The sequence below is a fragment of the Balaenoptera borealis genome, assembly GCF_965194805.1.
Source record: "Balaenoptera borealis genome assembly, chromosome: 2".
Taxonomy (NCBI): Eukaryota; Metazoa; Chordata; class Mammalia; order Artiodactyla; family Balaenopteridae; genus Balaenoptera; species Balaenoptera borealis.
Window position 1 is genome coordinate 159,417,272 of NC_138867.1, and position 144,179 is coordinate 159,561,450.

At 41.8% G+C, this 144,179-nt stretch overlaps 1 long non-coding RNA gene across 1 annotated transcript; it reads left to right on the forward strand.

Moving 5' to 3' along the window:
• Positions 1–19,946: 19,946 nt before the first annotated feature.
• LOC309623331 lies at positions 19,947–64,101 on the forward strand. The gene is made up of 3 exons (XR_014241329.1): positions 19,947–55,386; positions 56,572–56,793; positions 56,825–64,101. It is a non-coding gene; the product is annotated as an uncharacterized lncRNA (long non-coding RNA).
• Positions 64,102–144,179: the final 80,078 nt, after the last annotated feature.

Genomic DNA, 144,179 nt, shown 5'->3' on the forward strand with positions numbered 1-144,179 from the left:
CATTGGTTATAAATCATCGTGGGCACTGCTTTTTTGTTCTTTGGAAATTATATCTTGGTAAACTATTTCTGCCTCAGTAGAAACTGAGTAGAAGAACCCTCCCTCCCTCCCTTCCTCCCTCCCTTCTCCTAGTTCCCTTCTCCTTCTCATTGATAAAATGACTGTATCTAAACGTTGACGAGTAACTGCTAACTCCATAGAGTAGAGGTGGGTTGAGGGCACTCGGGAAGGGGTCCATGTCCAGGCCTGGCTCACCACACCACAAACGCCCCTCTGCTGGGGGTGTCATGCTGGCCTTGCACCAATGAGCAGTGGCAACTGGGGCTCCCTGAACCCAGGAACTGGTGATTAAATTATGAGTATCTCTATGCATGTGAAAAGGCTCCTTGTGTTCATCTGGCAGCCTGTGATTAGCAGCACATGAGTACAACACAAGCCCCGTAAGTAATAATTAGAGACAGAATAACTGGCCAAGCTATTTGTGCTCCTCCTGGTCCTAACGTCTCCAAGGGTTGGGTTTCCAGTCCAGTTATTTTGTTTGACAGTGAGAACCTGAAAGGCCATGGGGCCCAGCTGGTTCTTAGGCTGTCTCACCGTTTAGTGCCCCTCGAATGACTTTTTGCAGGTTAAAATGGAAAAGGAGGTCTGACTTCCACAGAGCAATGAGCAGAAGCCATGGCTGAGACCATTATAAAGCCAATGACCCTGTTTTCACCAAAAAAAAGAACAATTTCCCCATCTCTGCTGTCCCCTATCCTTGCAGAACTGAAGGCCCATCTGTTTGGTGGGAAGTGGTCATCAGCTGGTAGCTGGGAAGAAAATTATTGTCTATTAATATAGCTGCCAAAATATTGCTAAAAATAGTGTCATTTCTTCAACTCAGTGTTGCTTCAAAGCTTTGGGTTGCTAGAAGCGTGTAATTAACACCTGAGATGGGATGAAATGGATTTCCTGCACTATATGCATCTCTGGGCTTAAACGGGGGAAAGTCTCCTGAATGTGGCTCGCTTCCACTTGCTGATGAGGCATTTGGTATTTGTTGGTGGGGAAAACCTAAGCCCACTCTAGCTGTGAGACTTGACCAGCATGCTTTTATGTGCCTGTCTACTAGGTACAGAGCCCTGACAAGACAGCGGTCTCATCCTGGCATGGTCGATGGGGATAATGTATGTTCTGGAGTCTTATAGGTACTCTTCTAAGGGCTTTTCATGTATTAGGTTGTGGAACTCCCACAACTGGGACCCAAGAGGCTGGGAACCATGGTCACTCAGATAGTACATAGCAGGGCTGGAATACAAATCCAAGTCTGTCAGGCTCAAGAGCCTGATTTCTTCATCATGATACTGTACAGATCATTGTAAGACATAATAAATGCTATAATGGAGAAATGTACATAGGTCTGTGGAGGTTCTAGGAAGAGTGACCAGATTCCTGAAGTCTCCTGTATTCCCCCAGTTCTATCTGGATATTTTTGATCACGTAGCACTATTAGTTAAGAAAACCAAAACAAAAAATGAGCAGTTCCTTTAGTGTGTTTTTTACCTCACACATTGTACACTTGTACCACTACACTAACATATTTTATATTTTAAAACACACACATACAAGGTAGAAATGAAAAAGGATGAGGTATTGTTGGGATTAATAAACAAATCAATGAAAATGTTCATAAAATGAAGAATGATAAATTACCATGTCAGTGGCCCCCTGGAGAAATTGCATGAAGACCATATCCTGGCCTAGATAGGCCACAGGGCTGACTTATTTCTGATTCTCTGAATTTCTTAGGTCAGTTTGTTTGTCACTCAGAGAGTGGGAAGGAATGTTCAATGGTCCCCTGGCTAGTGAGCAAGGGAGTTATGACCACTTGTTCAGAAAGTCCCAGAAGCTCCACCTATGTTTCTGAAGGGCCTTATGTAGTTTCATGACATGAGATGTAGGACATTTTGGGGGGCATGAGATGCAGGATACATGTGGACCACACACAGAAAGATAGTGTTCCCCAGGACAGACACGTAGTCACCCATTTCTGTGCTTGCCATCTACTTCTTGTGAGAATATGGCTTTGCCTCTCGGAGACTGCATCCTCTCATCTGCGGATAAAGCCCCATTTCACTGAGTTTCCTGTGAAGAATAAACCCAATGGTTTAGTCTAAACCAAAAGCACTTTGATGCATTTCTGTAGGCACTGAAAATTTTCAGGGCACCTCCCTGTATGGGGTAGAACAAGCCAAGCCATATTCTTTGGACAGTCACTCTGTGTCAAGCCCTGTGCTAAGCGTCTGAAACACCAAGATGACTTTATTATGGTCCCTGGCCTCAAGCAGCTGATATTAGGGGGCGTCAGAAAGCTAGACTTGAAAATTAATTACAATCCATGTGGAGAAATGCCACGCAGCCATGAAAAGGAATGAGAGAACCACAGGAAAGTAGATGAAAATGTTTCATACAGTGTTGAGCAAAAGGGATTTCTGTTTATTTCGTTCGCTGGTACTTCACCATCTCCTAGAACAGGGCCAACAAAATAAGACCCACAGGATAAACCTGGTCCCACCCCCGACCTAAAAGTGGTTTTTACATATTTGAAGCGTTGTATGAAAAACAAGGATATGTCCTGGACATCACATGTGGTCAGTGAAGTCTGAAATATTTACTATCAGGCCCTTCACAGAAAGTTTGCTAATGACTTGTATATTTTAAATATTCAGTAATTATTGCTTGAATAGGTAAATACATATATACTATATGAAAGTACACACAAAAATCTTTTACATGGGTACATGTAGCAACTGCATAGAAAAGGGTCTGGAAGGATGTACACCAAACTTCTAAGGTCCATTTTCTCTGAAGATCAGGGAAGGAGAATAAAACCAAATGAAAGTAGTCTTCTATCTAATATGAAATTATGTTTTATAAGAATATTGTATTCATGGATTACCTGTATAATTAAAAAGTAATTAAATTTTTTAAAATTCCTCCATTAAAAAAGTTATTATTACCTGTAAAATGATAATAAATCACAGTACATTCTCATGATAATTGAATGAGATAATGTATGAAAAATGCCCAGCATGTAATCAACACTCAACAGTTGTTAGTTGTTGGCTTCAAAAGAATTGCTCTCAATCCTGAGTTCCCTGTCTCAGTTAATGACCTCAACACCATCTACCCAAGCCAGAGCCCTGGTAGATACCTGCCTCTCACTGCCTCACATCACGCAATGGTCAGCAAGTTCTATATCTCTTCCCTTAGAGAAAATTGTCATCTGAATATTGCAATGACTTTCTCACTGGTTTCTCCTGCTCTGTCCTCTTCCCCTTCTAATTCATCTTTCCCAGTGGATAGAGTGCCCATCCTGCCCTGCTTACAGGCTTCTGATAGCCTCTGCTACAGCATAAGAGCCAAACTCTGAGTGTGATATTCAAAGTTCTTCCATAACCTAGTCCCCCACCCCCACTGCATCCTATGCAAAGGTCTCCCTGCTGTTTTCAGAAACACTTCTAGGCCCTTACATAGCTGTTTCTTCTCTTCTCTGGCATGCCCTTCCCCACTCTCACTCCTTTCCAAATATCAATCTATACTTCAAATACTGTCTCCTCTAGAATGTCTTGCTCAAATCCATCCATCCATCCATCCATCCATCCACAAATGTTCACTGAAGACCTATGTCCTATACACTTCAACTGACCCTGAAAAGGCAGTAATTATCAATATAAACACATGCCCTACCCTCTAGTGCAGTAGACTCTAAAAGAAAGGGAATGTAGTACTGAAAGGGATGTCCAGGATGTCCACCTGTCCTGCTGCTAAATCAAACTAAATCACTCTTTCTTCAGTGTTGCATACTCATGCTCAGGGAAGGGAGTTCCAATCACCTTCCTTGAGTTTAAGGGTCTTTTTGTCTCCCATTAAACCCTGAAAGAACTTAAAAAATAAAAAACCTGGAAAGTAGTTTGGACCTCTACACATAATTTAAAGTCAAAACTCAATTTGAATCCTGGCTGCACCAATTACCAACTGGGTGACCAATTTTCTCATCTTTACAATGGCGATAAAAATATTCACTTCAAAGGTCTGATTGTTGGGGCCAAATCTGATAAACTATATTCTGTTATGAAGACTCAGTTGCAATCAACAGGAACTTATTTAACCCACTTAAGCTGGTGAGCTGATGACTCACATGATGGCAAAATCCAAGTATGGACTCGCTTCACACACAGTTGGATCCAGAAGTCAAAAACAGAGCTTTTGCCTCCTTATTCCTCTACTTGCTGCAACCCAGCTTCATCTTGAGACAAGACAATGTCACAAGAAGCCAGAGGCTTTATGTCTCCGTAGCTGTCAATGTCAGATAGAGGCATCACCTCTTTGCTAATAGGTCCAGGGTATATCCCACAAGAGAATCTGGTACCCTTGTAAAAGGACTAATTCAGACATGAGAGAGGGCTCCCCATTGCCTCCTTTCCACTCCCCCATTTGTTTTAAGCTACTTCCCCTGCCCCTGTGCTTTGACCGATGACAAACTCCAGGGCTGGCACAAACAGCTTTTGGAAATACAGTTCAGACAATTATCAATATTCATGACACTTTCATGGTCACTTATGGACATGTGTAGAGCAGTAAAAATTTTGAATCACTTGATGTGCATGTTCCCAGATGAAGTTGAACACGGCAGTGCTCTCTGCCTTCTTGTTTCAGCCTCACACAGTGTTGCCCAGAGGATGGAGATGGTAAGGAGGCAGTACAGTGTAGAGCAAGAACCTCTGGCTCTGGTGCCAGTTGGACAGGGTTTGAATCTCATCTCTGGCACCTATTTGTGCGGTGGCCTCAGGGAAATAATTTCTGAACATTATTTTCTCTTCTGCAAAAGAAAATAGAATCTTCCAGGATGAGTTTTTAGGATTTAATTCTATAACTTATGCGAGACTATATTTCCTTCAGGAACAATGGTTCAGCATTCACTAGTTCATTGTTCATACCATGAATAATGAGAAGTGACTATATGTATCACTTGTGAATATTATGTTCATAGATTTTGTGGGTTTTTCAATAGATGTGTTTAAATTAACGACCTTAGTCTTTTGGCTCAAGTATTTAGTTAGTTTACATTTGCTATAATTAATGATATATATTTCATTGGTTTTTTTAGATGCACATTTTTCCAACTTGACATCTCTGAAGTTGGTATGCATTCACTGTTGGCCAAGTAGCAGTTGTGATGTAGTTGTCATTGCCTGAGCAAGCGTGTTCACATCTTTAGAGTGGGTGTCAGAAGCTTGGAAGAAAATCCCGGAGACAAGAGTAGAGCCCTCTTTTGTGAAATGCTACATCACCTAAGCTTTTAATGGCACAGAGTTTGATGTTGTGTGGAAAAACACAGACATCTTCAACTCTGAGTCAAAAAGAAAAAAAAAAAAAGATTTAGAAAAAATAGATTCTGAATGTGAGGGAGCTTTAGAAACAGCTTTACCTATTTATTTAACTTATGATCTCCTTCTCCTGCATGCACAAGAGTGATCAAAGTTAAAAAGAAATCTGAAAAAGCTCTTTCAATAGTACAAAATAAAATTCTAAGTATTAAGGAAAACATTGTAGCAGTTTTGATGGATGATGTTTTTTCTTTATTAAAAGTACATAAAATAATGAAGCATCTTACAATTAATTCCTCTTAGAGTCCAAAATACAGCTCCTTGGATGTTTTATAACATCTTACTTTAGGATTTCTACTTCCCTCCTGTTCTCTTTATGTTTTCCTTTTTGTATTTATTTTTGGATCACTTTACAAGTCTGGAAGTAATACAGTCTGTTTTTAATCTTTAGTGTTTACCTGTAAAATTACATCATATATAATTAACTTATCAAAGTAGAAATTAATCAAAACCTTTACTCTTTCCCCAGAATATATAAAAACCTTAGTGTTAACTGCATTTACCCGTCTCCTAAGGGAAATGTTATTGTAGTTTGATTTTTTTTTTAATTTTATTTATTTATTTATTTTTATTTTTGGCTGCATTGGGTCTTCATTGCTGCTCACGGGCTTTCTCTAGTTGTGGTGAGCAGGGGCTACTCTTCGTTGCGGTGCATGGCCTTCTCATTGTGGTGGCTTTTCTTCTTGCGGAGCATGGACTCTAGGTGCCCAGTTGTTGTGGCTCGAGGGCTCTAGAGCGCAGGCTCAGTAGTTGTGGCTCACGGGCTTAGTTGCTCCACGGCATGTGGGATCTTCCTGGACTAGGGCTCGAACCCGTGTCTCCTGCATTGGCAGGTGGATTCTTAACCACTGTGCCAGCAGGGAAGTCCTGTAGTTTGATATTTTAATTCCAGCTTTTAAATGTTAAAAACCTTAGACATTATTACAACTATTTCATATAATTGTTAATTTCCATTTGCCCATACATATAATACTTTCCTTGTTCTTTAGTCCTTCTTGTATCTCAGACCTTCCATCTGGGGTCAGTTTGTGCCTGAAGTAGTGAGTTGAGTCCTTTAGAATTTCCTTCAATGAGGTTCTGCTGGAGACCAATTTTCTCTCTCTCTCTTTTTGTTTAAAAAAGATTTTATTTTTACTGAGCCTAGAATTCTAGATGGGCAGTGTTTGGCTTTTTTTCAGCACATTTAAAGTAAGATTCCACAGGGTTTGTGTTTTCCATTTTGCTACTGAGAAGTCAGCTATATCCATTGTTCCTTTAAAAATCATTTGTCTTTTTTCTCTGCTGCCTTTAAGATCTTTCTCTTTGACTCTGCTTTTTGGAAGGTTCACGACAATGTCTAGATATAGATTTTTTAAAAATATATTTTGCTTGGAATTTTCTAGGCCTCTCATATCTGTGTATAGGTGATTTTTTAAATCAGTTTTTGGAAATTTTTTACCCATTCTTTCTTCATGCATTGCCTCTGCACTTTTGTCTCTCTCCTCTTCTTCTGTACCTCTGAACACAGGCATGACCTTCTCAATGTATTTTTCCTTATTTATTACCCTCTATTATGTATTATTCATTTTTCTTTTCCATGATGCATCCCACATAATTTATTCTCTAATTCTCTCTTCTGCTGTGTCCAGTTAGTTGCCAAAATGCCCCATGAGTATTAATTTCTCATTACTGTATTTTTTTAACTTGTAGAAGTTATATTTATGTCTGCTTTCACATCTGCTACATCATTTTTTATTGCTCCCTGCAGTTATTTTTAAGTTTATCATTTATTTCTTTAAACTTGGTAAACATAATTGTTTGAAAATTTAAAGTCTGTGCAGGTTCATTTCCACTGTCTCTTGCTTCTCATTCATAGATCTTGTTTCTTTCTATGCCTGGTTATCTTTGATGGCATGTTGTTCATTGCTTTTGAACAATTATTTTTGGGCGGTTCCTAGGGACCCAGGAGACATCCCTTCGCTTTTTCCAAAAGTGCCTGAGGCCCTACCAGTCAGGATCGTCTCATGTCAAGTTCACAGCTTAAGGTTCCTGAGTCCACCCAGCCCATGCCTTCCCAGAACGTACATCTGTAAGAAAGCTGGTCTACAGACACAATTTCTCAGGATTATTTCCTCCTTTCATTTCCTTCCCTCGTGCTTTGTTAAGTGCCAAAATCAGAGTCTCTGAATTTCACCTTGGTGGAGGAGTACGAGTTTATATTTGGTTTCCCTTATCTGAACCTTTTCGGGACTCGTTTCAATGTGACGAGAATGTCCTCTAAGTATTCCCAGTTTGGTCCTTGGTTTCTGACTCCCTTGTCCTTCAACACCCCTTTATAGGATCCCAAATGGAATTTACAAGTTCTCTCAAAGAATAAGTGACTTTGGTACTTTTAAATTCCCCTACTATCTCATTACAATTAGCCTGCAAGAAAGGACAACCTCATTGCCTTGAGTCTTCAATGCTTCAAAGATGGTGTGTTTTTTAGACATCACGTGGTAATTTCCATTGTTTTCAGTGAGACGGTTGATCCAAAGAATCTAGTGTCATTATTGGAAACCAGAAGGGACATTTGGAATTTGCTAAGATAAACATTTCAAAATGAAAAACAAAGGCAGACTGTCATATAAAAAGTTCTGGCCCAGCACACTATATCTTGCAGATACTCTGTTTTCCCTCCAGAAAGGAAGACATCCCCGTATCACAGGGTTATTTTGAGGATTAAATTTGATAACATGTGAAATTCCTTACTGAGGTGCCATTGCTGTTCAAGGAAAGTTTATTAAGTCTGTAATGCAAGGAAAACCTGAAAACTTAATTTTTCCACCTACTGTTAATGCTAGGGGCAATCACTATGGGGTTAAAAAAATGACTTGTCACATGGCTGAGCAAATCCTTAGAAACAACCCCACCTCTCGGCCTTTGGGGGATTTCAATCAAAAAGGATCAGGGTGGGTTCTCTGAGCTCTCCTGGAATGGCAGGCCCAGAGGAAAAGTCGAGCTGAAGTGCTTAGGGGGCAGGACAGGAATAAAGATGCAGACGTAGAGAATGGACTTGAGGACACGGGGAGGGGGAAGGGTAAGCTGGGACGAAGTGAGAGAGTGGCATGGACATATATACACTACCAAATGTAAAATAGATAGCTAGTGGGAAGCAGCCACATAACACAGGGAGATCAGCTCGGTGCTTTGTGACCACCTAGAGGGGTGGGATAGGGCGGGTGGGAGGGAGATGCAAGAGGGAGGAGATAATGGGGATATATGTATATGTATAGATGATTCACTTTGTTATAAAGCAGAAACTAACACACCATTGTAAAGCAATTATACTCCAATAAAGATGTTCAAAATTAAAAATAAAATAAAATAAAATAACTAAAATGCTTCACTAGAGATTAGGATTCAAGTATCAGTTTGATTTAATGATTCCAGAAGGTTAATGCACATCCCAGACAGTCAGCCAGTTGCACTCAGCTGGTTTGGAGCCAGCAGGATTATGGTGAGGGTGCTGGTGTCTCTTTGGCAATTCTGACTTATTTGAGGAGGTGGATGAAGAGATTGTGGATGGAAAGCAGTGAGTAAAGAGGACAGAGTAAGAAGAGTGGGGGAAATGAGGTCAGACAGGCGGGCATAATTAATCTAGATCACAGAGGGGACTTTGGAGGGCATAGAAGGGCATTGAAATTTAATTCTAGGTGTAATGGAAAACTATTGAAATATTTTAAGCAATACATAAATATTCATAACAGTTTTACTTATAACAACAACAAAAAATACAAATAAGCCAAATGTCCATCAACAGGTGATTGGATAAACAAACCATGGTACATCCGTGCAGAGAAATACCACTCAGAAATAAAAAGGGGGGCTTCCCTGGTGGCGCAGTGGTTGAGAATCTGCCTGCCAATGCAGGGGACACGGGTTCGAGCCCTGGTTTGGGAAGATCCCACATGCCGCGGAAAAACTGGGCCCGTGAGCCACAACTGCTGAGCCTGCGCGTCTGGAGCCTGTGCTCCGCAACAAGAGAGGCCGCGATAGTGAGAGGCCCGCGCACCGCGATGAAGAGTGGCCCCCGCTCGCCGCAACTAGAGAAAGCCCTCGCACAGAAACAGACCCAACACAGCCAAAAATAAATGAATAAATAAATAAATTTTTAAAAAAGGATAGAGCCAAAAACAAACAAACAAACAAAAAGAAATAAAAAGGAACAAACTACTGATACACACAACGGCATGGATGAATGTCAGGAATATTGAGCTGAAAGAAGTCAGACACAAAAGAGCACACACTGGATGACTCTATAAGGCAGAATCATCTCTAGTGACACAAAGCAGATCAGGGTTGCCTGGGGCTGGGGAGGGAGGGAGATTTACTGCAAAGGGAACAAGGGGACTTTCTGGGGTGACGGAGATGTTCTATATCTTGATTATGGTGATGGCTATACGGGTATATAAATTTGTCAAAACTCATCTATCTGTACACTTCAAATGGGTGCATTTTATTTTGGGTAAACCACGCCTTGGTAAAGTTCATTTCAAAACATCACCAGCAGGTAAGATATAAATTATGTTGACCACATTCTGAACCAGAGTGAGAGTTCCAGGGTAAGGAGAAAATGAATATACAGATGTTCAAGTCACAGGGCCCTTCAGTTATTAAACTCAAATTCCCAGTTGGATGTTGAGACCCTTGGTTTCTAAAGCAAAAGGGGAAATAAATGTGGCCAGGTGTTTCTGTCTTCAGAATCATACTGTCCAGGAGTGCTCTGTGGGAAAGATGTTCTCACTTTTGCCTAAACACGGGATTCTGTGCTCTCGAGGTGGTAAGTATCCTGCACAGGGTGACCATTGTGGCCAAGCAGAGCTAAGCTTTAAACAAGGTCTAGGAGACACTCCCTCTTGGCACTGTTCCATGGACCGGGCAGTGATGGAGATGAATGCCAATTCTGACAGGTGTGGCAAGACCGCCCTCCTCCGTGGGACCTGATGTATTTTTGGTTGGATTTGGTGTTGCCACTGAGAGCAATTGATCTGATTGGGTGACTCACTGCCCTAAATCAGCTTTCTCAACCTCAGCACTATTAACATTTTAGAATTGAAAATTCTTCATTATGGGGTGTTGTCCTTTATCTTGTGAGAAGTTTAGCAACATTCCTGGCCTCTGCCCACTAGATGCCAGCAGGACTGCACCCTCCCACCTCCCAGTTTTGACAGCCCCGAATGTCTCCAGATATTGTCAAATGTCCCTGGGAAGGGGGTGGGGCACAAAATCATCCCCAATTGAGAAACACTGCCTTAAACCTTCCCATGGTTCTCCATCGTCCAGGAGATGTAGTCTGCACTCTTTAGACAGCTTGGGAGAACTGTGCCATTTTCTCCCTGTCCCCTCCAGCCTCACCACCATTCTCTTCTTCACATGATCTGGTCCAACAACAACAGTCCATCAACCTGGCTCTCTAAACACCGTCCTCTTTCTTGTCTCCATGCCTTTGTCCACACGTTACCCTCTTCCTAGAAGACCCTCTCCTCCCTTCACTATCTTTTCCCAGCTAACTTTTATTTAATATTCAAAATTCAACTCAAGCATTACTTCCTTTTGATGGTGGCTTTTTATTATAAATCCTTTTCCACTATTTGATCTTCTCACCATGAGCAAATATTATTTTGGTTTGAACAACAATAAAAAGTTGCTTTTCTGGGCTTCCCTGGTGGCACAGTGGTTGAGAATCTGCCTGCTAATGCAGGGGACACGGGTTCGAGACCTGGTCTGGGAAGATCCCACATGCCGCGGAGCAACTAGGCCCGTGAGCCACAACTACTGAGCCTGCGTGTCTGGAGCCTGTGCTCCACAAGAGAGGCCGCGACAGTGAGAAGCCCGTGCACCACGATGAAGAGTGGCCCCCGCTCGCCACAACAAGAGAAAGCCCTTGCACAGAAACGAAGACCCAACACAGCCAAAAATAAATTAATTAATTAATTTAATTTTAAAAATTCTTTAAAAAAAAATAAAAGTTGCTTTTCTAGAAAGCTTTTAGACTCTCCCCAGGCTGGGCCAATTCTCCTGCCTCTGGCCACCACAGAATTTTCTTTTTCTCTCTTGCATGCCATTTGTCACACTAGGAGTAACTGTTTATCTGTTGGCCTCTCGCATCAGCCAGGGAGCAATTCAGGATGAGGGCTATTATCCCCAACGTGTACCTGGGCTCAGCACAGACCCTGACCCAGAGATGGTCTTGGGGAAGGCCCCGTCCCATTGCCTTAGCTGTGGGACCATCACACACAAGAAAGGCTCAGGCCAGGTTGATGTCTGTGTGTGATGATGGTGATGGTGGGGTTTCTGTCTTATCAGGCAAACACCGCACCCAAATGCAGGGGATGGGCCGGGTGAGCTCTCTGGGTTTCATCCTGCCTCCCTGGTCCCATTGGACAACTTCATTGGGTGAGGAGCACAGTAGAATTGTATTAAGAAATCATGCTATAGTTGGAATGAATCCCCAGAAAAATTTCAGTTGGAACTAGAGGAGATTTTTTTTCTCACTGCTGCTTACACAGCTAATGGATTTTGACATGAACTTCCTGCACCATCATGGGAAAAAGTGCCCTCGGCTGAGAGGGGTGACAGAGGATCACAGAGCAAAGGGCAGCTGGGCCCGGGCTGTGCTTGGCAGAGTCGGTTGGAGGGTCAGGGGGGATAATCTCCATCATCCTGAGAAAATGCTTTGGAAGCCCTGGGGACTTGAAGCACTCAAGGGTGACTGGGACTCAAGAAGAGGAAAATCTCAGGTCACTGCAGAGCTGCCCAAGGGCCTTGCGGTGGGCGGGCACAGCTAAGCCACCTAAGGCTTATTCTACCCTGGGATCGTGCTTGGCTGTGTGACCACTGTGTTTCCACTCTTGTTGCCTGTTATCTTCTGAGCCTTCCCCCGTGAAGACAGCAGCTAGGACGGTATTTCCCACTGGGGCCCTATTGGCATGAGAGGAGGGTCAAGTTTTTGTTATGAGGGACTGTCTTATACACATTGTCAGAAGTTCAGTCGCCCTGGCCTCTGGTCACTAAAAGCTAACAATGCCCCTCCCCCCAGTCATAGTGACAACCCCAAATGTTCCCTCCCACTTTGTGTCCAAACGCCTTCTAGGGTAGTGGAGCCCTTCTACACTGGGGCCTTTCATGCTGCCTGCTGAAGGGAAGCACTATTACAGCTCAGCGTGGGAGAACTAAAATGTCCATAATTAGGTTTTTTGGCTCATGAGAACTTTTTTTTTTAACATCTTCATTGGAGTATAATTGCTTTACAATCGTGTGTTAGTTTCTGCTTTATAACAAAGTGAATCAGCTATACATATACATATATCCCTATATCTCCTCCCTCTTGCGTCTCCCTCCCACCCTCCCCATCCCACCCCTCTAGGTGGTCACAAAGCACCGAGCTGATCTGCCTGTGCTATGTGGCTGCTTCCCACTAGTTATCTATTTTATGTTTGGTAGCGTATATATTTCCACGCCACTCTCTCACTTCGTCCCAGCAAAAGACGCAGACGTAGAGAATGGACTTATGGACACGGGGAGGGGGAAGAGTAAGCTGAGAACTTGTCTTTTAAGCTCTCAAAGCCCAAATGCTCAATGACTGGGGCTGCATTTATATAGACCGGAGTCAGCCGTTCTGATCCACATCTGTGTGTCACATCCTGCCACCACCTGACTTTGTAAGTCAAGTTTTGTTGGTACACAGACACATTCATTCAATCTGTGTTTTCTGTGGCTGTTTTCATGTTGCGATGGCAGAGTTGAGCAGCCATGACAGAGACCACGTGGCCCGCGGAGCTACAAACATTTATTATCTGGCCCTTTAGAGAAAAAGTTTGCTGACCCCTGTCATAGACAATAGTTTGGGAAAATTATGTGAATAGCCAGACTTTTTCACGTTCCCAGAGGAGAAGGATTCTGCAGCTTGGGGAGGAGGGATCCGAGGGGAAGCAAGAGAACCACGATGTCAGTGTGTCCCTGAGAAGGGGCTCCGCACTTTGTCCATCACACCTCACAGACCACGTGTGATCCACAGGAGGAATAGAGGTGATATACCCCACAAGTGGCAAGGAGTCAATGACAGAGGGAAATTGAGTCTCATTTTCTGGGGGAGGCCTGGGAACTGTGTTCTCAGTTTCCCAACGCTATATAGGGTGGTAATGAGAGACTAGAAATGGCTTCAAAATGTTATCTAAGGAAATGGATCTGAAACAGCTTTATAGAGCTCCCTCTCACCCCAGTGTGGTGTAGGGAGTAGCATGGAGGCAGGGTAGACCTTAGGCAGCTTCTTCAAGATTTCCATAGCCCTAGAGTGGCGTAAGGTAATTGGGAGAGTTGGCCAGGCCTTGTGAGGTTCGTGGTCAGGATGAAGAGAGCATTGAAGGTTTCTGCTGCTAAGAATCAGTTGGGAATGTGGACCTATCAGCGGATGCCAGCTGGGGTAGTGGGAGATGTCTAAGGACCAGACTTCCCTTCCCATGATGTTTTGCACCAAGCATGATTCCTTTCCTCAGCATAGATACAGCTCCAGAGATGAGGGTGTGGACCTTACTGATCAAGTTTTCATTTCTACTTCCTGGTGGATTGAATACACAAATCAACATTAAGTTTGGTTACTTGAAAAATAAATTGGTTTCACTGTGCAGACAGGTTTGTGGGCTAAGCGTCATACCTGCAAAACTCATGACCCACATTTTCTTAGCACTCCCCTGTGTCAGTCACTGTACAGTGTGGGGAGGACCCGGAAATAAAATATGTAAGGCCCCTGGCTTCCAGGAGCTCTCAGGATAGGTGTGGAGGGACCCAAATCCAATTCTATCACCATGCAGGGCAATAACCTGCTCCTAGGCATTTCCATGTGAAGAGTGGGTGGGAGATGAAATTGAGGGGGCAAATGAGGCAGAGAATCAGATGCCAGGGGAGCTACTGGAAGATTTTAGGCAGAGAGTGATAGGTGCATGCTCGTGCATTAGACAGGGCCATCCGGAGCACATGGAGGCTGGGCTGGGGCCAGGAAGACAGTGAATAGATGGGTGTAGTGGTCCTGGGGTAAGCAGGATGTTCAGATCAAACACAGGAGCAGCTGGGATGCACAGGAGGAAGTGACATAAGAGAGACGTGTTGGAAGTTGGGCAGATGGGTCTAGTAGCTTGTCAGCTGGGAGAAGAGGATTTGCAGGGCATGTATTGAAGGTGCTTCTACCACTTCTCTGGATCTTGTAACTACACCGAATGCTGCCTTCAAAATATTCATGAGGCAAATTTCATACTGTGATCTCATCACCCGGCTAAAGAAAAGCAGCATCTGAGAGTGTAGTTTTGCACAACCATGATAAGCTACAGTTGAATCCACAGAAGTAGAAGCTCATCTTTGCTCAGCAAATCACGGTTTAAAACTTTTACATGAATTATCTGTGAGTTAGGGATCACTAATCTCCCCACTGGAAGATGAAGGAAACGAGCCATGGGGAGGCCAAGTGACTTGCTCCAGATCACACGGGTCATAGATTTGGTGAGAACTGTCATTCTCTTTTTGAGTCATTTGCTTTTCTCTTTCTTTGTCTTCTAATCCAGGTCTCCCCCTTGCCAAGTGGTAGATTTTATTACAAATAATAATAATAAGAGGAAGAGGGGGAGAAAAGGAAGAGAAGGAAGAAGGGAGGGGAGAAGAGAAGGAATTATTACCCTTCTGGCTGTTGAACTTGGTGATGGTCTCCATTCTGTTCTGTGCCCATCTCCTGAGACAGGCAGAAGATCCAAAAGGTGGAGAGATAGACTCTGGAGTCTGAAAATCTTGGCTTTGAACTTCATGCCCATCACTCATCTAGATCTTTGACCTTGGACAAATAGTTTAACCTCTTTGTTCCTCAGTTTACTCATCTGTCAACTGGGGATGATGTTAGGATAGGGAAGATTATATGTTATGATGTATGTAAGATTCTATGCATGTAGTAATCCCACCACAAATGTTGGTTATAATTATTTATGATTTCATATTTCTATCGCTGGCACTCACTTTTGGCTTTCTGTCCACAGCTCACTCCAGACCTTTTGGAAACGACCTGCCCCTGCTCCAACCCTGAGACCCTGGCATTGAGGACAGGTCCCATCACCAGTGGATGCTCTGTGAATGGGTGAGTGAGTGATGGAGTGGTCCCATCTCTTCAGTAACACCCCTAACACCCACCCATCTCCCCATTTCTGGACATGGTTTTCAATCTGAAACAGACCTTGATTCTTGACGTTCAGTCATGCAGCCTGACCTTTCCTGACCCCTGAATTCAGGCCAAAATGTCTGGTTGTCAGGCCCTGGGTACCAGCCTCTGTTTTTAGTTCCTGCCCTACCCACACCATGGCCCTGGTCCTCATCTACATGTTAGTTACCTGTATGATCTTGAGCAATTTACTTACTCTGTCTGTGCCACAGTTTCTCCAACTGTAACATGGGGACTTTATAATAGTACTTTAGAGGTACAATACCTTAGAACAGTTTCAACCAGTATGATTTTGTCCCCAGGGGACGTTTGACAGTGTTTGGAGATATTTTTGGTTATCACAGCTGGTGGGTGGTTGCAGTTACTGGCATCAAGTGTGTAGAGGCCAGGAACGCTGATAAGTATTGACAGTGCACAGGGAAACTCCTCACAACAAGGAATTACCTAGTCAAATTATCAGGAATGCCAAGGTTAGAAGCCCATAGTTAGAGAGCTGCCGTGAAGGTTAAATGGTAAGATATATAGAAAGAACTCACAAATGTTAGCTACTACTACTAATACTATTATTATCTCTCACACTCTTGCCTGTAAAATGGGTTTCATTCATTCATTTATTCACAGATATCTAATAACCCTCTGCCATGTGCCAGGACAGTTCCGAACACAGCAGCAAACAAGACTGAGGGCTCCAAAAGGGCTTTAGCTTGTCTACTGCTCCCGGTAGACAAGGAAACAAGGAAACCCCAGATGCTGATAAAAGGCTCTGCAGATGTGAGGGGCCTGGGAGGCTACTTGAAAGGAGAGGTCAGGCAAGACCTGGGACAGAGTGAGGCTGGTGTCAAGCAGGAGCCAGCCCTGCAAAGACCGGGGACCAGGCCACCCCAGGCATAGGGCAGTTGAGCTTGGGCTGTGATGGTGCCCCAGTAATGACCTGAGTGTGTGAGATGCAGAAAGAGGCCAGTGTGGTTGGAGCAGGGTGGGACCTGGGGAGCATGGTCTCAGAGGAGGTTGGAGAGAAGCAGGGGCCATGTGATATAGGGATGTACCAATAAGGAGTCTGGGTTTTATTTTAAGGATAATGGAAAACACTGGAGAAATGTAAGTAAGAGAGTGAAATAACACCATTTATGTTTGTATGGAGAATGGTTTCGAGAAGGCAAGAATGGAAGCAGGGAGGCCAGCAAGGAGACTCTCGTAGTTATCCAAGCAGGAGATGAAGCTTACACTAGGAGAGTGGTGGTAGATAGGAGGGAATTGGATGAATTGGAGATTCCTTTTGGAGATAGAGTTGATGGGATATACTGATGGGCTGAATGTGGAGGATAAAGAGAGTGGAATCAAGGGTAACACTTTGATTTTTAGCTGGAGCTTTTAAGCATACGGTGAGACCTTTTACTAAGATGGTGGAAGGATAAAGGAAGTGCAGTTTGAGGTTATGTTAAATTTTAGTTCCCACTGGACATTTTTGTGGAGATGCTCAGCAGGTGGTCCGGAGTTCTCTGGAAAGGGCAGAGCTGGAGCTGGAGCCCGCATAGTCACTGGTACCAGGTGGTATTTAGGGGTAGGGAGAGCATGTCCCCAGTGGCTGGGTCCAGAAGAGAGCCCGGTGGCACTCCAAGCAAACTTTGGACCCTGGTAGGGGAGGAGAAGCCAGGGAGGTAGGAAGACAGCAGGAGAGTGAAGTGTTCATGGTACGTCTGCTCACAGAGTGTTAGGAAGATGCAAAGAGAAAACAGATCTGGAACATACAAGAGTGAGAGGCGGGGCCAGACCCTCAAACCCAAGTCCTTAAACCAATGTGCCCAACTAGGGGAAGGAAAAGGGGACAAGCATTCCTTGTGATCCTCCTGGAAGGTAGATTTGATTACCATCCCATTTTACAGATGGGAACTATGAGAGTCAGAGAGGTGAAGCAACCTGCTTCCCCACTAAATGTTGGATTTCCTTGGGGTTTGTCCTGAGTTCTTTTCTCTTTCTACATAATTGCCCTGGATGATCTCACGTAGTTCCGAGGTTTAAGGCATGTTAAGCTGATAATTCCCGAAATATTTTCAATCCCGACCTCTCTCCTGAATTGTAGACTCATATTTCCTACTGCTTACTCACCTCTAGACCAGGGTGTTTCCCAAATGTATGTCTACAAACTGAACTCCCAGTCCCTCCCCCACCTCACACCTTTCTCTTCAATTTGTTTTTCCTCCTGGCTTTCCCTTTCTTGGAAAATAACACCCAATTCATTCAGTTGTCCTTTTAGACATCTTCCTTGTTTAGCTCTCAGAACTCATTTATAACCAAGACCTATTTTTTCTGCATCCTAAATTTCTCTTGAATACACTCACATCTGTGCATCTTTACTGCGATCCCCTATCCCCCAGGCAAACTGCCATATCCTCTGTCTTGGGTGACCACAGCAGGCCTTCTAAGTGGCTTCCCTGATTTCACTCTCCTCCTCCTCCAATCTACCTGCAGCCAGAGTGATCTTCCAAAAAAATGTAAAATAGAATACATCACTCCTTTGCCTAAAAACTCTTAGATATAGTCTTTTTTCATTTTATTTTATTTGTTTCTTGAAGTATAGTTGATAACCAATGTTGTGTTAGTTTCAGGTGTACAGCAAAGTGATTCAGTTATACGTATACATGTATCTATTCTTTTTCAGATTCTTTTTCCATTTAGGTTATTACAGAATATTGAGTAGAGTTCCTCGTGCTATACAGTAGGTCCTTGTTGGTTATCTATTTTATATATAGTAGTGTGTACATGTTAATCCCAAATTCCATTCTTAAGACAAAAATACGAAGTCTTTCATGGCCCGCCTGGCCCACATGTTCTGGTCCTGCTTGCCTTGCCACCTGCATCTCGTGGCAAATGCCTACTCCCCATCCTGGCATCTCCTGCAACCCCTTTGCCTCAATTCTTGGTCATGCCCAGCCCTTTCCTGACTCCAGATCTCTGCCTGTGCCGTGCCCTCTGCCTGCAGGGCTCTCCTTCCTGCTTTCCTGGCTGCCTCCACATACTTCAGGTCTTTCCCCAGACGTCTTTAGAGAGGCATAACCTGACCACCCTCCCCGAGGACCGTACCCTTCCTATTAGCTTATCTCATACCCTCATTCTTTTCTGTGCTGGTACCATTCCATTACCACAACCTATAATTCTACACTTGTTTATTTGCTGATTGGGTTCTTATCAACCTCTCCTATTACTAGACTCCAAGCACCACAAGAATAAGGATATTTTTTCAGTGTCATTCACCATTGTATCTCTGGTGCCTTGCCTTGTGCCCAACACATAGTAGGTGCTCAACAATAGTTACTGAATGATGAATGAAGGCCACAGAGCCAGTAAGTGTCAAAGCTGATTGGATGTCTTCATGACTTCTCCTCTTGTTCTATTCTGATTCATACTCAGTAGCTTCCTAGAAAATACACACTCTTTTGTTTACAAATAACCTTCTGAGCCTGTGTAGCCTGACATGGGGTAAGAATTTCCTCCCAGCATTGCGTGTCTGTTCAGTCCCCTCACAGAAGGCCTGGGTTTGGGATCCTGGGCTCTGGAACGCCTTCTGGCATTTTCTGCTCAGTGAGCCCATCCATTCCCATTTTCTTCAGCAGAGCTGAAGATATAAATTGCAAAAGGCCTTCTTGCAAATTGCTGGGAGAACGCATGTTCCTGGCCAGGAATTCCTCTGCCGCTGCTTCAGGGACGGGGGGGGGGGGGGGGGGGATCTCCATGGGGGGTTGCGTTGGCTGCACTGTTTGGCACTGCTCTGTGTGGCTGGGGATGGCAGAAGAGGGGAGCCGGGGCAGCTGCCAGGCCCAGCTCTGGGGATAGCATGCATGTATGGATGAGTGGGGGACAGCCTGGGATCCAGGCACAGCACACAGAGCTGAAATGCAGGAGCCAGTGTCCATTCAGCTTACCGTCTAGCAGAAGTGACCCAGCCTAGGTTGACTGTGAGCTGCCATCAGGGCTGGCCAGATGGGAGGTGCAGCACCAGGAGATGTGTTTATACATAATGGGAGTCTGGCCAGGGACTGGTGGTCCTGGAGGACTGGGCAACCCCAGGAGACTGGCAAGAGTTAGCTGGATACCAAAGTCCCAGATTAAAACCTGAGGGTAGGAAGGAGGGACTCTGGAATATCAGAAAGATCTTGAGTTTTGGAATCAGAAAGACCTAAGCTGGAGTCTTTTTTTTTTTTTTTTAATTTTTTTATCCAAGTATAGTTGATTTACAATGTTGTGTTAGTTTCAGGTATACGCAAAGTGATTCAGATATCTATCTATCTATCTATCTACATACATATATATATATATATATATATATATATATATATTCTTTCTCAGATTCTTTTCCCTTATAGGTCATTATAAAATACTGAGTATAGTTCCCTGTGCTATTCAGTAAGTCCTTGCTTGTTACCTATTTTATATACAATAGTATGCATATGTTAATCCCAAACTCCTAATTTATCTCTCCCCCCCTTCCCTTTTGGTAACCATAAGTTTGTTTTCTACGTCTGTGGGTCTATTTCGGTTTTGTATATAAGTTCATTTGTTTTTTTTTTTTTTAGATTCTACATATAAGTGATATCATATGATATTTGTCTTTGGCTTACTTCACTTAGCATGATAATCTCTAGGTCCATCCATGTTGCTGCAAGTGGCATTATTTCATTCTTTTTTATGGCTGAGTAATATTCCATTGTATAAAGATACCATATCTTCTTTATCCATTCATCTGTCAATGGACACTTAGATTGCTTCCATGTCTTTGCTATTGTAAATAGTGCTGCTATGAACATTGGAGTGCATTTATCATTTCTAATTATGGTTTTCTCTGAATATATGCTCAGGAGTGGGATTGTAGGATCATATGGTAATAAGCTGGAGTCTTGATCCCTCTCCTTACCATATGTGTGTGGTTAGGCAAGTCATGTCACCTCTCTGAGCCTAGGTTTTCCCAATTATAAAATGGGGAGAAGTACCCTGGCTGCAAAGAGTGCAATGGTGATTAGAGACAATGCATGGAAAGCACCCAGCCTGGAGTCCAGTACTTAGAAGGCTCTTAGTCATTGGCAGCGCCTTATAGAGCTCAGGCCGTGGACTGAGACTCAGAAGGAACTGGCAATGGTGACCAGAGCCAGGCCCCTGGAAATGACAGGGTGACAGGGACCCAGGGAGTTTTCCTGGGATACCTTGGATACACCAGGCCCCAGACTTATTGGGAGCACCTTGGCTGGGGGAGGGGGGCAACTTGGATGCCCTAGAGATGTACCTGGGCACTGAACTAGTTCCTCCTCTGTAGTCCAATAGATGGTGTTGAGGGTGAGATGACCTGGAAAGATGCAGTGGGGGCCGGGATGAGCTGTACGGAGTAAGCAATAGGGACCCACATTTGGGGATCCTGGTTATTTTATACTGTTGTTTATCCTTTCAATAAGTACTCAGGGAGCCACTTCTATATGCTGAGACATTTACTTAGAGCTGTGTTGGTGAAGAAGCTCACATTCAATCATTCATTCACTCATTAATTCATTCAGCCAGATAAACTTGCTAGATATCTACTCTGTGAGGGCCCGTGGTGGGAACAGAGAGGTGAATAAGGCACAGTCCCAGCTCTTGAGGAGCAGATGGGGTTGGAAGGGAGCGATAGAATGATGACCAAGAGCCCAGTCTTCGGAGACACTGCCCAGGCCTTGCTCAGCCACCTCTGCATATAGAGCCACATGATCTGGGCTGTCACCTCATTTCATTGGCCTCGGTTTCCTCATGAGATGGTTGTGAGCACTGAATATAAAATTTTTAAGCAATGCTTGAGCAGCAGTAAGCTCTCAATAAATGTTAGTGATGGTGACAGTGATGATGATGATATGAGCAGGGGGGAACCAAGTAGAAAGTTCTGGGGACGGGGCAGTTAGAGGAGGCATTCTAGAAAAGAATGCCTTTTAAAGGGCCTAACTAGCCTTTTAGTCTTGTTTTTCTTAGAGAATGAAGAAGGAATCCCCAGGTAGATAGGGTGGAAAGGGCAGTTCTGGCAGAGAACAGCACATGCAAAAGTGTGGAGGCAAGACATGGCCATGACTAGTTGGGCAAAGACCCCCTAACTCAATCATGGCCTCCTTTTGCTGCACTAAAGGGAGGATGGAGTTTTAAATTTAAATCTTTCAGGCTGCATGTCATTCACTTAGTCTCCCACAAAGGGACAGATTTCTAGGAGGTTTGTTCCCACATCCAGCTTGAAGCTCACCTTCTGTCCTCCTCTTGGGCCGGGAAGTTGGACCAGCCTCCAGCAAATATTTATGTTGAAATATTTGGAGACGACACAAGATCTGCAGATATTTTCATAATCTCTTTCACGGTTTACACAGCGTGCCACCTGCCTCTATCTCCTGACAAGGAAAGAAAGATTTTAAAGAAAATGGGCTGGAATGAACAAAGGGAAGTGACATGGGATTTTTATCTGAAAAGGCTTGCTCCGGAGACATAGAAATTGAGCCCAGGCTGAACTGGGAGAGTACATTCTAGGTGTCCTGATTGCGCTCTGTATATTCTGTCTGCTTTGCAACCTCCTAAGCATTCCCACAGTCATCTTCTTTCATAAGCCTCACAAAAATCCAGTTAGGAGGGGCTGTGATCCTTGTATGACAGATGGGGAAACAGAGGCTTAGAGAAGCTATAGTACCTAACTCAAGGGCACAGAGGAGTATATGCCAAAGTGGCAGATTTATTTCCAAGTGTGAGGTAAAGGAAGCTTTGTGAATTTTGGCTTTAAAGTGAGTTAAAGGATATTTGAGGTTTTCATAACTTATTTTATGGAAAGCTTATTATATGCTCCTATCACTGTACATGGAAGGAGTAATGCAACCCACCCATTCTCTTATGCCACCCAAGGTAGTTGCAGGGCAGAGGGCCCCACATTTCAGCCTCTGTGGGTGTCTCCTGTGTAGGCTTCCTTGTTCCTTAACTCCATCTTCCTAATCCCATCTGTGGGCTGGATGATATCAGTGAGGCCTTGGAGCCACCATGGGATGGCAGGGACATGAGATGGATGCAGTCTGGGTTCCTGTGTCACCACTTGGAAGAGAATGGCTTAACTTACATCAGACATGGACAGGAATAAGAAGTACCCTGTTATGGTACTAAGCCACGAAGATTCTGTTTTGTTTGTTACTGCAGCATAACATAGCCTATCCTCACTAACACGCTGCCTTGCCATCCAAAATTTCTACCCACTTCCCCAGGGAAACTCTACTCTTTGCAACAGGAGGAAAGAATTCAGTTCCTCATTGTGTCCTTGACTCAAGCACATTTTCTACCCCTGGCTTCATCTGGGTGTTTGTGGGTGTTTGCTCCATCCAGGCTCTGAGTGGGGTGATAGTGAGGTCCCTGCAACCCAGTTTCTACACCATCCATGACTAAACTTAGGTTTTCTCAGAATGTTCTAGAAATAATACACCTGGACAAGTTTTTTCAGAACAAAACACAGTCTACTCTCCCATGAGGAACATGCTTCTCTAGTTCATATAACTCCAAGCTTCCTTCTTGAAAAAGAGCAACTCTGGCATCATGACGCCAAAGCACACCTGTTCATGAGAAGCACCTGGGGAAGGCAAGTGGCAATTTAAATCAGCTCTCTCAGGAATAAATCACAGTGTTCTCATTTTATAGGTGAGGATGAAAGTCCCAGAGAAGGAAAGGTACTTGCCTAAGGCCACACAGCTATTACCCAGAAGAGGCAGTAGTAGAATCAAGACTCTAGTACTTATAACCCACTTTTCTTTTTTCTGTACCCCAATAGAGCACCCCAGGGTGCATGGACTTGGTCCATTCTTGCTTTGGTAGGACAAGACAGCAAACCCATATTTATTTTCCCAATTAGAATACCACAAACAGCACAGCCTTTGGAGTTGTAGAGGAGTGGAATCCTCCTCTAGAGGAGGTTTGGAATCAAAGCGTGGTTTGGAATCAAAGCCTGGTAGAGCTTTGGGATCAAAGGGTGGTTCTGAAAATTATAAGCTGTGTGACCTTGAAGAGGCCACTTGCCCTGTATGAATCTCATTTTCCTCATCTGAAAATAAGGGTAATCCCCACCTAGCTAGATTAGATAACACCTGAAAAGCACCTGACACATAATAGGAGCTCAAAATATGTGACTTCTTCTACTCTTTCACTGTATAAAAGCCCTGCACAAAAGGGTTATTGGCAACTACAAAGAAAGCTACCTCTTCTCAAGGCATGGGGACAATGATGTCATTGGCCAGACTGGCAGCAAGCATTAAGAGTCCATGTAGCATTGTGGTGAGCATGGGAGCTCTGGAGTCACGTTGCCTGGTTTCATAGCTTGGGTATGACTTTAAGCATGTAACTTAAACATTCTGTGCCTCAATTTCCTCATCGGTCCAATGGGGATAACAATAGTACCTACTTTATAAAGTTGTTGGGAATATTAAAAGAGTTAATGTGTTTTGAAAGAATGCTCAACATCACTAATCATTAGAGAAAGGCAAATCAAAACTACAATGAGGTATCCCCTCACACCAGTCAGAATAGCCATCATCAAAAAATCTACAAACGATAAATGCTGGAGAGGGTGTGGAGAAAAGGGAACCCTCTTGCACTGTTGGTGGGAATGTAAATTGATACAGCCACTATGGAGCACAGTATGGAGGTTCCTTAAAAAACTAAAAATAGAACTACCATACAACCCAGCAATCCCACTACTGGGCATATACCCTGAGGAAACCATAATTCAAAAAGAGTCATGTACCAGAATGTTCATTGCAGCTCTATTTACAGTAGCCAGGACATGGAAGCAACCTAAGTGTCCATCGACAGATGAATGGATAAAGAAGATGTGGCACATATATACAATGGAATATTACTCAGCCATAAAAAGAAATGAAACTGAGTTATTTGTAGTGAGGTGGATGGACCTAGAGTCTGTCATACAGAGTGAAGTAAGTCAGAAAGAGAAAAACAAATACCGTATGCTAACACATATATATGGAATCTAAAAAAAATGGTTATTAAGAACCTAGGGGCAGGATAGGAATAAAGACGCAGATGTAGAGAATGGACCTGAGGACATGGGCAGGGGGGAATGGTAAGCTGGGATGAAGCAAGACAGTGGCATGGACTTATATATACTACCAAATGTAAAATAGATAGCTAGTGGGAAGCAGCCGCATAGCACAGGGAGATCAGCTAGGTGCTTTGTGACCACCTAGAGGGGTGGAATAGGGAGGGTGGGAAGGAGACGCAAGAGGGAGGGGTTATGGGGATATATGTATATGTATAGCTGATTCACTTTGTTATAAAGCAGAAACTAACACACCATTGTAAAGCAATTATACTCCAAAAAAGATGTTTAAAAAAAAAAAAAAGAAAGCACAGAAGGAAGTGGGCTAGGTCAGAGTTTCAAAATGGGGATCATGGGCTGTGTGCACCAGAGGCCTACCTTTCAGGGGCATGGGCTAAGCAGCTATATCCACCAACTGCTGCTGTGTCAAATCCACCCCAACACTCAGTGACTTAAAACAATCATTGTTTATTTTGTCTCATGTGCCTGTGGCTGGGCTGGAGGTCAGCTCGTCTAGGTCAGCGTTGGCTGAGGTGACTCTATTCCAAGTGTCTTTTATCTTCTTGGGACCAGGAGGCTATCCTGGGCATGTCCTTCCCGTGGCAGTGGCAGAGATGTAAGAAAACATGCCCCAAGGTACAAATACACTTCAAAACACTGTATCACTTCCACTAACCATCCATCAGCTAAAGTAAGTATGACATGGCCAAGCCCAATGTCACAGTGGTGGGGAAAGACCTCCCTCTTGAGTGGGAGATGGCAGAGTCATGTAGTGAGGGTGTGGACTCAGAGGGGTGAAGAATCAGGGCCCATCTACCACAGTGGTCTCAGACAGGACCTGCAGGTCTAGATACCTAGCAGACTTCTGCTAAAAGAACAACTGATATATACTGATTGCTTTTTAAAATATTTGTTTGTTTGTCATTTTACCAATCTAGCTTGGTATTTCACCCATTCTTGAATCAAATGCCTATTTCCTTGGAATTTGACTAAGAGCCTCCACTCAAGTTGATTCAAGCTGTTTTCACATCACTGATAATGTCCATGCATGTCAACGCAATCTGCTAAGGATGAAGGAAACCGGTACCTGACCCTTTAGTGAAAGAGTGTAGAAATCAGAGCTTCACCTCAGAGTCGCAATCCTATCCTGTCCCCAGCGAGGGCTGCCGTCACCCAGTCCTCTGAAGGGAGAAGCTCATTCATCTATGTGTTCATTCATTCACTCACTTGTTCAGTAGCTCTTCTCCGATCAGCTTCTCTGGTACAGGCACTGTTCTAGAAGTGGGAAAATCTACAGTGAAAATTCTAATTAAGGAGACAAAAAATAAACAAAAATATAAATACATACTCAATACTCTTGGATTCTGATAAGTGCTATGAATTTGAAAAAGCAGAGAACTAGGGTAGAGAGCAGTGTCCACAGTGGGGCATGGAGTGGGGCTACTTGGATGAAGTCAGGGCCAGATTCCACAAAAAGACATTTGAGCTGATGCCTGAGGGCAAAAAGGAGACTGCTATGAGCAAAGTCTGGGGAAGAATGTTCCAGGCAAAAGGACCAGTGAGTGAGAGACCAGTCTGAGGCTTAAGTGGGGCCACATTGAACAGGCCCTTATGGACCCTGGTAGGAGTCTGAATATTCTAAGCACAATGGGGTCCCTTTAGGAGGTGTTAAGCAGGGGTGAAGTTTGGTCTTATTAACATTTTAAAAAGTAATGACTACTAGGTTGAAAAATGGATTGAAAGATGGCTTGAGTGGAACCCAAGGAGACCAGCTAGGAGGTGACATAGTTTATGTCATGGCCTGAAATCTCATTTCAGATGCAGCCTCTACCTTCATATAGAGAACTGGGAAGACTTAGGGCAAGGGAGAGACTTTAGGGCACCAGAGACAAGAGGGAGATTCTTTTTTAGCATCTCTCTGATTCCACAGTGTGAAGATGGAGTTCAGGCATAGGGGATGGGGAATCTGGGGCCCAGGATCTTACTGTATTTTCTTTTTCAATTACTTTTGATGGCATGTGTGGCAGAGATGGCTAACTGACCACTGGGATTTGTGCTTCTCTCCCATGGTAGATTTGTTGCTGGCAGGTGACCACCCTGACATTGACTATATGTCCTGCCCCTTTGAATCTGGGAAGGACTTTGAAATTAGTTCTGACCAGAGTGAGATGCTAGTAGAAGTGAAATGTGTCATCATGGGGTCAAGGTGGCTATGTGGCTGACATGCTTTCACCATGAACTCTCCTTCTCTTTGATGCTGACCTTCAATCCCAAGTGTTGGGATGGTGGTTTCACAAGAAGGAGGAGAAATGCTTAATCGGGAAAATCTGTGTTGGATTTTTCATGAACAAAACCTTTAAAAAATAAAATAAAAATAAACTTTTATGTGTGTAGCTCTGAGGCTCGGGGATTGTTACAACAGTTAATATTAGGATAAGATCCTGGTGAATACAACCAGAGATGCTGTTTTTTTTATTTTTGGTAATGGCATAAGTTCCATAAAAATAAGTTTATTTAAATAAGAAAATGAACATACTTAAGGAATAATGTCAAATGAACAATAGTCCAAGTGTACACACATAAAGCAAAGCATAGTTCTTAAAGGGCCAAGTTTGGGAAGTGTTGGCCTATAGCAAGCACAAATGATCTCATGTCAACTCTGAGGAAATGGAAGAGAATTAAAGACTCGAGAATTTCATGAAGGAAACAGTAGTAAACAGTGTGAAATACTGGAGGGGTTTCTGTAGGAGAAAATGCTGACTGTGGAAGATCAGGGGGATGTTTTGGCAGTACAGGCAGAGTTAATCTGAAGATGAAGCAGTGTGACCCCAAGGCCTACAGAATTAATGTATCAATAATTTATAAGATAGATGTGACCCTCAGAAGTGTTTGGATAGGCATGCACAGTGTTTTTTTTATAAATTAAATTAAATTAAAAATCAGAAGATTTTACATAAAAATCAGAAGATTTTACATAAAAATCAGAATTCCTGGTTTCTCTTGAAAAATCAGAAGATTTGGTAAAGTTTCAGGATACAAAATTAATGCACAGAAATCTCTTGCATTCCTATACACTAACAATGAAAGATCAGAAAGAGAAATTAAGGAAACAATCCCATTCACCACTGTAACAAGAAGAATAAAATACCTAGGAATAAACCTACCTAAGGAGGTAAAAGACCTCCTTACTCAGAAAACTATAAGACACTAATGAAAGAAATTAAAGATGACACAAACGGAGAAATATACCGTGTTCATGGATTGGAAGAATCAATATTGTGAAAATGACTATACTACCCAAAGCAATATACGGATTCAATGTAATCCCTATCAAATTACCAATGGCATTTTTTACAGAACTAGAACAAAAAATCTTAAAATCTGTATGGAGACACAAAAGACCCTGAATAGCCAAAGCAATCTTGAGGGAAAAAAATGGAGCTGCAGGAATCAGACTCCCTGACTTCAGACTATACTACAAAGCTACGGTAATCAGGACAATATGGTACTGGCACAAAAATAGAAACATACATCAATGGGACAGGATAGAAAGCCCAGCGATAAACCCACACACCTATGGTCAACTAATCTATGACAAAGGAGGTAAGGATATGCAATGGAGAAAAGACAGTCTCTTCAGTAAGTGGTGCTGGGAAAACTGGACAGCTACATGTAAAAGAATGAAATTAGAACACTCCCTAACACCATACACAAAAATAAATTCAAAATGGATTAGAGACCTAAATGTAAGACTGGACACTATAAAACTCTTAGAGGGAAACATAGGAAGAACACTCTTTGACATAAATCACAGCAAGATCTTTTTTGACCCACCTCCTAGAGTAATGGAAGTAAAAACAAAAATAAACAAAGGGGACCTAATGAAACTTAAAAGCATTTGCACAGCAAAGGAAACCATAAACAAGATGAAAAGACAACCCTCAGAATGGGAGAAAATATTTGCAAACGAATCAATGGACAAAGGATTAATCTCCAAAATATATAAACAGCTCATGTAGCTCAATATTAAAAAAACAAACAACCCAATCCAAAAATGGGCAGAAGACCTAAATAGACATTTCTCCAAAGAAGACATACAGATGGCCAAGAGGCCCATGAAATCTGCTCAACATCACTAATTATTAGAGAAATGCAAATCAAAACTACAATGAGGTATCACTTCACACTGGTTAGAATGGGCATCATCAGAAAATCTACAAACAACAAATACTGGAGAGTGTGTGGAGAAAAGGGAACCCTCTTGCACTGTTGGTGGGAATGTAAATTGATACAGCCACTATGGAGAACAGTATGGAGGTTCCTTAAAAAACTAAAAATAGAATTACCATATGACCCAGCAATCCCACTACTGGGCATATACCCTGAGAATACCATAATTCAAAAAGACACATGCACCACAATGTTCATTGCAGCACTATTTACAATAACCAGGTCATGGAAACAACCTAAATGCCCATCGACAGACAAATGGATAAAGAAGATGTAGTACATATATACAATGGAATATTACTCAGCCTTAAAAGGGAATGAAATTAGGTCCTTTGTAAAGATGTGGATGGACCTAGAGACTGTCATACAGAGTGAAGTAAGTCAGAAAGAGAAAAACAAAATCGTATATTAACGCATATATGTGGAATCTAGAAAAATGGTACAGATGAACTGGTTTGTAAGGCAGAAATAGAGACACAGATGTAGAGAACAAACGTATGGACACCAAGGAGGGGCGGGGGGAAGCAGCAGGGTGGGGGGCGGTGGTGGTGGGATGAATTGGGAGATTGGGATTGACATATATATACTACTACGTATAAAATAGATAACTAAGGAGAATCTGTTGTATAAAAAAATAAAATAAAATAAAATTTTTTCTAAAAATTAAAAAAAGGAAAATTCAGAAGATCTGGCCATACTGGACCAGCATTCCCACCTGGCAGCCTTCAGGTGGAGCTGAGAGGCAGATGTCACCTGTAGAAAAGCACGTCTGCATAGCAAGGACCAAATCCTTGTTTTCTCCCTGACCCCTAACCCAAGTCACAGTGGCTATCTCTCACTGGCATTGGTGCTTTGCTTTTGGAAGAGGAATATTTCCCTATACCCACACCTCTCTCAAAAGAGGAAAACCAAAGTGTTGAGAAAAAAGGGCCATGTGTTTCAAGAAAAACTGGAGAGAACACTTTTTTTGGTGGAAGTTAAAAACATTCTTATGAGTTTAATATGCAAATAAAGTGAATCTGTATTGAAAGACTATATTGAACGTTGTATTGAAAAGAATACAACTGATGACACCATCAAAAAACAAACGGTTAAAATTATATCCAGTATATGGGAAAGATGTATGATGAAAAGTTTATTGGACAGAAAAGGCAGTGAAATCACTGCAAGGTTCGTGTTTTGAGTGCCAGTAAAATCAGCCATAGTGCAGTGAAAGTAAATAGATGCATTTGATCGTTTGGTCCACATCACTGATGTGGGTTACTTTGCCGGGCTCTTTAGACGTTTGAGTGTGTGACCTTTGGCCATCAGCAAGCACAGTGGGCCTTTGGCAGCTCTAGGGAAATGGAACACAATCAGAGAACAGGGAAGAGTTGAGGAATTTGATGATCTGGCCCCCCAGCACTATGCCTGTCTTTTCCCCACACCCGATCCTCATTTGCCCCTTTCCCCTCTTCTCTTCACCCCTGTGTCTTCTGCCAACTCCCAAAGGAATCTGAAAGCTCCCAGTCATTTCTCACTCAAGGTTTTTGCTTCTCTTGACACTCAGAAGAGGAAGAGCCATCTCCTTCCAGTTGTATGCGGCCAGTTCAGCAGGCAGAGAAGCTAAGTCCGATCACAGGTGCAGCCCTCCAGGGACCATGTGTACGAATGCAAAATAGCAAATCCCTCCTGGGTACTCCCTCCAACTGAACATGGAGATCCAGGGAAAGTAGGTTTATAAGGATAGAAGAAATTTTTTTTAAAATTTTAAATGTTTATTCAATTTTTAAAGGTTACTTTCTATTTACAGTTATTACAAAATATTGGCTATGTTCCCATTTTGTACAATACATCCTTGAGCCGATCTTACACACAGTAGTTTGTGCCTCCCACTCCCCCTGACTGCTGTATTGCCCTCCCTCTCCCCCCCCCAACTGGTATCCAATTTTTTGTTCTCTATATCTGTGAGTCTGCTTCTTTTTGTTATATTCACTAGTTTGCTGTATTTTTCAGATTCCACACCTTAGTGATATCACTCAGTATTTGTCTTTCTCTGTCTGACATACTTAGCATAGTGCCCTCCAAGTCCATCCATGTAACTGTAAATGGCAAAATTTTGTTCTTTTTTATGGCTGAGTAGTATTTCGTTGTATATGTATACCACATCTTCTTCATCCATTCATCTTTTGATGGACACTTAGGTTGCTTCCATATCTTGACTATTGTAAATAGTGCTGCTAGGAACATTGGGGTGTATGTACCTTTTTGAATTAGTGTTTTTGTTTTCTTCAGATATATACCCAGGAGTGGAATTGCTGGGTCATATAGTAGTTCTGTTTTTTAGTTTTTTGAGAAACCTCCGTACTGTTTTCTACAGTGGCTGCACCAATTTACATTCCCACCAACAGCGTACAAGGGTTCCCATTTCTCTACATCCTTGCCAACATTTGTTATTTGTATTATTTTTGATGATAGTCATTCTGACAGGTGTGAGATAATATCTCCTTGTGGTTTTGATTTGCATTTCCCTGATGATTAACAATGTAGAGCATGTTTTCATGTGCCTGTTGGCCATCTGTATGTTGTTCTCTTTGAAAAAACGTCTATTCAGTTCTTCTGCCCATTTTTTAATCAGGTTTTTTTTTTGATGTTAAGTTGTATGAACTGTTTATATATAGTATAATATATAGTAATATATATATATTATAATATATATAGTAATCCTTTATCAGTCATGTCATTTGCAAATATTTTCTCCCATCCTGTACGTTGTCTTTTTGTTTTGTTGATGTTTTCCTTTGCTATGCAAAAGCTTTCAAGTTTAATTAGTAAGAGGAAAGAAATTTTAAATTAGAGAAAGGGATATTTAAAAAGAAAGATGGTGAAGAACAGAGGAAGATAGAAAGAGAAATGGATGGCATCTAAGCTCCATAGCCTACTCATGACACCAAATGCCAAAATAGTCCAAAATCCCTAAAAATGTCTAATATAAATCCTAAAGCATTATTTGCCTAATGTATAACATAGAATAATGGGAGGGTCAGGGGTTTTAGAGTCAAGGCCAACCAAAATTGAAATCCTGGTCCCACTATCTACGCTCTGTTGACCTTTTACAAGTTGCTCCCTGTCTGAGTCTCAGTTTTCTCATCTGTAAAATGGAAGTAAAATTCCTTACCTTATAGGAGGTTGGGAGTCATAATGAGATCACATGTATAGGGGCCTGGCACAGCACCTGGCACATAGCAATTGCTCTGGGAAGGTTAGGTTTTCCCCTTGGCTCAGTTTCATTGAAGCCATTGATTCAGATGATCTCCTTTGAGGCACATACACCTGGGCTCACAATTCCTTGGGCTGCACTGTGATAACAGCAAAATGTAGGAAAGCCACACTCCCATGGGAAACTTTGAGCCTGTACTGAATAGCCGTTTTCACTTACATTCCATGGATATTATAAATTTTCTGTGGGTTATAGTGGAAATAACAAAGTATTTGGAGTCTGACTGACCTGAACTTGTAGTTCTTAGAAACCCAGAGTTCTGGAAAACAATAAGAAAAGCTACCCTTCCCCTGGCATCTACTATTAGATGACATATCTCATTTAGTTCTCTAAACCACCCTATGCTGTGGGCATTATAATTCCTGTTTTACAGATAAATAAATGGAGGCTTACAAAGGTTAGGTGACTTGCTCAAGGTCAAACAGGTAGTAAACGGTGACACTGGAGTCCAGTGCAGACATAGAAGGACTTTGCTCTTACCCATTATTGCAACTGTCTGCAGAACCCACCCTGCAGGGAGTTTGCCCCTTTGCTGGACTCCTCTCCTCCACCCCATCTCTCTCCTTCTTGGCAGGCCCCCAGCCTCCAGGAGATGCTCATGTGTCGGTCACTGGGATCCCATCTGAATTGTTATCTGCACCTGCCTTGAGAATGCTCCCTCTCTGGGGTGTCCCTCTCTTTTCTCACTGCTAATGAACTTATCATGAAGCTGGGTATGGGACCTGGCACATAACAAGTGCAGTGCCCAATACCCCTTAATCTCCTTCTCCTCTGACCCTCCTACCCCAAAGTGGGGGACCGCATCACAAAAAGTATGCCTTTGACAAAAGACTTGAATAGACATTTTCCAAAGAAGACACACAAATGACCAATAAGCACATGAAAAGATGCTCAACATCACTAATCATTAGGGAAACACAAATCAAAATCACAATGAGATACCACCTCACACCCTTTAGGATGGCTGCTATCAAAAAAAAAAAAAAAAAAAAGACAGAGAGAAAATAATATTGGAGCCCTTGTGCATTATTGGTGGGAATATAAAATCGTACAGCTGTTGTGAAAAACAGTATGGCAGTTCCTCAAAAGGTTAAAAATAGACCTACCATATGATCCAGCAATTCCACTTCTGGGTATATACCCAGAAGAATTGAAAGCAGGGACTTGAAGAGATATTTGTATGTCTGTACATAACAGAATTATGCACAATTGCTAAAAGATGGAAGCAACCTAAGTGTCCATCGACAGATGAATGGATAAGCAAAATGTGGTATATACGTATTGAATTCAATACGTTGAATATGAATATTATTTAGCCTTAAAAAAGGACATTCTGACACATGTTACAACATGGATGAACCTTGAGGACATTATGCTAAGTGAAATAAGCTGGTCACAAAAAGGCAAATACTGCATGATTCCACTTAGATGAGATACCTAGAGCAGTCAAAATCACAGAGGCAGAAAGTAAAATGGTAGTTTGCCAGGGGCTGGGAGAGAAGGGAATAGGATGTTGTGTTTAATGGGTATAGAGTTTCAGTTTTGCAAGATGAAAGAGTTCTGGAGATGGATGGTGGTGGTGATGGTTGTACAACAATGTGAAGGAACTTAATATCATGCAACTGTATACTTTAAAATGGTTAAGGTGGTAAATTTTATGTTTATATGTTTTTTAACACAATTAAACAAAATGAAAAAAAATATGCCTCTGAGACCTGCAAGCCTTTATTATTTGTTCTCTTTTAGGAGCCTTCGCTTATTTGAAATATCATTTTGACCATTAAAGGTGCACTTAATCTGTCTCGTTTGTGAAGTCTTTTATCCCCTGAAGCCTGAGGAGGGGAAAATGCCATCTTATGATCATTTCATTATGTAACACTTCACACAACACCCGGGAGGAAATGGCTCCAGAAGAAAGATAAAAATACATTCTGAGATTAAAAAAAAAACAAAAAAAACCAACCAACCAAAAACAACAACAACAACAACAACAACTGCTGCTGTCTCCTTTTTCTCCATGACTTCAAATCCAGACATGCAAAAGTGAGTAATTAAAAAAATTCGGGTGTTACTTAAAGTGAACTTTAGTAACAACCAAGCAGTACCCACATTAATAGCATGGCAGGCAAGTCGGTGCATTGGATTCTGTCACCCAAGTGCCTGATATCCCAAAAGACCTCCCCACAGAGTATAGACTTTGTGTTTAGGCATGTGAATGTTGTTTTTAGGTTTTTTCTTTTTTTGTGCCAAAAAAAGGTGAAAAACTCACTTGACTCATAAACTGTCTTTCAGCTTCCTTCTCCACTGTGTGAATAACCTTAGATGATACACAAAGTCAGGCAAATGCTGATTTGAGGAACTTGAGAAGGTCAGTTATATATGTCCATGGACACACACGGGTTAGTCGGCAGCTATGTGGATATGAAAGATAAACAGAGAGAAGGAGAGAGAGACAGACTTGAAGAGTGATATGGGTACATTCTGCCATTAGGATGTACCTAAGAGCCTGGATCATTGCAACATTCGGTGCTGGATAAATAGTGCCAAAAAAAAAAAAAAAAAAAAGACAATACTCTTGGAGCATCCTCTAAATGTTTCCTAAATGTTTGGTTTTTACATTGCTTCCTCTACCTCTATTCTTCTATTCATGAAATGAATATTCTTTCATTATAGGATTAATAACAGTTACATTGACACATTCAAGATGACTGGAAGGGGCCCATTTTTGGAAAATGTAGTCTGTGAGGACAATGATTACCCTCGCTTCTGGTAAATTTTATGTGTGTATGTGTGTGTGTGCACGCGCATGTGGGTGTGTGCATGCGCCTACTAAGTACCGCTTACTATAATAGATCCAGAAGGGTTACAGGCATGAATAAAACACAATTCCACCTTCCAGGAGTTAACAATCTTGTGAAGTTGAAGACAGACACGTAAACAGGTCACCATATTTCAGAAGTTGCTAACCCAGCTCCCAGAGGGACGGGGCAGGCTCGTGCAAGCGTATGAAATGAACCAAGTGGGATGACCTGCGAATCAGACTGCATGTGCTCCACCTGAAAGGGGAGACCAGGAACTCGGCTCTGCCTGATTGTTGCCATGCAGTAAAGCAGCCCAGGATGTCCAGAGCCTCTGATTTTTAAAAAGCAACCCAAATGTAGTTTTGTGTGTGTGTGACAGTTCCTAATACTGACATTTTGCCAGGTAATTCCATTTTTTAACAATCAGCGTGCAGGCCAAATGTAATACGGAAGAGGACTAGGTTCAGCCAGTGCAACCAGTAAAAATCTCTGATATCATAAAATATGAAGACAATAAGGGAGCAGATTGACCGACTAATTTCATAAGCTGAGGGAGGGGTCAGGGAGAGGGAGAATGTCACAATGTAGATGATATCTGAACTGGATCTTGAGAGAGAAATTTGCCAAGAAGAAAACTAGAGGGAACAGCATTTTTGGCAATAGGAACAACAGGCACCAAAGCACAGTGAGGTGAAAGGGCATCCGTGTTTAAGGAAGAGACAATTATTCCACGTGATTGAGGCAGAGGATAGGTTGGTTTGCAGGACCTGAGGCTGAAATGGTACTGAGACCAGTTAGTGATGAGTCTTCAATGCCAGGGCAAAATGTTTTTAGGGCAGTGGGGAGACATCCTGGATTTGTAACTAGACAGGGATAATATAACAAGATTTTGTTTAAGAACAGTCACTGATGGCCCTTATAAAAATGGGAAGGAGGTGGAGACATTGGAGGAGGTCTAGGTGGGAGATGAAGAGGGTTAAATGGGGATGAAGAAGGAGAAATGTGTTGATAGAAATTTGAGAAGTAGAGATGATGGAATTGTTTTATTAGTTAGAATAGTCTAGGTTTTGTTGTAGTGACAAGCAATCCTCCAAATCCCAGTAGCTTTAAAAAAATTCTCACACTACAGTCCATCTCAGGTTTTTAGGGGATTCTGTTCTGCATCATATTCATTTGTTTTTTTATTGAGTTATAATTAACATACAATACTATATTAGTTTCAGATGTACAACATAGTGATTAAATACTTTTACACGTTGTAAAATGATCACCATAATAAGACCAGTTACCATCCATCATCATACAAAGTTGTTACAACCTCAATGACTATGTTCCCTATATGTAGGTTACATCCCCATGACTTATTTATTTTATAGTTGGAAGTTTGTACCTCTTAATCCCCTTCACCTATTTCATCTATCCCCCAACCTTCCTGCCCTCTGGCAACCACCAGTTTGTTCTCTTTATCTGTGAGTCTGTTTATCTTTTGTTTTGTTTGTTCATTTGTTTTTTAGATTCCACATATAAGTGAAATCACACAGCATTTATTTTTCTCTGTCTGACTTATTTCACTTAGCATAATACCCTCCAGATCCATCCATGTTATTGCAAATGGCAAGATTTCATTCTTTTTTATGGCTGAATATTATTCATTCACATACACATACATATATATGTGTCATATATATATATCTTTATCCATGTATCAACAGACACTTATAGACACTTAGGTTGCTTTTATATCTTGGATATTGTACAGAGTGCTGCAGTGAACATAGAGATAACATATATCTTTTCAAATGAATGTTTTCATTTTCTTTGGATAAATACCCAGAAGTGATATTGTTGTATCATATGGTAGCGAAATATTCATTTAGAGGCTAATAGACTTTCCACCTTCTGTCATATAACCAATCATGTAGCAGGGATAGCAATATGGTGAAATGCACACTGACTTTTAAAAGCTTCCATCCAGAAAGGACACATGTCATTCATACTCACTTTTGTTTAACCAAGACAAGTGACATGGCCAATGACCAACTCAAGGGGATCAGGAGGTATAATCCTGCCTTGTTCCCTAAAGGTGGAAAACCAGAAATATTGGTAAACAGCACTACAAACTTACAGATTTAGTGACTTATTGGATATGACATCAACAAGAGGAAGGAGGAAACTTCCATTTGTGGCCATGACAGAGTAACAGATACTTCCTGCTACTAACAAACATAAAGTTGTACAAAACACATGAAGTGACTGTTTCAGACCTTACAACAGGAAACCCAAGACTGGGATCCTTGAGAAAAGGAAACATGCACACATGGTAAGTCCCCATGTTTGCCTGGGCTTTTTGCCTGGGATCACTTTCTGGGTCACTGTGCATCGTGATGGGACCAGAAGAGCAAGACAACCTCACTGAACTGAGGTGGTAAAGATCAGAATTTCATGCTACTGAAGTGACTGGAATTTGCTGGCCAGGGTACCAGAGGTGAGGGAGATGGGCAGAGGGAAGACCCCAAAATCTGCATTAGAGTTCCCCTGGCCAAGGACTAGACTGCTCACAGATAGGCAAGATTCCACAAGGTCTCATGATCACCCCACACATTCAATGGGGATGCTCAGAAAGGACATGTCTTATAATGTCCTAATGTAAGGGCCACAGCATAGGACTATAGACAAAGCTGAAGAATAAAGTCAAGCTTGATAGAACCATTGGGATCTGCTAGTACTTTCACTGCATGCCAAAGCAAAGCCCACATTCCTTAGAAATGAAAAACATCATCCAGTCTCCCTATGATGTATCAACTACAATGTCCAGAAAACAGTAAGAAATTGTTGGATATGCAAAGGGGCAGGAAAATGTGACTCATAGTCAACAAGAAAAACCAGTCAATACAAAGAGACACTGATTTTCCATCTTTAGGGCACAAGATAGGATTATACCTCCCTATCCCCTGGAGTTGGTCATTGGCCATGTCACTTGTCTTGGCTCAACACAAATGAGTAGAAATGACACATGTCCTTTCTTTTGCAATTAGCAGACAAGGATGAGAGTAAAATGATTGAAAACCTTTTTGTTGTTGTTAACTGACTTAAACAAAGACTCAGTGACCTATAGGGCCATATCAATTGGTCTGAAATATGTGTAATTGGAGCCACAGAGGACAGGAGAAAGACGGTGGGCAGAAGAAATACTCCAAGAAGATTCCCAATGTACAAATTCCCACATTTGGTGAAAACATGAACATAAAGATCCAAAAATCTCAGTAAAACTGAAGACATATAAAAGCAGAAAAAAGCACACCTACACACATAGTATCAAACTGCTAAGAACAAAAGAGAGAGAAATTTTTAAAAAGCACCCAGAAGGAAAAAGACACATTAGAAATAGGAGAACAGCAAATGGATAATGACTGACTTCTATCAGAAACAACAGAGGACAACTGGATAGCATCTTTAAAACACTGAAAGAAAAAATAAGTTAACCCAGAATACGATATCCTATTAAAATATCCTTCAAAACGAAGGTAAAATAAGGACATTTTAAAATAAGCAAACTCTAAAAGAATTTGTCTCCAGCAGAACTTCACTATAGGAGATACTAAAGGAAGTTTTCCAGAATGAAGGGAACTGACACGAGATGGAAACTAAAATCTCAGAAAGGAACGAAGAACATCAGAAGTGGTAAATATATGGGTGAGTCTAAACACTAGCTCTTTTCCTTCTCTTAATTTCTTTAAAAGACAATTAACAGTTTAAGTAAAAAATAATAATATTAATGTTATTGTAGGGTTTACAATGTATGAGGAAAAAATATACAACAGCATACTGCCCCAGGGATGGGGACAGTAAATGCAATTATACATTTGAAGATTCTTACATTTTATTGAAATGGTATGTTAATTTTAATTATGCTGTGAGAAGTTAAAGATTCATATTATAATTCATGGAGCACCCACGAAAAAAATATTGCAAAGTGGTATGGACAACAGGAAATAACATAAACTTTTAAAAATATTAATTAATCCCCCCAAAAGCATGAATGTTGGAATAGAGGAACAATAGAAAACAAATAGCAAGATGGTGGACTTAAACCCAAGCATATCAATAATCACATTAAATGCACACGGACTAAATACTACAAAAATGTATGGGGAAGAACAGGAGAAAGACACTGATAGTTGATGAAACAATGACCCACCAAAGGTAGGATGGGGGAGGGATAGATTGGGAATTTGCGATTGACCTGTACACACTACTATATTAAAAATAGATAACCAACAAGGACCTACTGTATAGCACAGGGAACTCTGCTCAATATTCTGTAATAGCCTAAATGGGAAAAGAATTTGAAAAAGAATAGATACATATATATGTATAAATGAATCACTTTGCTGTACACCTGAAACTAGCACCACATTGTAAATCAGCTATGCTCCAATATAAAATAAAAATTAAAAAAAAAAAGAAGGTAGGTGTAATTAGACTCAGGCTCCCATGTACAAACGTATCCTTTAGGCCAGGGGGCCCCAACTTGCAGGTCACAGACCGGCACCTGTCCTAGCCTGTTAGGAACAAGGCCAAACACCAGGAGGTAAGCTGCAGGAGAGTGAGTGAAGATTCACCTGTATTTACAGCTGCTCCCCATCGCGCACATTACCACCTGAGCTCCGCCTCCTGTCAGATCAGTGGCGGCATTAGATTCTCATAGGAGCGCAAACCCTACTGTGAACTGTGCATGCAAGTGATCTAGGTTGCATACTCCTTATGAGAATCTAATGCCTGATGATCTGAGGTGGAGCTGCGGCTGTGATGCTAGCGCTGGGGAACAGCTGCAAATACAGATGATCATTAGCAGAGAGTTTTGACTGCACAGAGACCATAATCAATCAATTGCTTGCAGACTCATATCAAAACCCTATCAGTGAGTGGCAAGTGAAAACAAGCTCAGGGCTCCCACTGATTCTGCATTATGGTGAGTTGTATAGTTATTTCATTACATATTGCAATGTAATTATAATAGAAATAAAGTGCACAATAAATGTAATGCACTTGAATCATCCTGAAACCATGACCCACCCCTGGTCTGTGGAAAAATTGTCTTCCACGAAACCGGTCCCTGGTGCCAAAAGGGTTGGGGACTTTAGGCACTGACCAAGGAAGTGACAGGATTAAAGTCCAGGCCATTTTCTATTCTCCAAGCTGTGTGTCCTAGCACAGAGTTCTGTCTACAACAAAGCATCTTTCTCTTTCAAATATGTCCATGAGGCGAGGTGGGGGGAGGTTGTGTCTGACTAGAAGGGCTGCCTTTTTCTAAATTATACAAGTTCCTATATGGATTGGCACTGGTCTCAGACAGGAGGTATGACTCCTTGAAGGCAGACAAGAATGGGGAGTGTGGTTGCAGCTATGATGACCTGGACAGGGTGGGCTGGGGAGGACAGGACCTTGTGAAGGTGCTAGCCTGGGGGTCTCTCCCCTTCTTTTGTGAAGCAGAGTATACTGCTTTGCTCAGGCTGCCATAACAAAATATCACAGACTGGGTGCCTTAAACAACAGAAATTTATTTCTCACCGTTCTGGAGGCTGGAAGTCCAAGATCAAGGTGCTGGCCAATTTAGTTCCTGGTGAAGCCTCTGTTCCTGGATTGTAGATGCTGTCTTTTCGCTGTGTACTCACATGGCAGAGAGAGAGAGAGGGAGAAGAGAACACATGCGTCCTCTGGTGTCTTTTCTTATAAGGACAGTAATACTATCAGATCAGGGCTCTACTCTTATGACCTCATTTAACCTTAACACTTCCTTACTACAAATATGGCCACACTGGGGGGTTAGGGCTTCAACCTATAAATTTATTTGTCTCCATAACTAAGATGAAACAATTCAGTCAACGACAGACCTTCTCTTGCCTAACTGGGTTTTATGGGAAATATGCCAAAGAGAAATAACCACAGAATTCTGACATAACAGCTTTGAGGGAGAAAGGTAGGTAAGAAACTTGTTCTGCCTGATGGACAGAACTGGGGGATGGGGAGGGGCCACAAAAGGCCCAAGCCTTGAGCCCAGCCAAGGCTATCCTTTGGAGTGACCATGCTGAGGGAAATACTCCCCAGCACTTAACCCTGTTCCCTTTCTGTGGGAAAGGAGGGGTGTATGAAGTGGGTGGAGATGGAAACCCTGCAATGGAGCTGTGTCCCAGGAGAAATCATTAATTGCATCTGTCTTAGATGAAGCATGGTGGGACCCATGACAATCTTCTATTACAGGGGCTCAGGCAGATTTGGTGGGGGATAAGTTAACAGGGGGGTAGATATGCACATGCACAAATAGTGTGAGAGCTGGACCCTTCCAACCATTCCAGTGCTTTCCTTTCTGTCTTCAGCCCAATCAATAGACTTCTTGTCATAAGGCACCAAAGCTCATGAAAGCTACAAATGAGGGGTCAAGTAGGAAAATTCAGAATAATTGAGATCAGACCTTCTTTGAATTCTTGGAGCCTTTCTGCAAATCTAGGGAGAGATCTCCAGGGCAGGAGGGTAGTGGGAAAGATGCAGAGGAGTAGGCATCCCTGGCTTTTTCCCTGTTTGCCGTGCCAGGATTGGGACAGATGTGTCTGTTGAAGATGGGTCCCATCTGCCTTACCAAACGCCGCCCCCACCAGAAAATTTCAGATATCTGGAAAAAAGTCAAGGCAGAGAAGAAGAGGGAGAAGGTATATACTCTCAGGAAGCATCTACCACAACCATGGAGTGGAGCAGGGTCTCCACCTGGCTACATGTTAAAGGCAGGTTGGGGGCAGCTTCCAATGTTCCACAGGTCCTAGAGATGGATATATCTGTTTTGTTTGTTTTTTTTAATAGTAATCTTTTATTTATTTATTTATTTATTTTTATATTTAGTTTTGGCTGTGTTGGGTCTTCGTTTCTGTGCGAGGGCTTTCTCTAGTTGCGGCAAGCGGGGGCCACTCTTCATCGCGGTGCGCGGGCCTCTTCACTATCGCGGCCTCTCTTGTTGCGGAGCACAGGCTCCAGACGCGCAGGCTCAGTAGTTGTGGCTCACGGGCCCAGCTGCTCCGCGGCATGTGGGATCTTCCCAGACCAGGTCTCGAACCCGTGTCTCTTGCATTAGCAGGCAGATTCTCAACCACTGCGCCACCAGGGAAGCCCGGATATATCTGTGTTTGCAGTGAGATTCACAGAAGCCCTTCATTGAAAAGAGGTTACCATGTGGATGCGTTCATTCTACCAACATCTGTGGACAGCTGCAATTTGCTTGGCCCTCTGCTAGTTAAGAGGATGAACCCCCACAGAACTTAGTGGTGGGAGCCCTCCTTGAATGCTGACTATTCTGTAGAATAATATCCCTTCCAAAGTAAGCTGAGAAAATGGACAACACTTTCCTCCACTACCTAATGCACAAACATTTTTTCTTATTCAATTTAATCATTCAACATTTATTGAGAGCCACGAGCTAGGCTCTGTCCAGGGAATACAAAGATAAATAAAATATGATCCTTCCTTCAAAGAGCTCCCATTCCAGTTCATCTGTTCACTTCTTAGGAGGAAAAGTTTAGACACTTGACTTAGTTGAGACGTTACTCATTGATGTTCCCTTGCAGTCTCTTCTCCCTGTCCTGTGGGCATTTGGGGGCACTCAAAAACTCCCACACTAGAATGTGAAGAAATTGGAATACTTGTGCACCATTAATGGGAATGTAAAATGGTGCTGGTGTTATGAAAACAGTATGGTGGCTCCTCAAATAATTAAAAATAGAATTACCCTGTGAACCTGCAATCCTACTTCTGGATATATATCCAAAAGAATTGAAAGAAGAGGCTCAAAGAGATATTTATATACCCATGTCCACAGCAGCATTATTCACAACAGCCAAAATGTGGAAACAACCTAAGGGTCTATTGATGGATGAATGGATAAACAAAATGTGGGATGTCCATTCAATGGAATAATATTCAGCCTTCCATATTTCAGCATATGAAATCCTGTCATATGCTTCAACATGGATGAACCTTGAGAACATTATACTGAGTGAAATAAGCCAATAATAAAAGGCAAACACTATGATTCTACTTATGTGGATCCCACTTTAAAATAGTCAAAACCATAGAGACAGAAAGTAGAATAGTGGTTGCCAGGGGCTGGATGAGGGGGGAATGGAGAGTTATTATTTAATGAGTATAGAGCTTTAGTTACATGTTCATCAGCAGTGTACAAATGTTCTAATTTCTCTGGAGACTGAGTGGACAATAATGTTAGTGAACCATACACTTAAAAATAAAGACAGTAATTTTTATGTGGACATATATTTTACCACAATTAAAACAAAACAAAACGAAACCTCCACACCAGATAGTGCTCTGTTATTGCATACTGAACAGTGCCCAGAGCCAGGTATTGACTGCCCTGCCTGCCTAAGTTTCATCAAGGTAAAGCCCATGCTATTGGGAATAGTGGGCAAGGCTCTTGGCAATCTGACCCCACCCACCTTGATGGCCTCTGCTTTCCCCCAGACCCTGTCCAGCGGCACTGCACTCACTAGACAAACCAAATGCACTGTTCTGTGGACTAAATGAACTTTTGTGCGCATTTTCAAAAGACACACGTTGGAGGGATGAGTTAAGAATCTTACTGAGGAACAAGAGTGCTAAGTTGTCTTTCTATCAATTGCTCTGATTGTTGCTTAAAAAAAAAAGCACTTGTGGTACATTCTTATAACCAGAGTGAGACTGACTGAGCCACACAGGATCAAAGCAAAATGCTGGTGATATTTACATTACTATAGCTCCTGAACAGGACTTTTCCCCGACTTTTCCATTCTCACCTTCATCAGAAGCCTGGGAGTTAGGGATTATCTCCATCTTACAGATGAAAATATGGAGGCTTCTCTGAAGGAAGGTCACACAGCTAATAATGGCAGAGGCGGGGCTGGGGACTGTTTTCTGGCCCTCAATGCCATGCTCTTTCCTGTATACCAGTTGTTCTCAAACTTGAGCATGCATAAGCATCACTTGGAGGGTTTGCTTAGTGCAGACTGCTGAGCTCCACCCCAGAATTTCTGATTCAGCAGGTCTAGGGTGGAGTCAGAAAATTTGCTTTTCTAAAGAGTCCCCAGGAGACACTGACGCTCTGGTCCAGAGGTCACACACACTTTGAGCAACAGTGGGCTGCACCAAAGTTACCTGGTCCTCTAGCCAATGGAAGTTTCCAAGATGGTCCTTGCCTTTCGGGCAACATGCTACCATCAGGGATCTGTAGTGGTCACAGTTGAGTTTTTGGAGGGAATCAATATATAACACTTTTCTCTTTCTTCTGGAGTTTGGAACCAATTGAGAAATGAGGCATGGGTGGAAGAGATAGACATTTATCTGCTTTGTTACTGATAAAGCTGATTGAAAAACAAGGTTTTAGATATGTGGTCACCAGAGGTTTCCTAAAACATTGCTTCTGAATTGAAACTTAATCACCCAAAATGTTGGCCTTAGTCTTGCTTTTGTTAAAGCTCACCACATAGTGGAGAGTAAATTAGAATGGATTCTCTCTGGGGATGGGAGGTAGCTTCAAATATAGAGCCCAGAACTTGGTTGTTTTTTTCTCCCTGGGCAAGAAAAGCCTCTGGCATCTGGTATCTGGCCACGTACTCATAGCTGGGCCTTGGTGTTCTCCTGTCCAATGTGAAAACAATTTCTCAGAACATCACCATCAGACAAGGCCACTCTGTGACCATGATAACTATCAAAACAAAAACAAGACCCCTCTGTAATCATGTCTGAACAAGGACAATTACATGAACATTGTCCAAACCACAAAATCCCAAACATCCCTCTCTCCTTGCTAACATGAGCGGCTGCTACTTCTTTACCAATGACAGCATCAGCCTCGCTCTGGTCTGCCTTCCCTAGGGATAAGATTTATGGAGATGCCCAATCATAGAATTACCCTCACTTCCATGAAGTATCCAATTCAGAGTAAAACCCCACTTCCTAAACTCTCCCCCAAATCACCTAACACAAGCCCAAATTCTTTAATAAGTCCTTTATAATATCCGCTTACTGAGATGTCCCATGTATCCCCATGGTATACACTCTCCCTTGCTTCATGAGTAACCAACCCCAGTTGTTTAACTACAGGTGTATTCCTGGTGGCCTTTGACTTCAAGACATTGGTTGACATCCCAAAGTCACTAATCAGGGGAGGAGTGAGGAAGAGGTCAGGAAGATGTGGAGTGTGCCTCCCGTGCTTTTAGAGGGGAATAATTATGATGTCCACCAACAGTTAGCTGGCTGACCCAGTGGATACTGAAGGCCTTCCATACCCACCTGCCAGCTGGTGCCCCTCGGTTTGGACCTCAGGTGATGGGGAATTCTCAGCTTCCTCTTTCAGCTCTTTAGCTCTGCAGGAAATTCTTCTGCTTGATGTCCCTACCTGGTTCTGTGGTTGGCACCCCATCTCCTGAGAAAGTCCAATGAAATGTGACAACAGAAAGGCTCCTAACGAATGGGGCAGTTCACCAAACATAACAATGATGAAAACAGCCACCAACAGATGACTTATTTACCCAGAGGAAGAAGTGTGCAAAGAATAGGAGATGGCAAAGGACAATTCACAATGCCAGCATGGTTTCAGCCATCCATCCGTACTGCTGGTCTCCACTGTAGTGCGGAAGTTAGACAGGGAAGCGTGAAGTGTGAGGGCAGAACTTTAGTAGAAGGAACCTTTGTCATAGCCACCGTTTACAGACTCCCTCCGATGCACCAGGCACCAAGTAGGCACTTTGCCCTTCAGGCCTCATTTAACTCCCAGGAAAAAAATCCTTTGCCGAAGAGAGTGATTTCACTTCAGTTTTTGCTCCTGAGAAGAGCAGGACTCAGGGATGCAAGGACTTGCCCCAGATCACCCAACTAGTGAGGTCTGCCTGCTGCCAGACCCCACATGCCAAATCACTACAGCATGGCCTTTCAGCATCCCCTAAAATCTAAACTATTTTAACTGCTCTGGCTAACTACCTAATCACTATTTAAAAAAAAAAAAAAACATTTTATTATGTTAACCAAACCTCTACTCTGCAATTAACTCTAATTGCATAAGCAATTATATTGGGAGTAAGATGATTTTGCAGTTTAAAGCTATTTATGCTGACACTAGATTTTTCTCTAGCTAATTAATTCTTATTTCTTGGTTATAATTGTTATTTAATTAAGAGAGTTTCTGACTCTGCCCGCACGTTTGTCTAAGTACCAGTCTGTCCCCTTGCTCATGTACCTGAGCACATCACGTCTGCTTTGACAGGGCATCCCAAAGCGGGGACAGAGAATTGGTCAATTCTGTTGAACCACAAGAAAGCAAGCTTGGCTTTATTCATTTGTCACTCAAAGGTAGGAAGGAAATAATTCCAACACATGGTGTTGGGTAATCTAATTTATAGTATATTAAGTGCTCTAAGTCATTAATGACCCCAATCACTAGTATGAAAGTGGAATCCTCAGTGGGGTCTCTCAAAGTCCTAGAGCTAGCTTCAGTGTTTGAGAATGTCCCAGTGGGGACTGTCTATATACCCATAGTGAGTCTACACAAACTGCCTCAATCTGTTTCTGGCTGGGCTCACACCAATTTAAGGGGACCCTGTCAATAATGGCTTTATCATCAGCAGTTGACTCATGCCAATCAGAAACTCTGATAAGATGTTGATGAAGTCATAGAGCTGGGTGCCGATTAAAGGACTGACATTCAGATAGCCATGGGCTATCAACAGAGAAAAATTGAACAAGGTCCCCTGGGTGTGATAAGTTTAGAAATCATTGACTTAACTATAGGTTGATGTTATTCAAAAGTTGGCTTTACAAATATTAGCTCATCTAACTCTTATCTTCTTTCATTAAACTTGTTCTGTGTAGGTACCCTGAGACTCAACCCTTCCACATCCATGACCAGATCCTTTTGACCTTCACTCACAAATCCCCTTTGGACCCAAAGAAGGTTGCCAGATATTGCAAATATTGCACGAGGCATACTCTAAAAAATTGTTCATCGTTTATCGAAAACTCAAATTTAACTGGGTGTCCTGTATTTTTACTTGCTAAATCTGGCAACTCTACCCACCCCTAATGGTTTAGGAAGCTTAATCTGTTGAAGGAGAAGGTGGCCCCTTCCCAAAGCACCTTCCCATGGCCTTATTATGTTTCAAAAGGTCATAATTAAATAATAACATGCAACACTTTGAAATAGATTTTTCAACCTTTCCAAATATGAGGATTCTTTCATTATATGTAAATATTATAGATTTTTACATGATAGCTGTTTTGGTTGGTAAAAAAAAAAAAAAAATCATGAAAAATAGTTAAGTTGTTATTTTGAGAAACCTTTCATGATGGTGGGAAGGGGAGCCCTAAAGAACACCCCCTGCAAGGAGTTGAGATTTGCTCCTTAGAGACACTGGCCAGTGCTAACTGACCCATTCCCCATCTCCCCAGCCTCCCCAGGACACACATTCGACAGATTGGACTTGTCTGAAGTCCTCCATGGGCCAGTAACTTCCAACCAATCCAGGGCTTGGTGGAGGAGGTAAGACTAGCCTGGGCCCCCTTGACCATCACACAGGTGCTCCCTCCACATTTCCACCCTACCCAACACAGCAAATGCCCTCTTCGCAAACTCAAAAAACAGCTTCTCACCTCGGAGAGGGGCGAGTTTCTAAGCCAGAGGGTGATTTTCAGTCTCTGCCCCAGTTTCTTAACTAGCCTCACCTCTGTTGAAGGCCAACTTATCCAATAGACACAGTAGAATGCACAAAAAAAGTTTGAATTTCTTAATCAGATGGGAAAAAAATGAACTTGTAGGTCAAAGAAAATGTTTTAATATAGGATACTAATATATTTGTCTTTATACCAATACAGTCATTAAATGCCATTTTTTAACATTATTTTTAATAAAGAAGGGGACCCACAAAGGCAAAGATGCCCAGGGCCCGTGAACGTCACAGTGCAGCCAATCTCTATGAACTCTGAAGACAAAGGCTTTTTAGAATTATTGTCGCAGGAGGAAGATGTCAGTCATGTGTGGAGGAGAATCAGACTTGTGCTTAACCAACTGTGACCCTCATTCCAAGATGGATTTCAAAAAGCCTTAGAGTGCAATGGAACAGAAAAAGCTAAAGAGCTAAGATGAGCTTCCTGGAAGCCAAAAAGAAGAGAGAATTCTATTCTCTTACAAGAGGCACAATGTATAGACATTAAAACACAGTGCATAGGGAAAATCTCTTATGCGGATACTTGGACAGACTATTGGCTGTGGTGACGGAAGACAATTGCTTACCTTCCTTCTGAGGAATATCATCCAACTTCTTAGCACAGCCTGTGAGGCCCTAGATGACCTGATCCCCACCTGTCTCTCTGACCTCATCTCTCACTCTGTGCTCCTTCCCTCAGCATTAAGTTACTGAGCATGGTTGAGATTCTGAGCCTTTGTACTTGTAGTTCCCTCTACCTGAAAAGCTCTTCCCCTTGATCTGCTTGCTCCCTCAGATCTCACTTCCAAGGTCAAATCTTCCAAAGGGCCTCCTCTGACCTCCCGGCTGATGTCTCCCCCACATCGTCCTCTCATTCTGGTCTTGCCTTGTTTTATTTCGTCCGTGATATTTATTGCCATCTGAAATTGCCTGTTGGTGGGCTGATTGTTTGTCATCTGTCTCCCCACTGGCATGGAAGCTCCTTGCAACCTTTGTTGTCATTTTCCTCTGCATCTGTCTGCCTTCTGCTTGGAACTCAGTAGTGGCACAGTGAATTATTGAATGAATAGATTTAGGAAGGTGCATCCTTGTAGGTAGCAGGGACCTGGCTGTGCTGTGAATTGACAGTGTTGTGATGGAATGCAAATTTGCAGGCGCAACTTTGGAGCTGGGACAGTGCAGAATATTCTGTGTAGTAATGTAGACAAGAATTTTCAGCCCCAGGAATCCTGGAGGAGGAAGTAGGGGGCATGCCTATATATTTTTTTCTAATCACAGGCAATAGTCTGTCTCTCAATCGGGAGAGAACATTTTCCCGTTGGGTCCTCTTAAAGAATATCTATGTAGTGAGGGGTCTTTCTGACCAAGAAAGCATCTCTTAGTTGAGTCCTGCCATCCCCAGGCAGTACTCTGATGGTGACTCATCCAGGAGGACAAAAGCAAGTGTCCCTCACATTTCTACATTTTCATGAGATACTTCCTCTGACGGTAATGTAAACACTGTAAAATATTGAAAACATCATCGGGTCACACTCAGTGCATTTGTTCCAAAGCCACATTCCAGCCAAGTCCTGGGCTTGATGAATCGCCCTGAATGCAGCTATATTTAGGCCTCTGCCTGCAAATGTTTCTGTTTGTCGCTGAGCCCCAAGGAGTAATTCCAGAGAACGTCTCTAGTGTCCCGGTCCCCATGGAAACGGTTCTCGCGCTTTGAGTGCCAGCCCCAGGAACGAGGAGGAGAGTCTGTGCCATTTCCTCTCTGCCACTGACACAGAATCCGAGTTTTGGTATATGAAACAAGCCCAGCCTGGTCCTTGGTCCCTAGTCCTGCTCTGGGAAGAATGGGTCAGTGTGGTTTGGGATAGTTCATGGCAGAGCTAGCTTTATAAACACCTCTTCATCTCACTCTTCTCATTTTCACACCTTTGTAATATTTCCACATCTTAGTGTAATAGGATAATCAGGAGTACAGTATCTGTGCATTCTAAACAATGGCATCTGATTGGAAAAAAGGAAGGAAGGAAGGGAGGAAGGGAGGGAGGGAGGGCGGAAGGAAGGAAAAAAAGAAGGAAGAAAGAAGGAGAAAAATGATAAGATAACAAATTGTTAACTATGAGATACCTGGGGAGGACAGTGTGTATCCAGGGCAGGAGGACATTCACTTTTGTTTTGTAGTATTTGAATTTTTTCCAACAGTGGTCCTGGGTTTCTTCTATAATTAACTAAAGCAGAAGGGTTCACTATTATTGAATGCACCCTGAGTTGGCCACCTACGTGTGCTACTTTTTATCCATTTCAACCGTTCAACCCTGTTTCACCTTTGTTATCTGGAATCTCAAAGAAATTATGGTAGTCCAGGGACTTCCCTGCGGGCGCAGTGGATGAGAATCCACCTGCCAATGCAGGGGACACGGGTTCGACCCCTGGTCCGGGAAGATCCCATGTGCCTCAGCGCAGCTAAGCCCATGAACCACAAGAACTGAGCCCACGCTCTAGAGCCCGCGAGCCACAACTCCTGAGCCCGCAAGCCACAACTCCTGAAGCCCACGTGCCACAACTACTGAAGCCTGCATGCCTAAAGCCCGTGCTCCACAACAAGAGAAGCCATCGCAAGGAGAAGCCCGCATACCACAACAAAGAGTAGCCCCCATTCACCACAACTAGAGAAAGCCCATGCGCAGCAACAAAGACCCAATGCAGCCAAAAATAAATATAATTAAATCTTTAAAAAAAAAGAAAAGAAATTATGGTAGCCCAGAAATAGAATCGAAGCAGATTTCCAAAGTCAACAATAAACCATTCATTTGTTTCTAGAACCTCACTGCTCCACTAACCTCAACCTTAAGTTTAGCCATACCAAACTTACTGCATATGTCCAATTCATCAAGACGTGTACATGACATGTGTGCAGCATTTGATATATCAATTAGACCTCAATAAAGTTAAAATAAATAAATTTAATTTTTGTTTTCATCAAAGTTACAATTTGTGCCTAGTTCAACAGTCAAATAGCACCACGAGGCTTAATGTACAAAAACATAAAATAAATAGAATGGCTTTCCCCTCTTTACTCCAGATTTCTGCTTCCCAGGGGAAAGATCTTTCAATGGTGTGAGCTCTTCCTTCTGGCTCTTATCTCTGTGTTCTAAGCAATGCATCTCTCGTACTGTTTCTTGATGTTCCAGTTTTAGACACTGTCCATGGAATTCTTCCTATGGAAGATAATGAGGATTTAGATCTCTTCTACACCCTCCACTTCAACATATGCTTTCTCTCCACGCACTTCCCAATGAGGTGGTGCCATAATGTTTAGTTAGAGCAAATATTCTGTGTACACATTATGCCCATGTATATACTACTCAGAGCTAAGTCTTGTATGACTGCATTTTCTTTCTTTTACAACTATTTGAAATCTCTGGAATGGTCTCTTTATCTCATGTGTTCAGTTTTTAATAATGCCTGCCATTAATTCATTCTAGAACTCTCTAACAGAAGTGCCAATCTCCTCTCAATACATTCATCAGGGATTTTATTGGCTTCATCTTTTCATGGTGACATTTCTCTAGGAGGTGCTTTCACCACCCTCCTGGGGACTCCCTTCCTCTTCTTCTTGTTCTGGATCCCATGTTTTCTGTATCCCACATCTTCCTCTGGCTTGGTTTCTCTCTCTTGTTTTAACAGAGCACACCTCCCAATTAATTCCTGAAAAGGGATGGGTAGTTCTGTTTTTCCCCCACCTTCATATTTAATTGTTGGATGGGTATGGGATTCTAGAGTGGACACCATATTCCTGTAGAGTTTTGAGAGCATGATTCCATTTTTCGTGTTGTTCTTGAGAGTCCAATACCATTCTAATTTCTGATTCTCTGAATATAACCTACACATTTCACTCACCCCATCCCCTGATTTCAAGGCTTTAATTTTTCCCAGTACTATTAAATTTTCTAACGAAGTGATTTGTCCTTTTTTCATTTTTATCCTGCATACTTAGTGGGCCCCATCAACTTGGAATCCAGTTTTAGGAAACTTTCTTGTGTCATTTCTATGGTAAATTCTTCTCCTCTGTATTTAGTTTTCTTTACTCTGAAACTCATATTTTTTCTTAATATTGCGCTCCCAGACTGGTTCTATACTTTTTTAGAATTTATTTTATTTAAGTATAGTTTATTTATAATGTTTTAATTTCTGCTGTACAGCAAAGTGACTCAGTTATACATGTATATGCATTCTTTTTTATATTCTTTTCCATTAGGTTTATCACAGGATATTGAATATAGTTCCCTGTGCTATACAGTAGGATCTGTAAATTTTTACTAATTCTTCTCTGTTTTTCCATTTCTTTTTCTTCCTGTTCTCTATTCTGAGACATGATCTTTACTTTATCTTCCTAAACCTTCTTGTGACTTTTTAATTTCTTCTGTAATATTTTTAATTTACAAGAAGTCTTTATTTTTCTCTGAACACTTATATTTTGTAGCCTTCTCTTTTTGTTTCAGAAATGTTCTCTCTCTCTTATTTTACCTTTTGTATATATTTTTTGCTTTTTAAAAAATATTTCCTTCTATTTCTCACTCCTAGTTGGGTTTTTGGTTGGTTGGTTGTTTGGTTAGCTGGTTAGTTGGTTGGTTTGGTTTCTCTGTTGAATTGTTCAAATATCTAGTGATACTTAGAAGTCCATTTGCATTACACTAGAAAGAAGATTAGAAGCTCCGTGTACATGGACAGGACTGGTTGACTAGTTGACTGATGGCCTTCACTGTGGGGTCATTTGGTCAAGTTAATTCATTGGGGACCAGCTCCCCACAACCATAGTTTCCTGTAGGCCTTTTCTCTTAGAGTAGCCTGTTTCCTGCACATTAATCCTATTTCTTACTTGGAGTTTGTAGAAGGCTGGATGACAGTATTCTTAGCCCTGAGATAGGAAAGGTGGCTGGTGGAGGAGACATCACACTCACCATTTGGCATATGGATTTTCATCTAATCTGCACGATCAATATGACAGCTCTAGCCTCAGATGAATCTGGAATCCCAGAATCCAGTCATCATCTGGTTCAACACCACCAGGGAATAAAACCTCAGTCTTTTGCAAAGGTGAAAGAGTGTCATCTCTGGCAGCATGGGGTGGATCAGGGGTCCAAGTTGAACTGCTTTTTATGCCAAATGTTAGCTACATCTTTAGCTTTCAACCTCATCTGTCCCAACCATGCATCCCTTTACAGGAATTAACTAGAAGATGTGCTCTGCTAATACAAGAGAGAAAAACCAAGACAGAACCAAATCTTCTGAGGTGCTGTGGCACGACTCAGGTTACGTTTAAATATTCTCCACTTTTAGTGGAAGGTTCAGCTTTCTCTTCTGCCAAGTCAGTGATCTCTTGATTTTCTGTCATCAAACTTCCACAATTTTGTTGTTCTTGTCTCTTCACCCAATCTCTGTCCTTGTGTGTTTATGTCTGTTTTTAAATCTTTTTACTGACATTTGTGTGGGCTTTCTGGAGAAAGCAGCAGTAAAACTGTGTTCAAGTTCCAGTCTAAGCAGAAGTCCTCATACTGGTGTTTTCTGTGTATTCTGAACCCAGGATGTGCTTGAAAGTCTATTTTCCTCCCACCTGCCTGGAATAGGCTCTCCTCTCTTGGCTACCCAGCAAGTCACCGGCGTGCATGCATCTATCCAGACCCAAATCAAATGGCATCTCAGCTCCCTAAGCAGAGTTGTCACGTGTTCTTCTGGGCTCTCATGGCACTCTTTCCTTGCTTTAGTTTTCATTGCATATAGAAAATATCCACTATGAGAAGATACTCCATGTTTTGTTGGTGTCACGGCTCATCGCCATTTCTTTCGTATTTTTAGAACTGAGTTTTATATCTCGATTTATTTTTAGGTTAGCCAGATTATAACAAGTGCTTTTCTTTGTATGGAAATGTCTGTTGGTCACATTCTTTCTGAATGTTTGCTTTGCTGAGAACTTCCTCTCCTTCCCTCCCATGAATGCTACTCAAGCTGAGTGATATCCCGGGGTCAGAGCAGAGGCAGCCTTTGGTGGGGAGAAAGGAAGGCACTTGCTCATGTGTAAGGGTGTCTTTTCTGACTTTGTTGCTGTGGCTCCGTGTTAGTGGGAGGCAGCCACATCCCTGCCGACCCCCTCCTCTGACTGTAGTGCCCTGGCATGTTATGGACGCCCAGAGGGAGCAGGGACGGGGAGCAAGCAGCAACCCTGCTCCTGAGCTTTGTCAGTCTTCAGTGCCAGCCTGTGGCAGCAGCAGGATGGAGGTTGCCCACTGCCATCCTCCCCCGTAGCCCGGTCAGCTTGAATTACTCCCTCCCAACAGCCTTTGCCTAAAAATCCTATAGCATCTCAAGCAAGTTGGCACTTGCTCCAAATTCTATACCCTGGAGTGGTAGTTCAGAAGTCAGCCCTCCCTGCTTCAACACCCGACGTAGGCAGGCCTCATTCCCTGCACCTCAGCTGAGCTGCTCATCAAGGTATCCATCCTCCCAAACCATACAACTTACATGAGTCAAGGGATGCTCATCAGCTAAGAACAAGGATTCTTCTTTTTCTTATTACACAGATTTCCCATATTATTGAACCCTTTTGGTAATTTTGCTGGGAATTTGGAAGGAGTGGAGAATTCAATGCATGGGTCTCTGAGATTGCCGTATTGGTCCAGTGGTTGAGAAAGTGACGCTCATCTTTCTGTTCCCGATGTTTACCAGGTGGACTTCATAAATGCATAAACCAGACACCTTAGAACTCATATTCCTGATCATTTATCCCTCCGTTAAAAGGTACACAACCCATTTCATTTAGGCTCTGGATGTTCTCCCATGGAGGGCAGCTTTAACATCAGCATCATTGTCCACAGCTACTTATTTTCCCTGAGACAGTCATAGGCTTTGCCTCTGTTTTGAGTGCGTCTGGGTTCAGAATCCAAATGCTTGAGTGATGTCCGTATAAAATGATGGCTTGTTGGCTAGTGGAGGCCTCTGCCTCTCCAGGTCTGTCCCGTCCCATTTCGGTGCGTGGATGAAGAGATGTGATCCAAACAGAAGTCTGGACTGGATCTTTCACAGTCAGTTAGGGCAGGCTGAGAGAAGGGCAGGTTCCTTCTTCCCTCTCAGGGTGACAACGTGAGCCATGCAATTGTAATAGCCAGAGATTTTAAGGTCAGACTCCCCCCCACCCCCCCTTCTCTCATTGCAGACTCTGGAAGCCGAATTTCTGCCTCATAGGAGCTCTTAGAGGAGATGTTGGTAATGTTGAAAGGAGATGCGAAGAGGGCTGCTTTCCAATTAAAGGCTTGGTGGGGTGGCTGGATGCTTTTTCAAGATCGGGGGTTGTAGGTACCAGATATCATCACCGTCATCACCTTAATAGCTACTATGGGCCCCAAACAAATGTGGCTTCACTTAATTCCTATACTCACCCTGTAAGGTAGTTGGTAATATTCCATTCTACAAATGAAGAAATTGAGGCAGCAGTGCTTTACCACGTAGGCATCCAATAAATAGTTATGAGTAAATAAATGAATGAATGGATGAAATGACTTGCTCAAGACCAGAGAGCAATTAAATGGAGAGGGAGGAAAATTCCAGATGAGCCTCTTCCTCATGTACCAAGGAAGGCAGTATAAGAAGGTCAGTGGAGAGGAAGGCAGATCTCTAACCCCGTAGGTAACAGTGATGTTGGAAGTTGCAGCAGTGTGTGAAAACGCAGTGATTCGGGAAATATCCACATTCTCTTAGATGCCCAGCTCAATTTTCAATGACAGCAGAAAGTGAAAACTTGCAGATTTTATACATAGCATTGAATAACGAGGTATTTCCCAGTGATTGAAACAAGTAAAAACACATTTCTGCCCTTTTCAAGAGCAAGTTTTTATTATATTTCCTAATGAAAAATCCAATTCTATAACATAATTGTGGTGTTGATTATTCACCTCAGAGAAGGACTCCGTGAACACCTATGGACCACACCCTAGGACAGGGTCATCAAACGTTTTCTGCAAAGCACCAGATGGCAAATATTTTAAGATCTTCAAGCCAAAATCTGGGTCGGCCAAACTACTCAGTTCTGCCCAGTACACCTCCTGGCACGTGGTAGGTCTTCATTGAGTATTAAAAAGAAATGAATTCACAGTCACTTTACAAAACCGTTCAGCAGTTTCTCGCGAACTTAAACAAATGCTTACTTTAGAACAGCAATCCCTCTCCTATTCATCCAACTGAAATGAAAACTTGTGTTCACACAAAAACCTGCATGAAAATGTTCATAGGGCTTTATTTGTAATCAACGAAAACTGGAAACAACCCAAATGTCCAACTGGTGAATAGACTAACAGTGGTACATTCATATAATAGAATATATTCAGCAGTAAAAAGGAATAAACTTCTGATAGACGCAATAATGCGACTCAAAGGCTACATACCGAATATATGACATTCTGGAAAACTAGCTACAGAACACAGATCAGTGGTTGCCAGGAGCTGGGAGGTAGGGAGGGGTTGACTAAGTAGAGATACAGAGAAGTTTTTGGAAAGATAGAAGTACATCTTGGGACTTCCCTGGCAGACCAGTGCTTAGGACTCCACGCTTTCATTGCCATGGCCCCGGGTTCAATCCCTGGTTGGGGAACTGAGATCCTCCCCACCTCACTCACAGCTGATATTGTCAAATTTATTAATTTCTCCAAAAAAAAAAGGCACAGTAAATAAAATTGTCTCATTCTATCAGCACCAAATCAACCAACCTAATTCCATACGTAGCCACATGCGCTGCCTTCCCTCCTGTTACAATGAAAAAAAAAAAGAAAAAAAAAGAAGGTCAGTGCACGGCAGGGTAACTAGCCGTCCCAGTTTTCCTGGGACTTGTCCAGGTTTAGCACTGCAAGTCCTGCATCCTGGAAAACCCCTTGGACCTGGGCACGCCAGATCGGTTGGTCTGCCTGGTATACAAGATTTTCTTGCCTGCTGGAAAGTAAAATAAGGATTGGTTCAGGAAAGACTGACTCAGATTTAAGAGAATGATGAACACATAACCAACAGGTGTGGAGAATGATGAACACATAACCAACAGGTGTGGTACTTTGCAGCCCACCAAGCATTTCCCTATCCATCATTTCAGTGTTCACAGGGTCCTGTGTTTTAGGCTTCCATGGTATCCCATGGTAACCGAGATCAAAGGTGTTCGTTGATATGTTCAAGGTTAACTTATGGGTAAACACCAGACATGGCATTTTTCAGGGAAATAAAGAAGATCATTAACGAAAAAGATGGTGCAGGCACGTGGACTTTGGGCAGTGGAGTGGGGATTCAGAGCTCCAGAAAGGACACCGGGGAGCAGAAGTGTGGTCTCCCACCTGCCAAACCGGTTCACATGGTATGATAAGGAGGCACGGGCTCTGAATTAACGGCCAGCACATCCCGGCCAGGCTCTTCCTGGCTATGCTTGACCTTGAACAAGTCATTGATGTCTGAATTTTGGATTTTTCAGTTATGCAAGGGGGTTAATGAGTCATACCTGACATGCTTTTTGCCAAGATTAAATGACATAGATCATATAAAGTACTCAGTACAAATTTCCTTCGATAGGAACATGAGAGATGTCTGTTCCCTTTCAGATTGCTCAGATTTTTGTTCTCTGTTGCAAACAGCAGAAATCCAATTTAGACCAACTAAAAATAAAAGCAAATTTATTGACTCATGTAACTAGGTGCTTTAGGGCAGTGGTCCCCAACCCCCTGGGCCGCACAGCAGGAGGTGAGTGGCGGGCAAGCCAGCAAAGGTTCATCTGCTGCTCCCCATCGCTCGCATTACTGCCTGAGCCATCCCTCCCACACCCCGTCCATGGAAAAATTGTCTTCCATGAAACTGGTCCCTGGTGCCAAAAAGGTTGGGGACTGCTGCTTTAGGGTTCAACATGGCTGTGAGGATGGAGGGTGTCCTCATGTCCCCAAGGTTAGTTGGTTTCTTCTCTCTCTCTCTTATTCTCTCTCTGTCTCTCTCTCTGTCTCTGGACCTCTCAGCTCTGTTATCTTCTGTATGCTGGCCCACTCTCACTCACTTTCTGGGCAGGCCTACTCTATGCAACCACCTCTGGCTCCAAGCATACATTTTACAAAATAGCAACACAAACATGAAGTACTTCTCTCTCTCAGCATTCACAAATCCATCCTGGGGAGGTTACGGATTGACCCTGCTTGGGAATGGCCTCAGTCCTGGGACCCATGCTTGTGTCCAAGTGAACTTGGGTCTTACCTAGGACGTGGGTCTACCCTTCCCACTGTGACCTCGGATGAGCATGTAATTTATCCTCCAAACTGGGATTCTCTGAGGAGTGAAAGGTGATGTCTTCATAATTAAGCCAGGACAAGAGGCAGAAACCAGACTCAGCCAAGCAAACTGGGATGCATGGTGACCCCCTAAGTGCCAAAAGAAGGGAATCAGGAAAGAGAGCAATTGCTGCCACACCCAACACACATATTTTTGTATCTATAATGTCCTCTGTGGATTTATTTAGAAAATAGCATTCTGTTCCCAAATGTAGAGCATCTGAAAACATTTGCGCTGAATCCTTAACTGAGACAGTGATGTTTCAAGCAAGTATCTTTCAAATCTTTGGGTAATTTAAGCAATAGTAGACCTGCCTTGATGATTCTTATTCCTGATGCTTGCATTCAACTGCTATTGTTCCCTCTTCTATAGCTCCCACAAACTCCAGTACTTCTCAGTTTTGGGGACAGCCCGAGGCCTCCTTTCATTAGCACGTCCCCACTGATGGGGCTCCGAATGCCTCCCTGCCAAGCAGTCACAGTGACCAATTTAGAGGTAAAATGTTCAGCATCCTTCTCAAGATGTTGGGAGATGGGGTGAATCCTCCAGAACGCCTCTTTCTCCTCTGCCCTCCCCAGGGCCACAGGAATTAAGAACGCAAGTTTTGAACCCACACAATCTGGAAACTCACAAGATGCCCTGAGATTCATCACTAACCTCATCATCACCAGCCTCAGGTGCCTCATTTGTAAAATGGGAAACATCACTAAAACCATTTTTTAAAGTGTCTGGCACATAAGAAGCCCTCAGTTAATGGCAATGAATGTTATTTCCACTACAATTGTTATGGCATAACTCACCATTGGATTTGAACTTTCCAGGGCAGCTCTTGCTACCTTGGCAACAGACACTTCTTTCATCTGTAACATTTATTCATACTCTGAATCTTCTCACCACTTTACCAAAAAGCTCCGTCCAGACTTGTTTCTCCCATTTGTTCTGGTTAACCGGAATCATAATGGGTACCTCCCAGCCCATACCATTTTCTATTTAGCATCCTGGCCAGTGAATTCCCCACAATGCCTGCTGGAGATGCTGGCTGTGAACAAGAGAAGGGGTAACAAAGTGCTCTCCAGAGGGGATGCTGAGGTCTGTTCTGTGCGTCTCTGAAAATCCTCTCTGCGGTTTCTAAGCTGTCTTGTGGGTCTTGCTTCAGTAACCTGCTTTAGTGCATCCCCTAAACTACCTCTCTAAATCTCCTCTTTACCTCTCCTTTTTGACTCCATCACCCATTTTTCTTCCTCTTCTCTGGTATAAAAGTAGCGATAGCTAACAGTACTCTATGCTAAGCATTGGGCTAAATGCTTTACATCTTTCTAACAACACTATACAGTAGGTTCTTTTATTACATCATTTTTGCTATGGGAAACTGAGCACAGAGAGGAAAGGTAGATGCCTTGTGGAATTTAAACACAGGCAGTGGCTCCAGGGCTGGCATTCTTAACTCTACTGAATTGCCTCTCACCATGCAGGTAGCACATAGTTGAATGACAGATGACCTGTAGGTAACTATCATTTTAGAATACCTAGTACAAAATGTTGTTGTTGTTTTTTTCTTTCAATTGCATTTATGAACTTGCCATTTTATTACTCTTCAACCACACTGAGATGGGGAAGGGAAAACCCTGTTCCACGTAGCTCCTGCACGAATAGAAAATACAGACATAGGAAGATGGGAAAATTCTAAACACATAGGAGATGATCTAAAAGAGATAGAAACTCCAGAAGAAAGCAGGAATGACGCTAAGTGTGAAAAACCTGGTCCAGTCAAGAACCATGTGTTCCAATTTATATAATATTTTAGTTAATAGTTACCAAAGGACTCAGGGTAAAGTAATTTTGCAAACGCTTAATAACATTCACAGTTCTGCTTCTCTGGAGAACCCTGCCTAGTACAATAATATTCTTGAAAAGGCAAAATTAAGAAACAGAGGACAGATGAGTGGTTGTCAGGAGCTAAGGAGATGGGAGGCAAGCAGGAAGTAGGCATGGCTATAAAAGGGCCACAGAAGGGATCCTTGTGATGAGGGAATTTCTCTGTATCTTGACTGTGGACGTGGTTACATGAACCTAGACCTGTGATAAAACTGCATAGATCTAAATACACACACACACACAGGTATGCACACGCACAAATGAGTACAAATAAAACGGGGGAAATCTGACAAAGACTGGTGGATTGTGTCAGTGTCGATCTGGTTGTGATATTGTAGTACAGTTTTGCAAGATGCATCACTGGGGAAAACTTAGTAAAGGACACATGGGATCTCTTTGAATTATTCCTTCCAACTGTATGCAAATCTCTAATTATCACCAAATAAAAATTTAGTACAGCCACTGTGGAGAACAGTATGGAGGTTCCTTAAAAAAACTAAAAATAAAGTTACCATATGAACCAGGGATCCCACTCTTGGGGATATATCTGGAGAAAACTCTAATCTGAAAAGATACATGCACCCCAATGTTCATAGCAGCACTATTCACAACAGTCAAGACATGGAAGCAACCTAAGTGTCCATCAACAGATGAATGGATAAAGAAGATGTGGTATACACACACACACACACACACACACACACACACACACACACAGTGGAATATTACTCAGCCATAAAAAAGAACAAAATAATGCCATTTGCCATAACATGGATGGACCTAGAGATTATCCTACTAAGTGAAGTAAGCCAGACAGAGAACGACAAATATCATATGACATTGCTTGTATGTGGAATATAAAAAAAAAGATACAAATGAACTTATATACAAAACAGAATAGACCCACAGACTTAGAAAACAAACATATGGTTACCAAAGGGGAAAGTGAAGGGGAAGATAAATTAAGGAGTTTGGGATTAACATGTACATACTACTACATATAAAATAGATAAATAATAAGGACCTACTGTATAGCACAGGGAACTATACTCAATAGTTTGTAATAACCTATAAAGGAAACAAATCTGAAAAAGAATAGATATATATGTATAACTGAATCACTTTGCTGTACACCTGAAACTAACACTGAATAGTGAATCAACGATGCTTCGTTAAAAAAATTTGATTTAAAAATGGGAATAATCATCCTTATATCACAGAGCTGAGTTAAAGATTAATGAAATGATGCACATAGAAGCATCTGGCTAAGGGCCTAATGCACAGTAGGTCTTCAAGAAATGGAGAGTGTTTCTCTCATAACAGGGGGTTCTATTTAGGGCAGCATCATATAATAACATGCAGGGGAGTGAAAAGAAAACTCTGATCACATTTGAAATAGGAGGCAAGTAGATAGAAAATTAGTTATAAGGAAAAGCAAAGTGCTTGTTAAAAAAGACAATTGTATTATTTAACATATATAAAATTAGGCGACACGTTCACACAAAGGAACAAACTAGACAACTGTTTGTTAGCTAAGAGCCTACTTCTTTGTCAATGCCAAGTTCTGCTTCAAATCTTCATAAGTGCTGAGCTGCTTCTGAACTTGTGGAGCAATTTCAAATTCATAATAGGCCCCAGGAATTTTGATGAGTACCTTTGAACAATCCAGTTTTTTAAAATCCTAGTCAAAACCAGACTCCCAGAAAGAGGTGTGTGTGCAGTTACTCTCCGGGGACAGGAAAGGTGACAGGGTTTTAAGTGTCTGTAGTGTGCTTGGTGTGCCCTTTCATGTGGAGCTGACTCAACCTCCTTGAATCCCTGCTTCTCCCCCTCTGGCCATTTGGCTTCATTAATAGGCTCCCAGATTGCCAAGAGGAGGCAAGACAGAATTCTTTTCATTTCCTGGGTTTTATATGAGGCTTATTTTTTCAAGAGAATCTGCCAGTGCCCTGAGCTAGTTCTTAGGAAGAAAGCAAAGCAAGCTTTCCAGTCCAATATGTCTTTCACAGGAGAATGGGAATTCAGGAAGTAAAGTGAGAAATACAGTGACACGGGGACTGCCTGTTGCAGTCTTATTTTAGTCACACTGCACAAGGGCCCAAGGTAAATATGTAAGGTGCTCTGGTCTAAAAAATGTTCTTGATTGCAAACTACAGACTTTAGTCCACTGAAGCAGAACAGAGTTTATTACAGAGCAGTGATGGTTTACAGAGAACACTGTAGAACTTGTCCAGCTAATCACCAAACCCGTTTCATCTTTTTTTTTTTTTGTACACACATCCAGGCTACATTTAAAACCCCCAGGTGATTAGGTGTGACCAGGTAACTAAGTTCTAGCCAATGGGATGTGAGCAGTCATGACTTGTTCCTTTCCCAGGCCTGGCCCACAAAGACCACCCACATGCAAATCTCCATTTAAATTAAATTTTAATTTTATGACAATTATAGATTTGCATACAGTTGGAAAGAATAATACAAAGAGATCCCATGTATCCTTTACTCAGTTTTCCCCCATTATACATCTTGCAAAACTGTAGTAAAATATCACAACCCGGATAAACATTGATACAATCCACCAATCTTTGGATGTAAGAGGTAAATAAACTTCTTGTATGGAGCCATTGAGATACTTGAGGGGTTATTTGTTACAGCAGCAAGCTTTAGGACACTTAGAATTTCTAGAAGGGCCAGGAAAGCACATTTAGATGTTATAGAGCTGGGCACAAGTAGCTAAGAGATAGACCCTGTTGTCTTAGTCTATTCAAGCTGCTATAACAAAACACCACAGACTAGGTACCTTATAAACAACAGGAATTTTTTTCTTACTGTTCTGGAGGCTGGAAGTCTGAGATCAAGGTGCCAGCATGGTATGGTGAGGCTCTCTTTCTGGGTTCCAAACTTCTCATTGAATCCTCATGCAGCAAAAGGTGTAGGGAGCTCTGTGGGGCCTCTTTTATAAAGGTACTAATCTTAGTCATGAGGGCTCCAACCACATGACCTAATCACCTCCCAAAGGCCCTACCATACCCAATGCCTTTGTGGGTTATGATTTTAACATATGAATTTGGGGGAACAAAAGCATTCAGACAGTAGCACCAGTCATACCATGAGATAATTCTGAAGGAAATCCCATTATACTATCTGGTGCTCTCCAGGCATAATGAGACTTGACCAAAAACATCCACCACCACTGCCCTGGAAGATCCAAACTCCCTTGCCACCAAGCTTGCCACAAGATGTGCTCTGCCTGTCTGCCACCAGGTGCTTACTTCCACCTTCCAAGTCTTGCATGAATGAATCTTCTTGGTGGACCCAGGTTACAGATAGAATCTGAACTGCAAGGGCGTCTGGGAGATGTAGTTTATAACTCTCCTGTCTCCATGATATAAGAAGGCATGCCAGAGGGGGTTGAATGAACCAGTCTATGGGATCCGCCCCACTAGTGAGGCTGGATCCAGAAGAAGTGGACTTAGCTGGGTGAGTGAATGACTAAGGTTTCAAGCTGTGTGCTGATCATCACAATAATCTGACACGGGAGTCAACTGCTCAAGGCTCTCTCTCACCTAACTGTTCAAGGCATCCCTGTTTCTGTATCTTCCAAGTTAGAAGCTGACCAGTCTTCCTTCTTAAGTCTGTCAATATGTTTATTCTTCTTTCCTGATCTTTGAGACACTCTCTATTTTTAAGGCCAATATGAGCCCAGCTCTTCGTGTGATTTAAATGGTAAAACTCTGGGGGGATGGGCAATTGCATACCTTGCTTCCGTGTTCTTCCTAGACTTTTTGAATTTCCCTCATGATCACTGTACACAAAGCATCATGTCTGGAGAAGTGGTCAGGAGGTTGCAGGGAGGTATTCATTTTTAGGCATTTTTTTCCTCTCTCTATACTCACCTCCAAGGGAGCAGCCGGCCCCAAACTTTCTCAGCAAAGTAATAGAGCAATCACTTTGCTTTATGGCTAAGAGCATGGGCTCTGGAGCTAGACCACCTGAGTTCAAAATCTGCCCCTGACACTTTCCTCCTGCTTGAACTTGGGTACTTATTCAACCTTTACGAGCTTCAGCTTTCTGTGTAAAATGGGGCTAATGGCGGTTCCTCCTCATCCAGTAGTGATGAGGAGCAAATGAGTTACCTCATAGAGAAGCCTTAGAACAGAGCCTGGCACATAGTAAGTGAGCCATAGGTGGTGGTTGCCAAGATGACGATTTCATGAAACAAATCTAACTGAGCTGGTACCCTATTTTAAAATGTATTTTTGCTAGTCATAATCACGCTTTATTAAATCTTCCTTTCCTCCCTCACAAAGGGGTGATTTCACAAAGTTTTCTGCATCGTGAAATATGGTTTTCGTTTTTTGGCTTGCTTCTATCCTTTCCCCAGAACACCTTTCTGATTTTATGCTAAGGACCGATGGCAAATGCAATTAGAAATGCTGATACTCAAGTTGTAGGAGACTTTTGAGGAATAAATCTATTCCCTAGAGGAGAGCTATGGAGAAGCCGATGCATCTGAGCCCACATTGTCAAGCTGTTACAGTTTGAAGAGAACATAAGGAGGTCAAAGGAAGACAGAAAATGTGGGAAGATGCTCCGAGTGAATGGATGGGAATGGGAGCAAAGGGCACATCCCAAGTGGAAGCCGGTGCGTGAGTTCAAAGTTCTGCCCTTGGTCTGTGCCATGGATGTGTTGACCTCAAGGCACAGGTTGGTGCCCAAGTACTTCTGGTTCTGAGAAAATAAGCAAAACCAAGTGCATCACTAAAGCCAAATGCATCATGCAAGGGAATTAGAACTCTGCAAGTCCTGGTTCAGTCAACTTGCAAAAGAGAGTCGTTGAGATGTTTCTTCCCCCCCCCCCAGATCCTCCATTCCCTTCAGCTATAAAATCAGAATCATAGCATCTCTCTCTCAAGGCTGTTTTGAGCTTTAACTGACATAATAGGAATGAAAGCCCTAGCACAGTACCTGGTATATAATAGGTTCTCTAAGAATGTTGAGCAAATTGGAATTTGTACTTTATATTCTCAAAGAAAAGGAATTCTATTGAAAAGAAAATTGCTCTTCAAAAGTCTTGCCTATAGCAGTAATGGTATGAGGTGGGGAAGCGAAAGACAAAAAAAAAAAAAAAAAAAAAAAAAACCCTAAATAGTTTCATCTCCAGCTTTTGACTCTTCAAAGTGAACTCTAATTTGGCTCCTTTCAGCCCTTGTGAGGACTGAAAGCCTTTGCAGATAGACAGAACGGAGGATGCCCGGCCTCTTGCATTATGGGCGTTGATTTATCATTCATTGCAGCCGCAGACATCTGCTCGGCGAGTTCTTTGAGGGCGTGACAGGAAGACATCTCCTTTATATTCGGCAGATTCTGCAGCCTCTCAGATCTCTATGGGAACCCACAACAAGGTGGCCGAGTGTGACAGCAGCGGGTTGGCTGCCCATCCAACCGCTGGGCTGGGACTCTGGTGGGGACAGAGGCACCGAATGCTATCCAAGAATCACTTAGCCCCCTGCCCCACCCCAGTACTTCATTTCTGCCTGACAATTGGAGCACACCGTATAGCCCTTTGCTAAGTTACAATTATGGGTTATGAGTTGTGTCTTCCCAAATTCATATGTTGAACTCCTAACCCCCAGAGCCTCAGAATGTGATTATATTTGGAGATAATGCCTTTTAGGCAGTAATTAAGTTAAAATGAGGTCATTAGGGTGGGCCCTAGTCCCATCTGACTGGTGTTCTTATAAGAAAAGGAGATTAGGACACATACAGGCGGGGAAGACCATGTGAGGACACAGGGAGAAGAGGCCCATCTGCAAGCCAAGGGGTTCTCGGAAGGAATCAGCCCTGCTGACACCTTGATCTTGAACTTCTAGCCTCCAGAATGCTGAGAAAATAAATTTCTATCATCTAAGCTGCTGCATCTGCGGTACTTTGTTAAAGCAGCCCTAGTAGACAATACAGTTATCCAATCTCAAACCTAAGGTTACCAGGCGCCCATGCCCCTCTTCCATGACACTAAAGAGGTCATGTATGAAAAATGCGCGTGGGAGTCTTGTGAGAACTGGGGTCTGGGATTGTATTATGAACAGTTACCATTTTGTAGAGCTCTTACCATATGCCCCTCCCCCCTCCCTTCGCCCATGCGGCTGCCTTCCCTGTGCTATTCAGTCCTCACTTGCAGAGGGCGGTACTGCGGCACCGTTCCCATTGCACTGATAAGGTGACTGAGGCTCAGAAGGAAACCGGGCTTGCCCACAGGCTCACAACAAAGAAAAGACAGAGCTAGGTTTTGAACTGAGGGCCGCCTGGCTCCAAGCCCAGGCGTGCTGGTCCTGCTGCGTCCAGCAGGATGGAAGGTGGGGACAGAAAGGAAGGTTTGACACGTGCATCCCCTGCTCCATTGTCACTGCCAGCTGGGGTTCTGTGCCTCCATTCTGTGACCCTCTGGGGTATCTCTCCTTATCTCAAAGCGGTTGGGCAATTTTCAATGTTATTTTAATTTGCTGTAATTTAGAAAATGAATGTGTGTATGTCAGGAGGCATGTTTCAGGAGTGGAAGAGGGAAGCCATGTCATGAGGTCAAATAAAATCATAAGGACTCAAATCACTAAGTTTGGGAATCCGTGCTGCATGGGGATAGATGGCTCTCCTGACCCTGTGATGTAGTGCCATCAGTTACCTGAACACAGAAATTCCTTAAAAGACTTAATACTGGACCATGACTGTTCATTCTAAGTCCTCCAGGTAGACGGGACCTTCCCTGAGGGAAAGAACTGTGGACCTCAATTCAATGGTCCCGCAGCACCTAACACTGGTTAAACCGTCCAAGTCGTATTGAGCGAACGCTCCCATTTCTTGAGATGAGGGGGAGCTCTAACATGCGAAGAGGGGCAGGTCAATCAGGAAAATGTTTCAGGGGGTGGCAGGGGAATTCTTCCGCTCAGCAATCAGGTGCCAAGTCCAGGGCTCTGTGCTAAACTGTGCAGATCAGAGGTGAAGGAGACATGCCCAGCCCTGGAGGGGCCAGGCCCAGCGCAGGAAGATAAGCTCATTGCCTCACCCCACTGCTGGTGCTGATTGATAGTGCCACCCACCCCTTCTCACCTTCACCTGCTATTTTTCCCCCGGTCCTGATAGTACCTCTCATCCCACGTACACACACACATCAGGGCTGTGCACCCTATAACCCATTTGTAGCTGCCCAGTGAAGGCAGAAGAGCAAGGAGGCCATCTTCAGGATGCACAAACCCCCAGGGTAATGCAAGGTAGGGAGTATTTTGCTCTGCTTGCAAGAATCTGAGAACATTTTGCAATGAGGGATTTTTTGAGCTGGGTCTTGAGAAGTGGATAGGAGTTTGCCAGGAGGGCTATGGTGGGGCAGGGCCTTGCAAGTCGAGGGCATGATGAATGACTGGGGTTGGCTGGGCACATGGCAGGTAGGGGAGAGAGAGCTAGAGAGAGAGGCAGAAAGCAAGAAGCCTTGTAAGCTGGTTAATGGGGTTGGATATTTTGCTGAAGGCATTAAAAAAACAAAAACAGAGACAAGCTTGATCAAATTTACCTTTAGAAAGATGTCTCTGACTGCCAGAGGGCAGGCAAGACAAACCAGAGAGACAGGAGGTGGATTTAAGTATGGTACTGAACTTCAATGTGGGTCTTCATTGTGACCATGTGCAAGAATCAAGTGTGGGACTTTTCAGTTTTTTCCTGTTTTGAATGTGATGGCATTTTACCTTTAGAGTTTTCCTGGGGGTGGGGACGTGCCACTGCACAGCTAATCACCCAAATCGCTGCCAACATTCCAGGGCTAGGCACAAATGCAGTCAGTGAGAAGCTCCCCATCCACCCAGGGTCTCTTTCTGGATAAAGCTTCCTGTTCCTCCTTGCTGACCCTCAACTCCCCACCCTCATCTCGCCCCATCAGTCCTATTGTCCCACCTCAGATCACACCATATGTCACTAGGAATTAACATGTTCAACAGAACTGCCTCTTACCTGACCTCCTTGCTGGCCTTGCCCCTCCAACCTTCACCCTGCTCTGGAAAATAGTGAAAAGCTCTGAGAAGCTAAGCTTGGTGAGACGTGGGACTCTGCCTGTTTGATTTACTGCTGTGTCCCCAGCAGTAAGAATTGTGCCTGGCATATAGCAGATACTCAATTAATATTCCATGTATGAATAAATTATCAAATTAAAACAACCAACTTAAGGCATTTCTATAGTAGGCTTAATTAGTTGGTTATTTACATGCCTGACATCCTTGCAGAGTGAATCATGAGACTGTTCCTGGATTTATGAATGTAACTGAAACATACAATCTTCTCAATAAAAGGCATGATTTGAATTGACCTCCCAGCCCCTAAATAGGAATTACGGTATTCACAGCAGTGACTAGTGAACAACAAAACTAGCTTAAGATTTCAAGTGCTGAGCCATGGATTGATGGCCATGCTAAGCAATCTCAAGTGTCATGTCCAAGAAAGAGGAGGGTCTGCTCTGTTTCTAAATCATCACGGCATGCTTCAGGGGATAAATGAAAATCTCAGCAAGAACTAGCATGTACTGAATATTTAATATGCCCCAGGTAATGCACAAAAATTTTTTGTATATATATATATATATATATATATATATATATATATATATATATATACATATGAAAGAATCTGCACATTTTACCACATTTAATCCTGACATGGTAAAGGTAGGTATTACTGTCTCCACTTCAGGTGAGAAAACGGAAAAGGGAGACTCAGGGAGGAGACATGATCCTCTCAAGGTCACAGAGCTAGTAGGTGGCCAAGCTGGGATTCCACCCATGTTGATCTGATCTGGGCCCTGCCCTTGCCACTCTCTCCTGCTCACATCATAAGATGCTCATCTTGCATCTGCCCTGGTGCCTTCGGCATCCAGGGCTCAGCAGATGCCCCAGTTCTCTGCCATGTCAAGAGAGGGCTGCTGAAATCTCTCTAGGGGGGTAAATGCAAAACTGCCCAGGGGGCAAGTGGTTTTCCTCTCTTGAAGGAGACACAAGTAATTATGAGCAATGTAGGCTTTGTAATAAAATAGCCTAAATAGAGAGCTGTAAGAGGACTTCTGAAGCCAGTACCACCAGGGTTTCTCCAGATAGTTGAAAGGCTACTTGTCTAGGGTGATTTAGATTCAGTTTGCTGTCAGGATGGAGCTGTCAGATAGATTTTCAGGTCCGTATTCATCTCAGTATTACTTCATATGGCATCACATGCCTAACATTGCTTTGTGATTATCTTCTTTCTCTACCTCTCCTGTTGAAACATGAGTTCTTCAAGGGTAACAAAAACTTCCACTTTGGTCCAATGAAGAGGTGACACAGAACGGTGGTTAAGGGTCAGTGCTCTGGTACCAAATGAGCAAGGTTCCAAGTCCAGTTTTTCTGCTTACAAGCTGTGTGAGCTTGGAAATGTTACTTAACCTCTCTGTGCCTCTATTCCTCCACCTTTAAAAAGGAGATGTGATAATCCTTACTTTGGAGTCTTTTCCTGAGAATTAACATGAAAAGTTTTAGGAGAATGTCTGACAAAGAGGAAAACACTCAGTATATGTTAGCTACTATCATCCTTGTTACCCATTGCTCCTGAGGCGCTGAGTCAAGCCTCACCTGAAAGTAGCTCATTTTCTGGACTTTTTCAGTCACATGAGCTAACATATTACCTTCTTTACTTAAGTTACATTGAGTCTTTTGCTGCTATTTACTCAGCCAAAAGCATCTGAAACATGCTGGCCAGAAAAGGAAGGCAATCAGTACAGTGTTCTGGGTTCTTCTTGGGCTAGGACTGGAGAGCTGAGCCCATCTACGGCTTCTGTTTGTGGAGCCAGAGGGGGAGGGCTGTGTCTCAGGTGGACAGCAGGGAGGTAGCGCGCCACCACGACCACCGAGTCTTTGCTAGACAGTGGCCTTTCATGCCACCCACCCCCCTGACCTGATCAGAAGCTTGTATCATTCCCACCCCCACAAGGGGAAACCAGCAAACACACAGCCCTGCAATCCTCAGACATCCCATGTTCCTCTCCTTGACCCTCAGAGTGATGGCTGATAGATGGACCCTTGGCAAAGTACACCATGGACCTATTTCTGCCAGATGTGCTGGCGAATCCTCTTTGGATGATTTCTCCAATTTATAAACTCTTTTGAATTCAGATCTTCTCAACAGAATTTTTGACTCTGCTGAATCCAAACACTTTCCCCAGTGTTCCAGAATTTTGGTGGCCATCAGAGAGCAGAGAGACTGGCAATGGAGTTGCTTGAGATGTTTGGACTCATCAGTGTCTCCAGCTGGTAACCTACAAGCCCTCAGGGAGAATTCCCCAAAGCAACTGGTGGTGCCACCTTGATCAAAAACAAATCCAAAGGCTTGTTTTCAGGCAGCAGTGGGAAGGGCGGCTGGGGAACTGCATTCCACCTGCAGCCTCTGTACCGAGAAAGTAACCACTGAAGCAACATAGACTATTGTAGAAAAGACACCCTGAGAAGGCTCCCTACAATAATTGCCCCAAACTTTCAGGCCAGAGCTGTGCCTGTGAAAGTGAATAATGCCCTAGCCAACTCTGACTCTCTTGGGAGTGGCCCTTGGCGAGTCTCCCCAGAAGAGTCCCAGCAGCGCCCCACATACCCAAAGCAGCCAGGAAGATTTGAGTTCTTGACAGTTTTTCCCCCTCACAAGATAATAAGGTAGGTCACATTTCAGATTTAACCCACTTGACATTTTAATGTTCTTCTAATGTGCTTTTTGATATGTGCAGATGAGGTGCAGTGTAGGTACAAGTTGCTATTTATACAGTCCTGGCAAGCAGATTCCATTACTATCTGCTCCTCTGTTCACTTGGGTGCCTTTAACATTGTCAGAACTCCAAGTTTTCAACTCACTGATAGTTCCTTCTTCCCAAAGTTTTACAGGAGGACAAGAGAATGATGACCCCCTGATTTTTTTTCCCTGATGGCAGGAGGAGAGTGTAGGTAATATTATTAAAAATCCTTAATTTGGAGCGGAAAGGCCTGGCACTAAACACTTACTTCTTAGAGCTGGATGCGGAGTCAGTGAAATAATGGATGCAATGTTCTTAACATAGAGGCTGACCCAGGGCCAAGCTCTAGAAATGACAGTTATTACCTTTACTTGCTAATATCACTGTCACCATCATGATCATCACTGTCGTGATCATGTCTTCATGGCTGTCAACCCCATCACCACCACCATCATCATCAATGTCACCACCATTTTTTCACCATCATCACCACCATCATTTCACCATCATCACCACCATAACTATCATCAACGTGACCACCATCATTTCACATCGTTAACATCATCGTCATTTTCCTGACTGTTTCACTTACACATTTAATATGCTCTTGGGCATGTCACTTTCTCTCTGTGGATCTCATTTTCCTTTTCGTAAAACTGGATGATAGTTGCTGTCTCTCAGGGTCATGGGGAGCAGTAAGTGGGGCCGAGTGAGTCCTCAGTAAGATTTGGGCCCCCCTTGGTGCTCCCAATTATATCTCAGCTGGCTTTTCCTAAACATGATTTGTTTGCTTCTTTGCCTGTTCTTATCTCTCAGTCTTTGCATCTATCAATTCTCCCAAGCCCCAGCACCTGGGACTTTCTGTCTTCCAGTGTCCTGTGCTAGCCTGGTGAGAACGCTTATTGACACTCAAGGAGCTTGCCAACTGGGAATCCAATTCCTATCACACGCTCACTATGTGGCCTTAAGCAATTTTCCTCATCTACAAAATAAGACAATTGCATGATGTGGGTATTTCTGGTAAGACCATCAGGATGAAAAATGCCTGATGGGCTTGTTAGGAATGTGTGTTTCTGAGGTCCCGCCTCAGACACTGACTAAATCAGTCTAGTGAGGCTCTGGGATCTGCATTTTAACAAGCTTCCCGGTGTGCCTCATGTGCCCTAGGGCCTGATGAAATAACCTCTTGAGACTTCCTTTCAGCTCCGATGGTCTGTAGAAGGAGAGTTACTGGCTGAACAGGGAATACAGTCTTCAATGTCATTGCTCTAACCCAAAAGAATGGACTCAGGAGTTGATCAAGTTGAAAAACGGTAGTCCATGGAGCTCACGTGCTCCTTGGAGACCCCAATCTCACCTTCCAGACAGCAGCCCTTGAAGAATCTAGATTGCTGCTCTCGCTTGCCAAAATTACAGGCGCTAGCTTGGGGCAGAAGCCTCTAGCTGTAGACCATGGAGACCACCCAGAACCAGGGAGAATGTTAGAAATGTTTAACACTCAGAACATCCAGCCAGAATGGATATCAGCTGTAAACAATCAACACTGTTGTTTCATTTTGGGGTTCTAGAGTTAACAGGATGGTGTGGTAAGCAGCCTCTTAGCTGACCCCAAAGGATCCCCGTCTACTGGTGTTCAAGCTTTTGTGCAATCCCTTTTCCTGGACCTGTTCACTCACTTCTAATTAATAGAATACAGCAGAAGCAACTGGAAATCATATCTGAGATTAGGTTATTAAAAACTGCAGACTTTCGGGACTTTCCTGGTGGCACAGTGGTTAAGAATCTGCCTGCCAATGCAGGGGACACAGGTTCGATCCCTGGTCCGGGAGGATCCCACATGCTGCAGAGCAACTAAGTCTGCGCACCACAACTACTGAGTCCGTGTACCACAACTACTGAAGTCCATGTGCCTAGAGCCTGTGCTCCGCAACAAGAGAAGCCACCGCAATGAGAAGCCTGCACACCGCAATGAAGAGTAGCCCCCACTCGCCACAACTAGAGAAAACCCACGTGCAGCAACGAAGACCGGATGCAGCAAAAAAAAAAAAAAAAAAAAAATTGCAGATTTTCAAAGTATTGCTTCATTCTGGAAGACATGGATAAACGTGTTCAAGATACTCAAGAAAAAAGAGAGGTAGTCATGAATGTCATATGCAGCCATACTGACCTCCAAGTACAAAGGCTGTAGGCAAACTGTCACGAGCATGCCAGAACTCGAGGTTCTGCTCCCAGGAATACTTACAAAGGAACCAGCTTCAGAAACTGAAAGGACTAGAGAACCATAGCTGCAGGGCTGGTGATGACCATCAAATAGGTACTTACCAGTTTAAAAAGTATATATGCACACATATGTTACCAATTTATAATATATATATATATATATAAACATAAATATGTATATACTGTATCTATATATTATTAGGGGTAAAACTTAGTTTTGTAGTCCTACATATCCCTTTGGACTAAGACTAAATTAAGGTTGGAAGGGAGAAAATTATGAAGAAATGGAGGGAGAATGGGAAAGATACAGGAACAACAGTGTAAGCTCACTTACTGCCTTATAGGTATTTATGGAGAATAAAAGGACATGTTGGGGAGAGGGAATAGAGGGGATGAAGAGGTTACTAGCAAATGTCAATATTGTTCCTAGTAGGGATCCAACAGATAGTAACAAGAAGGGAGAGAGAAAGAGAGAAGTAAATAAGGAAGAAAGGAAAAAAGGAAGGAAGGAAGAAAAAAAGGAGGGAAGGAAGGAAGGAGAAAGAAAGGAGAGAGAAAAAGAACAAGGGAAGAAAGAGAATTACATAAATGTATAAAAATAACTATTACAACAAAAATTCAAAGTTTTCTAAATATACCAAAATGTATAGACAGAGAGAAAGAGAGAGAAAACGACAGAGACAAATAAAATAGAACAAAGGAAACACATATAAATAAAACACATACACACATGCATGTGTATAACTTTATAAAAATGTAAAACAATATGACAAAACTGAAGCCAAACATATTAATCACATCAATAAATAAACACAAATGGTTTTAACTCACCTATTTAAAAAAAAGATTTTCCAGAGATTGATTAATAAAGTCAAATCTAAAATTATACCATTTACACGAGATGAATTGAAACAAAATAATAAGTTTAAAAGGTAAAGAAAAAAAGATACAAATGCAAATAAAAATAAACCAGGGAGCTATAAAATAGAGCAAAGGGCTGGAAACACCTCAAATACCCATCAACTGGGGGCTGGCTGCAGAAGCTAAAGCACAGCCACCAATTGAATCCAGTGCAGTTGTGAAAAGGAATTCGAGAGACCTCTATTTACACACATGTGGCCCTCCAGTATGTACTTAGATGAAAAGTGTAAGGCAGACAAAGTGCTTATAATATGCTACCAGTCATCCAAGCCACCCAAGCCACCCAAGAAAGGAAGGATGTGAACACACACACACACACACACACACAAATGTAGAAAGGAAAAGAAAAAAGATACACAACAAATGCAAATTTAAAAACAATATGCAAGAAGAGGAACCAAGATGGTGGAGTAGAAGGATGTGCTCTCACTCCCTCTGGTGAGAACACCAGAGTCACAACTAGCTGCTGGACAATCATCAACAGGAAGACACTGGAACTCACCAAAAAAGATACCTCACATCCAAAGACAAAGGAGAAGCCACAATGAGATGGTAGGAGGGGTGCAATCACAGTAAAATCAAATCCCATAACTGCTGGGTGGGTGACTCACAAACTGGCGAACACTTATACCACAGAAGTCCACCCACTGGAGTGAAGGTTCTGAGCCCCACGTCAGGCTTCCCAACCTGGGGGTCCAGCAACGGGAGGAGGAATTCCTAGAGAATCAGAGTTTGAAGCCTAGTGGGAATTGGACTTCAACAGAACTGGGGGAAACAGAGACTCCACTCTTAGAGGGCACACACAAAGTAGTGTGTGCATCGGGACCCAGGGGAAGGAGCAGTGACCCCAGAGGAGACTGAACCAGACCTACTTGCTAGTGTTGGAGGGTCTCCTGCAGAGGCGGGGGGTGGCTGTAGCTCACTGTGGGACAAGGACACTGGAAACAGAAGTTCTGGGAAGTACTCTTTGGCTTGAGCCCTCCCAGAGTCTGTCATTAGCCCCACCAAAGAGCCCAGGTAGGCTCCAGTGTTGGGTTGCCTCAGGCAAAACAACCAACAGGGGGGGAACCCAGCCCCACTCATCAACAGTCAAGTGGATTAAAGTTTTACTGAGCTCTGACCACCACAGCAACAGTCAGCTCTACCCAACACCAGTCCCTCCCATCAGGAAACTCACACAAGCCTCTTAGATAGCCTCATCCACCAGAGGGTAGACAGCAGAAGCAAGAAGAACTACACTCCTGCAGCCTGTGGAACAAAAAACACATTCACAGAAAGACAGACAAAATGAAAAGGCAGAGAGCTATGTACCAGATGAAAGAACAAGATAAAACCCCAGAAAAACAACTAAATGAAGTAGAGATAGGCAACCTTCCAGAAAAAGAATTCAGAATAATAATAGTGAAGATGATCCAGGACCTAGGAAAAAGAACGGAGGCAAAGATCGAGAAGATGCAAGAAATGTTTAACAAAGACCTAGAAGAATTAAAGAACAAACAAACAGAGATGAACAATAAAATAACTGAAATGAAAACTACACTAGAAGAAATCAATAGCAGAATAACTGAGGCAGAAGAACGGATAAGTGACCTGGAAGACAGAATGGTGGAATTCACTGCTGCAGAACAGAATAAAGAAAAAAGAATGAAAAGAAATGAAGACAGCCTAAGAGACCTCTGGGACAACATTAAATGCAACAACATTTGCATTATAGGGGTCCCAGAAGGAGAAGAGAGAGAGAAAGGACCAGAGAAAATATTTGAAGAGATTATAGTTGAAAACTTCCTTAACATGGGAAAGGAAATAGCCACCCAAGTCCAGGAAGCACAGAGAGTCCCATACAGGATAAACCCAAGTAGAAACACACCGAGACACATAGTAATCAAATTGGCAAAAATCAAAACAAATCAAAGAAAAATTATTGAAAGCAGCAAGGGAAAAACGACAAATAACATACAAGGAACTCCCATAATGTTAACAGCTGATTTCTCAGCAGAAACTCTACAAGCCAGAAGGGAGTGGCATGATATAATTAAAGTGATGAAAGGGAAGAACCTACAATCAAGATTACTCTACCTGGCAAGGATCTCATTCAGATTCGATGGAGAAATTAAAAGCTTTACATACAAGCAAAAGCTAAGAGAATTCAGCACCACCAAGCCAGCTCTACAACAAATGCTAAAGGAACTTCTCTAAGTGGAAAACACAAGAGAAGAAAAGGACCTACAAAAACAAACCCAAAACAATTAAGAAAATGGTCACAGGAACATACATATCAATAATTACCTTAAACGTGAACGGATTAAATGCTCCAACCAAAAGACACAGGCTTGCTGAATGGATACAAAAACAGGACCCATATATATGCTGTCTCCAAGAGACCCACTTCAGACCTAGGGACACATATAGACTGAAAGTGAGGGAATGGAAAAAGATAGTCCATGCAAATGGAAATCAAAAGAAAGCTGGAGTAGCAATACTCTTATCAGATAAAATAGACTTTAAAATAAAGAATGTTACAAGAGACAAGGAAGGACACTACATAATGATCAAGGGATCAAACCAAGAAGATATAACAATTATAAAGATATATGCACCTAACATAGGAGCACCTCAATACATAAGGCAACTGCTAACAGCTAAAAAAGAGGAAATTGACAGTAACACAGAAATAGTGGGGGACTTTAACACCTCACTTACACCAATGGACAGATCATCAAAAATGAAAATAAATAAGGAAACAGAAGCTTTAAATGACACAATAGACCAGATAGATTTAATTGATATTTATGGGACATTCCACCCAAAAACAGCAGATTACACTTTGTTCTCAAGTGCACACAGAACATTCTCCAGGATAGATCACATCTTGGGTCACAAATCAAGCCTCAGTAAATTTAAGAAAATTGAAATCATATCAAGCATCTTTTCTAACCACAACACTATGAGATTAGAAATGAATTACAGGGAAAAAAATGTAAAAAACACAAACACATGGAGGCTAAACAATATGTTACTAAATAACCAAGAGATCACTGAAGAAATCAAAGAGGAAATCAAAAAATACCTAAAGACAAATGACAATGAAAACACGATGATCCAAAACCTATGGGATGCAGCAAAAGCAGTTGTAAAAGGGAAGTTTATAGCTATACAAGCCTACCTCAAGAAACAAGAAAAATCGCAAATAAACAATCTAACCTTACACCTAAAGGAACTAGAGAAAGAACAAACAAACCCTAAAGTTAGCAGAAGGAAAGAAATCATAAAGATCAGAGCAGAAATAAATGAAATAGAAACAAAGAAAACAATAGCAAAGATCAATAAAACTAAAAGCTGCTTCTTTGAGAAGATAAACAAAATTGATAAACCATTAGCCAGACTCATCAAGAAAAAGAGGGAGAGGACTCAAATCAATAAAATTAGAAATGAAAAACAAGAAGTTACAACAGACACCGCAGAAATACAAAGCATCCTAAGAAACTACTACAAGCAACTCTATGCCAATAAAATGGACAACCTGGAAGAAATGGACAAATTCTTAGAAAGGTATAACCTTCCAAGACTGAACCAGGAAGAAACAAAAAATATGAACAGACCAATCACAAATAATGAAATTGAAACTGTGATTAAAAATCTACCAACAAACAAAAGTCCAGGACCAGATGGCTTCACAGGTGAATTCTATCAAACATTTAGAGAAGAGCTAACACCCATCCTTCTCAAACTCTTCCAAAAAATTGCAGAGGAAGGAACACTGCCAAACTCATTCTATGAGGCCACCATCACCCTGTTACCAAAACCAGACAAAGATACTACAAAAAAAGAAATTTACAGACCAATATCACTGATGAATATAGATGCAAAAATCCTCAACAAAATACTAGCAAACAGAATCCAACAACACATTAAAAGGATCATACACCATGATCAAGTGGGATTTACCCAGGGATTCTTCAATATATGCAAATCAATCAATGTGACACACCATATTAACAAACTGAAGAATAAAAACCATATGATCATCTCAATAGATGCAGAAAAAGCTTTTGACAAAATTCAACACCCATTTATGATAAAAACTCTCCAGAAAGTGGGCATAGAGGGAACCTACCTCAACATAATAAAGGCCATATATGACAAACCCACAGCAAACATGATTCTCAATGGTGAAAAACTGAAAGGATTTCCTCTAAGATCAGGAACAAGACAAGGATGTCCACTTTCACCACTATTATTCATCATAGCTTTGGAAGTCCTAGCCATGGCAATCAGAGAAGAAAAAGAAATAAAAGGAATACATACTGGAAAAGAAGAAGTAAAACTGTCACTGTTTGCAGATGACATGATACTATGCATAGAGAATCCTAAAAATGCCACCAGAAAACTACTATGGCTAATCAATGAATTTGGTAAAGTTGCAGGATACAAAATTAATGCACAGAAATCTCTTGCATTCCTATACACTAATGATGAAAAATCTGAAAGAGAAATTAAGGAAACACTCCCATTTACCATTGCAACAAAAAGAATAAAATACCTAGGAATAAACCTACCTAGGGAGACAAAGACCTATATGCAGAAAACTATAAGACACTGATGAAAGAATTAAAGATGATACCAACAGATGGAGAGATATACCATGTTCTTGGATTGGAAGAATCAATATTGTGAAAATGACTATACTACCCAAAGCAATCTACAGATTCAATGCAATCCCTATCAAATTACCAGTGGCATTTTTTACGGAACTAGAACAAAAAATCTTAAAATTTGTATGGAGACACAAAAGACCCTGAATAGCCAAAGCAGTCTTGAGGGAAAAAAACGGAGCAGGAGGAATCAGACTCCCTGACTTCAGACTATAGTACAAAGCTACAGTAATCAAGACAATATGGTACTTGCACAAAACCAGAAATATAGATCAATGGAACAAGATAGAAAGCCCAGAGATAAACCCACACACCTATGGTCAACTAATCTATGACAAAGGAGGCAAGGATATACAATGGAGAAAAGACAGCCTCTTCAATAAGTGGTGCTGGGAAAACTGGACAGCTACATGTAAAAGAATGAAATTAGAACACTCCCTAACACCATACACAAAAATGAACTCAAAATGGATTAGAGACCTAAATATAAGACTGGACACTATAAAACTCTTAGAGGAAACCATAGGAAGAACACTCTTTGACATAAATCACAGCAAGATCTTTTTTGATCCACCTCCTAGAGTAATGGAAATAAAAACAAAAATAAACAATTGGGACCTAATGAAACTTAAAAGCTTTTGCACAGCAAAGGAAACCATAAACAAGATGAAAAGACAACCCTCAGAATGGGAGAAAATATTTGCAAATGAATCAACGGGCAAAGGATTAATCTCCAAAATATATAAACAGCTCATGCAGCTCAATATCAATGAAACAAACAACCCAATCCAAAAATGGGCAAAAGACCTAAATAGACATTTCTCCAAAGAAGACATACAGATGGCCAAGAAGCACATGAAAAGATGCTCATCATCACTAATTATTAGAGAAATGCAAACCAAAACTACAATGAGGTATCACCTTACACCAGTTAGAATGGGCATCATCAGAAAATCTACAAACAACAATTGCTGGTGAGGGTGTGGAGAAAAGGGAACCCTCTTGCACTGTTGGTGAGTATGTTAATTGATACAGCCACTATGGAGAACAGTATGGAGGTTCTTTAAAAAACTAAAAATAGAATTACCATGTGATCCAGCAATCCCACTACTGGACAAACCATTCCAAGTGACTTCAAAAGACTAATGTCACTTCTGGGGTATTCCTCTCCAATCACCACAATATCATGAGATTATGAATATAATCAGGAGAAAACATTAGACAAATAGGGCAGCTTGTGGCTCCCTCCCAGGGCCTTCTTTTAAGGTGCACATCAGGTCTGGAATCGGGCTGTGTGCTCTGTCACTGGCCCAGCTCGCAGACGGACCACGTGTACATCTTCAGCGCCGGCACAGACAGGGTGGTTAGTATTTGTCCAATAAACAAACGAATCAGTAGCAAATTAATTAATAAATGGAAGTTTTTAACCTTTGGAAATGTGAGTATTTTCAAATTCAGATCCCAGAACAAATCTGTGCTGGAAAGTCCATGAATCTAACTAAGTAATTAAAAGGAAAGAGCTGAGTGTTTTCAAAGTCTGGGGAAAGTTTGATCTTGGAAAGAGAAAGAACAAACTTTCAAGTGCTTCCTCTGTGCAGCCCCGCTCCCTGACACCTCATTAGTTCCCATCGATACAGGAAAATTCAGACACGTTCTGGCTGGGCAATTAATTAGAGAAGTCTCTGAGAAAGAGCAGAAGATGCGCTGGCTCAGTTGCTGGCAGGCTTTGTATCAGTCAGCTCCCTGTTTCCCAGTCTGAGAAAACAACTAATTCTGACTAGTGGGATTCAGAAAGGATTTCCCAGCAGAGGAGAGAGTTGATTTGGGTCTGGAGAATGGTAATGGTGGACAGGAAGTTGGGGTTGAGTATTCCAGGCAGAGAGTACAGCCTGTGCAAAGGCACTGGGGCTTGATGTATGTATGCCTGCGAACATTGTATTGGAACTTTGTGCTGGGAAGGGAGTTGAGGGGAGTGACTAGGCATTAAAGTTCACTCATTTAATCTGAAGAAAGCTGTCAGATCCTTTCACTGGGGGGAAAGTGCCCACCATACCCCTAAAGGGGAAGGGATGTTTGAAGAGGATTGCCATTTATGGAACATCTGGGATTTGCACTGTGCAAGGCACTTCCCACGGCTTCTCATTTAACCCTCACAACCCTGTGAGAAACATATTATTATCCCCATCCTACAAATGGTCCAACCAAGGCCTGGAGGACAGCTAAAAAGTGGCAGAGCTGGGATTTTCCTTCAGTTTTGTCTCTAAAGCACACGGTCTCCACAGTCTACCCAGCAGCCTGCTGATGGACAAAATGAGGGGACACAGAGGGGACACGGGCTTCCTCTGATGCTCAGAGCTGTTGGGCACAGCATCCATCACTTCCGATCCTCGCTCAGCCCTGACCAGAGACGTGACTTTGGGCAAGCCACTTCTCAGCCTCAGTTTCCTCATCTGGAAAATGGGGAGCTCTATTAAATGAGACCTGGCATCTATCACCTGGTAGGTACCCAATGACAGGTCACCGTCACATCACTGCAATGGTGAGAAGGCCCATGACCTTAACAAGACAGAACCGCTCAACATCCAAGACCCACAGGACAAAGCATCCACCACCATCTCCAAACCCTCCCCCTTGGGCCCGCATGCTACAAGCTCGGTAGATAAAGGGTTAAGAGAAAAGCAGTGACAGCAGGCAGCTCCCTCCCTCCCACGAGCCTGGTGATTAATAGCAATGCACGGACTTATCAGGGAGTATTAGGGCAAGATGATTAATGAATCAAACAGGCACGCAAGCTTTTTGTTTTGTTTTGTTTTGTTTTAATCAGTCATCAATTTTATACACATCAGGGTATACATGTCAATCCCAATCGCCCAATTCAGCACACCACCATCCCCACCCCACCATGGTTTTCCCCCCTTGGTGTCCATACGTTTGTTCTCTACATCTGTGTCTCAACTTCTGCCCTGCAAACCGGTTCATCCGTACCATTTTTCTAGGTTCCACATACATGCCTTAATATACGATATTTGTTTTTCTCTTTCTGACTTACTTCACTCTATATGACAGTCTCTAGATCCATCCACGTCTCAACAAATGACTCAATTTCATTCCTTTTTATGGCTGAGTAATATTCCATTGTGTATATGTACCACATCTTCTTTATCCATTCATCTGTTGATGGGGATTTAGGTTGCTTCCATGACCTGGCTATTGTTAATAGAGGCATGCAAGTTTTAATGAGGTAACATTTGCTTTCCTACCTCTGAATTCTGAAATCCAACTCTGAGGAGTCTGGGCTAACTGGGAAAGGAGCACCCAGCAAAACAGCCCCTCTGATCGCCATCCTCCCTCAAGGGGAACAGAGCTGAGTCAGGAAGGCTGTTGATTTTCCCTTTAGGGAAAACAAATTTAAAAAACAAACAAACAAGCAACTCCTGCCTTAAGACAGGAAATGGTCATCATTTCTCTAAAGGCCAGGTGTCCTAGGATTCCTGACAAATGTGTTGTGGCATCTGATGACTGTCAGATGGGCTGTGTGGGAAGTCTGCTGTGGCCTGGATCCCAGTGCTTTGCTTTCCTGAAGGAGGAGATGTGGGCTTGGGAGGGGGGCCGAGGGCAGAATGACCAGACATCTTCAGCAGGGGGCAGGAAAGGACAACAGAGCTCAAGATGTCCCCTGCCTGCCACAGGACGCCGCTGCTGCAGGAACAGGCACTGCTTGGATCAAGCACCATCTGAATGTCACTTCTGCTCCTACACTGTGAGCCTGGGGCAGGTCGCTTCACTTCTCTGGACCTTAGCAGACTCCTTTGTACAAAGAAGACAAACATCAACCTCCCAGGTGGCTGGGATTAAATTAGACAATGTGTGTGAAGTGCCACCTGCATTGTAGTTGTTCCACGAAACTTCCCTCTCCTGGGCAGGAGACTGTAGTTAAAGAGCTGGAACTGCAGGGCTAGACTGTCTGAACTCAAATTCTGTCTCCATCACAACCTGTCAGTGGGACCATAGGCAATTCGCTTACCTGCTCCAAGCCTCAGTCTTTCCAACTGTAAAATGGGGGTGACAATTGCACTTCATTATTTCCGGGCTTGTCATGAGAACTATATAATACAATGTAGGTCAGTATAACAGCTCGATAATTACGACATGAATAGTGAAGAGCTGTTTTTGTCCAAAGAAAATACTGAAAAGGCTCAAGATTAATATCAAAAATGGAAGTTAACATGAATATAGATCAAGCCACACAACAGGGGTAGAGCTGGGTTGGGGAGACCTTATTCTAAGTTTAGGGGTCGGGGGGCTTCTATAAAAATATATGCAGTTATAAATACAAAATTAGGTATGAAAGTGAATATTTACTTAGAATGAATAAAGAAGTCAATACAAATCACACTCCCTCGGCCCGCCTCAAGTTGAGTGTGGGCACACGCTCATGCAGGTGTGTAAGCCAGCCCTTCACGCCTGTCTCTCCCCTGTTTCAACAAACAATGCTTTCATTGCTTGGCCCAATGTTCTATCAAACCATTATTCTGAGGACGAAAGTGTGTTCCTTAGTCTAAAGAAATGTAACTTGGGAGTTCAGGTTGGTACAATAGATTCTGTTCCGGTTCTTTTATTGTACTCTGAGCATTTGCATCTACCACAGGGTGAGCAGAGCCCCCTGTCAGGACCCGTCTGTCCCCCCATCCTGGGTTTTACCTGCGTGGGTCTGACTTGCCAGCTACGTGTGAGGCCTGCCGCCGGGAATCTGTTGTCAGTCTCTGTCTCTCTTGCTGGCAGACGGCTGTTCTTGTTGGCATCTTGTGCCTCAGAGGGTACAAGAGGATTATGTCTACACTCAGCGCATCTCTGCATTGCCGCAGCCTCAGTGTCCACCCTCTTCATGGACCCAGGTGGCCGCCTCAAGTGAGAACATTAGGAAACCTACTCGTTCATTCAAATCATCTTCCAGTCCTGCAAGGGCTTCTTCTGATGGGCATCACATGTCCTATCTTAATGCACCCCTCAAATTCCCATAGAGGTTTCCACAGGACTGCACCCTATATGGGCATCCTGTTAATAGGCCAGTTTTCCATTGCCCTCTGCCTGACCATATGGCCAGGCCATTGGCTCCTCCCAGTGAGTTGGTAAAAACCCCAATATAGGGGCAAACAGCATGCAAATCAGTTCACTAAGCTGATTTGTTTTGACCTTCTTGTATCAGAGTGGCAGCCTTCCAAAGAGGAAACTGTCCACTCACCGTGGAACTGCCATCCACAAACCAAGCAACTCTTTGTGAGTCAGGGGAAGGCTGTTCATAGGGCACTGCCCAAGTATCCTGTGGCCATAGGATCCAGCAGTTCCTCAGATGGTTCCAGAGTCAGCCAAGGGGAAAAGAGGCCCCCTACTCATGAGTACCTCCTCGCATTTCCAGTAGCATATTCCTGCATAAATCATTTTCATCTTACAATGGAACACTCCTGGGCATTGCTCTCCCTGTTAGAGCATTTCTCCAACATCATCACCCAAGGCGTTGTGGGCATTTCAGGTCTCAAGATTATTTTATGTCCTTCAGTCCTAGGAAATTTCAATTAATGTCCAATAGCAAATTAGTAATTGCCCTGAAATGGAAACTCTCTGGTCCACAGTCCCAGTAGTTGTCACTGGGAGGTAGGCAATCATAGGCTTTTGCCATAAGCCTCAGTGTACACTCCACACAAGGCTACAATACAGAGAATTTGTCTATTCCAGCATTCCAGCTTCTCTTCTATACTGTGCGGACTCAGGCAATCTTACTGGTTTCTGTTTAGCATGTCCAATTAATACTGCTTGAAAGGTAGATTTATATGCTTTCTGTTTCACAATACAGGGTAGGGGAAACTAGGTTCCCCAAGTAGACACAATCCATCCCCATAATATTATACATTCAGGTAAAAGAGTTCCAACCACATCACAAAAAGCCTAGTCAACAAACCAATTTTCGTGCAACATTCAGCTTAATACCATCAACCCTTGCATGGCTAACTGTAGCCCTGGTTAGGACTTTACCAACAGGTTTGGGTTTTACAATACTAGGTAAGAGAAGTATTCCCCAGCCAGACATGATATCCATTTCCATAAAACAAGGAGACACAACCACTTCACACAGTCTGTTTAAACATTCCAATTTTCATCTTAATCCTATCAATTCTTGCATTTCTATATGTCCTCTCAATGTAATTGCAGCTTCCATTAAGTCTTCACCAAGGGGTTTTGATACCACACTACAAGGGGTGCCCATGTTGAGGAGTTCTAGAAACTTCTATTCTCTACCTTTGTCCATTTTACCCATTTCTGTGCACAGGGGTGTTGGGTCTCCAGCAGAAGGTTGAGCCAAGATCAACTGAACATCCAGCCCCCTTCTCCTCCCTGGAGGTTGGGATGCTGAGAGTCCCAACTCTTTAACCACATATTTGGCCTTTCTGGTGACCAGCCCCCATCCTGAAGATACCCGGGGACTCATCATTGAGTCACCTCATTAACACAAAGACACTCATCTCACTCAGAGTTTTTGAAGCTCTGTGATAGGAACTGGAGACAAAGATTAGGTAAAATTTTTATTATACCACACTGACAAATACCAAAAGCAGTGCCAATCCAGAAAATGATATAATATTTGTATTAATTAATTGCCTGATATGTCTCTATACATCTTAGCTTTGCCAGAGCATGTGATAGGAAAAAGCAGATCCACTTGTAGTTGGTTTTATTGTTTTTAAATTCTCAGCCCTTTATTGCCTGCAACCAAGACAACAAACTCCCACCACCCACATTTAATAAGTCACTGCTGAAATTTCATTAGCTTCACAGTAAAGTTACTTCTGCCCCCTCCAGTATTTCCCACCTTCCATTCCCAACTCCTATTATAGTAGCCTTGTGTCCAGGAAAAAGAGAAGAAACAACAAAATTAGCCAAGGAGATTTGAGGTCATCTCTGGGGAGCATGCAGGGTTGAGGATAGTGGAAGGGTTAAGTGTGTATGTTCTGGAGCCAGAGTAGCTGGGTGGAATTCTAGGGCATCCCCTTATCAACTATGGGACCTTGGGCAGGTTATTTAACCTCTCTGTGCCTCAGCTTTCTGATGACTAAAGTGAAGATAATTATAGTTTTTACTTCATAAAGCTGTGTGTGTGTGTGTGTGTGTGTGTGTGTGTGAGTGTGTGTGTGTGTGTGTGTGTGTGTGTGTGTGTGTGTGTAAGGATCAAATGCAGTATTATGTATTTTCAGGCAGAGAAGCCTGACAAAACTCAAGGAAACATGGCACATTCAAGGAACTAAAAGAAGGTCAATGTAGAAGGAGCAATGAAGAAGAGTCTTGGCATTACAGCATGCTTAAGAATGTGGGTCTTTATTATAAAGGTAATGAGAAACTTTGGGACCTTTGTTTTTTAGAAGGAAGTGGGGATAGAGGCTTGATGACCTTGAGAATTATGACCCCTTGTATCAAATACAACATAAGCTCTTCGGACTAAGAATGGAGACCGCTTGTGTCAACATGACTTAGTTGTTTGTTTCAGGAAAATGTTGCCTGGGAAAGATCAGACTATAAATCAAAAAATAAGTCCACTGTCTGCTGCAGGAAATTTCCTGCAGATCAATTGATCCAATACAACAATCTTTTAACTTGGGCAAATAGCTTGCTTATTCAATAACAGTTGACTTACTAAGACCTGCTTCAAGACCCTGTCTCATTATATTTACCACCCTTACCCTGCCACACCACTAATTTTGCCTACCCAGTGAGTTCCCCACCTTGAAAAGGCTGCCTCACACCACTTCAACTCAGACCCTCAAACCTTATGAATGTATTCTTATGTTTCTCTTCTGAGAAACCGTAAGGAATTTTTCAAGAGGGTGGTCTTCATGACTACAGCAAGTCCTAATAAATTTAGCCTTTCTTTGTTAGCAGGTTGCCTGGTGATACCTTGGGAAGTTAACCACATGATCAAATCTTGAAAAATTCTCTCAGGCTGCAGCATGGAGAATGGATGGAAAGGGGAAAGGGTGAAAGTGGCAAATCTCAAAGCCTATTTGCATCAGTGGGGGCTACAGGCATCCATAGGCTTGACTTTCTACTCTACGCCTCCCCCCACCATCCCCTCCACTCTGAGGAGATGGATGTCCAAAATATGCCTCACATAGTCTGTATCTATCACCTTCTCCAAACTCACCATCTTCTTCTTCAGCTGCAACAATGAGATCGCTACCAACAATGAATAGAATAAGAAAGGAGAAATTAGCCAGAAACATAAGGAATTCACCAAGGAGGCAACAGCATAGAATGGACCCTGAGGACCATTATCTAGAAGACATAGGTCCTTTATTTATACACTAATTTAGCCAGCCAGATAGTCAATCAGCAAGGCCTTTCTGAGCATCCCTGTGCCAGGCTGTTTTGAATATTTGGGAAACAGAGATGAATTGGAGACATGCTCTCAAATCTGGAAGAGCTCCTATTCCTCCAGGGAAAATGAACCCATAAGGAGAAAACCTTGACACAGGGTGGGAAGGGCTATGATGGGATGGGTAGGTGCAGAGGCTGGGAGGAGAGGTGCAAAGGGCTCAGTCCCGGAAGGCATAGGTGGTGGCATTTGAACAGAGTCCTGTAGGATGAGTAGTTGTCCCTGGGAAGCAAATGCCAGGAAACAAGGGCAGCACATCAGTGAAAAAGCAGGTGTTGAGTTTCAAACAGAGCAAATGTCCCCTCTGTTCAGCTCCATCATCTGCGCCAGGCTCTGGAGAGGCAAAGATAAAGATGATACAATTTCTGTCCTGGAGGGGTATGGGATAGAGGTGATGGGCATAGTATGAAGTGGGCCAGGAGAGATTTTCAAGGCCCACATCTTGGGAGGTCAGCCAGCAAGAAAAGGAGCAGAATGAAGGTCCCTCCTCTCTGGAGGGTGTGAGTGTATGCATAGCCTCAGATTGGCTAGATGGCAGCGGATCTATGAATACATAGCAGAATGAATCATGTCATCAAGAGAAGAAATATTTCATGTGTCTAGTTTCCCCCTTAGCTGGATTCCTAATAGGGTCTCATGAACAGGCTGCATTTCTATGGCCCTTCTCATGGCTGAGCATTTGATTCCCATGGCAAATCCTTCAGAAGGGAAAGTGGGAGTGATGGTGCCCTGTAAACAGAAAAGAAAACTGAGACACCAAGATGGAAAGTCACCTGCCTGGGATTTCAGAGTGAATCTTACCAAAGCCAGGTCTCAAGTTCAAGCTTCCTGGGACCCAGGTGAGGATCGCAAGCTCCTCCATGTGTACTTGCACACATAGTCTACCCACTAGGTCTCTGTTCCTATCTTGGCGTGAATAACAGTGGGTTATTGGACCCCAAGCACACACGTCCAGGCTACTCTGAAGCAAGGGACTGTGGGGCAAAGGAAAACCCATGAGCTTGACTTCCAAAAGGTTCAAGACCCTAACCTGCCACTGCTGATAAATGTGCCCTCTGGCAAGTCATTTCATCTCCCTGAATCTCAACTAAGATTCTCTCAAGTATATTTTAACCGGGGGAAAGTCATGTTTCCAACCCTGTAAGGTTCTCTAAGAATAAAATTAGTCAGTGGATATGAGTCTGTTTGCCAATAATAATACCAGAGAACATGTATCAAAACCTTACAATATGGTAGGCGTTGGGTTAGCCCCTTCACATGTATTGATATTTTCTCATTAAATTCTCTCAACAATTCTATAAGGCAGGTGCTGCTATTATCCTACTTTTACAGGTGAATAAATCAAATCTGCTGCAAGTTACAGGTTGGGTAACTTACCTCAGATCACACATATGGCAAGAAGCAGAGCTGCAAGGGATTCCAAAGACTCAGTTGAGCATCAGGGGAGCTACAAAGCGCTGTTCACATGAAAATTGATGATTTGTGTTGGGGGGCTATAGATCTAAATTTAGAGCATCTGTCAGTAGCTCTTCTCTTTTTATTTTTGGTTTGTGTTCTTGAGTTACAGAGTAAAATCTGCCCGTTATAGGTGCACAGTTCTATGAGTCTTGACAAAATGTATACAGTCATGTCACCATCACTACCATCAAGCCTATTTGCATTACCCCAGAAACTTCCCATGTGCTCCTTAGATATCAACCATCTCTACTCACTCACATCCTCTTGTAACCACTGACCTGACTTTTTTTTTTTTTTTTCCCTATGAGTCTGCATTTTCCAGACTATCATATAAATGGAATGATACTATGAAGCCCTTTGATCCTGGCTTCTTTCACTCAGCAGAAGACATTTGAGAGTCCCCTATGCTATTCCACGTACCAAGACTTTCTTCTTATTGCTGGGTAGCATTCCCTGGTATGGATGAACCTCTGGTTCTCCGAAGCAGTGCTGAACACCTTCATTTTCCAGTAACTGCACATCCCCTGGGTTCAGGGATTGGGTCCCTTAGATTTGAGCAGGAACCCGGTTTGAGAGGAGAATCTATGTGAGGAACAAGAAATCACTTTCTCTCTGTCTTCTTTCATACCCTGAGAGCAGAGGGGACACTGGGACGCCAGGCATTGATCTGGAGAGTAAAGGATGGGGGCACTGGGTGTATAAGGGAAGGTAGGGCACAGTTATGGGCACAGAGGTGGGACACGGTGAGCTGTGTGTACAGATTAACTCATGTTGCGTCTTCCTTCTCTCCTTTTCTTCTTCCCTATTTGTGTTCCTGTGCCTGACTATTTCTTATCCTCATCAGGGAGGGCTGGAAAGGGCAGGCTTCCAACACAGCACAGGATATGACTTTATCACTAGCTTAGCCCTTCTGTTAGCTAGCTAACTAACTGCAGAGTTTACAAATCCTCAGGCATTGGGCTCTGGAGTTGAGATCTGGTCTCCGGGTGCCGCTGTGACAATAGATGCCACAATCTACAAATTGCAGCCGCTAAAAATAAGCCCAAGTCACCTGGTCTCACTTCTTTAAGTGCATGGCTTCTGCGCTGGATCCAAAAACCTCGGTAATTAGCTTTAAAAGCCTCACTTGTGGGAAGGGGGGTGGTGGGAGGGCTGCCCGTAGGTGGAAGGCACACGGGGAAGAGGAGCTGGTTGAAATGACAAGTTGGTAAGGGAAATGGAGCAGTGAAAAGAGAAGAGAGGGAGAGAAAAACAAAGGGGTGAGCTTCGCAGTGGTGGGGAAGAGGCATTACAAATAGCAATGCTCTATGAGGAAGTGAGTAAGAGAGGTCAGGAGAAGGCAGGCAGCCCTTCCACGGGGTGGACTGTTTGGAATGTGTCCAGGAGGGAAAACGGCTTGTTCTGTAAGTGGTGTTCCCATCACTTTATTACCCAAGCTATAAGGCCAAAGTCAACCTTACTGCCTCCTGCTCCCTCTCTCCATTGCTCACCGAATCCTCTCCATTCTGCCTCCTAAATTTCTCTCCTACCCTTGCTGTCCACCCCATCACTCTCCTTCCTCATCTCTCACCTGGATACATCAATAGCCTCCAGGTCTCCCATCCTCTGATTTCTCCCCTTCCTCCATCCATTTCCTCTACTCCAGTGACAGATCTGCTTCGCCATTTCCCTGCTGAAAAACACTGAGAGGCTGTGAAGCACCCAGAAAACCACAACTCCAGTCATTCCAGGCTTTTTTGAATGTAGCCGCAAATGACCAGTCCAGTCTTATCTCCCTCCAATTCCAACTACACACTCTGCTCTCAGGTTGCACACTGGTGAGCCATGAGCTGAATCTGGTCCTGGGATATGTTCTATTTGATCTTTGGACATTTCAAAAACCTGAGAATTTCACATACAAATCTCAATTTTTTTTTCACTTCCCTTGAGAAGTTGGGAGACCCAGCAACACTGAACCCATATTGCAACACGGTGATACTCTGGTTGGCTCCAGCCCCCACCATTCTCTAATGTCTTATACTAGTTTGGCTTCACTCATTTTCATTACCTTTTGGCCCTGTCGACAATGAAATTTGAGACCCCAGCTCTACACTAATTGTGGCAAAGCATTATGGAGTGGCAATCTGGCACCAAACTCTGACCGAACCTGGGGATACCTGGATGAACTCTTGCCCTGTGCCGACTGTGATGTGAGACGCTGGGGCACTGAGATGGGGAAAACAGTGCCTGGCTCTGTGGGCTCCAACCCAACACTGTGAGACTCTCTTGTCTTTGTTCATGCTGTTGCCTCACTCTAGGTGCCCGTCTTTGCCTTTCCATCAGGCAAAGTAACTTTCCTGAATGAAGCTTTCCTGACACCCCCTGTTAGGATTAATCCCAGGAACCATAGCCTTCTCCGTGGCCTCGTGATGTCATGCTCAATCCCACCTTAAGTTCACCTCTGCCTTATATTTTATTCTATTCTAAATATGCCAAAATTAGGGTGTATGTCATATCCTTTTGCTTCCCCTACTTGATGGTCACACATCCTCGATTCATTCCTTGCACATAATAGGTGCTCAATAAAGTTTTTTAATTAGACCAATTCAGAAACAACTAAGAATCCTTAAACTAATTTTTTTAGTAGAAGTCAGAAAAAAAAAAAAAGAGTTTAGACTCCCAATTTGGAGAGAACTTGCATTAGAGAAATACTATAGAATCAAAAGTACAGTAAAATCTTTTTGATTTGAAAGAGTTGAAGGTTGTGGAGGAGTGGGTATTAATTATATGTGTGTGTGTGTGTGTGTGTGTGTGTGTGTATAAAAGACTAAGTTTGAGACTATTTTAAGAGAACAAATTACTTTTTAGTTTTAGATGTTGAAAGTATGTTGATGTATGTCTGTTTCCTTGAACTAACCTTAGATTTCAGCGCTTTGGGGTAAAATTCAGTGGGCTTTATCTCTTAAGCCTCACCTAACTTGTCTTCCATGTGCCCCTCACCATGAGAAGAAGCAAAATCAGCCACCCATCCATGGTCCAGGTAAATCTCCCTTCCAACATGCCTTTAGAGCCTGGTCTCTGCTTTCCCAAGAGACAACTTGTTATTCAATAATTCTTATAAGATCCAGGAGGTAAGGACAATTTCTCATCCATTCCTTGCCCAGGATAAGAACATATGAGAATATATACTCATATAAATATGGTATCTGCCTTGATTTAACCATCAGAGATGTGATGCCTTCACCCAACAGAAGGGCTCTGAAATCATGGGGATTTCCGAAAACTTGGGTAGACCAGGAGGGGAGGTGTTTTCAGGCCTGGGTGTGTGTTGGGGGTGAGGGTGGGTATTGCAACTCTAAATCCAGGTGGAAAGGAGCTCTAGTAGAGTACGTTTCTTCTGTATGTCTTTTTCAATATGACTAGCCTGGGAGATATTGATCTTTGAGTAAAATTTTGTGTTACTAAATCTTTTTTTCCTGTTAATTTATAGATTAACGTATAACTCTTTGCAGGATTCCTGACATATCTTATTTTATTATACAATTGTCCTACAATTATTTTAAACCCCTAAGAAAAGATTCATAGAATTCTAATTAAAACTATTATGAAAACATCTCTATAACAATCTTAGAAAAAATTTTAAATTACGCACAATCCCACAGTTCTAGCATATGAATCATTTTCATTTCTCTATGTTTTCTTCTAGTCTTTGTATATACGTAGACATAATTATACATATCCCAAATAGAAACTTCGATTATGCATCTTGTATTAGTCATCAACATTGTAACATATTTTGTCTTTCATATTGTTAGATAGTTTTAATAATTATTCTGTAGAACATATTTCAATAAGTTCATGTATTGTAAGTTATTTAACCTGTTTCCTATAGCTAGACATTTAAAAAAAGCTTCTAAAATTTTCCTACTATTAAATAATAATTTTTTTCTGCATTTAAAGCTTTTTAATGTGGTTATTCATGTTATGGTAGTAAGAAATATTCTCCAAACTAAACATTCAAACTAATATACCTGTATTCATTTCCTAGGGCTATCATAACAAAGTACCACAAATTGGGTGGCTTAAATAACAGAAATTTATTCTCTCACATTTCTGGAGACTAGAAGTCTGAGATTAAGGTGTCAACAAGGCCATGCTCCTGCTAAAAGCTCTAGGGAAGAATCCCTTCTTGCCTCTTCCAGCTTTTGGTGGCTCCCAGCACTCCTAGGTGTTCCTTGGTTTGTAGCTGCATCAATCCAACCTCTGTCTCCGTCTTCACATGGCCTTCTCCTCTGTGTCTCTGTGTGCTCTCTTCTCTTTTAATGACACTAGCTACTGGATCTGGGGCCCACCACCTAGGATGATTTCATCTTGCGATCCTTAACTAATCACATTTACAAAGATACTATTTACAAATAAGATCCCCTTCCCAGGTACGAAGGGTTAAGTTGTACATAACTTGAACATAGCTTTTTGGAGGATACTGTTGAAGTCACTACAGTACTTTACTCCAAAATCTCTTAAGATCCCTGTATTGTAGGTAGAAACCCAAGGGTTCAGCCATCACTCTTCCCCAAAGGAGCCAGGTACAAGGGACAGAAATCAAATGGATCATAGGGTGCAGGTTTCCTACTGGCTGAGAAGGGCCCTTTGAAAACGCTGGGTTGCAATGAGACTCCTAACGCTAGACTCTTACCATCCCCTGAAGCCACAAGAAGGAAGTTGCAGGGAGGGCAGAAGATGACTGCTCTATCCTAGGGCCCAGTTCTAGCTCCACCCACTCTCAGTCTCCTGGAAGAGATGAATAGAAGAGGAAGATGCCAGAGACCAAGGGATGGTCCCTGCTCACCCTGCCCCATGGACCAGAGTCAACTGAGGGCCACTGAGAGAGAGAGTAGGGGCCAGAAGGACTCTTCATGCAAGGTCCCTCTGCCCCCTAGTAAACATGACCCAGGAAATATCTTGCACTATAATTATGCAGATTAGCTTCTTCTCCTACTCAGGGTAAGGATGGTCCTGGGAAGGTGAGCCAACAGAGGCAGGCAGATGGGTAGATGATATCCTCTCCTAGAGTAATAGTAATGTGTTTATATGGCCACCATGCATGTGTGTACTATTTTAAGAGCATTAAAAAAAAAAAAAAAACATTATTCCATGTGCACATTTCCATGGATCTAATCTATGTATTGGATACTTTTAATACGTAAGGAAATGGCATCAATAAATTAAAGGGGAAAAAACCATGATCATCTCCAACAGATACCAGAAACATAGATAATGAAATCCAACACACATTCCTGATTTAAAAAAGTAAAATAAAAAACAAAACTTAGGGAAGCTGGAATAGAATGAAACTTTTACAATCTGAAAAAAGGCAGCTCCCAGAACCACCCCTAACCTCCCAAAATCATACTTATTATTGAAACATTAGAAGCAGTCTTACTTAATACAGGATGGAGATGTCTGCCCAGATCAATACTGTTTCATATAAAAGGTATAAATATTGGAAAGGAAAACACCATCACAAGTTGTAGACAATTTGCTACTTACTGAAAACTCAAGAGCATCAACTGCAAAAACTATAAGAATCAATAAGAAAATACAGTAAGTTTGCCATATCCACCCATTCTAGAAATATTTAATGAATACCTGCTATATGCCAGGCACTTTTCTAAGAATTCAGGACATAGCAGTGAACATAATAAAGTTTCTCCCTTCATCGAGCTTACATTCTCAGGTGCACAAATTTAACATTAAAAAAATGATAAGCAATAATCAATTAAAAACATAATGAGAAAAATGCATCCAATTCACAATACCAAAAAGAAACCTAAAATCTCTAGAAAGAAATCTAGTGGGAAATGTACAAGCCCTATGTAAAGAACACTTTAAATGCCATTGTGCTAATGACATTAAATAAATATCATCATAAGTTAATCCTTGCAGCAATGTGATGATGAGGGTACTGTTATCACTCTTCCCTCCTTTACAGATGAGGTTGCAGGAAGCTGTGCGACCTGCCTGAGGTCATAGTCAAGGGTGCAGTGAGCCTACAAGATCTTGTGTAGTTGTTGTCAGGGCTGATGTGGGCAGCCCCTCTACCACACTGCCTGCTCAAACCTTTGAACCTCTCCCTCAACCTCAGTCTGCCTAACTGGAAAATGGTAATGCCCGCACATCTCCCCCATCCTTGTTATGAATGAAATACTAAATTGAAAGCACTTAACTCAGGACTTAAAGCAGGTGCTTGATAAATGCTAGTTTCTTCATTCTAACCAGGAGAGGAACTGAGCTCCCTGAGACTTTATCAACACATTCTATGGCATAATGATAGGGGGAGAGAACTATTTCCATCATGATCAATCAATACCATGAAACGTAACTTCAGAAAGGATGTAGGAGAGAGGTGGGTTTTTAAACAGATAGAATTTCTATTATACTGACTTAATGATTCACTGAGCTGTTTGATTTGAGAGACAGGGAATCTGAGGGATGTAAAATGCCGATCTTTCCGAGCAGCAATTATTTATGATTAAATAGCAGTGTGCCTTTTGAAGGAAGAAGCCACTTTGCGTCTGGAGTGAGGTGACTCATGGAAAAGATCTTTTCCCAGAGAGCAGGTGAAAGGCTGCAAATGCAGCTGAAGAGGCAGAGGTACCCACATGGACATGTAGAGAAGCCTCCTATTCCTGAAATATTCCCGGGAGCTGCTGTGGTCTCATTTTTACTCTCAGTGTACATTAAATAAAATTTAGAAAATGCAGAAAAGGAAAAATTTCCAGTCCCAGTACCCTAATGGAAGAATGCCTAACATTTTTATCTATTTCTTTCTGTTTTTTTTCCTTTTCTATCTGCATGTGTTTCTTTCCTTGATTGCATCATTGTAATCCTCCGATTTTGTATCTGGTCTGAGTAGAAAAAGCACAGGATTAGAAAACAGAATTTAAATCCTATGACTTGCCAGTTGAGGGATTTTGGAGTAGCTATCTATCATCTCTAAACTTCAGTTTTCTCATCTATCAAATGAGATAATAACACCTATCCCAGAGAGTTTTGTCAGGATTGATTAGATGATATAGGTTAATTGCTGACACATAGTAGACACTCAGTAAATGGCCCATTCCATGCTCCTGGGCATCAGGAAAGTCTCTTCGGTTGCAAAAAAGAACTGGTCCACCAGACTCCAGAAAGGGCAGACATGAGGCCACTCTAAAAAATCCTCACGACCCCTCACCTGAGTCAGGGGAACTCTACTTAGGGATCGAAACAAGATGGAGCCTCAGCCCCACTTCCATCTCTTAAAGGCCTCATTCCAGCATTCAAATTCCAGCATGATCAAATCTGATTGGACAGCTCAACATTGGATTTGGTCATGGGGTCACTTGGCCATGGCTGGACACAGAGATTTGCAAGATTGGAGGGAGCAAAGCCAGTCATTGCGAATGGGTACCAGACATGTTAATTTTGGTATTTCCACTCTGATATTTTCATTTTATATCATATCATAAGCATTTTTTAGGGTAACCACTACTTCCTCAACACCATATTTTTAATATTCCAGAATAGTCAGTCAAGGTAATAAACTGCTATTTAGTGATACTTTTTCCATTTCCAAAGAGATAAATTATTTCTTGAATAGCTGAAGATACTAATAAGTACGTAGTTAACACTTGGGAAAATTCCTAGAAACTTCCCAGCCTTCGAAGTAGTTCAGTCCTTAATATTCTGTTACCCAATTCTGATAAATGTGGGGTTTTTTTCCCCTGTACACCCCCAAATTGTCCAACACCAGCTGAGTGCTTTATAGTTCAACTCAATTCTGACACTATCTACCTGGAGATAATGTCAGATTCCATAGGTGAGGGGCTCAGTCCTACAAGAATGCCCCTCCTGCCACATACACACACACTCACACACACATACACACTCACACACACACACACACACACACACACTCATGCATATGCATGAGCAGGCACACACACAAGATGTCAATCCGAAGTCCTGACTATCACCTGTGCTTCTGATTTACCTGCTATAGACCAGAGGTTCTTATGACCCCCTACTTGGGTTCAATTAATTTGCAAAAGCAGCTCACAGAACTCAGAGAAATATTTTACTTACTAGATTACCAGGTTTTATAAAAGGACATAACTCAGGAACAGCCAGATGAAAGAGATGCTTATGGGAAGGTATGGAGAAAGGGGGTGGAGCTTCCATGCCCTCCCTGAGTGCCCTGTTCTCCCCGAATCTCTATGTGTTCACCAACGTGAAAGCTCCCCAAACCCATTCTTTTCGGGTTTTTATGGAGGCATCATTACATAGGGATGGGGGAAGAAAAGTAATTTTCCCTCAAACATTCTAGGTTCTTGGCTGAGACTCATCTGTAATAAAAGACAGATTAACAGGAGAAAAACAAACAGAAGTTTAATAACATGTATACTTCCTATATACACGGGAGATACTCAGGAAAACTGAATAGCCCCCCAAAATGGCCCAAGCCACCACCTTAAGTAACATCTTGTCGACTGAAATTTTAAAATGCACATCGTAAAAGTTGTGTTTCAGTTTTATTCGGGGACCTTACTGAGGACTATAGCCCTGGAGACAGACTCTCAGATAGTTTTGAGGAACTGCTCCAAAGAGGTAGGGGAGGAACCAGGATATATATATGATTTTTTTTGGGGGGGGCTGGAAATACGAGTAGTCAAGCATATGTCCTGGTAAAAGATTACTGCTAGTCATGAAACTGAGCAGGACCCTCCCAACAAATGGAAGATGTTAACTACTTGATAAAGCATTCTTCAGGGAAGATCAGGAGACCACCTGAGGCTAGATTAAAGGAACCACAGAAACTCATCAGGAGATCACCTGAGGCCAGATTAAAAGCATGCAGGCCCTGCACACACCCTGATCCTTATCTGCAACCCCACCCTTGAACCACTGCTATAAAACTCCTCACCAAATTCCCCTGGGTTGGGACACAGTTTTTGAAGGGCACAAGCCTGCTGTATCCCCCTTTGCCTGGCAAATCAATAAAGCTATTCTTTTCTACTTCACCCAAAACTCTGTCTCCAAGATTCAGTTCAGTGCTGGTGCACAGAGGTCAAATTTTCGGCATCAATCACACACACACAAAAAAACATGTCTCAAGTTAATGGTTTTAGTGCTTATTTATGTATGGGAAGATGCAAGAATCTGGGGTCATTGAAATTCTTCCTTAGATATGCTTATTAACTATCTAGGGGCTCATATATCCAAAACACAGAATGCTTCATCCTGGTTTTCATTCTGAATTATTTTTAGGATGTACTGAAGGTCAGTGACTGCAGTAGCTAAGGACTTGATCCGTGTAGAACTGGATGACAGGTGACATTCTTTGTTTACAGTCTCCAACCAAAGCTAAAAAGCCTTTGAAGGGAAGAGGAGACCAGTTTGGGGAGGTTACCAGGAAAAGCACAGTGAACTGCAGTAGGGTTGTTATGCAGATTTAAGTCCTTGCCTTGTCCATTGATGAGCATTTCTAGACATTTAGAGTCATCCTTCTGTTCCTGGTCCAGAGAGGGATACCACCCTTACAAGTGGAGATTTCCTTTATAAATGTAAATGTCTCTTACGAAAGGGTAACTTTAACCTAGTTTTAAGAGCTTTTCCTATGTCTGCTATTTCTTAAAAATAATCGAAGCAGGAGATAGATGGGGCCCAGGCTGAGCAGCTAGAGTTTGTCCCCTGTGGACAGATGTTCCAAGATGAAGAGGAGGAGGAGCGGAGCCCTGCCCAGATAAGAGACCACATCTTTCTGATTCTGGAGGTCAAGGAGACCTTCCTGATTACACATGCTCAGAAAGGTACCTCGGAGGTCAAATGGGAGGAGGTGGCACCTCATAGTAAGTGACGTCAACCTACCCATAGGCCTCTTCTCTAGAATGCAACTAAGAGATACGTGCGTGCACACATGGGAGGACCCTAAGATAAACCAAATACGGACTCAGAACCAGGCAAAGAAGATGATTGGCCAAAGGAAACCCAGAAGAAATGCCCCATATAAGTGGTTCAAACTACCACGAGGGGGCAACTCTCTCTCTGAGCCCGCCTGTTTGTGCCTATTCACACGTACTCTTTTTCCTCCTACAAAACACTTTACATGTTTCACTACTTTCCGTTTTTGTGGGAATTCATTTCTGCAAAGCCAAAGGGCCAGGGGCCTTGTTACTGGCCAATGGTCTAGTGTCTGGGATTCAGCGCTTTCACTGCTGCAGCCTGACTTCAACCTCTAGCCGGGAACCGAAATCCTGCTTCAAGCCGCTGCAGGCCAAAGACACCCGACATCATAATCAGCGTAAAATAATCCTTATACCAAAGAGACATATTTTGGAGTGGCATATTCTACTACCCTTCAGCATGATTGATTAAATCACTGACCATTGGCAATTGATTCAACCTCCAGCCACTCTCCCCTCCCAGGAGGTCAGGGGGTGTGGAATTGAAGTTTCCAAACCTCTCTCATCAAGTGGTTGGTTCTCCAGCAACCAGCCACATCCTTAGGCAGGGTCCAAATGCCACTTCATTAACATAATAAAAGACACCTTTGTAGTTCTCCTTACTATGAAAATTCCAAGATTTTTAGGAGCTCTGAGCCAGGACAAAGACCAAATGCATATATATATAGTAAATCACAATATCACAAACTCTCAGCCTCTAAATGGATTGGCCATCTCTCAGAGTGTTTCATTCCTCCATCCCCTAAGTGGACTGGACCATCCCTAGTGTTTGATTTCCCCATGACCTAAACGGACAGGTCCACCCCTCCATCCTATACTGTGAATGAGAGAGTGTTTTCTTGACCTTTTCTGATTTTCTGCGGGACAGTTTATGGAATAGCATACAACATATGACTGACAGAACAGAAAGTGACCTGGGCCTTGCCTACAGGTGACATAAAAGCATTCTTTATCAGCTCTAAAATGAGGATTGTTAGTAACAAAAACAAAAAAAAATTTTGTAGGTGAAACTTTGTGAGAATTCATTATCTAAAGCATCTTGAGATTTGGGAATGTAAAGAGGATCCTCAGGCAACTTTTATTTTTACAGGAAACCTAATGGAAATAGCACAGTCTCTGAAATCAGGCAGTGCTCACCACTGATTCAGAGATGGAACAATCTACCAGCTCAAATTCTGGACTGTGAACCTTCTTGAGGGAGTTTCAAAGGCAGGACTGAAGTGATTCAGAATGAGCCTCCTCCCAAGATATGCCACTTTGGCATGTGGATTATTTTGAGCCAAAGGCCATGGAGACCCTTTGGGCTCAAGAGAAGCTGCTGCCCCTCCCTTAACTACCTAGAAGAATTTAAATTGGGGGTCTTTCCTAGAATAAGAACTGTCACCAGTGATAAATTTTATCTGAGTGTTAACCGGACTCAGGTTTAGCTGCTCACCACTGGAAGAAACACCATGAGGACCCACAAAATGTCACAAGGGCCTTTCCTTGGCTATATTCTACATGTCTCTTAATAATCAGCATACAGAGCCCAACTCTTTAATGGGAAAAAGATAATATTGAAATTTAAACTTCTATTTCCAGCAATAAGACAGTCTAGGTGCCGTGGAAAAAGAACTTCCTAATGAGGAACACAAACACACACAGCTAGATAAAAACAAAACCTTTTCAAATATATGGCTGAGCTTGGGAGAAAGTAAAAGAATTGCTCAGAGGCTAAATAAATAAATAAATAAATAAATAAAATCCAAAACATCAATACAGAGTAGATAAAATAAACAGTGAGCCAGAATTATAATGAACCAGGCACATAGGACAAACTACAAGTCCAGGGCCTAAACGAGGTGAGAAGTTGGATCAAAGGCTCCTACTAAAGCCAGAAGCACCAAAATGTCATGATGTCAAGTTGGTAAAGTAGGGAAAAAATTGAAATTCCTTTCCTATGAAGGGAGACTGGAAGTATACTTGTTTTTTAGAGGTTTATTTATGATGCTCATGGCAGTACAAACTATGGTAAGATTGTGGTACACAGCATGGTAGCCAAGTAAGTCTGTTCAAAGCCTATTTAGACATGTCTTTGCTTTGCAACCATGGGCTGACAACTTGATTTCTATTATTTCAGATAATTCCTCTATACGTTAGATACAATAATAATATTCAATTCATGCGGACGCTATGAGGAATAAATGAAATAATGTATTGTAAAGAGCCTGACATACAGCAATTATTTGAAATATATGGAAAAAATATATGGAAAATAACAGTAATTTATTCAGTACCGGTTTTACGTGCACTAGTTTGTATATGTGCATTTATTTAGTTCTAGGCAATTTTATCACACATAGATTTGTGTGATCACCATCACAGTCAAAATACAGAACAGCTCCATTACAGGGATCTCTGGGCTATTCCTTCATAGTCAAAGCCATTTCCCTCCCTTGTCTCCTCCTTAAGCCCTGGCTACCGCTAAATTGTTCTGGATCTCTATCATTTTGCCATTTCAAGGATGTTATAGAAATGAGGTCATACAGTATGTGGTCTTTTGATATTGGCTTTTTTCACTCGGCACAACTCCCTTGAGATCCATTGAAGTTGAGTGTATCAGTAGTTCATTTCTTTTTATTGTGTGTAGTATTCCATGGAATGGATTACTGCAGCTCACTTAACTGTTTACTCATTGGAGGCCATCTGTATTGTTTTCAGTTTTCAACTATTACAAATAAAATTGCTAAGAACACTCATGTATAGGTTTTTGCATGAGCCTAAGTTTTTATTTCTCTGGGATAAATGCTCATGAGTGCCAGCAGGCATTTTTCTTTCTTTTCTTTCTTTCTTTTAGAAAGTGACAGGCTAATTCTACTTTTTTTTTTTTTCATGGAAATCAAAGAATTAGAATAGCCAGACAATTTTAAAGAAGAATATAGTTAGAAAATTTACACTATCTCAAGACTTACTGTAAAGCTACAGTAATTAAGACAGTTTATACTGGCATAAGGGTAGATGTAATAGATCATTATCATCTTCATCAAAATTGAGAACTGCTGCCCACGAACCAATATGAAAATGCTAAACAACCCAACAGAAGAAAATAGGCAAAGGATTTGAAAAGTGTTTCACAGAACAGCAAACACAAATGACCCATAAACATGTGAAAAGAGGCTTAACCAGCAGGGATAAAGAAAGTGCCAATTTCAAGCACTGTCTCAGCACTGGTAAAAACTTAAAAAAGAAATAAGTCTGGAAATACCAAAGTTAACAAGGAAATAGCAAGGGGAAGTCAGAACTGTCTTAAAAGGCTAATGACAGTGTAAATTAATAAAACCATTCTGAAGAACAATTTAGTGATACCTAGTCATTTTGAAGACTCATGTAACTTATAACCCTCTTTATTTCATTCCTAGGTATATACTCTCAATAAATTCTTGCCTGTGTACTACTTCGTAATACCATTTCATGTAATAGTAAATAAATGGTAAAAAAAATTCACAAAAATGAAATAGATAAATTGTGGTTTAGGCACATGCTGGAATAGTATACAGCTGTGAAAAAGAATGAATTATAACTATTTGCATTTGCATGGATGATCACTAAAGCAAGTCATAGAATACATATGCTAGAAGTCCATTCATATACATATGTGATATATCTCATAATTTTTAAAATATGAAAGATATATATTTTCATACAAAAAAAAAAGAATGATTATTCATGGGGGTTGGGGGAACATCCCTCCCTCTCTGAGCGAGGCACTCAATTTCTCTGGAAATATTTGATCCTCTCCAGAGTATACTTTACTCACCTTTTCTCATCCCTTAAGCTCCTGCCACAGATGATATGGGACACTGTGACAACCAGGTCTTCCAGTGGGTGGGGAAGGAGGGGGATAGCTGGGTATAGACCTCTCATGTCCAATGTCTCTGGGAGCCAATTAACCTGAAAACAGCATGTTATCTTCTCTGTAACTTTCCTCACAGAGTCAGGCAGGTGGGCTGGCAGCACAGTAGGTATGACCTCCCACTGGCTGAACATGGGCTAAATCCAGACTCCCTGCATCTCTCAGGACACTTGTTCCTAAAACAAGGTTAACAGCAGCTACCTGGCCTCATGAGAGTGCTCTTTTCAGCCTACTTAATAAATATAAAAATCAAAGGAAGCCTTTGCCTACTAAATGTTTCACCCACACTAGACAAAACATCAGAAGGATGCAAATGTGCCCACTTTAATTTTTAAATTACACTAACATTTTTGTTGTTTTGTTTTTATCACCTAACAGCAGGTTGTCTCCATAAAGAAGCTGAAAATGTGGATATGAAGAAAGATCGAGATAGAAATGACCAATTTTACTTAGATCCTGACATAATCACCATTAGCACTGCCCATTTGTTATTTCATTCGTATACCTGTGCATTTAAACAAAATATTCGTTGCGTACAAAATTTTAAACTGATTTTTAAAACTTACCATTACTGTGTGTTTATCTGCACATCTTTAATTCTTTTTTGCAGCACTGTACAACAGTCTGTTTAATCATTGTCTTTATTGTAGGACATTGATTATTTCTGATTTTTTTACTAAAATAAATAATGTTGAAATGATCTCTCTCACACACTCTCTATCTCTTTTAACTAAAGTCTGTGCACACACATTATTATTTCCTTTGGACAGATTCCTAGACGTGAAACTTCTCTCACCTATGTGTATACATGTATATTCTCAGGTGGTTCTGATTCCTCTTAAATGAGATAATGCATGTGATGCACCTGGCATGGTGCCTGGCATGTACTAAACCTGAAATAAGTTACAGATAATATCTAGCCATGCACTGGGCGCTGCACGAGGCACTTTTCACACGTTGCCTTTAATACTCGTGAACAAATCTGTAAGATGGGAATTATCATCACTGTGTTATAGATGAAAAAATAGATTCAGAGAGGTTCAGTGACTTGCCCCACATTGCACAGCTTAGAGGATTGCTATTCAAACTGAGGTCTCTCTGATGCAGAGGAATGGACATTGTGCCCTGGGCCATCTTCCTCACGGGTCCCTGGGCAACCCCAAACTCTTTAGACCTGGAATCTAGTGATGCATCTAGAGAGTCAGGTGCAGACCCCTCGTGTCTAATTTCTCTGATGGTCAACTATCTAAAATCACATCATATTTTTTTATCTTTATCTTATTTATATATGCGTTTATTTATTGAAGAGACAGATATTTATTATAGGTGTTGAACCAGTGATTGTGACTCATCTGGGATTCAGGAAAAGGAAGTGATCTATGCTTGAGAATAAAGAACTCCACAACCCACTTCTTTCTGGATTAATCAATAAAATCATGCAAATTTCCCCAATGCAAATAAGGTTGCGGCTATTTCATTTGACAGCAGCCCTTTCTTCCCAGGGGGATGTGAGTGACAGCTTCCCCTGGGCCCCTTGTTCTATCTGCTATCCAAGCTGCAAGTCTGAGCTAGTCTCATCATTCATCAAAAACCAGAGAACATCCAAGAAACTTGTTCCTGGCATATGAAAATCTCACAAAGCCCGATCTCTCTCTCTCACACTACACACACACACACACACACACACACACACACACACACACACACACACGGTGACACCTGGGCTCTTTGAAGACGTCTGCAGTTTTTGCCCTGGAGATTCACAGTCTTTCTGCTAGGGACCCCTTCACTGATATTAGATTCTAATGGTAACAGTCTTTTCAAGATGGCTCTAAGCTGGCTAGCTGAGGTTTCAGCCTGGTGTATGGGAATTTACGACCCTTTGCTCCAACAGAGAGTGGACTTGAAGCTTCCTTCATTGCTACCTTCTCTCCTGGTTCCCTGAGAAAGGAAAATCCTGAAACCTCCTGCCTTGAAACTCATCTAGGTGAGGGTCTGGCGCTGGTCTCTGGAGCTGCCAGTTTCAGAGGGCACAGGTCAATTTCCCTCTAGCACTTCTCCTGGGCAATCGTCTGGTCCTAGGATATTCTGCAATTGAGCAAGTGTCCAGCCAGAGATGAGATGCTAGGCTCCCTTCTGGCAAATATCTCCCTGATCTTACTTTGCTATCCTCTTCACTTAAACTCAAATAATCCTCTCCATTGAATCTCTAACCCTTTTTATTTATGGTCACTGAAAAGATGAGTTATGGTCACCGTGAGATTCTGTCTAGTGCCTCTCTTTACAAGGTAGAGTACTTACCAGGCATTTCTCTAAGTTCTGAGGTTTAGCTGGAATTCTGAGTCAAGATTTTAAAAAAGAAAGTCCATTTAACATTCTGCCATGCTTCTCTATCTCTTTTTCTTTGAAATCAACAACTTCCCTTTAACTCCAAACGTTCCTTCTAGCTCCCAACCAGAAGCCTGTCTGGCTTCTTCAAAGCAATGGCTGTGGGTCACTTATATTTCCTATGCTGAGAATCATCATCTCCTCAAAGTCTTCCTGATCCAACACGCTTGCAGACATGATGCCCAGTTGTGGAGAGAGAGCCGAAGACATGGGTCTCTCATGCACAACTGAACAAAGCATCTGTTGGAGTAAGTCTTTGGAGAGTAAACCAGCAGGTTTTTTGTAACATTAAATGTACAGCCTTGGACTTGGCAGTCCCTCTCCCACGTTTCTACTCTGGGATGGTAACCACATTACACGCATCACAGATGTCTCTGTTTTACACCAGGAATCTAGTGTCACAATCATTGAGCATTAATCAAAATTACTGGTACCATAGCTGAACATGTAAACATAAAAGAAAGCATGTCCACTTGCAGAAGTGTTCAATCCTGTGTATTATTGAGGTTGAGATGAGAAAATATCTCTGTGCCCCTTGAGGACCCCTACCACCTGACTCTGGCTGGGCACTATTTTGAGATACAACTCTATATTATTTTTTCCCCTGCATTTACTCCCTTTCTTTCCCTTATTTAGGCAAGTGGTTATTTTTATGCTGACTCATTGCCTCAGGGATGGCATGTTTCTGGGCAGAAAGCAGAAGTAGCCCACAAGACTGCCTTCTTACTGTGCTCAAAAGGTAGGACCTTTAAAAGATCTAAGAGAGTTTTCTAGAAGACCTGAAAGGGAAGGTACTTGGGGCATGAACAGAGTTTCTTGATCAAAGAAAGGGTGACATCAAGGCTTTCGTCATCTCAGAGTAGAGAAAGATACCCCTGGGCTTGGGAGAGGAGAGAGAAATCTGTGCATTGTGGCCAATTTGAACCCCACTTGAATCACCCCTGCAGGGAGTCAGCAAGACCCTGGAGAAATGACCATAAAGAGGAGCTTGCAAATAAGCATGAAACAAAGGTAGCAAGAAGCCTCCAGATCTAATGGAACCTATGGACAGGAGCTAGGGATCCACCTAGCAATAAGCTGCATAGACTACTGACCTGCCTTGTCTCCTTGTCTCCTGCCCCACCCCCAGCCTTTTCACCAGAAGACTCCTTGACCCTGCATAAGATCCCAAAACTGTGGTCCAACTCCACACACATGATGGGAACCACAGCAAAGACCAAAGTTAAGTTTTCTCCCAGTCAGTCAGAGTGGAGGCTTAAGAGTCAGAAATTAAATCGCATTATAGAATAAAAAACACTATCTCTTATCTCTTACATACCTGGGAGTTAAAGGACTGAGATTTCTACTTCCGACTCATTCTTTCTCTGGGCATCAACTCTTATAGAGAAAATGATGTTGGCTCTTTTGCAGAAGACCAAGGCCCTAGGACCATCACCACTAGTGATGATTGCAACTTAAACGGGGGTCAGGGAGTAATCGGCTGACACATTCAGCTTCCACATTGCTGTGCTGGCAAATTCTACATGAGGCTGGAACTGCCACCTCACATTAGTTGTGTAGTTGCTCTAAATGGCACTTAAACTTCTACAGAGGAAACTAAATTTAGTTCCTCAGCAGAAATGCAGTTGTCTGGTTGACAGGAGCAAAAACAAGCATAAGAGTGTCTTTTCAGAAATGTTTTAATAATACATGTCAAGGCAGCAAAGCAGAATCTCAGAAAGACAGAGCTTTGCAGGGGGCAGGCTTTCACAATGAATTACAGAGGGGGAAAAATAACCATAGGGTGACTTGATAATAGGAAAGAAGAGAAGGATCACTTTAGTCCAATATTTCTGCCTCAAAAATGTGAACAGCAGAAGAAAGAAGCCAGGAAAATGGTGAAGAGATCCTTGAGATCTGAAACCAACTGCGAAGCCCTAGGGATACAAAGGGGGGCTAGTCAGTGTCTGCTCTCAAAGGGCTCATGGTCCTGATGGGGGAGAGGTGAGAGAGAATTCCAATTTTGCGTTGTGAGATGTGTGTTTACAAGAGCTGCAGGGCGCAGAACAGGGGGTGACTAGTGTTCCCCAGAGGCTCAGGGACACTGCACCATCAAAGTGGTATTTGAGCTGGATATGGAAAGTGGAATCGTGGTTTGCCTGTTTGAAAAGGATTCTACATGGAAGGAACGATATTTGGAGATATGAAAGAGTATGGTGAGCTCAAGAAAAGGAGAGACCTCTAGAGTGATAGGGACATAGATTACGGGTGCTATGGACTGAATGTTTGTGTCCCTCCTAAATTCATATGTTAAAGCCCTCATCTCCCATGTGATGGTTTTTGGAGGTGGGGCCTTTGGGAGGTTATTGGGTTTGGATGAAGTCGTGGGGGCAGAGCCTCCATGATGGGTGTATTGATCCACTTGGACTGCTATCAGAATACCATAGACTGGTGGCTTCTAAAAAACAGAAATTTATTTCTCATGGTGCTGGAGGCTAGGAAGTTCAAGATCAAGATGCTGGCAGATTCAGTGTCTGATGAGAGCCTGCTTCCTGGTTCATAGTTGATTTCTCTCTGTAACTTCACTTGGCAGAGGGGGTGAGAGAGTTCTTTGGGACCTCTTTTATAAGTGTGATAACCCCATTCATGAGGGTGGATCCTCATGAGCTAATCACTTCCCAAGGGACCCACCTCCAAGTACCATCACACTGGGGACTAGGTTTCAACATATGAATTTGGGGGCACACAAACATTCAGTCCATAGCAATGGGATTGGTGCCCTTATAAGGGGATGAAGCTACCAGAGGTCTCTTCCTTGACCATGTGAGGATACTGTAAGAAGGCAGCTGTCTGCAGGCCAGAAAGCAGGCCCTCACCAGACATCTGATCTGCCAGAGCCTTGATCTTGGACTTTCCAGCCTCCAGAACTGTGAAAAATGTTTAAGCCATCCAGTCTCTGGTATTTTGTTATTCCAGCCCAAATTGACTAGGATAATGCAGAAGGAAGTGGCAGGAGATGGAAGTAAAAGAAAGGCCCCCACCTTGAAGGGCTAAGGAGCTTGGCTTGATCCTGCAAGTACTGTTTTGTATCCTCTTCTGAGCTTTAAATGCTTAACCCTACATTGTTCTTGGCTCCAAAGCTGAGGCCTCATCAGAGCAGTGAACGAGCCAGTGGTTTCCTTAAAGACCCAAGAAAATCATTTTAATGACCCAACAGCACAAAAGGAAAATTACAGAAAGAAAATTTAAAATAATAAGATTGAAAACAATTTTCTTTGTTTCTACTGAAAAAAAAAAAAAAAAACTAAAGTGAGATGTAGGTATGTTATATATAACTATTTATTATTATATAATAATTAATAACTGATTATTTCACTCATCCATTTAACAAATATTTATTATGCATTCTGCACTATGCAAAGGTGATTCAGCAGAGGACCAAAGAGACATGGTCTTTGCCCTCAGGAGTCTCTAGTGTCGTGAGGGGAGACACAAATAACCAGCACCAAGCAAATCATTACATAATAAAATGTCAGGTTGTGATAAGTACCAGAGAAAAGTGTGATTTCTGCAACGGAACTCCAAAGGGGAAAAGACCCGTGACGGTCTTTAAAAAAAACCAACTCTGCCAGAGTTCTGGTTTCAGCTCCTATATGTAAAAAGTTTGGAAAACATCCATCTCGTCTTTACACAAAAAGATTGAACTAACTGATGTGCAAAGATTTTATTTGACCCATCAGAGAACTCACGTTGCAAAGCAAAGTGCAACGCTGAAGTCTGGAGAGAGAGGTGGATCCAGGGAGAGAGAGTCACAGCCAAGATGATCTGCTTACCCGGGGCAGAAGCCACTGGAGTCACGGACTGGAAGGGACACTTAACTGGTAATTGTCATGAATTGCTGGAAATTGAGTGTTACAGTCTGTTGCCCTCAAATTCATATGTTGAAGTCCTAACCCTCAGTACCTCAGAATGTGGCTGTATTTGGAGACAGAATCTTTAAAGAGGTCATTAAGGTTAAAGGAGGTCATTGGGGTAGGCCCTAACCCAATATGACTGTTCTTATAAGAAGAGGAGATGAGGACACAGACACACAGAGAAGACCATGAGAAGACACGGAAAAGAAAGCCAGCTATCTACACACCATGCAGAGAGGCCTCAGGAGAAACCAACACCGGCAACACCTCCATCTTGGACTTCCAGGATTGTAAGAAAGAAATTCCTGTTATGTAAGCCACCCAGTCTGTGGTACTTTGTCATGGCAGCTCTAGAAAACTAATACACTGAGTACAGGATGAGAAGGGGAGCGAGAAACTCTTGGGGGTCTCAGAAGAACCCCATACCTTTTGGGATTTTTACCTGCAGGAATCCAGCCAGATCCTCAAGGTGAAGAGCCAAGAAAAATCCCCTGGTGGGTGTGAGTGAGGAGAAGAAAAATCCTTCTGAAATAAGCCCAGAGCATTCTCTGTAAAAAAGGTCTACTTTCCAGGGAAAAAGTCTTTACCAGAGCCTTATCCCACCCTTAGGAATGTATTCTTCCCACTCTAACATCATTCTAGCCTTCTTATCTTACATAAGGGGAAGGAGCTTAGAAGTTATACCACTGGATCAACACTTGAAAAGATCCCCTAAAAGACTGAGATTTAATGGTAAGATTACAGAATGCTTCCTCTCCTCCACACCCTACCATCACACCAACAAGGCTCCAGAATAATAACAGTGTGTTACATCTGAAAGCTACAAAGTACAGGCTCTCTCTGTGTAAGAGTATCTAGGAAAGTACAGAGACTACAAGGAAGACCAAAAAAAAAAAAAAAAAGGAACAAAGAGGAATTCAAAATGTCAGGTACCTACAGCTATAGTAAACATTAAACACAGTACAGCTCCTTAACAGATCAACATAAATTTCCACATTAAAGGTCTATTTACAGTTCCTGTTACCCAGTACAACATAGTTGGCTTTGAACAAAAAAATTAGAAGCCACCCAGATTACAGAGGTAATCAAATTACAATGAAGTCATTAGGATGGGCCCTAATCCAATAGGACTGGTGTCCTTATGAAAAGGGAAAATTTGGACTCATAGAAAGAAGATGATGTGAAAATGTGGAGGAACACCACCTACAAGCCAAGGAATGGCCGAGGCCACCAGATGCTAGGAGAGAGGCTGGAAGAGATTCTTGATCTCTGACTTCCAGCCTCAGAACTATGAAACAACAAATTCCTATTGTATAAGCTGCCCAGTTTGTGGTACTTTGTTAGGTCCACCCTAGGAAACTAATATAGATTCTTAGGAAATGGGGCACTGCTGTAACAAATACCTTAAAACGTGCAAGTGACATTGGAATTGAGTAATGGGCAGAAGCTGACAGAGTTTTGAGTATTTGATAGAAAAAGCCTAGATTGCCTTGAGGAGACTGTTGGCAGAAATGTGAATGTGAAACGTACTTCTGGTGAGGTCTCAGACAGAAATGAGGAACACACTATTGGAAACTGGAAGAAAGGCGATCCTTGTTATAAAATGGCAGAGAACCTGGCTGATTGTGTTCTGTTGGATGGAAAGCAGAACTTGTAAGCAATGAACATGGATACTTAGTTGAGGAGATTTCTAAGCAAAATGTTGAAGGCACAGCCTAGTTTCTCCTTGCTACTTATAGTGAAATGTGAGAGGAAAGAGAAAAATGGAAGAAGGAATTGTTAAGCAAAATGGAACCAGACATTGGAAAATTCTTAGCCTATGTGTATTGCAAAAAATGAAAAAGTGTGCTCTAGAGAGAGCATCATGGGTGTGACTCGACAACCATTTGCTAAAGAGATAATGCATGTGACTTGTGGATCCAATCAACTCTCTGAGGAGAAAGGCTGCCAGCTTGGACAGAAGGGGACAGAGATGAGAAAAAATGAAGGAAGGCTCTCAGACCACTGAGTTTCACTGGGGCTAAGGAGGTGGGGTTATCACCCCCATGGGCCAAAAGGACAGAGCATGGAGCCAAAGAGGATTATTCTAAAGCCTTAAAATTGAATGGAATTTGCCCTAATAATTTTCCAACTTCCTTCGGACCTGTGACCCCTTTTGTCCTTCTGATTTTTCTCTTTTGGAATGGAAATTTCTACTCTGTGCCTGTCCCACCTTATATTTTGGAAACAGATAAATTGTCGTCTGCTTTCACAAGTACACAAATGGAGAGGAATTTTGACCCAGGATGAATCCTACTCCAACTCTCACCTATAAATGATTTTGCCTGATTTAGATGATAAGATTTGGGACTTTGAGGAGATGATGTTTAGATGAGATTTGAGGCTTAGAATTGATGCAAGAATAAGTAACACATCTGGGGATATTGGGATGGGTGAATTCATTTTGCATGTAGGGATTCTGGGGGGTCCAGAAGGAAGACTATTATGGGTTGAATTGTGTCTCCCAAGAAAAGAAATGTTGGAATCTTAACCCCTAGGGTCTCAGAATGTGATCTTATTTGGAGATAGGATCTTTACAGAGATAATCATGTTTAAATTAGGTCATTAGGGTAGACCCTAATCCAGTATTAATAGTTTCCTTATGGAAAGGGGAAATGTTGAGACAGAGACAGACACAGAAGGAAGATACACACACACACACACACACACACACACACACACACAGAAAGTCATGTGAACATGAAGATAGAGATCGAGGTCAAGCTCAGAAATGACAAAGATTCCTGGCAAACCACCAGGAGCCAAGAGAGAGGCATGGAATAGATTCTCCCTCCAAGCCCAAGGAGAAACCAATTGTGTTGAACTTGGTCTTGAACTTCTAACCTTCATTAACTGTAAGAGTGCATTTCTGTTGTTTAAGCCACACCTGTTTAGTCTCTTTTACCTTTGAAGACTTTGAAAATTATGTTCCATCTATTTATGAAACTCTTCCTTCCAACCCAGCTTTACTTAGCTTACTCCTTCTTTTCCTTCAGTTCTCTGTTTGGGCTTTAGTTTTTCTAAGAAGCTTTCATCAACGTCCCCAGGGTGGATAGGTGCTTCCTAACCTCTTGTGTTCCTGCTAGCTCAGCATTCAACATACACCATGGTAAGTATCTCTTTATCTATCTGTCTCCACCACAGACTGTGGAATCCTTGAAGACAGAGCTATTTCTTATTCTTCACTGTATTCTGGACACAGTTGCACAGTTTCACACATAGAGAACAGCTCAAAACTATTTTTTGGATGGATGAATGGAAAATGAAATCTAAACCTAAGAGATACAAACAAGTACTGAACATTTTTCAGGCTGTTAAATGACCACAGTTTTTAAAAATAGTTGGAAAATCAATGAGTGAATTTTAAGATCTATCAATATAACAATTTCCCGAGTAGCACACAATTATATTTTCTATTACTTCCCTGGCCTTGCTTGAGTCACCCCATGATTGCTTACATTGCTCAAGTACTGCCTGCTGAATTGTCATAGCTCCATGTCTTAATAGAGGGTTTTTTATTTCCTGCAAAAAGTAATAGCAGAGGTCTTCCCTGGTGGCACAGTGGTTGAGAATCTGCCTGCCAATGCAGGGGACACAGGTTCGAGCCCTGGTCTGGGAAGATTCCCACATGCCGCGGAGCAACTGGGCCCGTGAGTCACAAGTGCTGAGCCTGTGCGTCTGGAGCCTGTGCTCCGCAACAAGAGAGGCCACGAAAGTGAGAGGCCCATGCACCGCAATGAAGAGTGGCCCCCGCTCGCCGCAACTAGAGAAAGCCCTCGCACAGAAACGAAGACCCAACACAGCCAAAAAAAAAAATAAATTAATAGAAAAAAAAAGTAATAACAGAATGACTAGTTGACAAGGGAATCAAGTCACTTAATTGATGGCTTGCATGTACACGCATTCACAGAGAAACCTGATTAGCTGACAGGGTACAAGAGCTGGGTTCAGAAGAACTGGATTGGGTTTCTGGCCTTGCCATTGCCAGCATGAGGTTTTGCAACCATCATGAGGTGGGAGGACCAGGGGAAGAGCACTTAACTGTCAGTCAGAAACCAGACTGGCCTTCTTACTCACTAGCTGAGTGACTCTTTGAAAACGTTTTTCACTTTCTAAAATGGGGATGAGAAGCTTATCTCCTCCTCGTCTTCTTCCCAAGGTTGTTGTGAGATGCAAATGAGAACACGCACAAGAAAGGGCATTGTAACTGCAAAGCACTGCAATGAATGGAGTTTCTCAAAGATTCCCCCAATAGGGGCTCCACAAAGAAAACATTCTGTGGTCAAATAAATTGGGGAATGCTGTCGATGCTAATCCCTTTTGTGTATTACAAAGTGGATTCCCCTAGTAAACACTCTGAAATGCCTTGCAAAAAAAAAAGAACCTATCTGATTGTATGTGGTACCATATTTCCCAAACTTGTTTGATAAAGAAAAATGTGTGTGTTTTTGCATAAGTATAGATGTCTCTAAAACACTTTTCTACACTGGGTTCCAAAGAACACACTTTGGGAAACATTTCCATAAATGTCTCCAGGGAGAGTATCAGCCATCCAAGATGCTATTAAATCAATACATTTTATAGGTTCCTGCAAATTATCACAGATGAGTTTCTCAAAAGCATATTGTCTGTTGAGTGACTACTCGGTTAGGCACTGATCTAGGAACTTTTCAGATGACATCTTGTTAAATTTTCACATCATCCCATGAGACAAGAACATTAGCCCTCTTTCAAAGTTGATAAAGTCAAATCTTAGGGAGGCTGAGGACATATACCCATTAGACATACATCTTGTAAATGGCAGAGCTGTGATTTGAAGCCAGGCTTGCCTGACTCCTAAGCCAAAGATATTCTTTACACAGCCTTCATAAGGACAAAAAATACTATGCTTTGGGGGATGAGGTTATTCTGTATTCATATTAAACTCTATAGTTCTTCAGATATTCCAACTAGAAGCCTGGTGTGTTTGCTAGGACACATTATTCTTGATAGGTCCAGGTCTCCAGGATGTGTACACCCAAATCAGCTTCTTTTCTCTCAGACTGCTGCTACTTACACCCCAGCCAATGCCTTGTGTACTAAGGAGGAGCCCCTGAAAAGATACACTCTAGGAATAAGTGCAAAACAGGAGTCCAGCCCTCACAAGGACTGAAGCCCAGCTTCTAATCAGCTCAATCCCTGATTAGATGGAGATCTTCCTCAACTTAACTACATGGCTAAGCAAAGAAAGTCCGCTCAGGAGGAAGAGAATATCATCTAAAGCCTCAAAGTATCTTTGACATTTTTCATACAAAATGTCTGACATTTTATCAAAACTTTTCAAGCATTCCAGAAGAAAACAAGTGACCAGAAATCAGTGAAACAAAGAAACAAATAATAGAAAGAGACCCACAACAGATCCATATACTGAGATTAACAGACATGGATATTAAAATGACAGTGATTTCTATTTTCAAGAAAAGATAAGACAAGTTTCTGATTTTCACCACAGACCTGAAATCTATACAAAATGGAAATTCTAGAAGTGAAAAATATATGAAAATTAATAACTCAACAGATTTATTACCAGCAGATTAGATATAGCTGAAGAGAGGATTAATGATCAAGAAGACAAGTCAATAGAAAATATCCAGATTGAAGCATGGAGAGAAAAAAGCATGGGAAAAAGGAGTTTAGGAGATATATGAGACATGGTGAAAGAACTAGATGCATGTAATTGGAAGACCAGAAGGAAAGGAGAGAAAAGGATGCAAAGGCAATATTAAGAAGATAATAGCCAAGAATTTTCAAAAATAGTGAAAGCTGCAGGTTCAAGAAGTGCTCTGAACCCTAAACAGAATAAATATGAAGAAACAAACAATATCAAATGAATAGCATTTTGCCTGCTTTTAGAGTTTAAGTATGATACATTTCTGTAGATATTCTGCAATTTTCCTTGTTACCTAATGTTATTCATTGTAACTGTATTTAATTTTTCACTGTATAAAAACTGTCCCATTGTATAAATGGTATATTAATCCATTCCACAGTTGAAGGACATTAGGTTGTTTCTAATCTTTCACTATTCCACATTTGATGCTACTCGCCTTCTCGTGCACATATATAAAATTGACCTGATGAAGGAAGTACTTTCCGAATCGGGGCACATACATTCCAAGGAGGGTGGCAAGACAATCCATGTGGGGACAGGAAGAAAATGGTAGAAATTCTATTTGCATTTCTTAAAGACATCTTTTAAAAATTTCTGCTTTTATATGTGTTTAATAATATTCATATGGGAATAGTGATATGTGTACATGATTTATAAATAAAAAACAATACTTATACTAAGAGTGCATGTTTCAAAAAAACGTAACTGATGAGGAACGTGATCAAAAAATCTGGAGACCTTTACTTTAAAGAATACGGCTAGATGTGGAATTTCCGAGTCTCCACATTCTGTTTTATTAGATATTACCACATTGCTCTCCCAGGTGGTTGCACTAATCCATCTTCTCACCTGCAACGCATGTGAAGGTTATATTTGCTGGTAATCTCCTGAATTGCAGAGATTTTAAGTAACTCCCAAATCAATCACTACTGCTCAGAAATGACATAGTATGAAGCTGTATCATCAACATACTACCAACAAAAAATTCTTCATATGAGCATTTTAACACATAAAATGTAAAGAACCAGATCCCAATGGTACAGATCAAATTCTAAGAAGAATTAGCATTATTATTTTTAAAGTGTATTTAAATTCTCGAAGAGCACCTTTTTGTTCATGATCGTCTAGCATATTGCCAATATCTCTAACTGCGTTTATCCTTTTTTTTTCCCTCAAAATTCTGAAATATGGTGCACAAAGCAGCAGCTGTCATATCAGGATAGTTCAGTGATGTGATAATTTGTATTTAAAATTCCCTGAGATCCAGTGAAAAAGTCACAAGCATGTAAAGTCAGATGAAGAAAAGGAAGCAAGTAATTTCAGAGCCCCATGAGTCAAGACAGCCAAAGTTCCAGTAGGACCCCTGCAAGGGGTTCATGTAGGAGTGCAGTACACAAAGCCCACGGCTCCTGATTGACAGAGAACTGAATGACTGTGAATGACTGTGACTTAGTTAACTCGGCACTTGGGCACTAGTCAAAGTATTCAAAATGCTTGGGTAGTTCAGATACTCATCTGAATTCTGACCATATCATGCAGTGAATGTTTATGTAACTAATGTTAATTGACCACCTACTATGTCGTGCCAAGAAACATATTAGATATTGTGAGTAAATGACAATGCCATCAATGTAGCTGACATTTATCAAACATTTACTATGCTCTAGGCTCTTTTTAAAATGCATTTCTAGCAATCCTATGATTTCTTTATGTCATTGATAAGAGACACAGTACAACAGGTTCAACACAGCGCTTATCATCACAGAAGTTGCAGTCTAGTTGGAGACAGACACAGAAACACAAGAAAGATTATAATGTGCAGATGAGTGAAGTGGCTGAGGATGGGTGCAAAAGGCTGCTAGGAGATGGGGCATTTGACCTGGGTCTTGAAAGGTGAGTAGGACCTTGAGGGATGGAGGAGAGAGGGAAGGGCATCTTGGGTAGAGGGAATAACAATGCAAAGACAAGAGTGTGAAGGGGTATATGCATTGGTGAAAAGTGTTTAGTTCTATGTGAATAGAAAAAAATAGTGTAAGGAGGACATAAGTAAAAAGAGTGGTTTTAGAAAAGTCAGCAGGACTCATTCATGTCAAACTAAAAAGCTCCAACTTTTTACACTTGGTCATAGAGCACCATTAATAAGTTTTAAAACAGGAATGTGACATGGTTAGTGCTGGAATTTACAAAAACTGCTTTAATCTACACCCAGATTTCCCAGAATTCCTGCCCTGCTCCCTGGGGAGACATAAAAAGATAGCTTATAAAAGTCCTTACATTGTTAAGACCCAGTTTCCAGACGATGCTAAGATCAAAAGCCCTAGAGATTTTGAACAGAATTTTTTAAGCCTTAGAGGAATAGAAAGAGGTCCCTGAGAAGACCTCTCAGTCCTGTAAACCTGTAGCACTTTCATACATGACTGCCTGCAACAAAAGCAGAGTGAGAAGTGCATGGCTGAGGCAGGGTCTGAATCCTTCAGTCATCTGGGGCAGAAGAACAGAAAGCTTAAAGGAGCCAGCCTGGAGCTCACACTGAAGTCACAGGGCTAATTTTAGGGACATCAAACTTGGGACAAGCCCTTTAGTCGACCTCACATGTCTTATCCCATAAGTACGCTGCCACATGAGACTTTCAGGCCTGAAAGATAATTCTTCTGGGGAAAGGGAAATTTTTAGATTTCTCATAAACAGCTCACTTTTATAAGGAGAAATGAGGAGCTAAAATTAAACTGCCTCAATTATTTGGCTTCTAAACTGACTTATGAAACTCACAGAGGACTTTGTGAAAATTTATCAGAAGCCATGGGAAAGAGTCATTGCAAATCTCTGCAGGCGGCAGTGTCCTGGGCAGATCTTGCTAGCTTCCAGGACCGGGGCTGAGCAGCTATGCCCAGGTGCATAGGCCTTGAAGCAAGGTGTCTAAAGGAAATAAACTGGAAATTGATTCCTGAAGAAGAGGCCATCTCTATGTTCTTCCAGAGGACTATGCAATCTCTTCCTGTCAAGATCTAGCCTTGACTCTTTGTAGGGATGCTGGCCTCATTTTTTCCTCATTGCCCTGAATCTCCTTTCTGTGCAGGTATCATCAGACACACTAGAGAAACTATTAAGAGGGAGCCCATCTTGCACAAGGAGATAAATGAAAGGGTTCACCGCAGCCCTGGTTGCAATATTCCAAAATTGAAAGCAATCTAAATGTTCATCAACAGGAGAAAACACACAGGATGGAACACTACACACATGTTAGAAGGAAGGGTATCGGGCTTCCCTGGTGGCACAGTGGTTGAGAATCTGCCTGCCAATGCAGGGGACACGGGTTCGAGCCCTGGTCTGGGAAGATCCCACATGCCGCAGATCAACTGGGCCCGTGAGCCACAACTACTGAGCCTGCGCGTCTGGAGCCTGTTCTCCGCAGCAACAGAGGCCGCGATAGTGAGAGGCCCGTGCACCACGATGAAGAGTGGCCCCCGCTTGCCACAACTAGAGAAGGCCCTCGCACAGAAACGAAGACCCAACACAGCAAAAATAAATCAATAAATAAATTTATTAAGAAAAAAAAAAAGGAGGGGTATCAAGGTACATGGATAAATATCAAAAACCAGAATGTTAAATTAGAGTACATTGCAAAATGATTCCTGGTGTTTGCTACCATATATTTAATACTCTGTATTATTTATGAGTTCCTACTAATGGAATAAAAATGCAAAATCATGCAGGGGAAGTATGTATGTTTACTTCAGTTTAGAAGTTATCTCTGGGGAGGAAAGTAAATGGGGTCAGGGACATGAAGGAACTTCAACTCTATCTGTGATGTTTTATTTGGAAAAAAATTATTGAGAGATTTGAAAGGAATAGAGTGATGTTCAGATTCACTATGCCAAGTGGTGAGTGCACAAATGTTTATTACATTGGTCTCTGTACTTCTATTCATGTTATAAATATTTCATAAAAACTATTCTTAGAAAGAGTCGATTGAGTCTCTTTTTCCTGCTAAGGGTCAGAGGTTAGGCCGTGTGTATGAATTAGGTTAAGAATGACTTATTGGCCTGATTCAGCAGGAAACCTGGATTGGCCCTGCTGGTCTAGCGGCTCAGGATCTCAGACTCTGGGCTGACCTCCCAGCCATTCTCTTGGTAACAGAAGTGGCTGTGGCAGCTTGGAGCACCTCGTCCTCACGCACCAAGGGCCCAGCCACACACAGGAAATACAGCCTCCAATGTGCGCTTCTCATCAGGCAGCAAAATCTTTCCCAGAATCTTCTAGCAGACCCGTCATTGGCTGCAACTCAATCACATGATCACCTCTCCTTCCAAGGAGGCTGGGGAATCAAGGATCTGACAGCTGGACCATGGGGTAGGCAACAGGTTCTCCAAGAATGGGAAAGGGGGAAGCAATGGATTTGGGTAGCCAACCAAGAGGGGTGATGCCCCATGTGGAAGACGGTGGGCTGGTGAAGGGCTGAGGTCCTCGAGCAGCAGGTTCTGGTGGTGTCAGCGGAAGGGGGCATCACAGCCAGTGGCTTCCAGGGGGAAAATTGGGCTAATGGACATGTGTGGTAGAGCAGAAAAACAGTGATCACGGGCTTTGCAGTTTCACAAACCAATGCATTAAAAAAAAACTGCAAGTGTTGGCAATCATTGTGCCAAGTGAGATAATTCACAGAAAAAAAAGACCATCTATTCTATTCTTATATTATTCCTACAAAATGAAAGAGTATTTTTACATGAACAAATTAGGAAGAGCACTGTAAGAAATAAAAGCATGTTCTTCCCATTGAACCAGGCTTAGGAAAGAGTCACTTATGGGCGAAAGTCTTTCACTCTTTGCCCCGTGGGGTGAAAGTTTTGCCACCTGGGACACTTGCCTATGGACCAGCTGTTGGATCATGAGTGGTCTGGTAATGTGAGAGCAAAGATTTCGGTGGAAGAAGAAGCAGGGTGGGATGCTGGAAAGGCAAACTGGGTCAAAGCTGTGAAGAGCCCTGAATGCCAAACCAAGAGATTGAGAGACCCAGCTCAAAAGTGATATTTTCTGTGAAGATTTTCCTGATACCTTTCTGTATCCCTAACACACTTTGCCAGTCCCTATGACCAACAACTCCCTGTCTTGGGTCCCTCCTGGTACAACCTAGATTTCACTTGAATGTCATTGCACTGTTTATTGATTCATCTACCTCCCTCTTTACCCTTGGAGTTCCTAGAGAGCCAGAAAAATGTCCTGCCCATTTCTGCATCACCAGCATCCAGCCCAGCAGCCCAGTAGGTGGGAATAACTGATGAATGAATAAATTAATCAGTATATGAAAACATGAACAAGTGAAAGGAATGGATTAGGCAACCTCTAGAGTATAGCTTAGTGTTTAAAAGGATGGGTTAAACATTAGGAGGGAGTTTAAAGGTGCCCAAGTTTGACTTCCAACTCTGTTTCTGCCTATGTGACCTTGAGCAAATCATTTAACATGTCTGTGCCTCAGTTTCCTTGTCTATAAAATGGGAATAATAGTGACATTCACAGGGTTATTAAAAGAATTAAATGCATTCATATAAGTAAATCAAATCAACCTGGCTCAGTAATTTCAGCTGATATTATTATTAGTAGTAGCATCTCCATTTCCATTCTGAGGAAAACTAAGGCAGAAAAGTTAATGACCTCATTAAATTCTCACAACTGAAATCCAGTTCCTTTGGCTCCAAACCCATGCCCTAACCACTAGCCACCTTCTTATGATGCATCAAGGGTCTACATCATTGTGAATGAAACGTCTTTGATTTTCTACCTAGAATCTTCAAAAGTGTGATTTCCACAGTGTTCTTAGAGATCAGTGAAAGGGTTGGAGGTCTTCGGAGAAAACTGCCACCAAATTTGCTTTGCTCCTATCAGGAGCCAAGGACTTACGAAGGAAGTACCTGTTCATCACCGTGGCTGGCATTTATTGAGCAATTACTATGTACTAGGTCAGAGGTTGGCATACTACAGTTTATGGGCCAAATATGTTTTTGTAGGGCCTCTGAATTAAGAATAGTGTTTACATTTTAAGTGATTTAAAAAAGTCGAAAGAAGCATAATATTTTATGCACATTAAAATTATATGAAATTAAATTTTCAGTGTCCATTAATGAAATTTTATTGGAACACAGCCACATCCATTCTTTGCACATTGTCTATGGCTGCTCTAGTGTCCAAAAGCCTAAAAGACTTCTTAGCTGGTCTTTTACAGTAAAAGCTTGCCAACCCCTGTGATGGATGTTCTTTTCAGGACTTTACCTGGATTACTCACTCAGTCTTTTTTTTTTTAATAAATTTATCTATTTATTTAACTTATTTATTTTTGGCTGCGTTGGGTCTTCGTTGCTGTGCGCAGGCTTTCTCTAGTTGCAGCGAGCAGGGGTTACTCTTCGTTGCGGTGTGCGGGCTTCTCATTGCGGTGGCTTCTCTTGTTGCGGAGCACAGGCTCTAGGCACGTGGGCTTCAGTAATTGCAGCCCGTGGGCTCAGTAGTTGTGGCTCACGGGCCCTAGAGCACAGGCTCAGGAGTTGTGGCACACAGACTTAGTTGCTCCGTGGCATGTGGTATCTTCCTGGACCAGGGCTCGAACCCATGTCCCCTGCATTGGGAAGTGGATTCTTAACCACTGCGCCACCAGGGAAGTCCCTCACTTACTCTTTATGACTCCATATGGTAGAGGTGTGAAGAGTGACCTCGTTTGCCATTAGGAAGCAGATGCTTAAAGGGGGCAAGTAACTTATAACAGGTCACATACCTATGTTACCAGAGTCAGGACATGAGAGCTGGGCAGCTCAGAAAGAATGAATGGCAATTTCCCCCTACGGTTGAATTTTTCCTAAGACTCATCAGACTTGTTCACTCTTCTCAAAAAAAAAAAAAAAAAAAAGGGCCTTAACTATTAGAAGGACCTAAATTAAGTGAAGAAGGGAAGAAGCTTTTGCAATAGTTTAATAAAGCAGATGGTGAGTGGTGGGTGGCAGGTGTACGGCCTGACTGGTCCAGATGGATGATTGGGAGAGGAGGGGTGGTGGTCAGACTCAGAAGAGGGTGGTAATTATAAGACAGCCAAACTCTGAGTAGTCAGTGAGGGTCTCACTGCTCAAGACGTGGGCCTGAGGCCACTCTGCGGCCAAGGAGCTGCGGGGAATGGCAGAAATCCATCCTACTAAGGGGAGTTCGAGAGATGTTGGAGAGAAGGCCAGGTCAGGGATGGATGGGGTAATTTCTGCCCGGGATCTTTCTTCTGCCTTGGAGCTCTCAGCATCTGTCTTAAAGGCATTACATTGTTCCCGCATTCCACAACTTCTGCCCCTGAACTGGCTGGTCTCAGGGTCTGACTTGGGCCAAGCACTCCTGTATAATACGAGAGAGATCATTCCTGAAGACAGGATTATTTTCCAGAGTAGAAAAATGGGAGTGAGTCAGGCTGAGCCTTTATATAGTGTAAACACCTTATTAGGAGTTTTCCATGCACTATTCCATTAACCTACAAGTCAACCTATCAAATGGGGCAATGGGGCAGAATTGGCCTATATTCCCCCAGTATTATTCCCCCTTCTTTCTTAGCAATAGGACCTCAATTTCACCTGGGTGCATAGCTACCTGAATAAAGATTGCAGCCCTTAGAAACCCTTGTTGCCAAGTAGGGCCACGTGACAAATTCTGCCCAAAGGTCGGTAAGCCCAAGTGTTGCGTATGCCTTCCAGGAAGCATTCTTTAAAGAGAGGGAGAGAATCCCACTATAGTCCTTATTCCTTCCTGCTAGTTGAAAATAGGACATGGTGTCTGGTGCTTGACAGCCATTTTGGGCCATGAGGTGAACACTTCCTGCTGATGGTCACAGAGCAGCAGAAGGGAAGGGCCTGGTTCCCTGAAGATTATGAAACTATCCTACCTGTCCTGAACTGCTTACCTGGAGACTTTTAGATGAGAGAGAAAGAAACTTTTATCTTGTTTTAGCCACTGTTACCTTGGCTTTTCTTGTGCTTATAGCCAAACCAAATGCCAACTTATAATAATGTAACAACAGAGGCTCAGAGAGGTCAATGACTTACTCAAGGTCACACAGCTATTAAGTGGCAGAACCAGGATTTACACACAGCCTTGCCTGACTTCAAAGCCTGTTCTTCTTTTAATAATAATGACAACTCAATGACAGCCACTATTCATTGAGTCCCTACTATGTGCTTGGCACTGGGCATCTTCACCAAAACTGCCCAGGTTTGCTACCACAAGCTCGACATATAAACTAGGGCAAGCTATTTAACCACTGAGCTTCAGATTCCCCACCTGTAAATGAGCTCAAATACATGGTTTTGGGGAAAATGAAATGAGATCATGGATGTTAAGTGCTGAGTATGTTGCCTGGCACAGAATGGGTTCCTTATAGACGACTTCCACTTTATGTCTGGGTCATTGGTGCCCTATCATAGGTTGCACACATAGTAGGCACACAGGTTAACCCCCACTGCTTGCATGCTAGTGACTATTGTACTCGCTGCTCTTGCAAGAAAAGGACCAAGAAACGGACAGAGACAAGTGAATTGAACGTTTACTGGACACCTAGTACGTGCAGTAGCACACAGGCTGCTGCCTGGGAAGACACAATTCTTGGTAGATGAGAAGCTCATGGTGAGAGTGGTGAAGGCCAGCCCTGTTAAAGGGGAAGATGGAATAAGAGTTCAAGAAGTCAGGATCATATCTCCCTGCCCAAAGCAGAACAGGGCTCCGAGGCGTACACACACAACCTAAGGATACCGCAGAACAGAAATCTGAGGAGGTTAGAGACTCAGCACTCAGGCCTCCAATGTCATGAGAACCCCAGATGGCTTTCTGCTGGCTGGTTTTGGTGATTGAATATCCTAGGAGAGGTGGGATTTTGGCAAGCCTGGAATAAGGGGAAGGTTTTGATAGGCACCGTGGCAGAGGGTGTGGTTCCAGGGAAGATGCTAAATTACTCTGACCTCCTGGGTGCCAACTGGTGGAACAGACTGGAAATCACATGTCCTTAACCAATAAAACCCATCCATCTGGATCTTCTTCTAAATATTCTAAAGGTACGTTAAAGCTGACATTGAGAGATGGTAGGAAAAACAGAATTTGGAGTCCAAAGACTCATGTTCTAAGCTTAACTCTTCTGTTTACTAGCTGGGAGATGCTATTCAAGTCAGGGAATTACAGGTCTCAGTTGCTACATCTGTTAAATGGGGCTTAATTAAATAGGCGCCTTGCTGATATGAGGATTATGTGAAATAATATATGAGAAAGCACCAGACAAGTGATGGCTAGCAGCAAAAGGACTTTGCCATCAGACTGACCTCTCTGAGCTTCTGTTTCGTTCTCTGGAAACTATAAAGACGTTTAAAGGATGACATCAAAGCATGGAAAACACTTAAAACAGCCCCTTCAAAAATGGCAGCCACCACCTTCATCATCGCCATCATCATTAATAATGTTTTCCAATACCTGGGCTCAAAACTGTTCAGCTTAGATTATTCAGTCCTCTCAAAGAGACAGAAGATACATGTGGTGTAGAAGCAGACTCGGCAATCTTTCCTATAAAAACCATGCTTTTGCTTCAACTGTCTTCATACCCCATGCGTCCTTGAAGTCTCCTGCAGAAAGCTGCACACATCTTCTGGGGTGTTCAAGGAAAGCCCGGGCCTTGTCTCCTGAGTCTGCCCTCAACCTGCCTCGCAGGTGCAACCAGAGGAGAGAAAAGGCCGGGCTGGGCTGGGGGACCATTCTATAGCAGGTGGCCCATGCCCACGAGCCATTTGTTGAATTGGATGGGGCGGAGCTTAACCTCCAATGAAGTGATTCTATAACAGGTAGCCTTTCAAGACTCCATCTACAAAATTCTTTCTTCCTTATTTCATGCCTTTTAGCTTCATATGATTGGCAGAGTGGGAACAGGTGTCCAGGGAGATAACAGATCAGCAGAGATGAGATGCTCATGGGGAAACCACCAGGTCCAATGTCATGTGATGTGCTTTTCCCACCTGCAAGGACACTATTTTATTCTTAAAAATTTCAGAGCCTGGAAGCAATTTTTATGTACATATAAAATAACACTAACTTCTCTCAGGCCTGACCATTGCATTGGGTAAAATTGCTTTGGGGCTTTTAAAAGTCTAGTAGTTGTATGGCTGTAGAGTAAGTATAATGCATGTAAACTGTGCTTTGGGGTCCACATGTGTCCAGACATTTAAATGGGCAGGAAGAAGAGGAAACAATAAAGACAAATAAAAGGTCAGAGAATCTATTATGTGCTAAGCATTTTATTGATGTTCTCATTTAATTCTCAGAGACCCCCCTGAAATGGGTATTAGTAAGCCCATTTCACAGTTAATAATAATAATGACAGCAATAATAGTAATAATAGAGTTACTGGGATCACTGCTGACCTTTCCTGAGCCGTCGCCATGTGCCAGGCAGAGTGCTAAGAGCTTTACATACATTATCTCATTTAATCCCCATAAAAACCCTGGATTCTAGGTCTAGCTCTATCCCCAATTTACAGATTTGGAGACATGCAGGTAATATGTGGAAAAACAGAAGTTCAAGTGCACGCTCTTAGCCTTTACACAGTAGGGCTGAAGGCAATGAGGCCAGGCAATCAGGGACCTTGTCCGGGACACACAGGTAGTAAGTGGTTCACCAGAGACCCGAAGTCAGGTTTGCCCAGTTGCAAAGGCCACTCTCCTTCCAGTAGCCCAGAGCATTCTGAGAGGCTCAGGGGGCCAGTACTATCTCCCCTTGAGCCTCAAAACGGTTCCAAAAGCTAGATGAACAGGAAGACTAAGGTTGCCAATAAGTTCACTCTAGCCCAGTCCCACTTTGGAAACAAGCCCTGGTAATGAGTTTGGGCTTCACTCTAAGTGTCACAGGAAGCCGCTTGGAGGAGTGTGAGCCAGAAAGTGACACATCCTTATTAAGAGGTTTTAAAAAATTACTCAGGACACTCTGCGGGGAACAGACTGCAAGAGTGGGAGCAGGATTGTAAATTACCTAATGTAAGTTTCTAAGTGCACAGAGATGATTCCTTGTAAGAAAATTAAAATATTCAGATGCAACTAAAGTCCGCCTGGGCACTGCCCCTACCCTGGTGTGGTTTCCAAATCCTGGAGGAAGAACTCCCGTTTTCAGTGGGCTAACGGCACTCATGCCCAAGCAATGCCGTGAGGACTGCTGAAAACATAAGTGGCATCTGGACCATTTTGTGCGGTGCCAGGCAAGCAGACCAAGGGTGACGGAGAATGCATGCACTCAGTCAAATCTAGCCCAGGGTAGAAGTGGTTGCAGTGAATTGTTGTTCAAGGTGGGGTGGACACCCAGAGCAGACCAGACCACTCCTCCCAGGTCCCAGAGATTCAGGAAGGTAGTAGAGAGTGGAGGAACCCAGAAGGATGGGCCAGATGATGAGGAAGATGATGGGTTTTCTAGAGCACTAATAGTAGAAGCTAACATTTCTTGATGCTTACTGTGTGTCAGCCATGGTTCTGAGCACCTGATACTCATCCATTTATTTAAATCTCATCACCCTGCAAGGCCAAGGCAGTTGATTCTCATTATTCGTGGTAGTTTTGTTCCAATAAGTTCTCCCTGAACACTGAGTTTATGAACACTGAACCACTGCTTCCAGGGCAACTCAAGATTAGGGTCCTGTAAACCTCTGGTCACATTATTTTTGTCAATCAATAGATAACCTGGTTTTATGTATGTTTCTGTTTAAAGATACCTTATTTAATATATAGTGGAAAAGAATATAAAAAGGAACGTATATATATATATAACTGAATCACGTTGCTCTACAGCAGAAATTAACATAACATAACATTGTAAATCAACTATACTTCAATTTAAAAAATATAAAAAAGAGAATGATACATTTAAATATATATATATATATATATATATATATATATATATATATAGTTGATTAATAACATTGAACTTACAGCCAACGGCACTCGTAGCACATGTATTTTCTCTTTAACGCACGTCACAGGATTCCCAGGCTTAGGATCATTAGACAGAGCTTCAGCACCACAGAATCACCAACAAAGAGCACAAAAATGAGAAAAACATGGCACCAAATATTCTGCAAAAAGGACACTTGTTTATTGTAGAAGAGCTGAACCAAGCAGCAGACATCACCTCATTTGAGCAGAGCTGGGAATGTGCGGATCACGTGACCCACATCCCCCACCCCCCCCTCCACACACACACACACACACACACACACACACACGTCCGTCAGTTTCCGGGACAGCACATCGAGTATTGATTTAAGGGTTACAAATACATTTTAGTCGGTAGGTGAATTCACAGAGAAAAATTTGTAGACAGTGAAGACTGTTCTGTTAGATATTCGATCCCTGTTTTACCCATGGGGAAAGTGAGGCACAGGAAGGTGAAGCGCCTTGCCCCGGGTCTCACAGCCAGTAAGTGGCAGAGCCAGGATTCTGTGATCAGGCACTGATGCATCTCCTACACTGCACTGCCCTCTTCTCTCGTGTGGAGGCGGTTGTGTGCAAGGGGCAGCAGATGGAAGGCGGGCACGTGTTTGCACGGATGGTGCACATGTGCTGTGGGCAGAGCTGGCAAAGTGGGAGACTCAGAGCTCCCACCTCGTGGGATTGAATTTAAGGGACATGATGCACGAGGCATGCACAGCACGTAATCAATGCTTGACCAACAGTACCTGCCCCGCTCATAGCACACACAGAATAGACTAAAACTCAGGAAACTCCTATAGATCATACACATGGCATTTGACCCGAGAGTAAATGTTGCTATGCATGTTGGCACACTTGTCTCTAAGAAACCCACCTAGAAACTCACTAGACATCCAAGATCCCATTTAAATGTAAAATATTCATAGAACCTGTCACAGGGATGCCAACAAATATTTTCAGGTGATTATCTCATCTACATTTCAAGACTCTGTAAAACCCATCTGTAAAAATTTCAAAACTGCAACACAGCAAAAGAGATAATTTTTTTTTAAATGAATGGATCCAAAATGATCAGGAAAAGTGTTTGGAAGTTTATTCATTTAGAAAACTCTATCAATGGATTAGGCATAAATTAATTGCTAAGATACAGCATCCAAGAAGGCTCTGTTCAGTGAGGTGTCATCAGTTTAATATGGGGCTTTGCTAATTGAATGTATAATTTGAACAAATTCAAAAAGAGTATGTCACACTTGAACAGGATAAGAAAGAACACAGCCTAAACTATAGAGTCAGGCAATCAAAGTGATTTTTTAAAAGAAACTTGGAACAATAGATGCGTTAAGCTGCTAAGCATTGGAAAAACCCACGTCTGGTGGCTTACGAAGGTCAGAGTTGGAGGCCAGGTACAAAGGGCCTTTGGAGGTATTGAATCTGAAATGAAAATTTGTTCTCAGGGGTAGAATTGCTGCATCATATGGTAGTACCTGAAAAAAACCAAAACTCTAATTTGAAAAGATACCTGCACCCCAACGTTCATAGAAGCCTTATTTACAACAGCCAAGACATGAAAACAACCTAAGTGTCCATCAACAGATGAATGGATAAAGAAGATGTGGTGTATAGACACAATGGAATAGTACTTAGCCATAAAAAAGAATGACATTTTGCTATTTGCAGCAACATGGGTGGACTGGGATGGAGGGTATTATGCTAAGTGAAATAAGTCAGACAGAGAGAAACAAATCATGTGTGGCATCACTTATATGTAGAATCTAAAAAATACAACAAACTAGTGAATCTAACAAAAAAGAAGCAGACTCACAGATATAGAGAACAAACTAGTGGTTACTAGTGGCCGTGGGGGGCCGGGGGGGCCAAAATGGGGGGGGGTGGGATGTACAAACTACTGGGTGTAAGATAGGCTCAAGGGTATATTGTACAACACGAGGAATATAGCCGATATTTTGTAACACCTGTAAAAGGAGTGTAACCTTTAAAAATTGTATAAAAATTTTAAAAAAAGAAAAAAGAAGAAATTGGTTCTCCACACAGAGTAAGTGGGGAAGCTGTCAGCCATACTCCAGGACGCTGTGTTAGTGGCATGGGTACACCAAGCAGGTGGCCCTCCAGACAGAAAACCAACAAGATCCAAAGCAAACAAGTGAAAAGAGATCCATTTACCTGCGTTGATGCTTACTCAATTTTGAACTGTGCTGGAAGCCATCGAGTTTTTGAAGAGATCATAGAACACCCATCTCCCCTGGGGCTGAGTTTTGTCGTTAGTGAATCCTGGGGAAAAAAAATAGTTCCTGCTTTCAATATTTCTCTGGTTCTTCCCCGTAGTGATAATAATAATGGTGAACATTTATTGAACGCTTGTCGTGACATATATCATCTCACTTAACTATGACAGTCACCTTAAAGCCCAGTTATTCCAGTTTTGCCGGTGGGGAGACTGTGACCGAGAGAGCTCAAGCACTTCTCCCAAATCCGCAGTCAGTGAGTAACAAGATGCAGGATTTGAACCTACATCCACCTGCTCCCAATCCTGAGGTTTTTAACCATTTCTAAATTGCTTCTCAAGGATGATACTGTTTTAAAAGAATAAAAAGACTGGCTGAATATGAAAATAGATCAGACTTTTCAAATACCATAAGAAACCCAAGATGTGTACCTCCTCACTGAATGATCTGTTTGTGTGCCAGCCTCAGGAGTGCTAGTCACAGATGATGTGATTCCAGTCCCAGACCCCATTTTCAGCAGCCCTTTGGGGGTCACAGGATAACAAAATAAAGGTAACAATAAGCCTGACAGAATATTAGGAGGGTCTATGGACTTCTTCTTTTTTTTTTTTTTTAATATTTATTTGGTTGTGCCGAGTCTTTCTTATTTATTTATTTATTTATTTATTTATTTATTTATTTATTTATTTATTTATTTTTGGCTGTGTTGGGTCCTCGTTTCTGTGCAAGGGCTTTCTCTAGTTGTGGCAAGCGGGGGCCACTCTTCATCACGGTGCGCGGGCCTCTCACTATCGTGGCCTCTCTTGTTGCGGAACACAGTCTCCAGACGCGCAGGCTCAGTAGTTGTGGCTCACGGGCTTAGTTTCTCCGCGGCATGTGGGATCTTCCCAGACCAGGGCTCGAACCCGTGTCCCCTGCATTAGCAGGCAGATTCTCAACCACTGCGCCACCAGGGAAGCCCTCTATGGACTTCTTGATGCCTTGGACAAGCCCTAGGCATATTGCTGTTGTTTCCAGAATGGACATTCTGAGCAAGGCTATATAAGAGAGAGAAAACTCCTGTACCTTGTGCAACTTGGCCTAGTCTATCCCTCCTCTAACCCTAACCCTTACCCTAACCTTGAGAATAGCTGGGCTTGTTGTCAAAGAATATATTAATAATTCTTGGCAACATTTACCCTTAATTCTGGGAGACCTCCCTTGGCCGGGCAGGTCCACATCCTGGCAGGTTGCATTTGTCCTTGCATGGGACAATCAAACAAACACCCAGAATTCCTGATGTGGGAATATAAAAATGAAACGTGCTATCTTAATATCTGACATCAGGAGTTTCTCTTAGGGAGGGAAGCATCTCTGGGAAAACGCCTTGCGGGTGGTGGGAGGAGCAAGAAGGGTGGATCAACATCCCCAGAAGCTGGAAGCAGAAGTGCAGAAATTACCAAGGTGACCCATTAGATTCAGCAGTGTGTATGCACCCACAGCTCTGAAGTCTTCTCCCCAAGCCAATGCATGCAAGTGAGTTTTCTTTGGTGGGAACTATGAAGATGGGCTAGATTTTCCTTTCAGATGGACCAGCTGTGGAATGAAGACAACCTGAACAGGATGGGGAGGTGGTCCCCACACTGAACTCAGTGAGAACAGGAACTGGGGGTTGGTGTGAATGAGAGAATAAAATCACCCCCTCCCCCAAATTTCCAGAATCTTGGTCAGGGCCCACGTGTGGCACTATAGTGTTTCCAGCTATTTTATCTAGATCCGAACAGGTCTGGAGGCCTCTCCTTCTTCTGACACACAGAGACACCCCAAGACACACAAAGCACAAGTCATCACTGATAACACCTGAAACAAGTATTGTTGATCAAACGTGTACCAGGCCCCATCCTAAGCAAGTGACATACCCTAATTAATTTATTCTCAACAACTATGAGGAAGTTAGTATTAATGAGGAAGGTACTATTAATTTCTCTACTTTACAGATGAGGAAACTGGCACAGAGAGGTTGCATGATTTTCCCAAGATTGCACAGCTGATGAGTGATGGAGGCAGGTAGGAACCCAGTCAACTGGGCTTCAGGAACCACATTCTTAGGTAAGAAGTTGCAGAATGAAGGAGGGAGGCTTGTTCCCAAAGCACCTCTGTCTACGGACCCTAGAATTTTAAGTGGGAAATCAGAATGTCCCCCAATTCTGATTAGAGCAACCCATGATCTATATGCTGAAAATGCAGAGATCAAAAATATGGGTCACACATTTTGGAAACCCTGGATGTAATGGGGAGTCAGTCACATGGCAAATGGTCACCCCACAGTATGATGTTTGATGGACTCCAACGGAGGAAGCAGTGCTGTGTGTCAACTGCCAGAGGTCACAGGATGGGGCTCCAGGCCAAGTCAGCCCACCTATCCCCTGGCGCCTACAGAACTGAGGACACAGACTGGATAGGAAGCTGGCCTGAGGTTACCCTGTCGCTTGCTGAGATAGCTGCACTGTGGAAATTACTACCTCAGACTACACTTTCCTCGGTGGAAGATAGTGCAGCAGGGAATCTGTTTAGGAGAATAAAGTTTCCAAAGATAAACTTTGCTCTCTGATACCTCCTCTCCGATCTCTCCACTTTAAATCTGCAGAGGCTGTTTTGGGGTTTTTATTAAACACTCACATTCTCAGCATACACTCTGCCATTTTAAAACATTTTCACATAGTGATCTCATTTGACTCTCAGCATCTGTGCAAAACAGGCAGAACAGGCATAATTATGACCATCATGAAGGATGGGGAAACTCAGACACAGGGTGAACTCAAAGCTAGCTGGCCTTAAACAACAATCTCTGGGCTTGTGGTTCTGAAAATATTGGTGCTAGAAGTTAACATGGTAACCATCATTCTCTTATTTTCCAGATGTGGAAACTGGTGCTCAAAGAGAGGTATAGGCAAGTCAAAATTTACTCAGCTAGTCAGCTGCAGGGTTAGGACTTGAACTCAAGACCCCTGCCTCAGACTAACCTGTCTAAACACAGTCTGTGGTGTTGCTTGATCTGCTTCTCTATTTCTTTCACCCTGCAAGGCAAGGCTAACTCATCATCATTTATGGAGACTGGCAAGTTTTAGCTTTTCTTTTTGTAGTTCTAACAGGTAAGCATCCAATCCTGCCCTAAAAGCAATTGCCTTCCCACCCAGCTACATCACTTGGCCAACTTGGGAAAATGATAGCTCTGTATCACCTCCAGTGGCTCAAAGATTTTATCCTCTTAGGGTGGGTCAAGGCTGAATGAATTAAGTCACTCCCTGTGCAGCTGGACTCAGGCCCAGACTTGGGAAGGAATCACGTTACTGGGGTTTGCAACCTGGTTGTCCCATCAAAGCCAATTGTTCTTAATTGTAAGAACAGAAGAAACAAGGGGACAAGCTCATGACTGGAACAGAAAACAATCTATTTCTATGTGATTGTTGGTCCATCTGCGCTTTACCTAACCCTAAAACTAGATTGAGCCAGACCTGATGCTCACCCACACAGTCATCTATCCATCCCTCCATCCAACAAACTAACCATCCATTCATCCATCCATCCATCCATCCAACCAACCATCCGTCATCCATCTGTTCATCCACCATCTATCCATCTATTCATCCATCCAACCATCTAACTACCCATCCAACCATCATTCGTCTATTCAACTATCCACCATCCATTCACCTAGTCACCCATTCATCCATCCATCCATCCATGCATCCATCCTTCCATTCACTCTCCTCAGTACTTTTCTCTCTCCTTCCTCCTATCTCTGTGTTCTTTCATTCATCCATTTTTCATTTATCTATAAATTATATTATTTGTTTACTCATTTATTTATCCAAAAGTTGTCATCAAACACATTATTTTCTCAGTTATCCCCAACAACAGCCTTGGTTCCTCCTCCCTACCCACATACCTTTGTAGATGAGAAAACTTAAGGCCCAAAGAAATTATGTAATTTACTCAAATAATTACTTGTTGAGCTGTATACAATTAAATCTCTTTCTTTGGAGGATTTTGATCCAGAGGAGGGGGTTGTCAGGTGTGAACAGGTTATGATAGTCCACATTCCAAAGCCTTTCTCCAAGTTCTTAAACACTCAGCAAGCATTTATTGAATATCTACTGTGCATTTATTGAACTCTACTATGTGCCAAACAGGTAACAGAAACCAAGGCCACAAAGAATAAAACAAACCCTAATGGTTTGATGGAAGGCGAGTATATAGAGCTGTAAACAGACAATCAATTATAGGTTTAAAATGTGGTAAATGCAATAATACAGGTCAGCAAAGGAAGAAGTGACTTTCTTGCTTAAGGTAGCCTGTGAAGTTTGCCTTCAGGAGTGCACAGTTGAATAGGTCCTAAAGGAAAAGTAAAAATTTGCAAAAATAGGAGCTCCAACTAGATTTTTAAGCTTTTTTTTTTTTCATTGTAAAAACACTATGTTTGTGATGAACATTTTGAAGAAGACAGATGGGCAAAAATATAAGTAAACCCTCTCATTCTCTCAGCACTCTCCCACATGCTAGAAACCCACTCCCCAGGGAGCTACCTCTGTTAATCTATCTAGAGCATCAATCTAGAATTCTCTACCACATATAAGCAAAATAACTCACTAAGGGCTGCAACTTTGGGATTTTCTAATGCTATCATTTGTTCTGCAGTTGTTAGCTGACATCATTTGGTAAAGGAAAACTTTCCCTTATTAACTAGATGAACTGCAGCTTATTCTTTTTTTTCTTTTAAATTAATTAATTAATTTATTTATTTTTGGCTGTGTTGGGTCTTCGTTTCTGTGTGAGGGCTTTCTCCAGTTGCGGCGAGTGGGGGCCACTCTTCATCGCGGTGCGCGGGCCTCTCACTATCGCGGCCTCTCGTTGCGGAGCACAGGCTCCAGATGCACAGGCTCAGTAGTTGTGGCTCACGGGCGTAGTTGCTCCGTGGCATGTGGGATCTTCCCAGACCAGGGCTCGAACTCGTGTCCCCTGCATTGGCAGGCAGATTCTCAACCACTGCGCCACCAGGGAAGCTCTGCAGCTTATTCTTAAAAGGCAAACTAAATAATTATTTCCTCCAGCTACCAATTTTCAGGGTAAGGAGTTTCTACCTATGTCTATCTATTTATGTATTTTACTGTTTTATTTTTCTAGAATCACTATGGACTGGTGAATTTCTATTCATTCTGTATCTTGCAACCAAAGATATTTTTCTGTTTGATTCTCAAAATGTCCCAAGTTTGGCCAACCGGAGCGCCTATCAGCTGGCTTCTGTGTTCTTTTGACATGCCTTCGACATTCTTCCTTTCTCACACGGTAAGACTCATTTTATACTTTTGCTGACCCAGACTTAGAATCACCCATTTCTCAAAGGAGCTGTTTTCTCTTAGGGGAGAATGATAGTATTTAGAAACCAAGATTCTGGGTACTAGGTAAGCTCATAGCTATTAGAATATTATTTTTTCTAGGCCTTTTCCATGGACAGAACTAGAAAATATATTTGTTTAATAAAATCATGAGTCCATACTGATAGTCACAATTCAAGTTAATATTACAAGGTTATTCAGAACACCTTAATTCACATTTTTATCTCCTTTTATCTCAAACCAAAAAATCTCAATTCCTGATAACATATGTATATTATATATTTGCTTTATCCTATACTAAATACTAAATGAAACTGAAGTTTAATATTTCTCTGCAGTTCTTTCTTGTTCTTAAGGACAATCAATCTGAACACCAAAAGTCAAAAGTCATTTGAAATCTTTTCTCTGTGTGCTAATGTGAAAAATTTAATGTATCACCAGGGTTGTGTGTTCCAGTTTACTTTCAATTTTAGGTTGCCTTTTTATGTTTTCTGTTTAATTTTTGAATATGTAAACATTTACATAGTTCCAAAGTTAAAACCATATACAAAGGTGCACTCAGAGAAATATCTGTCCCTCTACTCTATTCCCCCAACCTTGTGTAGCTAAATACTATTTTTATTAGTTTCCAGTTTATCCTTCCAGGGCTATTTTTTATAAAAATAGTATATACTACCCCTTGTTTTTACACAAAAGGTAGCAAACCCTAAACAGTTTTCAACAGCTTGCTTTTTTACTTAATAAAGTGTTCAGAAAATCACTCCCAATCTGTACATACAGATATTTTTTATTGAAGTTTAGGATTGCATATAGTCTACTGTGTGAAAATACCCTCGTTTATTCAACCATTCTCTGAACGATACATATTTGAGTTGTTTCCAGTCTTTTTGCTCTTGGAAATAATGCCACAGTGGCATTTTTGCCACAATGCCACAGATATTTATGAAAGTATACCTTTATTGTAGATTTCCTAGAAATAGGATTGCTGGGTCAAAAGGTAAATACATATGTAATATCACTCAATGTAAAATTCCTCTTCATAGGCTTTGGACATTTTGCACTTTTACCAGAAAAGTATGAGAGTGATGGTTTCTTTGCAAACAATGTGTTACCTAACTTGGATTTTTGCCAATCTGAGAGATAAGAAATGACATTTCAGTGTTGTTTAAATTTGCATTTCCTTTATTATGAGTGAGGTTGAGCATCTTTTCATATATTTAAAGACCTTTGCCTTTCTTTCTGCTATGAACTATGTCTTTTGCCCATTTTACCTCAATTCTGAAGAGCTTTTTAATGTATTAATAAGATTAGCCTTTTATGATGTAAGTTGCAAATATTTTCTCTCGGCTTTTCATTTCACCTTGACTGCTTATGATGTCTTTTGTCATGCAAAATTTTTTTAAATTTTGGTAACTGAATTTATCAGTCTTTTCTTTTAACACTTCTGAATTGTGAGTGATAGGAAAAGGCTCTTGTCATTCCCAGGGTTAAAGGAATTTGCCTACATTTTCTTTTAATATTTATATGGTTTAATTTTTTACATTTAGATTTTTGATGCATTTGGAGTTTAACCTGATGAATGGTATGAGGTGTGGACATAATTTTATCATTTCCCAAATGTCTCTCCAGTTATCCCAACACCACTATTTGCAAGGCCATTTTTTCCCCCCAGAATCTGAGATGTCACTCTTTCCTAGACCAAATTTCCATGTGTCCTTGGTCATATTTCTGAACTTGCCATTATGTTTACAATTGTTCTGTCTATTCAGGTGCCAATAACACTGTTTTAATTATAGACTATGTCATATGTCTTCCACTTGCCCCTCTAGACCCTCTCCCTTGCTTCTGCACTCTGTCATGAACCCTGGGAGGTTGGCTTCAAAGAAATACAACAACTGCTTCCTTGTCTTTGGCTTCTGGTTGGGTGTAGCCATTGGGGAGGTCTGGCAGGAGATTGGAAGGAAGGAAGTGAGAAAGGTGAAGGTATTTATTCTCCTGGCTCCTTCCTGCAGGGTATCCTTGATCTGCCTGTGTCCCTGGACAGAAGGTCACCAGTCCTCTCAAGCTGGCCATTTCTACACAACCCTCTCTTCTAGGTTCTGCTACCTGCTCCCTCCTCTCACATCTTTGGGCCCTTAGCTGGTTAACAACCCAACATTTATTGGGAAAACTGCATAATCCCTTGTGATTTCCATACAGCCTGTCCACCCACACCTTTGTAAATAGTCCCTTTATTAAATCATTTTCCAATTATACTAATTTGAGTGTATCATCTGTTTCTTGCTCCAGCCTAAGTAATATACAGAGGCTGTATTTACTTCTATCTCTCTGCCTATCTATCTAGCTATCTGCCATCTATCCATCTGATGAAATTACCTTGTCCCTCATCACTCCTAAAAAGGTTTCCAAGTTATTCATGCTTTTTCTTTATATGAATTTAAATTCAAGTTGGCAGACTCCATTAAAAACCTTTGTTGATACTTATTACTATAGCATTCAAAGATATGTTAGCTTGGGGAGGACTTACATCCTTGTGATGCTGAGTTAGTCTTTCCAAGACCCTGGTTTGTCTTAACTGTTCTTCAAATCTACTTTTATTTTGTTAAAGAAATTTAAAATTTCCCTCAAATACGTTTGCCCATTTCATGCTAAGCGTAATGTTAGGTTTCTTTCTTTTCTTTCTTTCTTTCTTCCTTCCTTCCTTTCTTTCTTTCTTTCTTTCTTTCTTTCTTTCTTTCTTTCTTTCTTTCTTTCTTTCCTTCTCTCTTTCCTTTCTTTCTTTCTTTCTTTCCTTCTTTCTTTCTTTCTTTTTTTTTGATATTGTAAATGGTGTCTTGTGCTTCACTGTATCTTCTACCTGGTTATTGTTATGTGAAGGCTATTTTGGAGGTTATTGACTTTTTGTTTGTTAATTTTACAACCTTCCATGTTATTAAATCATGTTTTCACCATAAATTTTTTCCCTTACTTCTTTTGGGTTTATCAGGTAAAAATTTTAACAGTTTTATTGAGACATAATTCATATGACATACAACTTACCCATTTAAAGAATATAATTCAATTTTTTTTAACTATATTTACAAGGTTGTGTAACCATGACCACAGTCTAATTTTAGAACATTTTTATAACCCCTAAAAGAAACCTCACACTCATTACATTTCTCCTAACCCCACGCCACTCCCTGTCGTAAGCAGCCACTAATTTACTTTATATCTCTATAGATTTTCATGTTCTGTACATCAGCCATTTAAATGGAATCATACAATATGTGCTCTTTTGTGACTGGCTTCTTTCACTTATCATATTATTTTAAGGTTCATGCAAGTTGTAGCATATATCAGTTCTTCATTACTTTTATTGCTGAATAATATTCCATTGTATAAATATTTCACATTTTCCCATTTATCAGTTGATGGACGTCTGGTTTGTTTCAACTTTTTGGCTATTATGAGTTAGGTTGCTGTAAACACTCATATGCAAGCTTTTGTTTTCACATATATTTTCATTTCTCTTGGGTGTATATCAAAGAGTGGAACTGCTTAGTCTTATGGTAACTCTATACGTAACATATTGAAGAGCTGCCAAACTGTTCTCCAAAGTGGTTGAACCATTTTATGTTCTCATCAGCAAAGTATGAGGGTTTTGATTTCTCCACATTATGCCAACAGTTGTTATTGTCTGCCTTTTTGATAATAACCATTCTACTGTGTATGAAGTTGTATTTCATTGTGGTTTTGATTTGCATTTCTTTAATAAGTAATGATACTGAGCATCTTTTCATGTGCTTATTAGCAATTGGTACATCTTCTTTGGAGAAATGTCTATTCAAATCTTTGTTTATTTTTAAAATTCAGTTGTCTTTTATTATTTAATTATGAGTTCTTTTTTCTGGATACTAGACCCTTATCAGATATATGATCCTAAATATTTTCTCCCATTCTGTGTGTTGTCTTTTCACTTATTGGAGGTATCATTTGTAACACAGAAGTATTTAATTTTGATATAATCTAATTTTCTCTTTTTTTCTTTTGTGGCTTGTACTTTTGTTGGCCTAAGAAACCTTTCCTTAATCCAGGGTTGTGAATATTTACTCCTATGTTTTCTTCTAAGAGTTTTACAGTGTTAGCTCTTAAATTTAGGTCTATGATCCAATTTGAGTTAATATTTGTATATGGTGTGAGGTAAGCAATCCAACTTCATTCTTTTGCATGTGGATATCCAGTTGTCCCAACATGATTTGTTGAAAAGATAATTCTTTCCCTATCTATCGTCTTGATACTCTTGTCCAAAATCAATTGATCTTCATATAAATGTTGATTTCTGGACTCAGGTAAATTTTTATATCAAATGAAAATAAAGATAATTTGGTCTCTTTCTCCCCAGTTCTTATGCCTGAATTTGTTTGCTAATATTTCTAAAAAAAGTCAAAGATTGGTGGGAATAGTGAACATCCTTGTTTTATTCTTAATTTGAGTAAAAATGTGTCTCTTTAGTCTCCATTTAACATTGGGATGTTATATTTGTTTTTTAATGTTAAGAAATTGTTCATTAATTTCTATTTATTGTGTTTTTAAGGAAATAGTACGGAATTTTGCCAAGTGTCTTTTTAATGTCTGTGAAGATAAAATGATTATTCTTCTTAGATTTATTTATAAGATCAATTATATTAATTGATTATATATTGATGGATATTGAACCATCTTTGCATTTCTGGAATAAACCCCACTTGATCAGAATGTATTACTTTTAATGTACTGTTGCATTTGTTAGTATTTTATTTAGTATTTTTGCATTGATATTCATAAGTGAGGCAACTATTTTCTATTTGTATACAGTGTTTTTCAGATTTAGTTATCAGTGGTATACTTATTGAATAAAAAATAATCTGGGAGTTTTTCTCTTTTTCTGTGCTCTACAATTGTGCCATCAAATAACGTAACCACTGGTCACAAGTGGTTATTTAAATTTAGTTTAATTAAAATTAAATTTTAAAATATTGTTTCTTAGTCATATTAGCCCCATTTCAGGGGTTTAATCCCCTCATGTGGTTAGTGGTTTCTGCATTGGACAGCACAGATATTCAATGTTTCCTCCATTACTGAGTGGTCTGTAGGTTAGTGCTCCTCTAGAATATATGTAGTGTTGAGTTTTGGGGGTGGTGGACAATTGATAACTATTTTTATTTTTCTTATGGAAATTGGTGCATTTGAACTTTCTATCTCTGTTAGCACTGATTTTGAAATGTTGTGGTTTTCCAGAGACTGTACATTTTTCTACAGTTTAAAATATATTTCCTTAGAATTGTATAAAGTGGTATCTTATACTTTTTTAAATTTCCTCTTTTTCAATGATTATTTTCCCTTGTCATTTTTGTTTATTCATTTTGTGTTTTTGTGCTTGCTCTTTTTTTCAGTTACTTTGTAGATTTTTTTCAAATAGCTAGCTTCTAAATTTTATTTATTTATTCTATTTTTTTTAACTTTATTCTCTTATAATTATTATCCATCTTCTGCTTTAGTTTGGTTTTCTGTTTTGTTCTTTTTCTAATTTGGGGGGGTTGCTTAATTGATTAATTTTCATGCTTTCATTTTTATTAATATATAATATAACATAATATAATATATAATACAAGAGGCTATACATTTTTCTTTAATTGCTGATTAAATCACATCTCAGATTTTTGAAGTTTGTTTTAATTATCAGTATTTTCAAGAATTCTGCAGTTTTGTTTTTTTAATTAGAGATATTTAATTTAAGAATAAAATAGGATTCATGGTTTTGAATTTGTTACTTATTTTTAGATATATTGCTTCATGGACAGATAATGCAATCATAGCATTTCTACTTAATTGAATTTATTAAGGTTTTCATTGTTATTTTATATGTGATAATTTTTCGGTGAAGTTATTAAACTCTTCTATTACTTCTTGTATCTCCCAGGCTTTCTGCTTTATGAAATTTGCTGCTGTGCTATTTGGGGCATAAATATTTATAACTATTAAGACTCACACATTGTTAAGTGTGGCTTTATTAAGTATTCTTCTTTATCTTGTTATGCTTTTTAGTCTGAATTCTAACTTATCATGTTGAAGTGTTGTTTTCCTATTTTTCTCTACTTCATAGATTTTTTTTATCCTGAAGTGTTTTTATCTTCTGAGAAAGTTTGATTTTCACTTTCTGTTTTCTTCTTAGAGTAACTTTGAATCAATTTTGGATTTTTTTCCTATTTATGATTATTTTATTGGATTTTCCTGGGCCCATAATACCTGGTGATCTTATGGGGTAGGGAGAGATTGCACAGGCAAGGTCATAAACTTGCTAAGTTTCTTGGTTGAAGAGTGCCCTCCTTCATTGCTAATATTAAGTGCAATTTATTTAATAATTCTTTCTTTCTTTCTTTCTTTCTTTCTTTCTTTCTTTCTTTCTTTCTTTCTTTCTTCCTTTCTTTCTTTTCTTCATTCCTCCCTCCCTCCCTCCCTCCCTTCCTTCCTTCCTCTCTTCCTTCCTTTCTTTCTTTCGTCTTCTGACACCTATGTTGTTTCAGTAAGTTCGAATCATCAGTCATTTCCTTCTTTCCCTCACTATGAAGCCTCCATTGGTACCACCTACACTTTCTAACATGCCTCATCTCTTACTATACAACTTCTAAGCCCCTTTCTTTTGCCTACCCAGTAGCCAATGCTTTGGTTCACCACATCTTCTACCTATTCTCTACATGTCTTATCTAGAGTGAAACCTTCTCCTGCAGGGTGAACCATCCTTGTAGCTATTTATGTTCCATCACCAGTAGGACCCCTCTTCAGTTTTGAAGTAAATTCTGAAACTGACACTGCTAGTATTACACTTGTTTTCCCAAGTACGTATAAATTGAAGTGATACATTTTTTGCGTTTTACTTATACTATGGGTACTGACTGTGGGTGGTTCTGTTCTCTCTTTCTCACTCTCATCTCTCTTTCTCTCTCATCTTTTTTATTTGTGTGGGTTTTTTAGAAGACACATGGAAAGATTCTAATCTAGACAGCCACCATTACCCTACAGGACTCTGGAACTAAAGTGAGCCTCTTAAATTTTGGCTAGATATATTTTTTTTAAATGTTTTTATTGGAGTATAATTGCTTTACAATGGTGTGTTAGTTTCTGCTTTATAACGAAGTGAATCAGTTATACATATACATATATCCCCATATCTCTTCCCTCTTGCATCTCCCTCCCTCCCACCCTCCCTATCCCACCCTTCTAGCTGGTCACAAAGCACTTGGCTAGATATTTTTTAAACAAGGAAACTACCACCTTGCGGAAGTAGCACTTCTGCCCTATTTGTCTAATTCAACCAGCCACTCTGTCAAATTAGTACAATTTGCAGCCACAAATTTTTGTGGAGATGGAACAACTTATTGATCCTATTTGAATACAGAAAACCTCCTTGGGGTATTCCTGAGAGAAGTAAATCCCTTCCTTCAGCCTTTAAGCTCTTCTCAATTCAATATAAATTTGAATACTTTCCAGGAAAGACAGTATCTAACTGCAGAATAATAATCACCATCATCACTGCCCTGGATCAGTATCTCTCTCAGAAATGCTAATGCCCTTGCCTGTTATACTTAGTGGACTCAAAACCTTGGCAATCTTTTGCTTAAGGGTTTTGTCTGGTTCCTGAAATGAGCATTAAGTAGAGACTTTGGATTATTATCCAAATGTTCTGGAAATGTAAGGAGTTATTTCCTGACATGTCAGGAGCTCACCAGTGTCTTCTCACCATACAGAAACCTCCATATTTTTCACCCCCATATCATTTCCCTACCAACTCATCATTCCCATTTCTCCAGGGTAACTATAAAAAGATATATCTGGGCAGATCAAAGGCCTTGACCTTTGATGGTTCCCTGCTATGTACAAAATAAATTCCCAACTTTTCAGCATAGGCCTTCACGATCTGGGTTGTACTTACTAGTTAGCCACTTATCCCCATACTACAGCCTCACAAACTAGTGCCCTGTATTTTCAGATATCTGGCCCTTCATTCATGTGTTTCTCCTGCCTGTGTACTCTCCTCTGTATCCAAGCACTAGTGAACATCTTGCCTTTCTATAATCAATTTAAACGAATCCATCCTTCATCTCCCAGTCAGGATTAGGGACCTCTCTATGCTGTACACTCTGTGCTACATGCTCAGTCCCTATGCTCCCCTTCTAGCTCTCCCAACTGTAGTTCTGAGCACATTGCGTCACCATTTTCTGTGTGTGTGTGTGTGTGTGTGTGTGTGTGTGTGTGTGTGTGTATTTTCTTGTCCTCTCCTCTATCCTGTGAGCCTCATGAGAGCAGGAACAAACACCTCATTATTTCTATAACCCCAGGGCCTAATACACTGTCTGGTGCAAGGTAGGTGCTCATTAAATGTTTGAATGAATATATGCACATAGGATCTAAGAGTTAAAACTTCAGCCAGTGTTAAATCCCTTCACACCCATTAAGATTATGCTCAGTCATCCCTATAGTTGTGTTTTACTGTGTTTCAGAGAACACTAGCTCAATGAGGATTTTCCCGGGGAAAGAATTTCATGGTCAACTGTGTCTGGGAAGTACTATTTATTCAGCATCTCTTTCAGACAGTACCTATACCTAGGAACATTAGTGCATTCGTGCATTAAAGGCTCTGAGAAGTCCTGCAGTATTAAAACATGCTTTCTCTTTTTTAACTCAGGGTTTCAAAAACTTATTTGATCATTAAACCTCTTCTTCAGGTAATACCTTATTATACTCTGGGAAACTATTGCTCTAAAGAACACACATCAGATTGCAGAAAGGAAAGATCCAGGCCCTTCCTGAGAGACAAAGCTGGGTGGTCTTGACTCCCATGCCCAAAGTCACATGATGGATTAGTGGCAGAGAAGGAACAGGAACTGTGGTGATAGACTCGTGATGTGAAGACAGTTCTATCTAGGGTCACTTGAACAGAATCTCTGTTCCAGCTTCTGCAGGAATTCTTGGTGAACTAGGCATTTATGGCTGTGCTTGAAGCCTCTAGCTAACAGCTTATTGTTGATTGCAGAAACAGAAACTTAGCTCTTGCCAGGTTGTAGTCTGCATCAGACCCAGTTGGACCCAGAGCTCAAAGTCATCAAGAAACAGTCTCCTTCCATCTCTTTCAATTCTACTTTCCTCTGGGCTCTGTTATCAGACACACTCTAGTCAAATAATAGCAAAGTGACCTCCATCCATCCCTAGCTTACTCTCTTATGGAATACATGCTTTCTAATCCAACGACTCCAGCAATAGTCCCACGGCTGTCTCTCATTGGACCGATGTGGCCATTCCCTAGCCCTAAACCAATTACTGTGGAATTCTCTGGTTGGGACAGGACTGGGTCACAAGGTCCACCCCAGAGTAGGAAGATGGATAGTTCCTCCTAAACCCCATAGAAATGATAGTAGAAGAGGAGGTGATTTCCCAACAAAAACTGGCTGCTATTATCAGATAAAAGGATCCAGAGCAGACTAAACAACAAAAACATCAGCTAATAAGAAGAGGAGAGATGTAGACTGAGCCACAATGCTAAGCATTTTTGATGCATTGTGTACAATTATTTTCCCCATTTGACAGATGGGGAAATTGGAGTTTGGTGCAATGAGTGATTTGCTCAAGTCACACACAATTTGTGAAGAAGCTGAGGCTTAACCTTAGGCCATCTGATTCTGAAGTCTGAACTTTTAACCACTGGGCTGGGCTGCTTAGCCCACCTTAGTATCTGCTCCTAGTTTCCCTGCCTGCATTATTTTCCAGAGCATTTTAAGGTTTTTTTTTTTTATTTCCTTAATAATCAATTTTATAGTAGTAAAATGAAGTCTGGGTAATTCAAACTTGCTACAGTTTCAATGCTTCTCCTCCTCCTCCCCCTAATCTATTCTCACTGAGACAATAGCATCTTGTTTTTAATGAGTGACACAGTATGAATGGGCTCTTACTTTCCTTGAGCAGACCTGTTACACTGCTGGTGGATAAATGGTGCTGGTGGGCTGATTGGGCTGTTTGCATCCCAAGGGCATCTCCTTTCCCTCCTACCTCTTCATAAACCACTTCCCTTTCTATTGGTTCATCTCAGAGACCCTTCTAAAGACCAATTTGTGACCCAGAAATGTGAAGAATTAGAGGAGGCTAAGTGACTTCCTCCCTGATAACCCTTCCTATCTGCTCACCTCAGGTGCCTAGTGACTTCATGCTCTTGAACCTCCCCAGCCCCATATAGACCTTCCTTTAGACTTTGGTGTTCAGAGAGCTTAGCGATTCATCTGGCACCATGGTGACATGGGAAGACTGATTTGCTGAGTAGGATGAAGAGTTTGAGGGCATT